Source organism: Ranitomeya imitator, chromosome 1 (genome assembly GCF_032444005.1).
Source record: "Ranitomeya imitator isolate aRanImi1 chromosome 1, aRanImi1.pri, whole genome shotgun sequence".
NCBI lineage: Eukaryota > Metazoa > Chordata > Amphibia > Anura > Dendrobatidae > Ranitomeya > Ranitomeya imitator.
Genome location: NC_091282.1, coordinates 661789808 through 661926451, shown reverse-complemented (window position 1 = coordinate 661926451; position 136644 = coordinate 661789808). Strand labels below are relative to the sequence as shown.

General features: G+C 46.1%; 5 protein-coding genes across 5 annotated transcripts; 3 read left to right on the top strand and 2 right to left on the bottom strand.

The window, feature by feature from the left end:
* The first annotated feature begins 20835 nt into the window (after positions 1-20835).
* On the top strand, positions 20836-28050 carry AQP10 (aquaporin 10). The gene is made up of 6 exons (XM_069745604.1): positions 20836-20963; positions 24702-24828; positions 24904-25041; positions 26304-26422; positions 26973-27190; positions 27281-28050. Exons 1-6 carry the CDS (start codon positions 20859-20861, stop codon positions 27489-27491), a joined length of 918 nt encoding a protein of 305 aa, XP_069601705.1. The 5' UTR covers positions 20836-20858; the 3' UTR covers positions 27492-28050.
* Positions 28051-29464: 1414 nt separating this feature from the next.
* On the top strand, positions 29465-76642 carry IL6R (interleukin 6 receptor). Its single transcript, XM_069728895.1, has 10 exons — positions 29465-29659; positions 42179-42412; positions 49466-49589; positions 55772-55947; positions 56928-57088; positions 57319-57457; positions 74929-74948; positions 75025-75085; positions 75235-75340; positions 75499-76642. Exons 1-10 carry the CDS (start codon positions 29566-29568, stop codon positions 75662-75664), a joined length of 1281 nt encoding a protein of 426 aa, XP_069584996.1. The 5' UTR covers positions 29465-29565; the 3' UTR covers positions 75665-76642.
* A 289-nt stretch (positions 76643-76931) lies between these two features.
* On the bottom strand, positions 76932-90798 carry SHE (Src homology 2 domain containing E). The gene is made up of 6 exons (XM_069728894.1): positions 89960-90798; positions 89496-89622; positions 80132-80425; positions 78559-78709; positions 78355-78474; positions 76932-77343 (listed from the first exon to the last, which is right to left on the bottom strand). Exons 1-6 carry the CDS (start codon positions 90383-90385, stop codon positions 77160-77162), a joined length of 1302 nt encoding a protein of 433 aa, XP_069584995.1. The 5' UTR covers positions 90386-90798; the 3' UTR covers positions 76932-77159.
* Positions 90799-105300: 14502 nt separating this feature from the next.
* Positions 105301-107113, top strand: LOC138658020 (mediator of RNA polymerase II transcription subunit 15-like). The gene is made up of 2 exons (XM_069745602.1): positions 105301-105329; positions 105421-107113. Exons 1-2 carry the CDS (start codon positions 105316-105318, stop codon positions 106409-106411), a joined length of 1005 nt encoding a protein of 334 aa, XP_069601703.1. The 5' UTR covers positions 105301-105315; the 3' UTR covers positions 106412-107113.
* Positions 106986-108501, bottom strand: LOC138641640 (uncharacterized). Its single transcript, XM_069729229.1, has 3 exons — positions 107894-108501; positions 107113-107645; positions 106986-107005 (listed from the first exon to the last, which is right to left on the bottom strand). The coding sequence occupies exons 1-3, from the start codon at positions 108283-108285 to the stop codon at positions 106986-106988; spliced, it is 945 nt and encodes a 314-aa protein (XP_069585330.1). The 5' UTR covers positions 108286-108501.
* Positions 108502-136644: the final 28143 nt, after the last annotated feature.

The window sequence follows — 136644 nt, the reverse complement described above, 5'->3', positions numbered from 1 at the left end:
CTGACTCATGGATATGTAGAACGTAGTGGTGACTGGATAGACCTTTCTTTTTAGGCGCTTCCGTATTCACCTGTACTCACGTTCATACCGATTAATCAGACAGCTTAACTCAGCCACGATCTCATGTAAGAAGACTCCAGGAAAAGCGGGTTGCTTTAACTGAAATTCTTGTATTATGATGAAAGTAGCAGGTAAAAAGGAATATTCAACAGAGGACATGTAGTAGGATGCATACAGATGGAGGAATGATGACAAAATCGAGAATAAGGGCGAGAACAAACATACATCACAGGACTACAGTGAGAGAATTGGGACAAAATACAGGGAAAGGCAAACTTCTGCCTAGAAAGAAGGATCGAACACAAGCAATGCAAACATTGAATGATTTCCCAAGTTGTGAGACATGACACTCCCCGTCTGAAATCCTTGGATTTCACGATGTCCGTAATTCTTCGAAGTCGTTCGAACCTGAAAAAACAAGAGGAAAGAAAACATGCATGCAATAATAAACATCAAAGATTTTAAAGTCCAAACTCGTTGTTGTCGACCCGTAGATCAAACCGAAAGATAAGTCCAAATATATTAAACCCATCTTCAGATTGGGGAAGCCGCAAACATGCCAACTCTTCCACCAACCCATAATCCAATGGGAATGTTAACAGTTCAATCCAATGGAAAATGTCAATATTCAATAAAACTGGGGGACTAGGAGAAATGATCCCCGCCGTGAGCAACGTCCAGGAGCATGTTCAGTTCATGTGATGTCCTCCTTTCGTAGAAGCAGCATGAGTTCAGTGACCGGGCGGAAGAAGGTTCGGGTAGTGCCCCCTTTTGTCACCTTAACTTCTACCTTACGAGTCTTTCCGTCCTCACTGGGTAGGACCTTGGTGATAAGTCCCATTGGCCAGTCATTACGATGAGCCTCTTTGTCCTTTAAGAGAACGAGGTCTCCTTCTTGGAGATTGGGACTGGGCGTCTGCCATTTGTGACGGTTTTGAAGCAAGTGCAAATATTCAGTCTTCCAGCGATGCCAAAACATGTTAGCCAGATGTACTTGCCTCCACTGACGTTTGTAAATGTCCTTGTTATCGAAATTCCCAGGCGGAACTGTAGCAGCTCCAGTCTTCTGTGTAAGAAGTGTAGCTGGAGTAAGGATCGTTGGAGCATCGGGGTCGGATGATACTGGAACCAAAGGTCTAGCATTTATTATGGCTGACACTTCTGCGAGGAAAGTGACCAGAACTTCATGAGTAAGGGGAAGTTTATGGTCCAGCAACATGGAGTCGAGGATCCTTCGTGCAACGCCAATCATGCGTTCCCAAGATCCACCCATGTGTGAAGAGTGTGGAGGGTTGAATACCCAAGTGCATCCATTGTTGGACAAGAAGTTGTCAAACTGCAGTTCCTTGCAGGCTCCTACAAAGTTTGCGCCGCAGTCGGACCGGAGTTGCTTGGCAGGTCCCCGGATGGAAAAGAATCTTCTTAGGGCATTGATGAAGCTGGAGGTATCCATGGTGTCACGATTCCCCTGACCGCTGTCACCAATTGGTCAGGATTCACACCGTGACCGTCACCCCTGCGTCACGGGTTGGGGTGACTTTAGGCCAACAGACGGCTATCACATGTGCAGGGGGGCTTATCTTAGTTATCCCTCCACTCCACGATGTGATGAAAAACCACACACAAGGCTATTGACCTCTTGCTTACAGCAGGGGCTTATTCTAGGTATCCCACTGCTTTCAATATACCACAAACTGCAGGGATTTATGTATATCCCGCTTACAGTTCCACTTAACACTTGCAGCTCTCTGGCGCCCCCCTTTCTCTCAGGTCAGATTAGGTACTGCACCCTGGGTAATTAGTCGCCAGAAAGGCTGCCTGCTATGTACTGGCTATTGGGCACGCTGCAGCGACGCGATAACTACTCCCACTCAGGCAGGAACAATAATTATCAAACCCGCAGTTGCTTCAGCATAATCCAACAGTCAGCACACTTTCGCTGCCACCAGCTTCGATTAAACGGGTCCGAAGCTAACCCAACACAACAGTAACAGTAGCGTATTTCCCTTCAGAAGACAGGGTAAGTTTAGAGCATGGATGAACGAACTAATATATAATAGTATATTCCATTGAAATTAATTAGGCAGTGCTTTACCAAAAATATTTTATAGAGAAGTTACAAAGGAGACAATTGCAAATATGTACAAGGGTAATTATGAAATAAACAGGGATTAAATGAGAAAAACGTATCACTCACATGTTCAAAGCATTGCAGGCAATCAGGCTAGGGCAGTTTCCATATATCCCAGTCCATGGGATGCTGCTGGCTTCAGGAGAGGACAAGAAGTCAGGAAGAAATCTAGCAGAAAATGCCTCCTCAGAGCCTGCCAGACACTTAAAACATTAAGGCTGTGACATCACAGAAAGGCTGGCTTATCCAGCCCCTCCTCTCTCTACATTCTGCCTAAACTTTAAACTATTTTCTTTGATTTCGATAACTTCACTACAAAACATGTCAGAGTCCTAACATACTCATAATTCATCTCGGATTAACGTGGGCATTCTAATGAGATCAAATATGTCCTATCTGGGATACATATTTACAGAGAAAACCCTACTTCTTTACCAGATGGAGTTAGAATCCCGAGATTCATGTGATGTGTAAATACATTGAGTGAGACTAAGAATATATATTTTTGTATTTCTAGCTTAAATCGTTTGCCTAATATCTAACAAAAACTAAACAAAGAATCTTTCATGAATTTTTGGAGCCATTTTTCCTGTTCTAGCTGGACAAGAGCTTACACAGGAAATGCCAGTCGTAAATTCCGTTCGGCCATAAAACTTCTAACCCCCACACTCTCTGAGAAGGAAAGCCAGGAATTTGCAGCTACAAACTGTTACTCCAAGAAGGGGGCTTAGCCCACGCAGGCTAGAAAAAAAAACTAACTATGATATTTCATACCATATCGTGACACCTCCCCCTTTTGGTGTGCGCTAGGGAGGTAGAACCCGACGGTACGCCTCCATGGGCACCTCAGTAGGTTCACCCTGGCGGGAGAGTCCATCTGCATTCCCATGCTCCCTGCCCGTTTTGTGTTCAATGGTGAAGTCAAACTGCTGAAGGGCAAGGCTCCAGCGTAGCAACCTGCCGTTGGTTCCACACATGGTGTTTAGCCAGCGCAGAGGGTTGTGGTCGGTCACCACAGTGAAGGTGTGACCATACAAGTAGGGCTGCAAGCGCTGCAGGGCCCAGACTATGGCCAGGCACTCCTTCTCGATTGTGGAGTAGGCCACTTCCCTCGGCAAAAGTTTCCGGCTCAGGTATAACACGGGGTGCTCTTGGTCCTCCGAGTCAACCTGGCTGAGCACAGCACCAAGGCCAAACTCGCTGGCGTCGGTCTGCACCAAGAACGGTCGACTGCTGTCGACTGCTTTCAACACCGGGGCGTTGCACAGTGCAGTTTTCAACGCCTGGAAGGCCCCCTCACAGCCATCTGTCCAGTTGACAATGTGAGGTAGCTTCTTCCTGGTGAGGTCCGTCAAAGGTTTTGCCAGGCTACTATAGTGCTTTACGAAGCGCCTATAGTACCCTGCAGTGCCCAAGAAGGACATCACCTGTTTCTTGGTCACGGGAGTGGGCCAGTTCATGATCACTCCCACTTTGTCATGCTCTGGCTTCAGGGTGTTCCCGCCTACCCGGTGCCCCAGGTAGTGAACCTCCCTCATGCCCATCTGACACTTTCCCGGCTTGATAGTCAGTCCTGCTTGGTGAATTCGCCTGAGCACCTCCTCGAGATGCTGCAGGTGTTCCTTCCAGGAGGAACTGAAGATGGCAATGTCATCCAAGTACGCCACGGCGTACGTCTCCAGTCCCTGAAGCAGGCGGTTGACCATCCGCTGGAAAGTGGCAGGGGCATTCTTCATGCCGAAGGGCATGACCGTGGACTCGTACAGTCCAAAGGGTGTGATAAAGGCGGACTTCTCCTGCGCCTCGGTGCTCAGGGGAATCTGCCAGTATCCTCCACTCAGATCCATTATTGTTAGGTAATTTGCGCCAGCTAACTTCTCAAGCAGCTCCTCGATGCGCGGCATTGGGTGCGCGTCAGAGGCTGTAATGGCGTTGAGCCCCCTGTAGTCCACGCAGAACCGGGTGGTCCGGTCCTTCTTTGGCACGAGAACTACAGGTGAGGCCCACGCACTCTTTGACCGTCGAATCACCCCCAGCTGTAACATCTCATCGATCTCTTGGCGCATAATCTGCTGCACCTGGTCAGAGATTCGATAGGGTGTTCGCCGTAGTGGGGCGTGATTCCCGGTGTCCACCTCGTGGACTGCTAACTCAGTCCTCCCAGGTCGGTTGGAGAACACGACCCGGAAAGGTTCCAGTGTGGTTTGCAACTGCACCCGCTGGGGTTCAGTTAACGAGGCGCTTACCTCCACATCCTCGATGGACCCATTGGCCTTGGCTTGGGCCAGCAAGTCCAGGAGGGTGTCTTCCTCACCGTCTTCGGGCAAGCTGCAGACCGGTAGGACGAAAGGTTCACGTTCGTGATGAGCCTTCATCATGTTGACGTGAAAGGCCTTTCGCCTACCCCGAGCGTGGTCAAGCGTGACCACGTAAGTGACCGGGTTGAGCTGTTGGTGGACGACGTACGGGCCCTCCCAGGCTGCCTGAAGCTTATCCGTTGGTACGGGGACCAGCACCCACACCTTTTGACCCACGTGGTAGGTCCGCTCCCGGGCGTTCTGGTCGTACCAGTGCTTCTGATCAGCCTGAGCCTGCGTCATGTTGTCATGCACCAACTGCGTCAAGGTCTGCATCTTGTCACGGAAGCGCATGACATACTCCACTATGGACACTTCAGAAGGGTTCGGCTCCTCTTCCCAGGATTCTCTTACCAATCCAAGGGGTCCCCGGACTCGCCTGCCGTACAGGAGCTCGAAGGGGGAGAATCCCATCGAGGCCTGCGGAACCTCTCGGTAAGCGAACAGCAGGTGTGGGAGGTACCGCTCCCAGTCGCGCCCTTGAGTCTCAACCAGCATGCGTAGCATCTGTTTGAGGGTACCATTGAAGCGTTCACACAAGCCATTGGTCTGTGGGTGATACGCACTCGATACCAGGTGCTTCACCTGCATTCTCTTACAGAGAGCCTCCATTAGGCGAGACATAAATTGGGTCCCTTGATCAGTAAGCATTTCCCTGGGAAACCCTACACGTGAAAAGATAGCCAACAGGGCATCCGCCACCTTATCGGCCCTAGTTGACGACAGAACTACTGAATCTGGGTACCGGGTAGCGTAGTCTACCACAGTAAGGATATATTGCTTTCCAGAGCTGCTGGGGACGGCCAGCGGGCCCACAATGTCCACCGCGATCCTCTGGAAAGGCTCCTCTATCACTGGCAAAGGGATCAGGGGTGCCTTAAGAGCAGGTCCCGCCTTCCCCACCCTTTGACAGGTGACACAGGAGCGGCAGTAGTTTGACACATCTGTCCCCATCTTAGGCCAATAGAAGTGTTGAGACAGCCGGGCCTTAGTTTTGCTGATCCCCAAGTGTCCAGCTAGCGGGATCTCATGGGCAATCCGCAACAACTCACCCCGGAATTGCTGTGGGACGACCAGCTGTCTTTCCCTCAACCACTCCTTTTGTGATTCTCCGGGTACTGTCTCCCGGTACAACCTACCTTGTTCCCAGAACACCTTCTCCTTATCGGTCTCGGAGAAGCGCGTCCCGGCGAGTTGTCTCAAACTCTCTAGGCTCGCATCTGTGTGCAGAGCGGCCTGAAACTCCTGGCTAGGGGAAGCCAGAAGCGACGTCAGGGTCCCTTCCCCACGGGAACCCTCTTGGACCTGCTCTGGGTCCACCTCTGGTTCAGTCACAGTGATGGCTGAGGAGGGTCCGGAAGGCAGACAGTTATCTGCGTTCCGGGCACTCTGACTGCGGGTGACAGCAGCTACGTAGGCTGTCTCCCCGGGGGTTTCTACAGACCCATCAGCCGGCGCTGCTATGGGTGCTACCTCCCCATCCACCCCCAACACTTCAGGGGCAGTGCTACTTATGGGCCAGTTACCTTCCTCGGTGGCACTGGTCACTTTCATGGCATCACCTTCCTCACGGTTCCCATGCATCTCCCCATCTCCTGTAGCACCGACACTTGCCCCTGTTAGGGGTTCCTCAGCCGTCTCACTCCGCAGAGCGACGTGGCTGGGCACGCCTGTACCTATGGACACATTAACCTTCACAAAAAAATAATTATCAGGTTCAGCTGGCACAGGTACAACATTTTCACCATCAATCCTAGGGAAAAAATGGTTATTAGATGCATCATTACAAGATAAAGCATGGTCAGGTAACACATGCGATTTCCCATCATCATCATCATCAGGGTTAACTTTACCCTTATTAGTAGATTGGGGAGGGGTGTCAGGGACGTAGTATGCAACCATCCTCCCCAAATCAGTCCCCAACAAAACATCAGTGGGCAAATTATCAGACAGCCCCACTTCCTTCACCCCGCTCCCAGCACCCCAATCAATAAAAACCCGGGCCATCGGTAAGGGACAGCTGATGCCCCCAATCCCAGTGACAGTTAGGGTTTTCCCCGGAATGATTTCTTCAGGGGCCGCCAGTGAGCGTTCGTTCAGCCCCGGTGTCCTTGAGGCCCGTAGCAACATGGCCTCCCACAGTGACGGGCTGTACGTTGTCACACACCCTCCCAACCACACCACCCACCAAAAGAACTGCTGCATTAGGCCCTGGGGCCTTGGCTTGGGTGTTCTTCTGCTTGGTTGGGCAGGAGGGACTGAGATGACCAGTCTGATTGCAGGTGAAACACTTGCGAGGTTCGGTGGTAGGTCTGGTGTTGTTGGCCACGGGGACAGGACCTCTGGTGTGCTGGCTGGCAGGGGTACCGGCGTTGGTTGCAGGCTTACCCCCTCTCCAGCTGGTGGTGACTGGCTTCCGCACTTCCGATCTACGGTTGGCCTCATAGGCATCGGCAATCTGCGCTGCTTTCGTCACGTCTTTGGGTTCTCTGTCCATCACGAACTGTCGCACCTCAGCTGGGCAAAGATTAAAGAACTGTTCTTTGATCATCAGGTCTCGCAGCTGTGCAAAGGTAGTCACTGACAGTCCTTGGGTCCACTGGTCAAAGTGGGTCCCCAGTCCATGCACCACATCACTGTAACTGTCGTGTGGGCCACGTTGGAGGGTCCGGAACTTTCTACGGTACACCTCGGGAGTAAGCTGGTACTTGGCTATCAGAGCCTGCTTGATGGCCTCATAGTCACCATCTTGTTCTTGAGGGAGGGCAGCAAACGCCTCCAGAGCTTTACCTCTCAGCCCTGGTGTCAGGTATCGGGCCCATTCATCTGTAGGCAGCTGGTACTGCCTGCAGGCTTTCTCAAAGGCCCGCAGAAAAGTGTCCAAGTCCCCGTCCTTCTCCATAACAGGGAAGTGATCGGGCCGGGGCTTAGGTATCTGAGCGCTGCTGGGCTCACGTCTCTGGGCGGTGGAGGGCATCCCCCCCTGCCGGAGCATCTCCAGTTCATGAGCTCGCTGGGCTTGGCGCTCGGCTCTCTCAGCCTCCCGCTCGGCTCGCTGGGCCTCTCGCTCAGCTCGGGCCTCTTGCCGGTATTGCTGAATCAGCTGCCGACGTCCCTCATGGTCGTCAGTGGGGAATTCTTTCAAGGCCGCCTGCAGGTGGGGGTCCAATTCGCCCGGATCGCTAACAGGGCCAGCATTCAGTGGTTGGACCTCTGCTGCAGCACCACGTTCGCTTGTGCTGGCGTCTGCGGCCTCTGAGCTCTGAGATTGGTCTCGAGCGGCTTCCCATTGCACCAGATCTGCGACCAGTTGGGCTTTGTTTTTGCTTGCAAAGTCAATGTGCTGTGTCTTGCATAAGGCAACAAGGGTGTCTCTGGTCTGCTGCTCATAAAAGGTTTCTCCCAGCCCAACCATGGTTGCCAAATAAAAGATAGGATAGAAAAACGAAGAGAAAGGGAGGGGATAATTACCAGTACGCAATTGTCTCACAACTAAAAAGCACTGAGTTCGTTCTCCAAACTTATTTGCGCAGAGTCCTCGCAAGAACTTTCTGCAAGTTTTTAGTGAGAGGAATGATTACTCAAACCAAATCACTAATGCTCTAAGATATCCCACCGCCTTGCCACCAATTGTCACGATTCCCCTGACCGCTGTCACCAATTGGTCAGGATTCACACCGTGACCGTCACCCCTGCGTCACGGGTTGGGGTGACTTTAGGCCAACAGACGGCTATCACATGTGCAGGGGGGCTTATCTTAGTTATCCCTCCACTCCACGATGTGATGAAAAACCACACACAAGGCTATTGACCTCTTGCTTACAGCAGGGGCTTATTCTAGGTATCCCACTGCTTTCAATATACCACAAACTGCAGGGATTTATGTATATCTCGCTTACAGTTCCACTTAACACTTGCAGCTCTCTGGCGCCCCCCTTTCTCTCAGGTCAGATTAGGTACTGCACCCTGGGTAATTAGTCGCCAGAAAGGCTGCCTGCTATGTACTGGCTATTGGGCACGCTGCAGCGACGCGATAACTACTCCCACTCAGGCAGGAACAATAATTATCAAACCCGCAGTTGCTTCAGCATAATCCAACAGTCAGCACACTTTCGCTGCCACCAGCTTCGATTAAACGGGTCCGAAGCTAACCCAACACAACAGTAACAGTAGCGTATTTCCCTTCAGAAGACAGGGTAAGTTTAGAGCATGGATGAACGAACTAATATATAATAGTATATTCCATTGAAATTAATTAGGCAGTGCTTTACCAAAAATATTTTATAAAGAAGTTACAAAGGAGACAATTGCAAATATGTACAAGGGTAATTATGAAATAAACAGGGATTAAATGAGAAAAACGTATCACTCACATGTTCAAAGCATTGCAGGCAATCAGGCTAGGGCAGTTTCCATATATCCCAGTCCATGGGATGCTGCTGGCTTCAGGAGAGGACAAGAAGTCAGGAAGAAATCTAGCAGAAAATGCCTCCTCAGAGCCTGTCAGACACTTAAAACATTAAGGCTGTGACATCACTGAAAGGCTGGCTTATCCAGCCCCTCCTCTCTCTACATTCTGCCTAAACTTTAAACTATTTTCTCTGATTTCGATAACTTCACTACAAAACATGTCAGAGTCCTAACATACTCATAATTCATCTCGGATTAACGTGGGCATTCTAATGAGATCAAATATGTCCTATCTGGGATACATATTTACAGAGAAAACCCTACTTCTTTACCAGATGGAGTTAGAATCCCGAGATTCATGTGATGTGTAAATACACCGAGTGAGACTAAGAATATATATTTTCGTATTTCTAGCTTAAATCGTTTGCCTAATATCTAACAAAAACTAAACAAAGAATCTTTCATGAATTTTTGGAGCCATTTTTCCTGTTCTAGCTGGACAAGAGCTTACACAGGAAATGCCAGTCGTAAATTCCGTTCGGCCATAAAACTTCTAACCCCCACACTCTCTGAGAAGGAAAGCCAGGAATTTGCAGCTACAAACTGTTACTCCAAGAAGGGGGCTTAGCCCACACAGGCTAGAAAAAAAAACTAACTATGATATTTCATACCATATCGTGACACATGGATTCAATTATCTCGATGTGAACTGCACGGATACTGAGACAGGTAAATAGGACAGCCCACCGCTTACTGTTCGCGGCTCCTCCACGGGTTTTCCTGGTAACAACCGACCATGGCCCGAAGACGTCTACACCAACATATGAGAACGGTTGGTCCGTGCTCAGTCGATCTGCTGGGAGGTTCGCCATTTGTTGTTGTTGGTGTTTTCCTTGTAACCTTCGACACTTGACACATCTATGGAGAACTGAGGAGACGCACCTTTTCATTCCCAAGATCCACAAGCCAGCAGACCTGATGGCACCTTCAGTAAGATGTCTGCCTTGGTGCTGTACTCGTTCGTGATAGTGCCGAATCAACAGAGTAGTGACGTGATGTCGACCAGGAATGATGATAGGGTTCTGCTCCTTATCGTATAGGTCTGATTTACTTAAACGTCCACCCACTCTTAGAAACTTGAGATGATCGACTACTGGGTTCAAGTCGAGTAGGGTGCTGTTTTTGGACACACTGACTCCCTTGGTAATACTGCCAATCTCATGTGAATATTCTTCTTGTTGCACACACCTGATGATGACTTGTTCAGCATGGTCTATGTCGTCGGCAGTAAGACGACTCTTACACACGTGCCAACCATGGCACCCTGAGAGCTTGTCCTTTGTAAAACAGCGAGCAATATGGATAAGACGAGCTACAGTTCGTACAACGGAGGACCAGCTTGAGATGCGTTCAAAGCGGTGAGACTTCAAACCTTGCCTAAATGTCATTGAAGTATAGTGAGCAGAGATAGTTTGTCTTATCTCCTTGTCAGATTCTGGTTCCACCAGCTCATAAGCATTTTTGGTGGTGTTAGCACAGAAATCTTCGTACAGGGGACTAGGTGGCGCCAACCACATGTTATCACCAAGCTTAGAAGCAGCTGTGAGTCTTGTACCTCAGTCGGCTGGGTTTAAATCGGTGGAGATGTGATGCCACTGCTCAGGGGTAGAAAAACTTCTGATGCGCTCTACTCTGTTGCTCACATATGTATAGAACTGCTTCGTTTGGTTGTGTATGTACCCGAGTACCACCCTGCTGTCTGTGTAGAAGGTAAAGGAATCAATTGTAATGTCCATTTCGTCTCGTACAACTTCAGCAATTTCTACTGCCAATACCGCAGCGCAAAGCTCGAGTCTGGGTACAGAGTGTGCAGGCTTTGGAGTTAATTTGGTCTTACCCAGGATGAAACCACAGTGTACCTTATTGGCTCCTAAGGTCATCAGATAAGCTACTGCGGCTATGGCTTCTGTAGACGCATCAGAGAAAATATGGACTTCTCTTCTGATTGCAGTCAAAGGTGATCTTGGAGAATAACAACGTGGAACTTGGAGTTGCTGTAAGAACTCCAGAGACTTCTTCCATGCTTCCCACCTTTGCTGTTTCTGAGTTGGAAGCGGGGTGTCCCAATCCGTGTTCTCCGCCGTAAGCTGTCTTAACAGTATCTTGCCTTGAATAGTGATGGGTGCTACATACCCGAGAGGATCATAGATGCTATTTATGACAGATAGGACTCCTCGTTTGGTAAAGGGTTTGTCATAGGGTGACACTTGGAAGGTGAAGGTGTCCCGTTTGATATCCCACAGTAGACCAAGGCTGCGCTGTGTTGGAGGAACATCAGAACCCAAGTCGAGGTCTTTTAGGTTTGTGGCATGGTCCTCAGATGGAAACGCGTTCATTACCTCTTGACTGTTAGAGATAATCTTGTGGAGTCTGAGGTTTGATGTGGATAGCATTTCCTGTGTCCTGGAGAGTAGGTCAATTGCATCTTCACTTGTGGGCAAGGACTTGAGCCCAACGTCCACGTAGAAGTTCTTCTCTACAAATTGCCGAGCATCGGATCCGTACTCTCTCTCACCTTCCTGGTCTGTCCGTCTCAGACCATAGATCGCCACAGCAGGTGAGGGACTATTGCCGAAGACATGGACCTTCATCCGGTAGTCTATGACCTGATTGTTGACATTGTTGTCTTTGTGCCATAGGAACCTAAGATAGTTTCTGTTGTCTTCTTTCACGATGAAGCAATGAAACATCTGCTGAATGTCGGCCATTATGGCGACAGGTTCTTGTCTGAAGCGGATCAATACTCCAAGGAGGCTGTTGTTCAGGTTGGGCCCAGTTAGGAGCAGGTTATTGAGAGAGAGGCCTTCAAACTGAGCACTGGAGTCAAACACGACTCTGATCTGATTAGGCTTGCGAGGGTGATAGACACCAAAGGATGGAAGATACCACATTCTTCTCCCTCCTTCAGTGGTGGCGCAGGTTCAGCATGATCTCTGTCAAAGATGTTCTGCATAAAGTCAATGAAATGCTTCTCCATCTCTGGTTTCCTCTTTAGGGTACGCTTTAAGGATGAGAACCTTGCAGTTGCTTGCTGCAGGTTGTTCGGCAACCTCACTCTTGGGAAACGAAAGGGTAAAGGAGCTACCCAACTGTTGGAGTCATCTTGAGCAAATTCTTTATCCATAACCTTTATGAATTCTTTATCTTCACTTGTGGGTGCCAACTTGTTGTCACTACTTGTAGAGTGGAACACTGATGACCCGAGGTTTTCATCCCAGGGCTGGTGCGTGTTCATGTTGTTGAAGGATTCCTGTTGCCACTTGGTGTTGCTCACTTTCTCTTTCACCCAGTAGTGATGTGGGCATGGTTGGAAATGGGTGCTGCGACCATTTGACAAGATGTGTGTTTTGTAAGAGGAGATGTTGTTAGGTCTCTTCATCTTGTGTATGCAAACATTGCCTACGATTACCCAGCCTAGATCTAAGCGTTGGGCAAATGGTGCATCGTGTGGTCCGTTAATTTGCTGACGTACCTTGTGCAGCCGGAGAATGTCTCTGCCCAGCAGAATCAGGATATCTGCATTGTTGTTGAGGGCTGGTATCTTGTTTGCTATCCTCTTGAGATGTTGATGATGAAGAGCAGCATCTGGCGTTGGGATCTCTTCTCGATTGAATCTGGTTGCACTCAACCAGTGTTGACGGTATCTTGATGGTGTCGCTGTAAGACCACTGACCCTTCTCCCAGAAACCTCTGTAACACCACAGCAGATACCTAAGGTGTAAGGGTAAGCATTTCCCTTTAAGTTAAACATATCAAAGAGTTCTGACCTTGCAAGTGATCGGTTGCTCTGATCATCCAGAAGGACATACACCTTCACGGCTTTCTCTGGGTGACCGTTGGGATACACGTTCACCAGGCAAATCTTCGTACAGGACTTGTCCCAGAGGTCTTCTCCGCAGACTTCTGTGCATGAAGAAGATATTGTGGTATGGCTTGCAGTTTGAGCTGCGTCCTCCCCGCCATGGCTCATGGTGGGGGAAGGAGTAAGTGTAGAGTCAGGACGGAATGGGTGGAGTGCTTGTACGTGGTCCTCACTGTCACACTCCATGCACTTAATTGTAGTTTTACAGTCTTTAGCAAGGTGTTCAGTAGAAGCACAACATCTGTAGCATACCCCGAACTTCTTTAGAAGCTCCTTGTGTTCTTGGAGCGGTTTCTTCCTGAAGCCGATGCACTTTTTTAAGGGATGTGGCTTCTTGTGGATGGGACATTCACGATTTGGGTTCTCTATCTTTTCACCCTTGTTACTCTTGCCTGGGGCTGATGTTGGTAAGGGAAGAATATCCGTCTTCTTCACTGACACTGGACCCCTGCGGTTTCTGTCATTCGAGCGTGCACTGACGTATTTAGAAGGAGGTGAAGCTGGGCCACTGGATTCTTCGTAGGAAAAGCTTGGGTCGTTCTTGCGCTCTGCCACGTCTTTTATAAACTCACAGAAGTAGGAGAATGGAGGAAATGACACTTGATGGTCTTTCTTGTATTTTGACCCTAGTGTAGTCCACTTTTCTTGCACGTTGTACGGTAGCTTGGAGATAATGGGATTTACTCCACGAGCAGTGTCCAGGTAGCTGAGGCCAGGTAGGTGGGTGTCTGCCTTGGCCAGCTGGAGCTCTAACAGCAAGTCACTGAGCTCTAGGAACTTTGAACTGTCTTTGCTTGATATCTTTGGAAAACTCTGTAATCGCTTGAACAGTGCATCCTCTATGGCTTCTGGACTGCCAAAGTTTTTCTCTAGTCTTTCCCATGCAGCCATGAGACCAGCCGTTGGATTACTGATATGTACAGACCTGAGTCTCTTGACACGGTCTGTGGATTGTGGTCCTAGCCATCTGATTAGCAGGTCCAGCTCTTCGGCAGCAGTGATGCCAAGGTCACTAGTTACGGTTCTAAAGGCATTTTTCCAACCTCTGTAATTTTCAGGTTGGTCGTCAAACCTTGTGAGACCGGTTTTAGTAAGTTCGCGGCGAATCATGTACCTTGCGAAATCGGACATGTCTGTTCTTTCTGACTTAGGATGCACGAATGTAGGCTGAGCAGTGTTGTACATAGGGGTGGAGACGTCATGGCCTTGAAACGTGGGTAAGTATGGAGTGGCATATGCATTTAGTCCAGCAACCGGTTTGGTGGGTATAGTCTCTGCTACATGCGGAGCTGGCACTGCGCGGTTGTCGAGAGTATAATGACCTGCCGGCATATTGGGTTGCGTGTAGATATTAGCCTGTGGAGTTTGGTGAAATGCGGGGTCTTGGCGCATACTGGAATACGAAGGAAGTTCCAATTTGGGAGCATTGTACTGACCTTGAATGCAGGGTTCTGTAAGTGGATCGGCATCCTGGTGCCCTGGAGAAGCATGAACGCCATCAGGAGTGTTAGTAATGATCTGCGGTTCGCCATTTTGGCTTAGCACGTAGTCTCTTGTGCGTTCAATAGGGTCTTCTGCCTCCACTTCACACAAACTAATGCTGTCTCTTTGACTCCCACTGCTAGCTCGCTCCAGGATCCTTAACTCTGCCATGGCTGTCGCGTGCTCACATTCCTTCTCCAGAGCTTCCTTGCGTGCTGCATCCGCATCCATTTCTGCTCTCTTTTGTGCTGTGGCTGCATCCATTTCTGCTCTCCTTTGCGCAAAGGCAGCTTGTATCTTAGACGTTTCTGCCTTAGCATGTGCTCTTATAAGCTGCTCGCTGAGAGTGGAATATTTTGATGAACTTGACCTAGATGAGCGTTTTGAGTGCTTGGACAATTTAGATGAGCGAGTTGATGCATCTGGTGTCCGTGCAATTTTAGCCTCTAACTTGATTTTAATGTCACGTACAGTGCAGTCTCTTTCAGAATTAAGCTGCTGGAAACTTTGCAATTCGTTTAAAGTCTCTGGCAGATTCAGTTTTTTCAGGAGAATAATGTATTGGTCAGTCTTCTCCATGTACATTTGGTATGCTGTGCATAATTGTTCTAGGACTCCCTCAAGTGGTAACTCATGAGAAGCAGGCCTTGATACAGTGTCTATGTGATTCAGCACTTTCTCCCACAGTGAAGACACATCACTATACACGACACATTTTGCAGTCTCTAAATTCTCCATGACTTTCCATGTAGGTTTGACTGTACGTTTTCCCCTTTCACTAGCTGGTGGATGGGGATCTGGGTCTCTTTCCTGTGTTTGTAAGTCTGGTAGGGACATTGTATTCCTTGCTTCAGACATGATTTGATTGCAGGCAGGAAGAGTGGAGGATGAGGGTTATACTTCTCCCTGTTTATCTGCAGTGTGTGCTTCTATGCACGCTGGGGTCTGGCTGGGAACTGGGTTACTATCTATCTGGGAAATGTCCTTTTCCACTGAGGTTCAGCACAGACCTTGAGTTACTGTCTCTGAAGGCAGGCTATTCCTTTTTACTATTCTGACTCATGGATATGTAGAACGTAGTGGTGCCTGGATAGACCCTTCTTTTTAGGCGCTTCCGTATTCACCTGTACTCACGTTCATACCGATTAATCAGACAGCTTAACTCAGCCACGATCTCATGTAAGAAGACTCCAGGAAAAGAGAATTGCTTTAACTGAAATTCTTGTATTATGATGAAAGTAGCAGGTAAAAAGGAATATTCAACAGAGGACATGTAGTAGGATGCATACAGATGGAGGAATGATGACAAAATGGAGAATAAGGGCGAGAACAAACATACATCACAGGACTACAGTGAGAGAGTTGGGACAAAATACAGGGAAAGGCAAACTTCTGCCTAGAAAGAAGGATCGAACACAAGCAATGCAAACATTGAATGATTTCCCAAGTCGTGAGACATGACACGACCCACCTAATTTTTCCACAAAAAACTGGGAAAACTTAATGACTCGAGTATAAGCCTAGGGTGGAAAATGCAGCAGCTACTGGTAAATTTCAAAAATAAAAATAGATACCAATAAAAGTAAAATTAATTGAGGCATCAGTAGTTTAAGTGTTTTTGAATATCCATATTGAATCAGGAGTCCCATATAATGCTCTATACTGTTTATGATGGGCTCCATAAGATGCTCCATATTAAAATATGCCCCACATAATGCTGCACAAATGTGGATTATGGCCCCATAAGATGCTCCATACAGATAATTGACTTATATAATGCTGCACATGGCCCCATAAGATGCTCCATACAGATATTTGCCCCATATAATGCTGCACATGGCCCCATAAGATGCTCCATACAGATAACTGCCCCATATAATGCTGCACATGGCCACATAAGATGCTCCATACAGATATCTGCCCCGTATAATGCTCCACAAATGTTGATTATGACACCATAAGATGCTCCATACAGACATTTGTCCCGTATAATGCTCCACAAATGTGGATTATGGCCCCATAAGATGCTCCATACAGATATTTGCCCCCATATCATGCTGCACATGGCCCCATAAGATGCTCCATACAGATATTTGCCCCCACATCATGCTGCACATGGCCCCATATAATGCTGCACATGGCCCCATACAGATACCCCATACAGATATTTGCCCCCATATCATGCTGCACATGGCCACATAAGATGCCCCATACAGATATTTGCCCCCATATCATGCTGCACATGGCCACATAAGATGCCCCATACAGATATTTGCCCCATATAATGCTGCACATGGCCACATAAGATGCCCCATACAGATATTTGCCCCATATGCTGTTGCTGCGATTAAAAAAATAAAAAAATTACATATCTCTCCAGCCCCCGGTACTTGCTATAGTCACCTGCGCCGACCGCCGCTGTGTCTTCCCCATCCTCTGCACCGACGTTCAGGAAGAGGGCGGCACGCACTAATCGCGTCACCGCGCCCTCTGACCTGAGCGTCACTGTGGAAGATACAGCAGCGCCGACGGTGGAGCGAGGAGCAGGTGAATATCGCGCACTGCCACCGTCATACTCACCTGTTCCTGGCGCCGTCGCTGCATGTCTGTTCCCCGGCGTCGCCTTTTCTTCCTGTAATGAGCGGTCACCGTTACCGCTCATTACAGTAATGAATATGCGGCTCCACCCCTATGGGTGTATAATTAGCCCCCGCTCCCCCTCCCCTGCCAAACCCTGGGTATGACTTAAGTATAAGCCGAGAGGGGGACTAAAATCTCGGCTTATACTCGAGTACATACGGTATATATATATATATATATATATATATATATATATATGTAATTACATTTACTGAGAATTACACCCAGTATACAGGACAGGAGAAGTGGTACTGTGCAGTGTATATATACAGAATAATACAGATACTGAGAATTACACCCAGTATACAGGACAGGAGAAGTGGTACTGTGCAGTGTATATATACAGAATAATACAGATACTGAGAATTACACCCAGTATACAGGACAGGAGAAGTGGTACTGTGCAGTGTATATATACAGAATAATACAGATACTGACGATTACACCCAGTATACAGGACAGGAGAAGTGATACTGTGCAGTGTATATATACAGAATAATACAGACACTGAGAATTACACCCAGTATACAGGACAGGAGAAGTGGTACTGTGCAGTGTGTATATAGAATAATACAGATACTGAGAATTACACCCAGTATACAGGACAGGAGAAGTGGTACTGTGCAGTGTATATATACAGAATAATACAGATACTGAGAATTACACCCAGTATACAGGACAGGAGAAGTGGTACTGTGCAGTGTGTATATAGAATAATACAGATACTGAGAATTACACCCAGTATACAGGACAGGAGAAGTGGTACTGTGCAGTGTATATATACAGAATAATACAGATACTGAGAATTACACCCAGTATACAGGACAGGAGAAGTGGTACTGTGCAGTGTGTATATAGAATAATACAGATACTGAGAATTACACCCAGTATACAGGACAGGAGAAGTGGTACTGTGCAGTGTATATATACAGAATAATACAGATACTGAGAATTACACCCAGTATACAGGACAGGAGAAGTGGTACTGTGCAGTGTATATATACAGAATAATACAGATACTGAGAATTACACCCAGTATACAGGACAGGAGAAGTGGTACTGTTCAGTGTTTATATACAGAATAATACAGATACTGAGAATTACACCCAGTATACAGGACAGGAGAAGTGGTACTGTGCAGTGTGTATATAGAATAATACAGATGCTGAGAATTACACCCAGTATACAGGACAGGAGAAGTGGTACTGTGCAGTGTATATATACAGAATAATACAGATACTGAGAATTACACCCAGTATACAGGACAGGAGAAGTGGTACTGTGCAGTGTATATATACAGAATAATACAGATACTGAGAATTACACCCAGTATACAGGACAGGAGAAGTGGTACTGTGCAGTGTGTATATATACAGAATAATACAGATACTGATAATTTCACCCAGTACACAGGACAGGACAAGTGGTACTGTGCAGTGTATATATACAGAATAATACAGATACTGAGAATTACACCCAGTATACAGGACAGGAGAAGTGGTACTGTGCAGTGTATATACAGAATAATACAGACACTGAGAATTACACCCAGTATACAGGACAGGAGAAGTGGTACTGTGCAGTGTATATATATAGAATAATACAGATACTGAGAATTACACCCAGTATACAGGACAGGAGAAGTGGTACTGTGCAGTGTATATATACAGAATAATACAGATACTGAGAATTACACCCAGTATACAGGACAGGAGAAGTGGTACTGTGCAGTGTATATATATAGAATAATACAGATACTGAGAATTACACCCAGTATACAGGACAGGAGAAGTGGTACTGTGCAATGTATATATACAGAATAATACAGATACTGAGAATTACACCCAGTATACAGGACAGGAGAAGTGGTACTGTGCAGTGTATATATACAGAATAATACAGATACTGAGGATTACATCCAGTATACAGGACAGGAGAAGTGGTACTGTGCAGTGTATATATACAGAATAATACAGATACTGAGAATTACACCCAGTATACAGGACAGGAGAAGTGGTACTGTGCAGTGTATATATACAGAATAATACAGATACTGAGAATTACACCCAGTACATAGGACAGGAGAAGTGGTACTGTGCAGTGTACTGCAGATGAAAATATAACCCAATGCTTCAAATTGTGCCCAGAAGTTGGGGTGTTTGGGGTGAATGATTGATTTGGGAGGGTGACAAGGTGCAGGCGGATGTGAAAATTAACCAGGTCAGGAAAGGACAGAGGGTGAGGGTGGTGCAGATACGTTGTGAAGAGTGATGGGAGACAATGCTGAGGTTTGTAGTTCTCTTATCAGTCCGCTGCTGTGGCTAATGATTTGGATATTTTCTGTTGTTTTGCCCATATCAGTTTTCGGTAAGTTCATTAGATGCTGGAGGTCGTTATTAATTATGGGGAGGGAGATAAGCGCTCCATAGATCAGAGTGACACCGCTGATTGCTGCTTATCTCTGCCGAATATTCCAATAATTTCTCTTTTGATCAACCGCATATTATGAGCTTGGACCTGGAACCACATAAATTATACCAGGACTTCATAGACGTAGCGCGGGCTCTTAGTTCATTATCGATTATTCTATACGAGAATTGGAAACAATATCCACTTTGTCTATCGCGCCAATATGATCGGATTCGACAGTCCGCATCAATTATTACATTTTCCAGAATAATTTCTGAATCTTCTCTGGTAACTGACTATTATCGGGTCACTGTGTGTCCCATTAATCCACAATCAAGTGCGTAATAAATGGTATACAACTAATTATCTAGAAAAAAAAATATTTAAATATTTATTGATTTCACCAAAATTTAAGATCACCAAAAAGATTTAAAAATTGATAAAGCTTAAAAAAATGCAAAATTAAAAAAAAACTAAAATAATATATAAAATGTGAGTTACAACGTTACAGAAATAATAAAAACAAATCTACAAGTCATTTACAACTAATTTTGTCAATTTTTTGCTTCAAATTTTAGATATCAAATGGAAAATTTCAAGATATTTGACCAAATTTCAGCCTGTAACAACTAAATGAATAATTGTTAAGAAAATAAATACTATCCAAGGTTTAAGGAGTAAGCCGTGGGGCTCATTGTCCACTTTCACTATTGGACCTTGGAGGAATAAGGAGTTCTCCTTTTTAACCACTTAGATGCTGCGGCCACTACTGACTGGCATCTAAGGTGTTATTAGACCTTGGGGGAACAAGGAGTCTTCCTTTCTAACCACTTAGAAGCCACAGCCACTGCTAACTGGCATCTAAGGGGCCATTGAACCTTGGTATAAGGAGTTCTGCTTTCTAACCACTTAGATGCTGCGTCTACTACTGACTGGAGTCTAATGGGTTATTAGACCTTGGGGGAAGAAGGAGTTCTTTCTAATCACTTAGAAGCTGCGGCCACTATTGACTGGCGTGTGAGGGACCATTGAACCTTGGGAGGACTTTTCCTTTCTAACCACTTAGATGCTGTGGCCACTACTGACTGGTGTCTAAGGGATTATCAAACCTTGGAGGAAGAAGCAGTTCTCCTTTCTTACCACTTAGATGCTGCAACCACTGCTGACTGTGGTGTCTAAGGGGTTAATCTCCAGTGATCAGCTTTCTCACTGATCCCGCAGTTTCAGTATGAGATCAGCCAAGTTAACCTGTGCTCGTGATGTTGTTTTCTTCAGATTTATGGAGTTTATTACAGATTCTCGGGGAGGGACTCATGATGGGGAGGTGGGGAGCAGATAATGGCACAACTTGCTGTTGGGTGACCTTCTTATCTCTCTGTGATAGGAAACTTTATAAGGATATGTTCCCCCTGCTGCACTTTTCTCTTTTCATCTATTCCGTATAAACATGACGTCGGAGTATTTTTGGGAATTGGCGCAGAAATATCTGAGATTGAGGAACATCATTCTCCGGGAATGTCTGGCCGAATTTCTCGGGGTCTTTGTGCTACTTGTAAGTCCCAAAAACGGCAAAATGGAGCACAGCTGTGTGTGTGGTCAGTACACGAATAGTAGGTATATGGTAAAATATTCTAATAGTAAATATATATTACAGGATGGCAGTGTATAGCAGAGCTGTGTGTGCAGTTAGAGCTTTGATCGTAAATGTATATGACAGATTGCAATGTGTGCAGTCAGTACAGAAATGGTATAGCTACAGTGCCTTATGAAAGTATTCGGCCCCCTGGAACTTTTCAACCTTTTCCCACATATCATGCTTCAAACATAAAAATACCAAATATAAATTTTTGGTGAAGAATCAATAACAAGTGGAACACAATTGTGAAGTTGAACGAAATTTCTTGGTTATTTTACATTTTTGTGGAAATTCAAAAACTGAAAAGTGGGGCATGCAATATTATTCGGCCCCTTTAACTTAATACTTTGTTGTGCCACCTTTTGCTGTGATTACAGCTGCAAGTCTCTTGGGGTATGTCTCTATCAGTTTTGTACATCGAGAGACTGAAATTCTTGTCCATTCTTCCTTGGCAAACAGCTCGAGCTCAGTGAGGTCTGATGGAGATCGTTTGTGAACAGCAGTTTTCAGCTCTTTCCACAGATTCTCGATTGGATTGAGGTCTGGACTTTGACTTGGCCATTCTAACACCTGGATACGTTTATTTGTGAACCATTCCATTGTAGATTTTGCTTTATGTTTGGGATCATTATCTTGTTGGAAGACAAATCTCCTTCCCTGTCTCAGGTCTTTTGCAGACTCCAACAGGTTTTCTTCAAGAATGGTGCTGCATTTGGCTCCATCCATCTTCCCATCAATTTTAACCATCTTCCCTGTCCCTGCTGAAGAAAAGCAGGCCCAAACCATGATGCTGCCACCACCATGTTTGACAGTGGGGATGGTGTGTTCACGGTGATGAGCTGTGTTGCCTTTACGCCAAACATGTCGTTTGGCATTGTTGACAAAAAGTTCGATTTTGGTTTCATCTGACCAGAGCACCTTCTTCCACATGTTTGGTGTGTCTCCCAGGTGGCTTGTTGCAAACTTTAAACAACACTTTTTATGGATATCTTTGAGAAATGGCTTTCTTCTTGCCACTCTTCCATAAAGGCCAGATTTGTGCAGGATTGTTGTCCTATGGAGAGACTGTCCCACCTCAGCTGTAGATCTCTGCAGTTCATCCAGAGTGATCATGGGCCTCTTGGCTGCATCTCTGATCAGTCTTCTCCTTGTCTGAGATGAAAGTTTAGAGGGACGGCCGGGTCTTGGTAGATTTGCAGTGGTATGATTCTCCTTCCATTTCAATATGATCGCTTGCACAGTGCTCCTTGGGATGTTTAAAGTTTTGGAAATCATTTTGTAGCCAAATCCGGCTTTAAACTTCTCCACAACAGTATCACGGACCTGCCTGTTGTGTTCCTTGGTCTTCATGATGCTCTCTGTGCTTCAATCAGAACCCTGAGACTATCACAGAGCAGGTGCATTTATATGGAGACTTGATTACACACAGGTGGATTATATTTATCATCATTAGGCATTTAGGACAACATTGGATCATTCAGAGATCCACAATGAAATTCTGGAGTGAGTTTGCTGCACTGAAATTAAAGGGGCCGAATAATATTGTACGCCCGATTTTTTAGTTTTTTAAATTTCCTCAAAAATGTAAAATAACCAAAAAAATTTGTTCAACTTCACAATTGTGTTCCACTTGTTGTTGATTCTTCACCAAAAATTTACATTTGGTATCTTTATGTTTGAAGCATGATATGTGGGGAAAGATTGAAAAGTCCCAGGGGGCCGAATACTTTTGCAAGGAACTGTGTGCGTGTGTATATATACCGTATATTACAGGATGTGAATAGCAGAGCGGAGTATGTATGGGAACCATGCAGTAATAGTAGAGACAGTACACAGGGGAGATGTGCTATAAGTACATGAGTAGCGGAGAGATATAGGACTAGCCTGGAATAATAATAACTGTTATAAATCACTCTGTGGATGAATGATTATTGTAATCAGTACTCTCTTATCAGTTTATGGCTACTGAGATATTTCACATTCAGTTCAGTCCTAGTCCAGCACACATGAACTCTGCATAGCGGATAGTCCTATATGATGAATTACCCACAAATCTAGAGTCATAAGGTACATCTGGTATAACTGTGTTAACATATATAATAATTTATCTTCTTTTCCCAGGCAGTTCACTGGAGAAATCTACTTTTTCCAAGTGGTCAAGTGGAATAATCGCCTTCCTTTTCCCTGTTTGTTCAATGATTGTAGTTTCCATAAATTCCCATGTTGGTCCAGTTATGCTTTTCCTGGTGGTCCAATGGGGAACTCTACCTGTTTTCCCTGGTGGTCCAGTTGTGCAAGATCCTAATATTTTTCTTGATGGTCTAGTGCTCAAATCTCTATGTTTTTCCCTGGTAGTTCAGTGATGTAGCCTTCATCTGATTTTCCCAGTTGTATAATTTTCTTGACTTCCCTTGATGGTTCACCGCTGTAATCTTTCTGTTTTTCTTTTTTTCCCTGGTGGTCTAGTGTTTCTGCCTTGTCTCACTAGTAATCCAATGATGCAGTATCTGCAGCCCAATCTCAGAGACACTCTTGGGACATATAATGGTCTTGTATTTTAGCAGAGTAACCATATATAAATGAAGGTACGCTTCAGATGTATTCTCTGGTGATTTAGCTGTCTAAATCCCTAGTGGTCCTGTGGTTCTGTCTCATTTGGCTAATGAGCTAATCATCCTTTGATATTTTCTGATGCCCTAATGGAGCTTTCTTCAGTCTTTTGGGGTGTTAGATAAATAGTATACTCCTTTATTGGTTCATTTGGGCACTGTACTCTATCAACCTTGGTTATCCTCAGTGGTTGAGTGGTCTGTATTCTGTCCTGGTGGTCTAGTGGTCAGTCTTCTATTCCTGTGTTCCAGTGGTTTGTGTCCTGTCACCAGTGTCATTTTGCTCTCCCCAATAGATAAGTGGTCTGTGTCCTGTCCTGGTGGTCAGTCTTCTGTTCCTGATGGTCCAATTGTTTCTGAAATGATCTCTGATGGTCCAGTGGTCAAACCTTTGTCCCAGCTAGACCAGTGGTTTGTGTCCTGTCACCATTGGTCATTTTCCTGTCCCCAATAATTAAGTGGTCTGTGTCCTGTCCTGGTGGTCCAGAGGTCTGAATCTTGTCCCTACTGATCTACTACTTAATGTGCATCAATGCTCCAGGAGCAGAGCTCCATCTCCTTTGTGACAGGTGGGGTAGGATCAGTTGAATGAGGAGCCTGATGCTGGTCAATGGTGGCCATTGTCTCCACACAAGAGGCTGTGCTTTCCTGGAGTATTATAATGTTATTACACTCCTTGTGCTGCAAGTTCTTCTATTCTATGTTTTGATTACAGAAACCCTCCTGCCCACAGGTTCCGTTTTTGGGGTCCCAACATTTGACTTTCAGATCCTGTTTTTTTCAATGCTTGTGCAAGTTTCAATTCCTAAAAAAGTCCTAAGTGAGAGATCCCTGGAGAGATTGCCCAACGTTGTGACCGCAAACCCTACAGAGACCGAGGGAAGAGTCTTAAAGCAACACACTCATCAGAAATGGAATCTAATGCCTCAAAAAAACATACAGAGAATAACAACACCCCAACATAATAATAATTATAATGCATTTATACAGTATGGGAATCTTCTGCTCTTCTCCATGACCACGTCCTTCATGTCCTGTCTCCTAGTTCATTACCACTGCGGCTGTGGCCCAAGGTGTCACCAGCTCCGAGACCAAAGGCAACTTTTTCTGCATGTACCTGGCTGGGGCCATCGCTGTGGTCATCGCTATATATGTGTCCGGTGGAGTGTCAGGTGGGTGTCCCTACAGTACGTCTATGGTGAAGTCATCACCTGACCATTCATAGTGCCATCATTTTTATATTTCAGGTGGGCACCTCAACCCAGCGTACTCACTCAGTTTGTGTGTGCTCGGCAGGTTCCCTTGGTCGAAATTGCCCCTTTATTTTGTAATTCAGTTACTGGGGTCATTTACGGGGGCCGCTGCAACCTTTGCTCTTTATTATGGTAAGAAACATTTCCCTAATGTCCTACAGTGTTAGTTTTACAATTTTCCATATATCTATCTATATATAAGGGGGCAGTATTATAGTAGTTATATTCTTGTACATTGGGGCAGTATTATAGTAGTTATATTCTTGTACATAGGAGCAGTATTATACTAGTTATATTCTTGTACATAGGAGCAGTATTATAGTAGTTATATTCTTGTACATAGGAGCAGTATTATACTAGTTATATTCTTGTACATAGGGGCAGTATTATAGTAGTTATATTACTTCATATAGGGGCAGTATTATAGTATTTATAATCTTGTATATAGGTGCAGTATTATAGTACTTATAGTCTTGTACAACGGGAGCAGTATTATAGTAGTTATGTTCTTGTATATAGAGGGCAGTATTATAGTAGTTATATTCTTGTACAACAGGAGCAGTATTATAGTAGTTATATTCTTGTACATAGAGGGCAGTATTATAGTAGTTATATTACTGTATATAGGGGCAGTATTATAGTAGTTATATTCTTGTACATAGGGAGCAGTATTATAATAGTTATATACTTGTACATAGGGAGCAGTATTATAGTAGTTATATTCTTGTACATAGGGGGCAGTATTATAGTAGTTATATTCTTGTACATAGGGGCAGTATTATAATGGTTATATTCTTGTACACAGGGGAAGTAGTTTAGTAGTTATATTCTTGTACATAGGGGCAGTATTATATTAGTTATATTCTTGTACATAGGAGGCAGTATTATAGTAGTTATATTTTGTACACAGGGCAGTATTATAGTAGTTATATTCTTGTACATAGGGGGCAGTATTATAGTAGTTATATTCTTGTACATAGATGCAATATTATAGTAGTTATATTCTTGTACATAGGGGCGGTATTTATGAACTTATATGATTTCTGCCCTGAATACAGGGGCGGTGGAGCATCTTTCACGACTTCTCCCCCCACTCATTTTGCACTTGGTGATTGTATTTTTTGTACAATGAGACGAATATAAAGATTTTACTTAAAAACAGGAAGTGGTTTCAATCTTTAGTAGAATATGAAAATTTCTTTCCATTCTCTGGAATACTTCCTCTGTAGATTTCTGACTTTCTGCCATCGGAGGAGACCTGATTTATGTTACTCAGATATTGTAAAACTTCTCGGACAGGTCACCTCTGAAATCTCTAGTTATATGTAATGGCTTCCCCAGGATTGTTGGTTCAGTGATAGCCATGTCTTGTAAACTTTCCATTTCTTACATAGATGCCATCCAACACTACTCTGATGGTAATCTGACCGTGTATGGACCTCAAGAGACGGCCTCCATATTTTCTACGTACCCGGCCCCATACCTGAGTATAAGGAATGGCTTTCTGGATCAGGTATCTTTCAGCTGTAGAATATATGTGTGTTGTAGTCTGCCCCAAGTGATGAGAAAAAAATGTGCCTGCTAAGCCCCCCACAGCATCAAAGTCGGGATAACCCCAGAGATTATGACTTCTCACCCAGGCGATAAATCACATCAAACAAGAGGGGAGTACAAAGATGAAGCCTATCCCAAACCAGCTACATAAGACTCTTCGGCCATTCCCTAATCTTCGTCCCGTGAGATTGACCCTTTAGAAAAATGACTACTCATTAGTCCCTGGTGTTGGCCCATGATGATGCCCATTGATTCCTCAGTGCTTTTAGGGTAGGTTGGGTTCCTCCATAAGGGATTTAGGGGAGACTGGAAATTCAAGGTGGAGACTTGCTCAACTGCTTAGCCCATTGCTTCAATTCTGTAGGTTCTGGTCACTAACGGTGAAGTCCTTAGGTCCCTGGCACCTAGGACCTTTCCACCTTTCCATCAATCACACATGCTATACTTGTGAAATACTTTTTTATACTCTGTCATTTGCTGGTATGTAACTTCCATCTTCTTCCTCATAGGTGATGGGGACGGCCATGTTAATGATCGGGATCCTGGCTGTCTGTGACCCTAAAAACAAACCTGTCCCTAAAGGACTGGAGCCCATTGTCATTGGCATGTTAGTGTTCTCCATTGGTTTGTCAATGGGAGCCAACTGTGGATACCCCATTAACCCAAGCCGAGACCTGGGGCCACGGATCTTCACGTTTGTGGCTGGATGGGGAACGGATGTGTTCAGGTGCGTCTGTCTGAGAGTGTCGGGCTGTAATATTTGGGTACCTTGGGGTAGATAATCTGATGATTGTGCCCTTATTGCTTTTTCATGCAGAGCTGGTAACAACTGGTGGTGGGTTCCTGTGGTGGCGCCATGTGTCGGGGCAGTTCTTGGCTCTTTTATCTACCTGCTATTAGTGGAGATCCATCATCCTGTGGAAGAGACAAAAAATGAGGATGTTGTAAAGGAAGTCTCGACGGAGAAATGGAGAGAAATTCCTATTTTCACCATTAATGTGGATAATTCTCTATCACACCGGTTATAAATCCTGGGCAGAAAAAGAGTTCATTGTAAATTCTCTGGTGGTCTGGGGTAGTTAAAGATTGGTAATATGTTTCCTAGTGGTCTAGGGTAGTGAAAAGTTGCATTGTATATCCCCTGGTGGTGTAGGATCATGAGTGCAAAGTTTAGGTTTCTCTTGAGAGAACAGTGTGTGAACGACCCTAAGGAGATAAGGACCCTGTACAATTATCCAGTCTGTGACCCCCTACAGACAATTTACTGTACTTGTGAGAAAAGGAGTTAGTGCCGAAGATTTGCTGGAAGAGGGGCCTGGAGGGTCCAACTACACCAAGGTTGTCGTCTGTTTGTTGTCTGTTACCATGGAAACACATACTGTACATATGAACAGGCACTACAGTCAGAAAACGAGGGATTTTTCACTAAGACTCTGCTGACTTGTAGGGGTGATGTGCACGTGTGGCAAAGATATGAACACCCCAGGAGAGGAGGGAAGGTTCAATATCCGCCCCCGAGGAGCAGCTGTCCTCCTTTACTACATTCCTGCCGCTCGCTTTACTCTGTCATTAAATATTCTTCATCTCAAGTGAAAGCATCGGCTTATTCTTATTACCGCTCACCACAACAGTGACTTCTCCAGACCCCCATATCCTGGAGGGCTGGGGTACAGCACCAGGGCCTTATATCGTTGTGATATTACTAGCACCAGTATAGCGTCACAACCAGGCAGGCTGTTTGGTGGCCCAATAGCGGTGGGTTGTTACTAGTTCCCGCGTGTGCTGCGGCCAGTTGGGTTGTTCGGTGGCCAGATAGCAGTGGTTATTATTAGCCCAAAGAAGTAGAGGTAGTCCAGCTTCACAATCATGGTAATGGAATTTTAATTTATCTGTCATGGTATTTCAACTGCACTGATGTCTGTGTACTCCTTCACACTGAAAATAAAGCATTTACCGTGATTGTGAAGCTGGACTCCCTCTACTTCCATTGCACTGCTCTGCGTCAAGGCAAAGATGCTCTGAATCACAAAAAATCTTGCATGTCGGAGAGTTGGACTTTTCCTTTTACTGCACTCAGGTGGGCAATGTGTAGTCGCGTTGAAGTGGCCTGATGGTGGTGGTTTAGTACTAGCCCCCGTATGTCGCTGCGTTCAGGCGGGCTGTTTGGTGGCCTGATGGTGGTGGGTTAGTACTAGCCCTCGTATGTCGCTGCGTTCCAGCGGGCTGTTTGGTGGCCTGATGGTGGTGGGTTAGTACTAGCCCCCGTATGTCGCTGCGTTCAGGCGGGCTGTTTGGTGGCCTGATGGTGGTGGGTTAGTAGTAGCCCCCGTATGTCGCTGCGTTCAGGTGGGTTGTTTTGTGGCCTGATGGTGGTGGGTTAGCACTACCCCCCATATGTCGTTGCGTTCAGGGGGGCTGTTTGGTGGCCTGATGGTGGTGAGTTAGCACTAGCCCCCGTATGTCGCTGCGTTCCAGCGGGCTGTTTGGTGGCCTGATGGTGGTGGGTTAGTACTAGCCCCCGTATGTCGCTGCGTTCAGGGGGGCTGTTTGGTGGCCTGATGGTGGTGAGTTAGCACTAGCCCCCGTATGTCGCTGCGTTCCAGCGGGCTGTTTGGTGGCCTGATGGTGGTGGGATAGTACTAGCCCCCGTATGTCGCTGCGTTTAGGGGGGCTGTTTGGTGGCCTGATGGTGGTGAGTTAGCACTAGCCCCCGTATGTTGCTGCGTTCCAGTGGGCTGTTTGGTGGCCTGATGGTGGTGGGTTAGTACTAGCCCCCATATGTCGCTGCGTTCAGGCGGGCTGTTCAGTGGCCTGATAGTCATGGGTTATTACTAGCCCCACCGTATGTCACTGCGTTCAGGCAGGCTGTTTAGTGGCCTGATAGCGGTGGGTTATTACTAGCCCCTGTGTGTCACCGTCAGCACATTGTGCAATCTGGATGGTTCCTCAAATATTTTCCTGTTCACTTGTTATTTATTCAGAAGAGGGCGGTCGTGAGAGCGCAAAGGGTAGATTGTCACAGTCAGGACGAGACAGTCACTAAAAGAGGAGAGGAGCCAAGAGGCAGCGATCTATGGGAGCCTGAGAAAAGAAACTGCCACCATGGCGGGCACCAGTGGACGTTACACAGCCCTGATAATTGTGCTGTGCTGCGGGCAGCTCATCAATACACAGGACAACCTCTGCCCGAAGCCAGGTAAGCTGTGCCCTCACCCAGGACTAGGGTCATCATGGGAGTTCTAGTCTTATCTGACGATCCTTCTGCTCAGCTGGTTCACGTTATGTAAGTGGGTCTACGGAGTCTGAAAAAGTAGAAGACCACTGTGTATAGGAAGCACTGCAATCTATACAGGGGGCACTAATATATGTATTCGGGGACACTGCCATATATACAGGAGGCACTGCCATCAATACAGGGGGCACTGATGTGTGTGTGTGTATATATATATATATATATACACACTGTATATATTCAGGGGCACTATCATCTATACAGGAGGCACTTCCATTTATAAAGATGGTGCTTCTATATATACAGGGGGCACTGCCATATACATATATACAGGGGGCACTGCCATATACACGGGAGGGCACTGCCACATTTACAGGGAGACACTGCCATCAATATGGGGGGCACTGCCATTTATAAAGGGGGACTGCCATCTATACAGTGAACACTGCTATATATATAAAGGGGACACTGCTATATGTAAAGGGGGCACTGCCATATATACAGTGGGCACTGTGATATATACTGGGGCACTGCTAAATATAAAGGGGGCACTGTCAATTATACAAAGGGCACTGCTATATTTAAAGGGGGCACTACCATCTACACGGGGGACATGGATATATATAAAAGGGGCACTACTATACTGCTTTATATACAGGGGGTGTCTGTGTGTACGAGGCTGGAAATTGGGATTTTACAGGAACTGATACACTGTGAAGTTATTATATGTCCGAAACATAGAGAGATGTACCCGACTAGGACGTAACAATCTATACACATTTGATTATTGTATAACCTGCAGTCCTATGTAACACTACAGGTAACACAGTGATAAAGCTCTGAGTACAGATAATGCAGTAGATTCCACCTGCAGTCCTATGTAACACCACAGATAACACAGCGATAATGTCACAGGGTTACAGTGTGGAGCCAGAAGACCGCAGCATCTGATTGTTCCTACTCCTGTGCTGAGAAGAAGCACTTCTTCATTTTAATGGTGATTATACCGTCTGGCAGAACAGGGGTTAATCAGCCATTTTGGAAATCCCTGTGCTCGCAGCTGAGCTCGGTTAGTCACCTTTCCCCTTTATAATCTGGGCTCTGGTACTAATCCTTGTTGGAGCTAGCATTTGCTGCATGGCTAACAGGGAGAGGAGTTTGTATGAGAAGGAGAGTAGGAGGAGTTATCAATGACTGTTGCTTGGTTTGTATGCGTGGTAATTCCTTATCCTTCTCTATTTTGGTTGATTCCCCTACCTCCACACCCCGGTACATTACTCTGTTATATGTGAGTGAATAGTTTGTATGCCTGGAGTTTTCTGTTAACCCTTGTTTGTGTTGCCTTGTTTGTCGGGTTGGTGTACTGCAATACACAGAAGCGCCCCTTTTCCCTGAGTGCGGGAAGAGAACAGACGGGAAAAGAACAGACGCAGGACTAACTCAGGAGATAAGGCCCCAGCATCTTCACCTTCAGATGTATCCTGGGGAGTAGGGCGAGATACGGCGCCTCCTAGTGTAAGGGTACCGTCACACAGTGGCATTTTGATCGCTAGGACGGCACGATTCGTGACGTTCCAGCGATATAGTTACGATCTCGCAGTGTCTGACACGCTCCCGCGATCAGGGACCCCGCTGAGAATCGTACGTCGTAGCAGATCGTTTGAAACTTTCTTTCGTCGTCTAATGTCCCGCTGTGGCGGCATGATCACATCGTGTAACAAAGGTGTGCACGATATTGTATACGATGTGCGCATAGTAACCAACGGCTTCTACATCGTACATACGTCATGAAATTATCGCTCCAGCGTCGTACATTGCAAAGTGTGACAGCAGTCTACGACGCTGGAGCGATATTGTTACGATGCTGGAGCATCACGGATCGTGCCGTCGTAGCGATCAAAATGCCACTGTGTGACGGTACCCTTAGTCACAAGGAAGGAGCCCCTGGTCCCGGGTCACCCGGCAGCTGTGCTTTGACAGATAACTCTTGAGTACAGATAATGTAGTAGATGTCACCTGCAGTCCTATGTAACACCACAGATAACACAGTGATAACTCTCTTGAGTACAGATAATGTAGCAGATGTCACAAACAGACCCATGTAAGACCACAGATAACTAACTCAGTGACAACTCTGAGTACAGATAATGTAGGTGTTGTTACCTGCAGTCCTATGTAAAACCACAGATAACACAGTGATCACTCTGAGTACAGATGGTGTAGTAGATGTCACTTGCAGTCCTATGAAACACCATAGAAAACAGTGATAACTCTAAGTACAGATGGTGTAGAAGTTACCTGCAGTCCTATGTAAAACCACGGATAACACAGTGATCACTCTGAGTACAGATAATGTAGTAGATGTCACCTGCAGTCCTATGTAACACCACAGGTAACACAGTGATAACTCTCTAAGTCCAGATACTGTGGTAGATCTAACCTGCAGTCCCATGTAACACCACAGATGACACATGTGATGATTACGGGGTTGTGACGTTCCCAGAGTTGTGTAACGATACAAAGTCCAGTCTGGTGCAAGTGTCCGTGTAAGCGGAGATGGTAATGAAGTGTACTGAATGCAGTGATTAGTGTGTGAGGCGCACGCTGCTCTGGAGTCAGCAGAATTATCCCCATCACTAATGATCATCTCCTCTCCAGCTATTATCATGTGTATATTGCTTCGGTCCTACAAGGGCGCTGTACTTGTGATTCAGAGTTGCAATCATAGTAAACCATTTTGGATTGCAAGTTGTGCTTTCTGTGGTCACCCATCTACATACCGGTATATAGATGCTAGAAGCCATACTGTGATACTTGGTTCAAAGCATCAGTCTGCACCCCCAACCCGGTCACATCAGTACGTGGGGCTGACCTGGACAGCTCCTGTCTGACTACATCCTCCAGCCTTGTCACATCTCTGCGGAGGGCTGATCTGGACCGATCCTGACTCTGCACCGCAGTCACATCTCTATGAGGGGCGGAAGGGCTGATCAGGACAGATCCTGACTGCCTGCACCCCCTACCTCCGTCACATCTCTGCCGGGGGCTGATCGGGATAGACCCTGAATTCTGCACCACTGCCCCAGTCACATCACTATGAGGAACTGATCTGGATAGACCCTGACTTCTGTACCCCATCCCAGTCACACTTATTCAAGGATGCTGATCTGGACAGATCCTGACTGTCTGCACCCCCACTCCAGTCACATCACTATGGGGGACTGATCTGGACAGATCCTGACTATCTGCACCCTACAACCTTGTCACATCTCTGTGGGGGGGGAGGGGGTGAGAGTTCGCTGATCTGCACCAATCCTAGTGTATCCTCACCCACTCACCCACCCCCTGCAGACTGTGAGCCCTCGCGGGCAGGGTCCTCCCTCCTTATGTACCTGTGTGCCTTGTTTTTTGCTCATGGATTTGTCTTTATTTGTCCCGTACTCACATGTAAAGCTCCATGGAATAAATGGCGCTATAAAAATGTATAATAATAATAATAATCCTGCATCCCAGTCACATCTATGCAGAGTGCTGATCTGGACAGATCCTGACTGCAGCCCAGTCATTTATGCTGGGTGCTGATCTGGATAGATCTTGACTGTCTGCTCCCTCATCCTGGTTACAGCTCTGCAGGGGGCTAATCTGGACAGATCCTGACTGTCTGCACCCCTTATCTCAGCCACATTTCTGTGTGTGTGTGGGGGGGTTCTGATCTGGACAGATCACACCAGTCACATCACTATGGGGGATTGATCTGGACAGATCACACCAGTCACATCACTATGGGGGATTGATCTGGACAGATCCTGACTCTCTGCACCCCAGTCACATCTCTGCACTGGGCTGAGCTGGATAGACCCTGACTGTCTGTCAGGTACAGACTGGGGCTGAAATTCAGCCCTGGGATTTGAAATCACACAGGCCCATGGTGTCCCTGCCCCCGAGCACCAGATGGGATGAATTACTAACTAGACGGTGGCCCGATTCTAATGCATCGGGTATTCTAGAATATGCATGTCCACGTAGTATATTGCCCAACCATGTAGTATATTGCCCAGCCACGTAGTATATTACCCAACCACGTAGTATATTGCCCAGCCATGTAGTATATTGCCCAGTGATGTAGTATATTGCCCAACCACGTAGTATATTGCCCAGCCACGTAGTATATTGCCCAGCCATGTAGTATATTGCCCAGTCATGTAGTATATTGCCCAGCCACGTAGTATATTGCCCAGTGACGTAGTATATTGCCCAGGACGTAGTATATTGCCCAGCCACGTAGTATATTGCCCAGCCACGTAGTATATTGCCCAGCCACGTAGTATATTGCCCAGTCACGTAGTATATTGCCCAGCCACGTAGTATATTGCGCAGTCACGTAGTATATTGCCCAGCCACATAGTATATTGCCCAGCCACGTAGTATATTGCCCAGAGACGTAGTATAGTGCCCAGCCACATAGTATATTGCCCAGCCACGTAGTATATTGCCCAGCCACGTAGTATATTGCCCAGCCACGTAGTATATTGCTCAGCCACGTAGTATATTGCACAGCCACGTAGTATACAGCACATAACGCAACGGGTATTCTAGAATATGCATGTCCACGTAGTATATTGCACAGCCCACGAAGTATATTGCCCTGCTACGCAGTATATTGCCCAACCACGTAGTATATTGCCCAGCCACGCAGTATATTGCCCAGCCACGTAGTATATTGCCCAGTGACTTAGTATATTGCTCAACCACGTAGTATATTGCCCAGTCACGTAGTGTATTGCCCAGCCACATAGTATATTGCCCAGTCACGTAGTATATTACCCAGTCACGTAGTATATTACCCAGTCACGTAGTATATTGCCCAGTCACGTAGTATATTACCCAGTCACGTAGTATATTGCCCAGCCACGTAGTATACAGCACAGAGCCACGTAGTATATTGCCCAGCCATGTAGTATATTGGCCAGTCACTTAGTATATTGCCCAGTCACGTAGTATACAGCACAGAGCCACGTAGTATATTGCCCAGCCACGTAGTATATTGGCCAGTCACGTAGTATATTGCCCAGCTACATAGTATATTGCCCAGCCACGTATGTCACAGGTTAAAAAATAAACATATACTCACCTTCCGAGGGAGCCCTTGTAGTCATGTCGCCTGTGTGCGGTGTACTCGACAGCTTCCGGTCCCAGGGTTGGTAGCGCAGGACCGTGACGTCATAGCAGGTCCTTGTCGCATACCATCCTTGCACCGGAACCTGCCGCTTGCATGGAGCGGTTACTGGAGCGTGGCGAGGAGCGGAAAAGGCGGCGGAAGGTGAGTATATAATGTTTTTTTATTTTTTTAAAATTATTTTTAACATTAGATTCTTTTACTATTGACGCTGCATAGGCAGCATCAATAGTAAAAACTTGGTCACACAGGGTTAATAGCGGCGGTAACGGAGTGAGTTACCCGCGGCATAACGCGGTCCGTTACCGCTGGCATTAACCCTGTGTGAGCGGTGACCGGAGGGGAGTATGCGGGCGCCGGGCACTGACTGCGGGGAGTGAGGCGCGGCCATTTTCTTCCGGACTGTGCCCGTCGCTGATTGGTCGTGGCTGTTTTGCCGAGACCAATCAGCGACTTGGATTTCCTTGACAGAAAGAGGCCGCGACCAATGAATATCCGTGACAGAAAGAAGGACAGACAGACAGAAAGAGAGAGACAGACAGATGGAAGTGACCCTTAGACAGTTATATAGTAGATTACCCTGGATGGAGGAAAGGAAGGTTTTCTACAAGATTAATATTTCTAATGATTCCCGTGACCTGCTGGGGTAAGTGACGGAGTCATTGACTTTGTGCTCCATCACAACTCTTACCTGTATGGGTGTCTTGAGAACACCGATTCTTTTAACAACGTAGCAGACAAGGCGGCCCATGACCAGACAGGTCCTTATGGCATTTGCCAGAATTGTCAGATTGCCAGTTCGGCCCTGGTGTCTGTACCCCCATCCCGGACACATTTATACAGGGGGACTAATCTGGGTAGATCCTGACTTGACCCCATTCCGGTCATATCTCTGCACGGGGCTGAGCTGGAAAGACCCTGACTATCTGTACTCCTAGCCATCCCGCTCACATTTCTGCATTTGGGCTAATCTGGATAGATCCTGACTGTCTGCACCCTCCAACCCGGTCATATCTCTGTAGGAGGCTGACCTGGACAGATCCTAACTGACTGTACCCCCTACCTGGTCATATATCTGCTGGGGGCTGTTCTGGACAGATCCTAACTGTCTGCAGCCCAGTCACATCCATGCTGGGTGTTGATCTGGATAGATCCTGACTGTTTGGACACCCCATACCTGTCACATCTATGCAGAGTGCTGATCTGGACAGATCCTGACTGCAGCCCAGTCATATTTATGCTGGGGGCTGACCTGGATAAACATTGACTGTCTGCACCCTAATCCTGGACACATCTCTGCAGGGGGATGATCTGGACAGATCCTGTCTGTACCCCCCACCCTAGTGTATTTCCATATCCAGTATGTAAATGGGCTGATTTGCATAGACAGCGTGGTCCGGATATGTCGCCCCCAGCTCAGCGGCAGATGTTGTGGGGCGCATCGAGCTCAGAACTTCCTCTCACCAGGACATATCCCAGCTCTGAACGCTGCGATTACACTACAGGGTATGGATGGAATATTACGGAGACTATCCACCTGTCACCAACCCAAAGTCCAAATATATAAAACAACTGCCTGCCCTTCTGCTGCTCTGCCTGTCAGTGTCAGTCTTCACTGTCTATGTATGGTACTACAGTAAGCCGGCTCATAATACAGCTGATTAGAATGTATAGGCTGCCGTCACACGGTCAGTATTTGGTCAGTATTTTACATCAGTATTTGTAAGCCAAAACCAGGAGTGGAACAAATAGGGGAAAAGTATAATAGAAACATATGCACCACTTCTGTATTTATCACCCACTCCTGGTTTTGGCTTACAAATACTGATGTAAAATACTGACCACATACTGCTAGTGTGACGGCAGCCTAATACTGCAATAAGCCGGCTCGTTTTACAGCTGATTATAGTGAATAATGCTATAATAAACCCAGCCCATTATACTGCTCATTATAATGTATAATATCGTAATAGCCCGGCATGTTATACCACTGATTATAATGTATAATAAATATAATAGGCCGGCTTGTTATACTGCAGTGCTGATTATAATGCATAATACCGTAATAACCTGGCTTGTTATACCACTGATTATAATGTATAATACCATATTAGCCCGGCTTGTTACACTGCTCAATATAATGTATAATACCGTAATAGCCTGGCTTGTTATACTGCTGATTATAATGTATAATAAACCTCATCAGGGTATGTGCACATGTTGCGGATTCTCTACGGATCCGCAGCGTTTTTTAAGGTGCAGAAACGCTGCAGATCCGCAATTGATTTACAGTACAATGTAAATCAATGAGAAAAAAAAAAGTTGTGCACACTTTGTGGAATATCTGCTGCGGAAATGCTGTGGTTTAAAAGAAGTAGCATGTCACTTATTTTTTGCAAATCTGCAACGTTTTTGTACCCATTCCATTATAGAAATCCGCAGGGGTAAAAAAATGCAGCAAATCCACAAAAAAACGCAGCAAAAACGCACAAAAAACGCTGCGGAACCGCACAAAAAACGCTGCGGAACCGAAGGTGCGTTTTCTGCCAGGAGAGGCAGAATCCGCACCAGAAATTCCTAAGCCTAATCCGCAACGTGTGCACATAATAGCCCGGCTTGTTATACTGCTGATTATAATGTATGATACCGTAATAGCCTGGCTTGTTATACCGCTGATTATAATGTATAATAGCCTAATAGTCCGGCTTGATATACCGCTGATTATAATGTATAATAAACCTAATAGCATGGCTTGTTATGCTGCTGATCTACTAGGGTCACTTCCGTCTGTCTGTCTTTCTGCCTGTCACGGACATTCATTGGTCGCGGCCTCTGTCTGTCAAGGAAATCCAAGTCGCTTATTGGTCACGGCAAAACAGCCACGACCAATCAGCGATAGGCACAGTCCGGAAGAAAATGGCCGCTCCTTACTACCCGCAATCAGTGCCCGGCGCCCGCATACTCCCCTCCGGTCACCGATCACACAGGGTTAATGCCAGCGTTAATGGACCGCGTTATGCTGTGGGTAACTCACTCCGTTACCGCCGCTATTAACCCTGTGTGACCAAGTTTTTACTATTGATGCTGCCTATGCAGCATCAATAGTAAAAGGATCTAATGTTAAAAATAATAAAAAAAATAAAAAATTATTATATACTCACCTTCCGCCGCCTTTCCCGCTCCTTGACGGCAGGTTCCGGTGGCAATGGTGGTATGCGACAAGGACCTGCCATGACGTCACGGTCATGTGACCACGACGTCATCACGGGTCCTGCCCTACCAACCATGGGACCGGAAGGTGACATGACTACAAGGGCTCCCTCGAAAGGTGAGTATATGTTTATTTTTTATTTTTTAACCTGTGACATACGAGCCTGGCCAATATACTACATGGCTCTGTGCGATATACTACGTCGCTGGGCAATATACTACGTGGCTCTGTGCTGTATACTACGTCACTGGGCAATATACTACGTGGCTGTGCTGTATACTACGTCGCTGTGCAATATACTACGTGGCTGGGCAATATACTACGTCACTGGGCAATATACTACGTAACTGGGCAATATACTACGTGGCTGGGCAATATACTACGTGGCTGGGCAATATACTACGTGGCTGGGCAATATACTACGTGACTGGGCAATATACTACGTGACTGGGCAATATACTACGTGGCTGGGCAATATCGTACGTGACTGGGCAATATACTACGTGACTGGGCAATATACTACGTGGCTGGGCAATATACTACCTGACTGGGCAATATACTACGTGGCTGGGCAATATACTACGTCAGGGGTCCCCAACTCCAGTCCTCAAGGCCCACCAACAGGTCATGTTTTCAGGATTTCCTTTGCATTGCACAGGTGATGCAATTATTACCTGGGCAAGACTAAGGAAATCCTGAAAACATGACATGTCGGTGGGCCTTGAGGACTGGAGTTGGGGACCCCTGTACTACGTGACTGGGCAATATACTACGTGACTGGGCAATATACTACGTCACTGGGCAATATACTAGGTGGCTGGGCAATATACTATGTGACTGGGCAATATACTACGTGGCTGGAAAATATACTACGTGGCTGGGCAATATACTACGTGGACATGCATATTCTAGAATACCATATGCGTTAGAATCAGGCCACCATCTAGTTATAATATACTTGAAATAGGCCCGATGCTATTGCATCCGGAGTGCGGTGAAAATAATATCTGTGTATGCTTAGTGGTGCTGATGCAGCGCCCCAGAGTCCTGGTCGTTGCAGTAATGTCGCTCTGCCACTAAGGGGAGTGATGTTATGTCTGATTGCACTAAAGGAGTTCACCTGACCAGGTATCACAGTCACACATTACACTTCACACTCCGGCCACCAGGGGGAGCAAAAGGCACTATGTATTAGGCCACTCCTCACACTTTGGTAAAACTGGTTGTTGGATAGGAAGCTATAGGAAGTTAGGACAGAACGCAGCCTGGGAGAGCTCCAGGGAGGACCTGTCAGGGGTGGGTTCCTGGCAGGTACCTAGCAGAAAGGACAGAATGTTACGGAGCCGCGCCTGCAGTACCTTGCGGCGGCATCCTAAGGAAGGACACAAAGCAAAGGATATTGTGGAGAAGTGAGAAATGAAATTGGAGCACAAGGAGATAAACCAGTAGGAGTCGTGCCCCGAGATCGGCAACATCCTACTGAGGCGCGTAGCCGGTGGCCGGAACGCCGAGGAAGTAACAGACTTCAAGCATTACTTCAAACAGCGGCAGGACAGTTGATTATAGGTTGGCTGTCTACCTTACATCACCTAAGCAGACATAGGGGGCAAACGTGGAGAGGGGCGTCTCTAGGGTCCCAGAATAGCTCCGAGCCTTCCCGTCAAACGGGTGCGTCCCAGCCAGATAAACTTGGGGGACGGAGAAGAGAAAGAACGAATACGAAAGTTGTGAGGACTATCCCGAATACTCAGCAGGGAAGGACTACAACACACAGGCGCTAGTTGATAGGCACTGATTTCCACCTGCAAAGGGAACTCTGGATGTACCTTCGGACCGGCCGGACTCAGCCAGCCCTGTTAAGCTTGCTCTGGATTGCGGACCCGGAAATCTTCAGTAAAAAGGTAAAGAGACTGCAACCCTGTGTCCTCATTATTAACTGCGCCTCACATCATCGCCACCTACACTACTGGGAAGCCCTGGGGATATACTTCACCTGTGGGAAGGCATACCATCTAGCTGCCATTCCATCACCCCAGCGGACCCCTAAGCAGCGTCGGTCACCCTGACTGAATACCACAGGTGGCGTCACGAACCCTTGACAAACTTTCATCACCCCTTTTATTGAACGCCCCTTAGCAGGGTCAGGGACCGGGTCCAGCCACCGGGACAACCCCAGCACCGAGACAGAAAGGACCGGTACCGAGTACCCCGCGGCCCTGCGTCTGGGGGCGCTCCACTGACAGGAGCAGCGGACATGTCTCACATCGTTTGCGTTTTCCAACATATCTGTTCTATATCATCCCTCTGCGTTTTTGTATTTTAGCGCAGGTGCAAGTGAAATACATGTCACCGCTATTCCAGCGCATGCGTAATATTGATGCGGCTGTTAATGCGCCTGCGTGGGAATAGTGGAAACGTGTATGTCACTGCGCCTGCGCAAGTGACACTGCCGCGGTGCCTTATGGGATTCGGGGACAGTGGCCGGAAGTCCCAACTGGCAATTATATATATGCAGCGCCCCAGAGATCTGGTCGTTGCAGTATGACACTTTGCCACTAAGGGGAGTGATATTACGTCTGATGGCACTGAAGGAATTCCACTGACCAGGTATCACCAGCACAAATTACACTTCACACTTCGGCCACTAGGGGGAGCAAAAGGCTTTATTTATTGGGCCCCTCCTCACACTGGTAAAACTAGGGGTTGGATAGAAAGTTAGTCAGAAGCTGACTGGGTTGGATTCAGGCAACATCCCGTGGCAGGGGGTGTTGCAGGGAGAAGACACAGGGGGCTCCCTGTCAGGCGTGGGAACCTGGCAGGCACCTAGCGACCAGAACAGAACGTTACGGAACCGCGCCTGCACACCCCGCGGCGGTATCCTAAGAAAGAGACACGAAGCGAAGGATATTGTGAGACAGTGAGAAACGAGATCAAGCACAAAGGAGAGCCAGTAGGAGTCGTGCCGTGAGACCGAGGCAACATCCTGCTGAGGCGCGTAGCCGGTGGCCGGAACACCGAGGGAGTAACTGACTCTACGCCTTACTTCAAACTCCGCAGGACAGTTAATTATAGGTTTGTCTGTCTAACCTAAACACCTACGAAGACATAGGGGGCAACAGTGGGAGAGGGGCGACTCTAGGGTCCTGGAAGACCTCCAGGCCTTCCCGTCATACGGGTGCGTCCTAGCCATAACATACCTGGGGGACGTTGAACTAGAAACATCTGGAACATATTAGAAAGAACGAACGAACGAGAACAGAAGTTGTGAGGACTATTCCGAATGCTCAGCAGGGTAGCACTACAACACACAGGCGCTATTGGTAGGCAACGATTTCCACCTGCAAAGGGAATTCTGGAAGTGCCCATCAGACCGGCCGGTCTCAGATAGCCCTGTTAAGCGTGCTCCGGATCGCGGATCCTGAAGTCTTCAGTAAAGAGGTAAAGAGACTGCAACCCTGTGTCCTCGTTATTGACTGCACCTCACACCATCACCATCCACCTTACTGGGAAGCCCTGGGGACATACTTCACCTGTGGGAAGGTATACCATCCAGCTGCCATTCCATCACCCCAGCATACCCCACAGCAGCGTCGGTCACCCTGACCGAACACCACAGGTGGCGTCACGAATCCCTGATAGACTGTACCACCTTCATTGGATGTCCCTTAGCAGGGTCACGGACAGGGTCTAGCCACCGTGACAGCCTCAGAACCAAACCAGAGAGGCCCGGTACCGAGAACTCGTGGCCCTGTGTCTGGGGGTGCTCCACATCCCTCTGCGTTTTTGTATTTTAGCGCAGGTGTAAGTGTAATACATGTCACCGCTATTCCCGCGCATGCGTAGTATTGATGCAGCTGTTAATGCGTCTGCGTGGGAATAGTGAAAACGTGTATGTCACTGCGCCTGCGCAAGTGACACTGCTGCGGTGCCTTATGGGATTCGGGGACATTGGCCGGAAGTCCCAACTGGCGATTATATATATATACAGTATATATAGATAATAGCATAATAGCCCAGCTGCTCATTAGAATGTAGAATCCCATAATAACCCAGCTTGTTATACTGCTGAATACAATAGCCGTCTCTTCTCTCCCAGCGGTTCCTGAGGACGCCATCTTGGCTACACTCTTCTCTAATGTGAACCTGACGTGTGCAGGGTGTGAAGGTCGAGTGTCCTGGAGCAGTGGAAGCCTACATAGAAGCCAAAGACCACTACACAAGACAGAGGGCAGCCATCTTGTTCTGAGCTCTGTGGCGTATGAGGACGAGGGAAGCTACACGTGTTATAGGGACGATGCTCCTGTGTGCTCTGTGGAGCTGCTGGTGAGAGGTGGGTAGACATCGGGGGCACGTCATCACAGTGTTGGAGATTTAGGGGTAGGGGGACCGGCAACACATTGTTGGAGACTCCAAGGGAGGCGCCATCACAGTGCTGGAGATATTGTGAGGCAGCAAATATATGACCCAAAAGCCAATCAACAAAACCTATAAGTCACATGACATTGGACTTGGAGGCATCTGGAAGTCAGGAAGGTAGTGAGAGAAGACACATGACGGCAGGCACTGCAGATATTAACATTCTACACTAAGCTATATGCAAATTGCCTCTTTATACACCACACGTGATACATTAAGCTATTAACCGAACCTCACTCAACCTTGTATGTACTGTACCCACACATGGCCCCCTCTCTGCCCCCAACACAGTATGATGTCCCCACAGTACATTCCCCTCATACACATGTACCAACTGCACATTTCCTGCACTCATTGTATGGTGTCCCCACAGTCTGATGTCCCCACAGTACATTCCTCCACAAACAATATGATGTCCCCACAGTACATTCCTCCACACAGTATGATGTCCCCACAGTACATTCCCCCACACAGTATGATGTCCCCACAGTACTTTCCTGCACACACAGTATGATGTCCCCACAGTACATTCCTCCACACAGTATGATGTCCCCACAGTACATTCCCCCACACAGTATGATGTCCCCACAGTACATTCCCCCACATACAGTATGATGTCCTCACAGTACATCCCCCACAAACACTATGATGTCCCCACAGTACATTCCTCTCACACAGTATGATGTCCCTACAGTACGTTCCCTGTTATGACTTGGTGGTCAGGACAATAATGGACCTGGTGGTTAAGAGCACACGGAATGACCTGATAGTTACTGATAATAAAGGACGAGCTCTGGGACGTGGGAACTCTGCTGACCGCAATCCCTAATCCTATCAAACACACTAGAAATAGCTGTGGATTGCGCCTAACGCTCCCTATGCAACTCGGCACAGCCTAAGGAACTAGCTAGCCCTGAAGATAGAAAAATAAAGCCTACCTTGCCTCAGAGAAATTCCCCAAAGGAAAAGGCAGCCCCCCACATATAATGACTGTGAGTAAAGGTGAAAATACAAACACAGAGATGAAATAGATTTAGCAAAGTGAGGCCCGACTTACTGAACAGACCGAGGATAGGAAAGGTTACTTTGCGGCCAGCACAAAAACCTACAAAAAGACCACGCAGAGGGCGCAAAAAAGACCCTCCGCACCGACTCACGGTGCGCAGGCGCTCCCTCTGCGTCCCAGAGCTTCCAGCAAGCAAGACAACAATAAAAATAGCAAGCTGGACAGAAAAATAGCAAACCAAAGAAATACAAGCTGGAACTTAGCTTCTGCTAGGAAGACAGGTCACAAGAACGATCCAGGAGTGAACTAGACCAATACTGGAACATTGACAGGTGGCATGGAGCAAAGATCTAAGTGGGGTTAAATAGAGCAGCAGCTAACGAATTACCTCGTCACCTGTGGAAGGAAACTCAGAAACACCCACCAGAGGAAGTCCATGGACAGAACCAGCCGAAGTACCATTCATGACCACAGGAGGGAGCCCGACAACAGAATTCACAACAGTACACCCCCCCCTTGAGGAGGGGTCACCGAACCCTCACCAGAGCCCCCAGGCCGACCAGGATGAGCCAAATGAAAGGCACGAACCAGATCGGCAGCATGAACATCAGAGGCAAAAACCCAGGAATTATCTTCCTGACCATAACCCTTCCACTTGACCAGGTACTGGAGTTTCCGTCTCAAAACACGAGAATCCAAAATCTTCTCCACCACATACTCCAACTCCCCCTCAACCAACACCGGGGCAGGAGGATCAACGGATGGAACCACAGGCGCCACGTATCTCCGCAATAACGACCTATGGAACACATTATGGATGGCAAAAGAAGCAGGAAGGGCCAAACAAAATGACACAGGATTGATAACCTCAGAAATCTTATACGGACCAATGAAACGAGGCTTAAACTTAGGAGAGGAAACCTTCATAGGAACATAACGAGACGACAACCAAACCAAATCCCCAACACGAAGTCGGGGACCCACACAGCGCCGGCGGTTAGCGAAAAGTTGAGCCTTCTCCTGGGACAATGTCAAATTGTCCACCACATGAGTCCAAATCTGCTGCAATCTATCCACCACAGTATCTACACCAGGACAGTCCGAAGACTCAACCTGCCCTGAAGAGAAACGAGGATGGAAACCAGAATTGCAGAAAAACGGTGAAACCAAAGTAGCCGAGCTGGCCCGATTATTAAGGGCGAACTCAGCCAACGGCAAAAAGGACACCCAATCATCCTGATCAGCAGAAACAAAGCATCTCAGATATGTTTCCAAAGTTTGATTAGTTCGTTCGGTTTGGCCATTTGTCTGAGGATGGAAAGCCGAGGAAAAAGACAAATCAATGCCCATCCTAGCACAAAAGGATCGCCAAAACCTCAAAACAAACTGGGAACCTCTGTCAGAAACGATGTTCTCCGGGATACCATGTAAACGAACCACATGCTGGAAAAATAATGGCACCAAATCAGAGGAGGAAGGCAATTTAGACAAAGGTACCAAATGGACCATCTTAGAAAAGCGATCACAAACCACCCAAATGACCGACATCTTTTGAGAGACAGGGGGATCCGAAATAAAATCCATAGAAATATGCGTCCAGGGCCTCTTCGGGACCGGCAAGGGCAAAAGCAACCCACTGGCACGAGAACAGCAGGGCTTAGCCCGAGCACAAGTCTCACACAGGACTGCACAAAAGAACGCACATCCCGTGACAAAGACGGCCACCAAAAGGATCTAGCCACCAAATCTCTGGTACCAAAGATTCCAGGATGCCCAGCCAACACTGAACAATGAATCTCAGAGATAACTCTACTAGTCCATCTATCAGGGACAAACAGTTTCTCCGCTGGGCAACGGTCAGGTCTATCAGCCTGAAATTTTTGCAGCACCCGCCGCAAATCAGGGGAGATGGCAGACAAAATTACCCCCTCTTTGAGAATACCCGCCGGCTCAGGAACACCCGGAGAGTCAGGCACAAAACTCCTTGACAGGGCATCAGCCTTCACATTCTTAGAGCCCGGAAGGTACGAAACCACAAAATCAAAACGGGAGAAAAATAACGACCATCGAGCCTGTCTCGGATTCAACCGTTTGGCAGACTCAAGATAAGTCAAATTCTTGTGATCTGTCAAGACCACCACGCGATGCTTGGCTCCTTCCAGCCAATGACGCCACTCCTTGAATGCCCACTTCATGGCCAACAACTCACGATTACCAACATCATAGTTACGCTCAGCAGGCGAAAACTTTCTAGAAAAGAAAGCACATGGCTTCATCACCGAGTCATCAGAACTTCTTTGCGACAAAACAGCCCCTGCTCCAATCTCAGAAGCATCAACCTCAACCTGAAACGGGAGCGAAACATCTGGCTGGCACAACACAGGGGCAGAAGAAAAACGACGCTTCAACTCCTGAAAAGCCTCTACAGCTGCAGAAGACCAATTGACCACATCAGCACCCTTCTTGGTCAAATCAGTCAACGGTTTAGCAACAGTAGAAAAATTAGCGATGAAGCGCCGATAAAAATTAGCAAAGCCCAGGAACTTTTGCAGGCTCTTCACAGATGTCGGCTGAGTCCAATCGTAAATGGCCTGGACTTTAACAGGGTCCATCTCGATAGTAGAAGGGGAAAAAATGAACCCCAAAAATGAAACCTTCTGAACTCCAAAGAGACACTTTGACCCCTTCACAAACAAGGAATTCACACGAAGGACCTGGAACACCATTCTGACCTGCTTCACATGAGACTCCCAATCATCCGAAAAGACCAAAATATCATCCAAATACACAATCAGGAATTTATCCAGGTACTCTCGGAAGATGTCATGCATAAAGGACTGAAATACTGATGGAGCATTGGAAAGCCCGAATGGCATAACCAGGTACTCAAAATGGCCCTTGGGCGTATTAAATGCTGTTTTCCATTCATCGCCTTGTTTAATACGCACAAGATTATACGCCCCTCGAAGATCTATCTTGGTGAACCAACTAGCCCCTTTAATACGAGCAAACAAATCAGACAGCAACGGCAAAGGATACTGAAATTTGACTGTAATTTTATTAAGAAGGCAGTAATCAATACAAGGTCTCAAAGAACCATCCTTCTTGGCCACAAAAAAGAACCCTGCTCCTAACGGTGATGACGACGGGCGAATATGGCCTTTCTCCAAGGACTCCTTTATATAACTCCGCATAGCGGCGTGCTCTGGCACAGATAAATTGAACAATCGGCCCTTAGGAAACTTACTACCAGGAATCAAATTAATTGCACAATCGCAATCCCTATGAGGAGGTAGTGCACTGGCTTTGGGCTCATCAAATACATCCCGATAATCCGACAAAAACTCTGGAACTTCAGAAGGAGTGGAAGACGAAATAGACAAAAATGGAACATCGCCATGTACCCCCTGGCAACCCCAACTGGACACAGACATTGATTTCCAGTCCAATACTGGATTATGAACCTGTAGCCATGGCAACCCCAAAACGACCACATCATGCAGATTATGCAACACCAGAAAGCGAATATCCTCCTGATGTGCAGGAGCCATGCACATGGTCAATTGGGTCCAGTACTGAGGCTTATTCTTGGCCAGAGGCATAGCATCAATTCCTCTCAATGGAATAGGATACTGCAAGGGCTCCAAGAAAAAACCACAGCGCCTAGCATACTCCAAGTCCATCAAATTCAGGGCAGCGCCTGAATCCATAAATGCCATAACAGAATAGGATGACAAAGAGCAAATCAGAGTAACAGACAATAGAAATTTAGACTGTACCGTACCAATGGTGGCAGACCTAGCGCAACGCTTAGTGCGCTTAGGACAATCGGAGATAGCATGAGTGGAATCACCACAGTAAAAACACAGCCCATTCCGACGTCTGTGTTCTTGCCGTTCAGCTCTGGTCAAAGTCCTATCACATTGCATAGGCTCAGGTCTATGCTCAGATAATACCGCCAAATGGTGCACAGCTTTACGCTCACGCAAGCGTCGATCGATCTGAATGGCCAAGGACATAGACTCATTCAGACCGGCAGGCATGGGAAACCCCACCATGACATCCTTAAGGGCTTCAGAGAGACCCTTTCTGAAGATTGCTGCCAGGGCACATTCATTCCACTGAGTGAGCACAGACCACTTTCTAAACTTCTGACAATATATCTCCGCTTCATCCTGACCCTGACACAGAGCCAGCAAGATTTTCTCTGCCTGATCCACTGAATTAGGTTCGTCATAAAGCAATCCAAGCGCCAGGAAAAACGCATCAACATCACGCAATGCCAGATCTCCTGGCGCAAGGGAAAATGCCCAGTCTTGAGGGTCTACACGTAACAAAGAAATAATGATCTTTACTTGTTGAACAGGGTCACCTGAGGAGCGAGGTTTCAAGGCAAGAAACAATTTACAATTATTTTTCAAATTTAAGAACTTAGATCTATCACCAAAAAAACAAATCAGGAATTGGAATCCTAGGCTCTGACTTCGGATTCTGAACCACAAAATCTTGAATGTTTGGTACCCTTGTAGTGAGATTATCCATCCAAGAGGACAGACCTTGAATGTCCATGTTTACACCAGTGTCCTGAACCACCCAGAGGTAAAGGGGAAAAGAGAGACAGAACACACTGCAAAGAAAATAAAATGGTCTCAGAACTTCTCTTATCCCTCTATTGAGATGCATTAGTACTTTGGGCCACCTGTACTGTTATGACCTGGTGGTCAGGACAATAATGGACCTGGTGGTTAAGAGCACACGGAATGACCTGATAGTTACTGATAATAAAGGACGAGCTCTGGGACGTGGGAACTCTGCTGACCGCAATCCCTAATCCTATCAAACACACTAGAAATAGCCGTGGATTGCGCCTAACGCTCCCTATGCAACTCGGCACAGCCTAAGGAACTAGCTAGCCCTGAAGATAGAAAAATAAAGCCTACCTTGCCTCAGAGAAATTCCCCAAAGGAAAAGGCAGCCCCCCACATATAATGACTGTGAGTAAAGGTGAAAATACAAACACAGAGATGAAATAGATTTAGCAAAGTGAGGCCCGACTTACTGAACAGACCGAGGATAGGAAAGGTTACTTTGCGGTCAGCACAAAATTCTACAAAAAGACCACGCAGAGGGCGCAAAAAAGACCCTCCGCACCGACTCACGGTGCGCAGGCGCTCCCTCTGCGTCCTAGAGCTTCCAGCAAGCAAGACAACAATAAAAATAGCAAGCTGGACAGAAAAATAGCAAACCAAAGAAATACAAGCTGGAACTTAGCTTCTGCTGGGAAGACAGGTCACAAGAACGATCCAGGAGTGAACTAGACCAATACTGGAACATTGACAGGTGGCATGGAGCAAAGATCTAAGTGGAGTTAAATAGAGCAGCAGCTAACGAATTAACCTCGTCACCTGTGGAAGGAAACTCAGAAACACCCACCAGAGGAAGTCCATGGACAGAACCAGCCGAAGTACCATTCATGACCACAGGAGGGAGCCCGACAACAGAATTCACAACAGTTCCCCCACGCAGAGTATGATGTCACCACAGTACATTCCCCCACACACAATATGATGTTCCCAGAGTACATTCCCCCACACACAGTATGATATCCCCACAGTACATCCCCTCACAGTCTGATGTACCCACAATACATTTCCCCAAACACAGGATGATGTCCTCACAGTACATAACCTCCACAGACAGCATGATGTCCCCGGACCCTGACAGTCCATTCCCTCACACCATTATATGCAGTTGCAACTGAGTCTTGATGACAAACCTCAACCTCCCAAGACAATTTCTCAAATTGTCCCTTCTGATATTTGGGAACCACAAAGGCCCTAAGAGGTTAAGACTAATATAGCAATTATTCACAGGATGGGGAGGAGTTTACATGGGGTAGGGGGGGGGCACTTTCTTATGAATTATTCCTGAGGTCATGTGATTTTCTCCACTCATCCACAGATGAACCTCAAGAAGGCACAAGTCTCTCCTGCTACCACCAACATCCCACCCATAATATCACCTGTGAGTGGAGCCCCACAGTACTACTACACCCATTCTCTACCGCTACCCTCGTAAGAGTCAGGTGAGTGCCCAGGAGCTTAGATATAAAGCTCAACAGAAGGTATCACACATGATAGGATTAGATACACAGCAGCTCAGTAGTGATACTCGGCGGCTGTGATGTGTGACATCCTGTGGCTGTGATGTGTGATAATCGGAGGCTGTGATGTGTGATAATTGGAGGCTGTGATGTGTAATACTTGGAGGCTGTGATGTGTGGTACTTGGCGGCTGGGATGTGTGATAATCGGATGCTGTGATGTATGATATTCAGTGGCTGTGATGTGTGATACTCGGTGCCTGTAATGTGTAATACTCAGTTGTGGTGTGTGTATGACACTCGATGTCTGTGATGTGATACATTTGGCAGCTGTGTTGTGTGATACTTGGAGGCTGTGATGTGTAGTACTTGCTGGCTGTGATGTGTGCTACTCGGTGGCTTTGATGTGTGATACTCGGCGGCTGTGATGTGTGATACTCGGCGGCTGTGATGTGTGATACTCGGTGGCTGTGATGTGTAGTACTCGGTGGCTGTGATGTGTGGTAATCGGTGGCTGTGATGTGTGGTACTCGGCTACTGTGTGTTGTGTGATACTCGGCGGCTGTGATGTGTGATACTCAGTGGCTGTGATATGTGATACTCGGTGGCTGTGATGTGTGGTACTCGGTGGCTGTGATGTGTGGTACTCGGTGGCTGTGATATGTGATACTCGGCGGCTGTGGTGATGTGTGATATTCGATGGGTGTGATGTGTGATATTCCTCAGCTATGGTGTGTGACACTCGGCGGCTATGATGTGTGATATTCAGCGACTGTGATGTATAATACTCAGTTGTGTTTTGTGTATGACACAACTGTTCCAATCTAATGTATGCTAGAGTTAGAGACGGAGAAGAGTTAACTTTGTGGGCTGGGTCAGCAGCCTCAAGAGAGCAGGAAGCTCCTGCTTCCTGTCACTCAGTAGCCCACCACATTTGCCCTGGGCAGATGTACAGCTGCAGTCGGGGCATTGTCAGACCCTAGGAGGGGGAAAGAATATGTTGCCCCGGATCTAAGGACTGCAACACGGGCATTGCCAGACCCCAGGAGGGGGAACAGAATCTGCTGCCCCGGACTAAAGACTTAAAGACCGCAACACTGCCCCAGGACTTTGGAAGGGCCACCCCCGCTGAAGGGACTAAAAGCGTCCAGATCCCAGCGAGTGGACTACTGCTTGATTTCGGCTACTGTGGCTGTGGTGGGTATGGCCGTGGACAGTGTCAGGGAGAGAGCAGGAAGCCAGTGTTGTATTGCTTTTTTTTTTTCAATCACTGTTTTATTAAAGTTTATCCCTGTTGGATCACAGCCATGACCTTGGAATTTCATTGCCTGGACTACAGTGACTGGGAAGAAAAGCTAATCTGTGAGGGAAGCTGTGTCCGTCCTGTATTTTCATGTACAAGGGACCTGGGGGTCTGCGGACTGTGTTTTGTGGGTGAACTCGGTCAGGACTATCTGGTCCACCTTGTTACATATAATACTCGGTTGTGTTTTGTGTCTGACACTCGACGGCTGTGATGTGTGATACTTGGTGACTGTGATGTATAATATTCAGTGGCTGTGATGTGTAATACTCGGTTGTGGTGTGTGTATGACACTCGGAGGCTGTGATGTTTGACACTCGGTTGTGGTGTGTAAAATATAAGGAAAAGTTCATCAGCTCACCCTTGAATTGTCCACAGCAGGTGCAGTTATCCATGAAGGTGCATGGAATAACGTTCAAGCCCACATGCAGAATTAATCCAGAATTATCCAGCAAATCTTCTTGATTATAAAAAAACTTTTTCTTTATTTAATCCTCTTAAAAACATTGTTGGAGATCAAGACAGAAAGGGATAGCTGATCCCACATGAGAATAAGGCTACTTTCACACATCAGGTTTTTTGTTTCAGGCTAAATCCGGCGAATGTTGGAAAAACTGGATCCGTCGCAGATTGTGAAAAACTGATGCGACGGATCCGTTTTTTTGATGGATCCGGCTAGCCTATCTAGATTATTGGATAAAAAAAAAATTGGAGCATGCTCAGTTTAAAAAACCGGATCTGGCCGCCGGATCCGCCACTTTCTGCATCCGGCACCTTCCGGCTCCCATAGGCATTCTATTCTAGCAAACAGCCGGAAGCTTTTTTCGCCGGAGACAAAAAACGTTACAGTAGAAGTTTTTTCCAGACGCTGGAATCGAGTGAACACCGGATCCGGCATCAAACCGGAAGGACCGCTGGGCCATCCGGCGCAATCCGGCGCTAATACAAGTCAATGGGGGAAAAAACCGGATCCGGTTTTTATTTTCTCCGGTTCCAGTTTTTCTCCCGAGAGCCGTATTTAGCCTGAAACAAAAAACCTGATGTGTGAAAGCAGCCTAAACAGACAGTTCTACCTGTTGTCTCTGCACCAGGGCTCTGATTTCCTTTTGCAGGACTCTCTGCTCATACGCGTTTCGACCCATGTGTGGGTCTTAATCATAATGAGTAAAAAACAAAGTTCCTGACTTGATAACCTGCTCAAAAGAGGAAATGACATTTGTGAAACAGCTGACGGGTAATCAATGTTAGAACACATACCAATCAATAAGGTACACTACACACATAAGAAACCACATATCACATGAAAATCAAAATCCATGGAGAAACATCCCAAAGATGTTTAAGTTATTTTTATTAATCTTTTTTTTTATATATGCAGGGATAATCTTTGGGATGTTTTTCCATGGTTTTTGATTTTCATGTGATATGTGGTTTCTTATTTGTGTAGTGTACCTTAATGATTGGTATGTGTTCTAACATTGATTACCCGTCAGCTGTTTCACAAATGTCCTTTCCTCTCTTGAGCAGGATATCAAGTCAGGAGCTTTGTTTTTTAATCATTATGATTAAGACCCACACATGGGTCGAAAGGCATAAAGTTTTATTCTCATGTGGGATTAGCTATCCCTTTCTGTCTTGATCTCCAACAATGTTTTTAAGGGCAGTCCCACACGTCCAGATAATTCCGGTACCGGAAAAAATCGGTACCGGAATTATCCGTGTCCGTGTGCCCCTGCGTTTATGTGGCACATCAGTGTGGCACGTGTGCCGCCCGTGTGCCCACTGGGTACCACACGGAGCGTGCAGGAGACAGCGCTAAAGTTTAGCGCTGTCCCCTGCATCGTGATGAAACCGCGATTCATATCTTCTGTGCAGCAGCGTTTGCTGCAGAGAAGATATGAATAATCCTTTTTTTTTAAGTTTATCGTGTATAAAATAAAGGTCCATGTCCCCACCCCCTGTGCGCCCCCCGCTGTTCTTAAAATACTCACCCAGCTCCCTCGTTGGCTGTCGCTGCTTCCTGTCCTGGCCGCACCTTTTCCTGTATGCGGTCACGTGGGGCCGCTCATTTACAGTAATGAATATGCGGCTCCACCCCTATGGGAGGTGGAGCCGCATATTCATGACTGTAATCGGCGGCCCCACGTGACCGCATACAGTAGAAGGTGCGGCCAGGAGAGGAAGCAGCGACAGCCAACGAGGGAGCCGGGTGAGTATTTTCAGAACAGCGGGGGGGCGCGCAGGGGGTGGGGACATGGACCTTTATTTTATACACGATAAACTTAAAAAAAAAAAAGGATTATTCATATCTTCTCTGGAGCAAACGCTACTGCACAGAAGATATGAATCGCGGTTTCAGCACCATGTGGGGGGGACAGCACTTAATGTAGCGCTGTCTCCTGCACGGCACACGGACTGCTCACGGACAACGTCCGTGTGCGGTACATGTTTTACACGGACCCATTGACTTTAATGGGTCCGTGTAATACGTGCGCTCCCACGAACACTGACATGTCTCCGTGTTTGGCACACGGACACACGGTCCGCAAAAAATCAATGAAATCTGCACAGATGCATTGATTTTAATGCGTCTTCGTGTGTCAGTGGCTCCGGTACGTGAGGAAACTGTCACCTCACGCACCGGAGCCACTGACGTGTGAAACCGGCCTAAGAGGGTTTGAGTAAAGAAAAAGCTTTTTATAATCAAGAAGATGTGCTGGATAATTATGAATGAATTTCGGTTGTGGTGTGTGTATGACACTAGGCGGCTGTGATGTGTGATACTCGGTGGCTGTGATGTATAATACTCGGCTGTGATATGGCACACTCAGCGGCTGTGATGTGTGATATTCCCCAGCTGTGATTTGTGATATTCGGTTGTGATTTGTGTATGACAATCGGTGGCTGTGATGTGTGATTCTCAGTGGCTGTGATGTGTAATACTCGGCGGGTGTGATGTGTGATACTCGGCTGCTGTGATGTGTGATACTCAGCTGCTGTGATCTGTGCTACTCTGCTGCTGTGATGTGTGATACTCGGCTGCTGTGATGTGTGATACTCGGCTGCTGTGATGTGTGATACTCGGCTGCTGTGATGCGTAATACTTGGTTGTGGTGTGTGTATGACACTCGGCGGCTGTGATGTTTGGCATACTCTGCGGCTGTGATGTGTAATAATCGGTTGTGGTGTGTGTATGACACTAGGTGGCTGTGATGTGTGATACTCTGTGGCTGTAAAGTTTGTGATTCTTGGCGGCTGTAATGTATAATACTTGGTTGTGGTGTGTGTATAACACTCAGCGGCTGTAATGTGTGATACTCTGCTTCTGTAATGTTTGATACATGGCGTCTGTGATGTGTGATGCTTGGCGGCTGTGATGTGTGATACTCAGCGGCTGTGATGTTTGACACTTGGCGGCTGTGATGTGTAATAATCGGTTGTGGTGTGTGTGACACTCGGCGGCTGTGATGTGTGACACTGGGCAGCTGTGATGTGTCATACTCCGTTTCTGTCATGTGTGATACTCGGCGGTTTTGTGATGTGTGATATTCTGCAGCTGTCGTGTGTGATATTTGACAGCTCTGATGTATCCAGTGGTTGTGATGTGTGACACTCGACGTCTATGATGTGTGATATTCCGCTGCTGTTATGTGTAATACTCGGTGGCTGTGATGTGTGATACTCGCCCGTTGCTATGTGTTATATTCGGTGGCTGTGATGTGTAATACTTGGGTGTGGTGTGTGTATGACACTAGGTGGAAGTGATGTGTGACACTCAGTGGCTGTGAAGTTTGATACTCAGCGGCTGTGATGTGTGATACTCGGTTGTGGCTTGTATATGACACTCGGTGGCTGTGATGTGTGACACTTGGTGGCTGTGATGTGTGATACCTGTCGGCTGTGATGTGTGATACTCGGAGGCTGTGATGTGTGATATTCGGTTATGGCTTGTATATGACACTCGGCGGCTGTGATGTGTGACACTTGGAGGCTGTGATGTGTGATACTTGTCGGCTGTGATGTGTGATTCTTGGCGGCTGTGATGTATAATACTTGGTTGTGGTGTGTGTATGACACTCAGCGGCTGTAATGTGTGATACTCTGCTTCTGTAATGTTTGACACATGGCGTCTGTGATGTGTGATGCTTGGCGGCTGTGATGTGTGATACTCAACGGCTTTGATGTGTGATACTTGGTGGCTGTGATATATGACACTCGGCGGCTGTGATGTGTGATATTCCGAAGCAATGATTTGTGTATGACAATCGGTGGCTGTGATGTGTGATACTTGGCAGGTGTAATGTGTGATACTCGGCTGCTGTGATGTGTGATATTCCGAAGCAATGATTTGTGTATGACAATCGGTGGCTGTGATGTGTGATTCTCGGTGGGTGTGATGTGTGATACTTGGCAGGTGTAATGTGTGATACTCGGCTTCTGTGATGTGTGATACTCGGCGGCTGTGATGTATGATATTCAGTGGCTGTGATGTGTGATACTCTGTGGCTGTAAAGTTTGTGATACTCGGCGGCTTTGATGTGTGACACTCGGCGGCTGTGATGTGTGACACTCGGCGGCTGTGATGTGTGACACTCGGCGGGTATGATGTATGATATTCAGTGGCTGTGATGTGTGATTCTCTGTGTCTGTAAAGTGTGTGATACTCGGCTGCTGTGGTGTTTGACACTCGGCGACTGTGTTTTGATGTGTAATACTCAGTTGTGGTGTGTGTATGACACTCGGCAGCTGTGGTGTGTGATATTCGGTGGCTGTGAAGTGTAATACTCGGTTGTGGTTTGTGGATGACACTTGGCGACTGTGGTATGTGATATCTGGTGGTGACGTCTTTACCACTCTTGCAGGGTCTTTCAGAGCCCCCTGTTCTTCCCCTGCACGTATGATGACGGCCGCCGGACCTTCTTCTGCTCTTCGCTGTATAATGAAGGAGACTCCAGTAAACAGGTTTTCTTCCTGTGTGTGCATGGCCGCACTGACAGCGCCAGAGTTGCCGGCCTGGAGGCTGATGTCAGGGATATCTGTACGCTCCATTACTATGTATCAGTATGATGGGGACTGATTATATCCAGTGCTATATGGGACTGTGTCTGGGGGGCGGCAGTGGTTGTACAGCCAGGGCAGAAACATTTAGTACGACTGCTATACCAATGTCAACTTCAGGGTAATCAGACACTATGTACATAGTACTGCCATATATTCATGGTAAATAACACCGCCATCTTTATAATAGTGCCATATGGTGTTTTTATAATTCCGCCTTCTGACAAATAATTCCACCAATCAGTGTATTTCTAATACTGTCCTTCATATAATACCGCCATGCAGTATCTGTATAATAATATAATCCACAAAATACTGCCATACAGTGTCTATATAATACTGTCATCCACATAATGCTGCTATATAGTGTCTATATAATAGTGTCATCCACATAATACTACCATACATTGTCTATACAATAATCCACATAATGCTGCCATATAGTGTCTATACAATAATGTAATTCACATAACGCCACCATAAAGTGCCTATATATTATAGTCATACAATTAATACCAACATACAGTGGGTATATAATACTGTCATCCACATAATGCTGCTACACAGTGTATATATAATGCTTTATTGTCCACATAATACTGCCATACAGTGTCTATATACTGTAATACAGGCATCCACATACCACCAAACAGTGTATATATTACACTGTCAGCCACATAATACCACCAAATAGTGTATATATAATACTGTCATCCAAATATTGCTGCTACACAGAGTATATAATACTGTCAGCCACATAATACCGCCATACAGTGTCTATATAATGCTGTCATCCAAATAATGCCGCCATATATCATTACATCATACCAGTGATCCCACTGCTGGTTTCTATGCAGGGCTAAGTAGTGGGATGATCATATTCCACTGATGGTGACACTGGTGGGCATGGTGGGCACCCCTGTGCTGTGGTTTATCTCTGATCCTTGTTTCTGCCCCAAGTGCAAATCGGTCCCCCTCTCAATGTACAAGTGACTTCAGTGGAGAAGCATCCAAGGAAGCTGCACGTGCTGTGGAGCCGGCCCGAGTTCTGGGAGGAAACCTTCTATGGCCTCAAGTACCAGGTTCTGTACCAAGTGGAGAACTCGCTTCACCTGTCCAATGTGAGTCGCCTCAAAACAAGCCACACGCCCCAATGTTTATAGTGAGACCACTTCTGGAGGCGAAAGCGGACAAACTGCAGGAAACAGCTAGACTCCAGTAACAGCCAAAGCTGCACTCACATGTAGATGTTTTCTGGTTATATCCAAAGCTGCATCCAGAATTTAGAGGGATTCATCCTATTGAGACTAGAGCGTATGTCATGACATCTGACCTTCTATATTTCCATCAGGGCACTACTGCAGACACAAGCTTTGTTATTGATGACGCTGTGATGAGAAGAAAACATCTCATCCGAGTGCGAGCGACTGAGGAATACCAGGAAAATTGGGGGTCTTGGAGTAAGGAAGCCAAAGGTGTCCCATGGTCAGGCAAGTCCTCCTTCTACCGCTAGGCTGATTTAAGTGTGAGCTTACCACCAGGGGGAGCTCACTTTGTGTGTGTGTCTGTATATGTATGTCTGTCTATCTGTTTATCTATCTATCTATCTATCTATATGTTCAAAAAAGCAGGCAGCACTCCATTTTCATTTAAAGGGACACTGTCACCTTGATTTGGAGGGAACAATCTTCAGCCATGGAGGCGGGGTTTTGGGTTTTTGATTCACCCTTTCCTTACCCGCTGGCTGCATGCTGGCTGCAATATTGGATTGAAGCTCATTCTCTGTCCTCCATAGTACACGCCTGCGCAAGGAAAGATTGCACCTTGTGCAGGTATGTACTACGGAGGACAGAGAATGAACTTCAATCCAATATTGCAGCCAGCGGGTAAGGAAAGGGTGAATCAAAAACCCCAAAACCCCGCCTCCATGGCTGAAGATTGTTCCCTCCAAATCCAGGTGACAGTGTCCCTTTAAATGAAAATGGAGTACTGCCTGCTTTTTTGAACTTTATGGACTAAGGACAGCCAGTGGACAGGTTGTTGGAGGGCTTTGCGATAATACAAATTCTAACAGTCTATTCAGTAGGACTATCAGCTGTGTATCCACCAGACTTCTGCACAACACAACTGATGGTCCCAACCCCATTTATAAGGCAAGAAATCCCACTTATTAACCCCTTCATGACCCAGCCTATTTTGACCTTAAAGACCTTGCCGTTTTTTGCAATTCTGACCAGTGTCCCTTTATGAGGTAATAACTCAGGAACGCTTCAACGGATCCTAGCGGTTCTGAGATTGTTTTTTCGTGACATATTGGGCTTCATGTTAGTGGTAAATTTAGGTCAATAAATTCTGCGTTTATTTGTGATAAAAACGGACATTTGGCGAAAATTTTGAAAATTTCGCAATTTTCACATTTTGAATTTTTATTCTGTTAAACCAGAGAGATATGTGACACAAAATAGTTAATAAATAACATTTCCCACATGTCTACTTTACATCAGCACAATTTTGGAAACAAAATTTTTTTTTGTTAGGAAGTTATAAGGGTTAAAATTTGACCAGCGATTTGTCATTTTTACAACGAAATTTACAAAACCATTTTTTTTAGGGACCACCTCACATTTGAAGTCAGTTTGAGGGGTCTATATGGCTGAAAATACCCAAAAGTGACACCATTCTAAAAACTGCACCCCTCAAGGTACTCAAAACCACATTCAAGAAGTTTATTAACCCTTCAGGTGCTTCACAGCAGCAGAAGCAACATGGAAGGAAAAAATGAACATTTAACTTTTTAGTCACAAAAATTATCTTTTAGCAACAATTTTTTTATTTTCCCAATGGTAAAAGGAGAAACTGAACCACGAAAGTTGTTGTCCAATTTGTCCTGAGTACGCTGATACCTCATATGTGGGGGTAAACCACTGTTTGGGCGCACGGCAGGGCTTGGAAGGGAAGGAGCGCCATTTGACTTTTTGAATCAAAAATTGGCTCCACTCTTTAGCGGACACCATGTCACGTTTGGATAGCTCCTGTGTGCCTAAACATTGGCGCTCCCCCACAAGTGACCCCATTTTGGAAACTAGACCCCCCAAGGAACTTATTTAGATGCCTATTGAGCACTTTAAACCCTCAGGTGCTTCACAAATTGATCTGTAAAAATGAAAAAGTACTTTTTTTTCACAAAAAAATTATTTTCGCCTCAATTTTTTCATTTTCACATGGGCAGTAGGATAAAATGGATCATAAAATTTGTTGGGCAATTTCTCCAGAGTACGCCGATACCTCATATGTGGGGGTAAACCACTGTTTGGGCACACGGCAGGGCTCGGAAGGGAAGGCGCGCCATTTGACTTTTTGAATGGAAAATTAGCTCCAATTGTTAGCGGACACCATGTCGCGTTTGGAGAGCCCCTGTGTGCCTAAACATTGGAGCTCCCCCACAAGTGACCCCATTTTGGAAACTAGACCCCCCAAGGAACTTATCTAGATGCATATTGAGCACTTTAAACCCCCAGGTGCTTCACAGAAGTTTATAACGCAGAGCCATGAAAATAAAAAATAATTTTTCTTTCCTCAAAAATGATTTTTTAGCCTGGAATTTCCTATTTTGCCAAGGATAATGGGAGAAATTGGACCCCAAATATTGTTGTCCAGTTTGTCCTGAGTACGCTGATACCCCATATGTGGGGGTAAACCACTGTTTGGGCGCACGGCAGGGCTCGGAAGGGATGGCACGCCATTTGGCTTTTTAAATGGAAAATTAGCTCCAATCATTAGCGGACACCATGTCACGTTTGGAGAGCCCCTGTGTGCTTAAACATTGGAGATCCCCCAGAAATGACACCATTTTGGAAACTAGACCCCCAAAGGAACAAATCTAGATGTGTGGTGAGGACTTTGAACCCCCAAGTGCTTCACAGAAGTTTATAACGCAGAGCCATGAAAATAAAAAAAAAAAATTATTTTCTCAAAAATGATCTTTTAGCCTGCAATTTTTTATTTTCCCAAGGGTAACAGGAGAAATTTGACCCCAAAAGTTGTTGTCCAGTTTCTCCTGAGTACGCTGATACCCCATATGTGGGGGTAAATCACTGTTTGGGCACATGCCGGGGCTCGGAAGTGAAGTAGTGACGTTTTGAAATGCAGACTTTGATGGAATGCTCTGTGGGCATCACGTTGCGTTTGCAGAGCCCCTGATGTGGCTTAACAGTAGAAACCCCCCACAAGTGACCCCATTTTGGAAACTAGACCCCAAAGGAACTTATCTAGATGTGTGGTGAGCGCTTTGAACCCCCAAGTGCTTCATAGAAGTTTATAATGCAGAGCCGTGAAAATAATAAATACGTTTTCTTTCCTCAAAAATAATTATTTAGCCCAGAATTTTTTATTTTCCCAAGGGTTACAGAAGAAATTGGACCCCAAAAGTTGTTGTCCAGTTTCTCCTGAGTACGCTGATACCCCATATGTGGGGGTAAACCACTGTTTGGGCACATGCCGAGGCTCGGAAGTGAAGTAGTGACGTTTTGAAATGCAGACTTTGATGGAATGCTCTGTGGGCGTCACGTTGCGTTTGCAGAGCCCCTGATGTGGCTTAACAGTAGAAACCCCCCACAAGTGACCCCATTTTGGAAACTAGACCCCAAAGGAACTTATCTAGATGTGTGGTGAGCACTTTGAACCCCCAAGTGCTTCATAGAAGTTTATAATGCAGAGCCGTGAAAATAATAAATACGTTTTCTTTCCTCAAAAATAATTATTTAGCCCAGAATTTTTTATTTTCCCAAGGGTTACAGAAGAAATTGGACCCCAAAAGTTGTTGTCCAGTTTCTCCTGAGTACGCTGATACCCCATATGTGGGGGTAAACCACTGTTTGGGCACATGCCGAGGCTCGGAAGCGAAGTAGTGACGTTTTGAAATGCAGACTTTGATGGAATGCTCTGTGGGCGTCACGTTGCGTTTGCAGAGCCCCTGATGTGGCTTAACAGTAGAAACCCCCCACAAGTGACCCCATTTTGGAAACTAGACCCCGAAAGGAACTTATCTAGATGTGTGGTGAGCACTTTGAACCCCCAAGCGCTTCATAGAAGTTTATAATGCAGAGCCGTGAAAATAATAAATACGTTTTCTTTCCTCAAAAATAATTATTTAGCCCAGAATTTTTTATTTTCCCAAGGGTAACAGGAGAAATTTGACCCCAATATTTGTTGTCCAGTTTCTCCTGAGTACGGTGATACCCCATATGTGGGGGTAAACTACTGTTTGGGCACATGCCGGGGCTTGGAATTGAAGTAGTGACGTTTTGAAATGCAGACTTTGATGGAATGCTCTGCGGGCGTCACGTTGCGTTTGCAGAGCCCCTGATGTGCCTAAACAGTAGAAACCCCCCACAAGTGACCCCATTTTGGAAACTAGACCCCGAAAGGAACTTATCTAGATGTGTGGTGAGCACTTTGAACCCCCAAGTGCTTCATAGAAGTTTATAATGCAGAGCCGTGAAAATAATAAATACGTTTTCTTTCCTCAAAAATAATTATTTAGCCCAGAATTTTTTATTTTCCTAAGGGTTACAGGAGAAATTGGACCCCAAAAGTTGTTGTCCAGTTTCTCCTGAGTACGCTGATACCCCATGAGTGGGGGTAAACCACTGTTTGGGCACACGTCAGGGCTCAGAAGGGAAGTAGTGACTTTTGAAATGCAGACTTTGATGGAATGGTCTGCGGGTGTCACGTTGCGTTTGCAGAGCCCCTGGTGTGCCTGAACAGTAGAAACCCCCACAAGTGACCCCATTTTAGAAACTAGACCCCCCAAGGAACTTATCTAGATATGTGGTGAGCACTTTGAACCCCCAAGTGCTTCACAGACGTTTACAACGCAGAGCCGTGAAAATAAAAAATCATTTTTCTTTCCTCAAAAATTATGTTTTAGCAAGCATTTTTTTAGATTCACAAGGGTAACAGGAGAAATTGGACCCCAGTAATTGTTGCGCAGTTTGTCCTGAGTATGCTGGTACCCCATATGTGGGGGTAAACCACTGTTTGGGCACACGTCAGGGCTCGGAAGTGAGGGAGCACCATTTGACTTTTTGAATACGAGATTGGCTGGAATCAATGGTGGCGCCATGTTGCGTTTGGAGACCCCTGATGTGCCTAAACAGTGGTAACCCCTCAATTCTACCTCCAACACTAACCCCAACACACCCCTAACTCTAATCCCAACTGTAGCCATAAGGCCGCCGTCACACATGCGAGTTTTACGGACGTAAGAGCGCAGAATCTACGTCCGTAAAACTCGCAAAAAATACGGCACAATTATTCTCTATGCCCCTGCTCCTATTTGCCGTATTTTACTGATCAGTATTATACGGCTTTCTACGGCCGTACAAAATCGCAGCATGCTGCGTTTGTCACCGTACTGCGCAAGAAATACGCCAATGAAAGTCTATGGAAGCGTGAAAAATACGGATTACACACGGACAAGCAGTGTGACTTGCGAGAAATACGCAGCGCTGTTAGAGAGAAAAGCCGGTAATTCAGTGCGGTGTACAGTAAAATCACACTGACAGCTTACAGTAGAATAGGTAGAATAAATGTGTACACATAGAATAGGTATATATATATATATATATGTCAGTGAGACACATATATGTATATATATTAATATTTATTCCAGCGCTAGACAGCTTGAAAGCCGGTAATTCAATTACCGGCTTTTTCCTTCTCCTTCCTAAAACCCGACATGATTTGAGACATGGTTTACGTACAGTAAACCATGTCTTCTCTCCATTTTTTTTGCAGATTCCACACTACTAATGTCAGTAGTGTGTATCTGCAAAATTTGGCCGTTCTAGCTCTTAAAATAAAGGGTTAAATGGCGGAAAAAATTGGCGTGGGCTCCCGCGCAATTTTCTCCGCCAGAGTAGTAAAGCCAGTGACTGAGGGCAGATATTAATAGCCTGGAGAGGGTCCACGGTTATTGGCCCCCCCCTGGCTAAAAATATCTGCCCCCAGCCACCCCAGAAAAGGCACATCTGGAAGATGCGCCTATTCTGGCACTTGGCCACTCTCTTCCCATTCCCGTGTAGCGGTGGGATATGGGGTAATGAAGGGTTAATGCCACCTTGCTATTGTAAGGTGACATTAAGCCTAATTAATAATGGAGAGGCGTCAATTATGACACCTATCCATTATTAATCCAATACTAGTAAAGGGTTAAATAAAACACAAACACATTTTTTAAAATTATTTTAATGAAATAAAAACAATGGTTGTTGCAGTATTTTATTCAACGCCCAATCCAGTCACTGAAGACCCTCGTTCTGTGAGTAAAAAAACATAATAAACCAACAATATACTTACCCTCCGCAGATCTGTAACGTCCAACGATGTAAATCCTTCTGAAGGGGTTAAAACATTTTGCAGCAAGGAGCTGTGCTAATGCAGGCTGCTCCTCGCTGCAAAACCCCAGGGAATGAGGCTAAAAATAGATCAATGATCTATATTTAGCTTCATTTGCGGTGAGGCGCCCTCTGCTGGCTGTTCATAGATCGTGGGAAATTACCTAGAAAGCTCCCTGGCTTTCTAGGTAATTTCCCACGATCTATGAACAGCCAGCAGAGGGCGCCTCACCGCAAATGAAGCTAAATATAGATCATTGATCTATTTTTAGCCTCATTCCCTGGGGTTTTGCAGCGAGGAGCAGCCTGCATTAGCACAGCTCCTTGCTGCAAAATGTTTTAACTCCTTCAGAAGGATTTACATCGTTGGACGTTACAGATCTGCGGAGGGTAAGTATATTGTTGGTTTATTATGTTTTTTTACTCACAGAACGAGGGTCTTCAGTGACTGGATTGGGCGTTGAATAAAATACTGCAACAACCATTGTTTTTATTTCATTAAAATAATTTTAAAAAATGTGTTTGTGTTTTATTTAACCCTTTACTAGTATTGGATTAATAATGGATAGGTGTCATAATTGACGCCTCTCCATTATTAATTAGGCTTAATGTCACCTTACAATAGCAAGGTGGCATTAACCCTTCATTACCCCATATCCCACCGCTACACGGGAATGGGAAGAGAGTGGCCAAGTGCCAGAATAGGCGCATCTTCCAGATGTGCCTTTTCTGGGGTGGCTGGGGGCAGATATTTTTAGCCAGGGGGGGGCCAATAACCGTGGACCCTCTCCAGGCTATTAATATCTGCCCTCAGTCACTGGCTTTACTACTCTGGCGGAGAAAATTGCGCGGGAGCCCACGCCAATTTTTTCCGCCATTTAACCCTTTATTTTAAGAGCTAGAACGGCCAAATTTTGCAGATACACACTACTGACATTAGTAGTGTGGAATCTGCAAAAAAAATGGAGAGAAGACATGGTTTACTGTACGTAAACCATGTCTCAAATCATGTCGGGTTTTAGGAAGGAGAAGGAAAAAGCCGGTAATTGAATTACCGGCTTTCAAGCTGTCTAGCGCTGGAATAAATATTAATATATATACATATATGTGTCTCACTGACATATATATATATATATACCTATTCTATGTGTACACATTTATTCTACCTATTCTACTGTAAGCTGTCAGTGTGATTTTACTGTACACCGCACTGAATTACCGGCTTTTCTCTCTAATATATGTGTCTACTGACACATATATATATATATATATACAGTTAGGTCCATATATTTTTGGACAGAGACAACATTTTTCTAATTTTGGTTATAGACATTGCCACAATGAATTTTAAACAAAACAATTCAGATGCAGTTGAAGTTCAGACTTTCAGCTTTCATTTGAGGGTATCCACATTAAAATTGGATGAAGGATTTAGGAATTTCAGCTCTTTAACATGTACCACCCTGTTTTTAAATGGACCAAAAGTAATTGGACAGATTCAATAATTTTAAATAAAATGTTCATTTTTAGTACTTGATTGAAAACAGTTTTTTTGGCAATGACTGCCTGAAGTCTTGAACTCATGGACATCACCAGACGGTGTGTTTCGTCCTTTTTGATGCTCTGCCAGGCCTTCACTGTGGTGGTTTTCAGTTGCTGTTTGTTTGTAGGCATCTCTGTCTGAAGTTTAGTCTTTAACAAGTGAAATGCATGCTCAATTGGGTTGAGATCAGGTGACTGACTTGGCCATTCAATAATATTCCACTTCTTTGCTTTAATAAACTCCTGGGTTGCTTTGGCTTTATGTTTTGGGTCATTGTCCATCTGTAGTATGAAATGACGACCAATCAGTTTGGCTGCATTTGGTTGGATCTAAGCACACAGTATGGCTCTGAATACCTCAGAATTCATTTGGCTGCTTCTGTTCTGTGTCACATCATCAATAAACACTAGTGACCCAGTGCCACTGGCAGCCATGCATGCCCAAACCATCACACTGCCTCCGCCGTGTTTTACAGATGATGTGGTGTGCTTTGGATCATGAGCTGTACCACGACTTCACCATACTTTTCTCTTTCCATCATTCTGGTAGAGGTTGAGCTTTGTTTCATCTGTCCAAAGAATGTTCTTCCAGAACTGTGCTGGCTTTTTTAGATGTTTTTTTATCAAAGTCCAGTCTAGCCTTTTTATTCTTGATTCTTATGAGTGGCTTGCACCGTGCAGTGAACCCTCTGTATTTACTTTCATGCAGTCTTCTCTTTATGGTAGATTTGGATATTGATACGCCGACCTCCTGGAGAGTGTTGTTCACTTGGTTGGCTGTTGTGAAGGGGTTTCTCTTCACCATGGAGATTATTCTGCGATCATCCACCACTGTTGTCTTCCGTGGGCGCCCAGGTCTTTTTGCATTGATGAGTTCACCAGTGCTTTCTTTCTTTCTCAGGATGTACCAAACTGTAGATTTTGCCACTCCTAATATTGTAGCAATTTCTTGGATTGGTTTTTTTCTGTTTTCTCAGCTTAGGGATGGCTTGTTTCTACCCGCATAGAGAGCTCCTTTGACCGCATGTTCACTTCACAGCAAAACCTTCCAAATGCAAGCACCACACCTCAAATCAAATCCAGGCCTTTTATCTGCTTAATTGAGAATGACAGAACGAAGGGATTGCCCACACCTGTCCATGAAATAGCATTGGAGTCAATTGTCCAATTACTTTTGGTCCTTTTAAAAACAGGGTGGCACATGTTAAGGAGCTGAAACTCCTAAACCATTCATCCAATTTTAATGTGGATACTCTCAAATGAAAGCTGAAAGTCTGAACTTCAAGTGCATCTGAGTTGTTTTGTTTAAAATTCATTGTGGTAATGTCTATAACCAAAATTAGAAAAATGTTGTCTCTGTCCAAATATATATGGACCTAACTGTATATATATATATATATATATATATATATATATATATATATAGACAGTATATATACATTTTCTTTTCTTTTTGGGACACATGGATCACTTCTATAGCGGTATGTTGGTTTTGCTAGCCTGCGAGAAAACCACGCACTACGGATGCCATACGGATTACATACGGAGGATGCCATGCGCAAAAAACGCTGACACACCCTGCCTACGGAGGAGCTACGGACCACTTTTTTCGGGACTTTTCAGCGTATTACGGCCGTAATATACGGACCGTATTGTTTTACGCTGTGTGTGACGCCGGCCTAACCCTAATCACAACCTTAACCGCAACACACCCCTAACCACAACCCTAACCCCAACACACCCCTAACCCTAACCACAACCCTAATTCCAACCCTAACCCTAAGGCTATGTGCCCACGTTGCGGATTCGTGTGAGATATTTCCGCACCATTTTTGAAAAATCCACGGGTAAAAGGCACTGCGTTTTACCTGCGGATTTTCCACGGATTTCCAGTGTTTTTTGTGCGGATTTCACCTGCGGATTCCTATTGAGGAACAGGTGTAAAACGCTGCGGAATCCGCACAAAGAATTGACATGCTGCGGAAAATACAACGCAGCGTTTCCGCGCGGTATTTTCCGCACCATGGGCACAGCGGATTTGGTTTTTCATATGTTTACATGGTACTGTAAACCTGATGGAACACTGCTGCGGATCCGCAGCCAAATCCGCACCGTGTGCACATGGCCTAATTCTAAAGGTATGTGCACACGCTGCGGAAAACGCTGCGGATCCGCAGCAGTTTCCCATGAGTTTACAGTTCAATGTAAACCTACGGGAAACAAAAATCGCTGTACACATGCTGCGGAAAAACTGCACGGAAACGCAGCGGTTTACATTCCGCAGCATGTCACTTCTTTGTGCGGATTCCGCAGCGGTTTTACAACTGCTCCAATAGAAAATCGCAGTTGTAAAACCGCAGTGAAATGCGCAGAAAAAAACGCGGTAAATCCGCCATAAATCCGCAGCGGTTTAGCACTGCGGATTTATCAAATCCGCAGCGGAAAAATCCGCAGAGGAACAGAATACGTGTGCACATACCGAAACCCTAACCCTAGCCCTAACCCTACCCCTACCCCTAACCCTACCCCTAACCCTACCCCTAACCCTACCCCTAGCCCTAACCCTAGCCCTAACCCTAACCCTACCCCTAACCCTACCCCTAGCCCTAACCCTAACCCTAGCCCTAACCCTACCCCTAACCCTACCCCTAACCCTAACCCTATTCTAACATTAGTGGAAAAAAAAAATTTCTTTATTTTTTTATTGTCCCTACCTATGGGGGTGACAAAAAGGGGGGGTCATTTATTATTTTTTTTATTTTGATCACTGAGATATAATCTATCTCAGTGATCAAAATGCAGTTTGGAACGAATCTGCCGGCCGGCAGATTCGGCGGGCGCACTGCGCATGCGCCTGCCATTTTGGAAGATGGCGGCGCCCAGGGAGAAGACGGACGGGACCCCGGCTGGATCGGTAAGTATGATGGGGTGGGGGGGAACACGGGGGGGGGGGGGATCAGAGCACGGGGGGGGGAATCGGAGCGCGGGAGGGGTGGAACGGAGAACGGGGGGCGTGGGGGGAGGGGAGCCGGAGCAGTGTACCGGCCAGATCGGGGGGCTGGGGGGGCGATCGGTGGGGTGGGGTGGGGGCACATTAGTATTTCCAGCCATGGCCGATGATATTTCAGCATCGGCCATGGCTGGATTGTAATATTTCACCCGTTATAATAGGTGAAATATTACAAATCGCTCTGATTGGCAGTTTCACTTTCAACAGCCAATCAGAGCGATCGTAGCCACGAGGGGGTGAAGCCACCCCCCCTGGGCTAAACTACCACTCCCCCTGTCCCTGCAGATCGGGTGAAATGGGAGTTAACCCTTTCACCCGGCCTGCAGGGACGCGATCTTTCCATGACGCCACATAGGCGTCATGGGTCGGAATGGCACCGACTTTCATGACGCCTACGTGGCGTCATGGGTCGGGAAGGGGTTAAACCTGACAGGGCACACCTGTGAAGTGAAAACCATTCCCGGTGACTACCTCTTGAAGCTCATCAAGAGAATGCCAAGAGTTTGCAAAGCAGTCATCAAAGCCAAAGGTGGCTACTTTGAAGAACCTAGAATATAAGACATAATTTCACTTGTTTCACACTTTTTTGTTAAGTATATAATTCCACTTGTGTTAATTCATAGTGTTGATGCCTTCAGTGTGAATGCACAATTTTCATAGTCATAAAAATACAGAAAAATCTTTAAATGAGAAGGTGTGTCCAAATGTTTGGTCTGTACTGTATATATATATATATATATATATATATATATATATATATATATATATATATATATATATATATATATATATATGTGTGTGTGTATATATATATATATATATATCACACTCACCACTAGGGGGAGCTCACTGAATACAATGTATATACAACTACCACTAGGAGAGAACTCACTGTATACAGATGTATCTATATAAAACCACCACTAGGGGGATCTTACTGTATTCCTATGTATATACAGCCAGCAATAGGTGGAGCTCCTTTGTACAGATGTGTATAAACAGCCACCACTAGGGGGAGTTCACTGTGAGCAGACATATACATGATGTCCTACTCCAAGCTGTTCAGGCTTGAGAGCCAACTACCAATTAAAGGGAACCTGTCACCCCGAAAATCGCGGGTGAGGTAAGCCCACCGGCATCAGGGGCTTATCTGCAGCATTCTGTAATGCTGTAGATAAGCCCCCGATGTTACCTGAAAAAGGAGAAAAAGACGTTATATTATACTCACCCAGGGGCGGTCCCGCTGCTGGTCAGGTCGGATGGGCGTCTCTGGTCCGCTGCGGCACCTCCCATCTTCATTACAAGACGTCCTCTTCTGATCTTCAGCCACGGCTCCGGCGCAGGCGTACTTTGCTCTGCCCTCTTGAGGGCAGAGGATAGTACTGCAGTGCGCAGGCGCCGGAAAGGACAGAGGCCCGGCGCCTGCGCACTGCAGTACTTTGTCTGCCCTCAACAGGGCAGAGCAAAGTACGCCTGCGCCGGAGCCGTGGCTGAAGATCAGAAGAGGACGTCTTGTAATGAAGATGGGAGGCGCCGCAGCGGACCAGAGACGCCCATCCGACCTGACCAGCAGCGGGACAGCCCCTGGGTGAGTATAATATAACGTCTTTTTCTCCTTTTTCAGGTAACATCGGGGGCTTATCTACAGCATTACAGAATGCTGCAGATAAGCCCCTGATGCCGGTGGGCTTACCTGACCCGCGATTTTTGGGATGACAGGTTCCCTTTAAGTAGATCAGGTGATGTGCATCTCTGTAATGAGGAGGGGTGTTGTCTACTGACATCAAAATCCTACATAAGGTGTGCTTAATTATTAGGCAACTTCCTTTCCTTTGGCAAAATGGGTCAGAAGAGAGATTTGACGGGCTCTAAAAAGTCCAAAATTGTGAGATGTCTTGCAGAGGGATGCAGCAGTCTTGAAATTGCCAAATTTTTGAAGTGTGATCACCGAACAATCAATCGTTTCATGGCAAATAGCCAACAGGGTCGCAAGAAGCGTGTTGGGCAAAAAAGGCGCAAAATAACTGCCCACGAATTGAGGAAAATCAAGTGTGAAGCTGCCAAGATGCCATTTGCCACCAGTTTTGTCATATTTCAGAGCTGCAACGTTACTGGAGTAACAAAAAGCACAAGGTGTGCGATACTCAGGGACATGGCCAAGGTAAGGAAGGATGAAAAACGACCACCTTTGTACACAAAACATAAGATAAAACGTCAAGACTGGGCCAAGAAATATCTTAAAACTGACTTTTCAAAGGTTTTATGGACTGATGAAATGAGAGTGACTCTTGATGGGCCAGATGGATCGGCCAGAGGCTGGATCAGTAAAGGGCAGAGAGCTCCACTCCGACTCAGACGCCAGCAAGGTGGAGGTGGGGTACTGGTATGGGCTGGTATCATCAAAGATGAACTTGTGGGACCTTTTCGGGTTGAGGATGGAGTGAAGCTCAACTCCCAGACCTACTGCCAGTTTCTGGAACACACCTTCTTCAAGCAGTGGTACAGGAAGAAGTCGGTATCGTTCAAGAAAAACATGATTTTCATGCAGGACAATGCTCCATCACATGCCTCCAACTACTCCACAGCGTGGCTGGCCAGTTAAGGTCTCAAAGAAGAAAAAATAATGACATGGCCCCCTTGTTCACCTGATCTGAACCCCATAGAGAACCTGTGGTCCCACATAAAATGTGAGATCTACAGGGAGGGAGAACAGTCCACCTCTCGGAACAGTGTCTGGGGGGCTGTGGTGGCTGCTGCACGCAATGTTGATCGTAAACAGATCAAGCAACTGACAGAATCTATGGATGGAAGGCTGTTGAGTGTCATCATAAAGAAAGGTGGTTATATTGGTCACTAATTTTTTTGGGGTTTTGTTTTTGCAAGTCAGACCTGTTTTTTTATAAATTTTGTGAAGTTATATTGGTTTACCTGGTGAAAATAAACAAGTGAGATGGGAATATATTTGGTTTTTATTAAGTTGCCTAATAATTCTGCACAGTAATAGTTACCTGCACAAACAGATATCCTCCTAAGATAGCCAAATCTAAAAAAACCCACTCCAACTTCCAAAAATATTAAGCTTTGATATTTATGAGTCTTTTGGGTTGATTGAGAACATAGTTGTTGACCAATAATAAAAATGATCCTCTAAAATACAAATTGCCTAATAATTCTGAAAACAGTTTATACATAGTGTACATGTGTGTGTGTATATGTATATATATATATATATATATATATATATATATATATATATATATATATATATATATATATATATATACACACACACACCCCACCACTAGCAGGAGCTCACTGTATACAGATGTATATACAGCCAGCAATAGGGGGAGCTCCTTTGTAAAGATGTATATATGCAGCCATCAATAAAGGGACATCACATCACTGTGTACAGGTGTATATATGCAGCCACCGCTAGGGGGAATTTACTATATAGAGATGTGAATATACAACCACCACAAGGGGAAGCTCACTGTATGCAGATGTGTATACAGCCACCACTGGGGTGCTCACTGTATACAGATGTGTATATACAACTACCACAAGGGGGAGTTCACTGTATACAGATGTGTATATATGCAGCCACCACTAGGGAAATCTCACTGTATACAGATGTGTATATACAACCACCACTGGGGGGAGCTCACTGTATACAGATGTGTCTATAAAGCTACCACTAGTGGGAGCTCACTGTATACAGATATGTATATATACAGCCGCCACTAGGAGCAGCTCACTGTGTAAAAATGTATCCATACAGCCACCACTAGAGGAATCTCACTGTGTACAGATGTGTATATATAGTCACCATTAAGAGGAGCTCACAGTGTACAGATGTGTATATATATATAGATAGATATATATATATATATATATATATATATATATATAGATATATATATATATATATATATATATATATATATATATATACAGTGGGGAAAAAAAGTATTTAGTCAGTCAGCAATAGTGCAAGTTCCACCACTTAAAAAGATGAGAGGCGTCTGTAATTTACATCATAGGTAGGCCTCAACTATGGGAGACAAACTGAGAAAAAAAAATCCAGAAAATCACATTGTCTGTTTTTTTATCATTTTTTTTGCATATTATGGTGGAAAATAAGTATTTGGTCAGAAACAAAATTTCATCTCAATACTTTGTAATATATCCTTTGTTGGCAATGACAGAGGTCAAACGTTTTCTGTAAGTCTTCACAAGGTTGCCACACACTGTTGTTGGTATGTTGGCCCATTCCTCCATGCAGATCTCCTCTAGAGCAGTGATGTTTTTGGCTTTTCGCTTGGCAACACGGACTTTCAACTCCCTCCAAAGGTTTTCTATAGGGTTGAGATCTGGAGACTGGCTAGGCCACTCCAGGACCTTGAAATGCTTCTTACGAAGCCACTCCTTCGTTGCCCTGGCGGTGTGCTTTGGATCATTGTCATGTTGAAAGACCCAACCACGTTTCATCTTCAATGCTCTTGCTGATGGAAGGAGGTTTGCACTCAAAATCTCGCGATACATGGCCCCATTCATTCTTTCATGTACCCGGATCAGTCGTCCTGGCCCCTTTGCAGAGAAACAGCCCCAAAGCATGATGTTTCCACCACCATGCTTTACATTAGGTATGGTGTTTGATGGATGCAACTCAGTATTCTTTTTCCTCCAAACACGACAAGTTGTGTTTCTACCAAACAGTTCCAGTTTGGTTTCATCAGACCATAGGACATTCTCCCAAAACTCCTCTGGATCATCCAAATGCTCTCTAGCAAACTTCAGACGAACCCGGACATGTACTGGCTTAAGCAGTGGGACACGTCTGGCACTGCAGGATCTGAGTCCATGGTGGCGTAGTGTGTTACTTATGGTAGGCCTTGTTACATTGGTCCCAGCTCTCTGCAGTTCATTCACTAGGTCCCCCCGCGTGGTTCTGGGATTTTTGCTCACCGTTCTTGTGATCATTCTGACCCCACGGGGTGGGATTTTGCGTGGAGCCCCAGATCGAGGGAGATTATCAGTGGTCTTTTATGTCTTCCATTTTCTAATTATTGCTCCCACTGTTGATTTCTTCACTCCAAGCTGGTTGGCTATTGCAGATTCAGTCTTCCCAGCCTGGTGCAGGGCTACAATTTTGTTTCTGGTGTCCTTTGACAGCTCTTTGGTCTTCACCATAGTGGAGTTTGGAGTCAGACTGTTTGAGGGTGTGCACAGGTATCTTTTTATACTGATAACAAGTTTAAACAGGTGCCATTACTACAGGTAATGAGTGGAGGAAAGAGGAGACTCTTAAAGAAGAAGTTACAGGTCTGTGAGAGCCAGAAATCTTGATTGTTTGTTTCTGACCAAATACTTATTTTCCACCATAATATGCACAAAAAATGATAAAAAAACAGACAATGTGATTTTCTGGATTTTTTTTTCTCAGTTTGTCTCCCATAGTTGACGTCTACCTATGATGTAAATTACAGACGCCTCTCATCTTTTTAAGTGGTGGAACTTGCACTATTGCTGACTGACTAAATACTTTTTTGCCCCACTGTATATATAGTTACCACTAGGTAGAGCTCACCGTGTACAGATGTGTATATACAGTCACCAATAGGAGGAGCTCAAAGTGTACAGATGTATATAGACAGTCACCACTAGGTGGAGCTCACTGTGTACCGATGTATATATACAGTCAGCACTAGGTGGAGCTCACTGTGTACCGATGTGTATATACAGTCACCACTAGGTGCAGATCACTGTGTACCGATGTGTATATATACAGTCACCACTAGGTGGAGCTCACTGTGTACCGATGTGTATATACAGTCACCACTAGGTGCAGATCACTGTGTACCGATGTATATATACAGTCACCACTAGGTGGAGCTCACTGTGTACCGATGTATATATACAGTCACCACTAGGTGCAGCACACTGTGTACCGATGTATATATACAGTCACCACTAGGTGGAGCTCACTGTGTACCGATGTATATATACAGTCACCACTAGGTGCAGCTCACTGTGTACCAATGTATATATACAGTCACCACTAGGTGCAGATCACTGTGTACCGATGTATATATACAGTCAGCACTAGGTGGAGCTCACTGTGTACCGATGTGTATATATGCAGTCACCACTAGGTGGAGCTCACTGTGTACCGATGTATATATACAGTCACCACTAGGTGCAGCTCACTGTGTACCGATGTATATATACAGTCACCACTAGGTGCAGATCACTGTGTACCGATGTATATATACAGTCACCACTAGGTGGAGCTCACTGTGTACCGATGTATATATACAGTCACCACTAGGTGGAGCTCACTGTGTACCGATGTATATATACAGTCACCACTAGGTGCAGCACACTGTGTACCGATGTATATATACAGTCAGCACTAGGTGGAGCTCACTGTGTACCGATGTATATATACAGTCACCACTAGGTGCAGCTCACTGTGTACCCATGTATATATACAGTCACCACTAGGTGCAGATCACTGTGTACCGATGTATATATACAGTCACCACTAGGTGGAGCTCACTGTGTAAAAATGTAGATATATAACCACCACTAGGGAGAGCTCACTGTGTACAGATGTAGATAAATATAAATATATATATATATATATATATATATATATATATAGTCACCACTAGGAGGAGCTCACTGAGTACAGATGTATATGCACAATCGACACTAGGAGGAGTTCACGGTGTACTGATATCTACTGTATACACTGTCTCCACTAGGGAGAGCTCACTGTATACAGATGTATATATGCACACACCACTAGGGGTATTTCACTTTATACAGATGTATATACAGCCACCACTAGGGGGAGCTCACTGTTCAGTCCTTGGTATGTATAGATTTATATGTCTTTAGCTCCCCATGGTGGCAACTGTAATTCTCTCACTTTTTTGGTCAGACAAGCAGAGCCCCCCCATCCTGATAATCGGGGACATTAATCCCCCCTTTATTCCTTCCACAGATGGAGCCACAACTACTCAGGTAAGTGTGACATCCGGCGAAGCAGGACCTTCCTGACGTCAAAGATCTGTCATTCTTATATGGCTTTCCTGATCAGGTACCCAGCAAGGAGCACACCCCGATACCCCAACAGACTGAGGAACCTGGAAATAATGAGAGTAAGTAAAGATGGGCCAATCATTGACCCCCGGGGGCACGATAATGACGCTGGGGGTGTGGGTTCATGATGCCAATATTTGGGGTAGTGGGTGATAATTGGGGTACAGATCTTTCTCAGTGTTTGGTGATGTTTGCACTTTCCTCACAGTTGGGGTGCCGGAGGCCCACGTTATGGGAGGGACCCCTAGATTTTGGATCGCCCCGTGTATCAGTCTCGCACTCGTCATTCTTTTCCTCCTCGCACTGTGGATCAGGTGAGCCCCTGACCTTCCTCCGCTCCTGTATCATTATATATGGGAGGGGCTCTGATATCAGTGTGACAACCTCTGGGGCCGCTGTTGGCAGACACATTGGTTGTCACCCGGACTTTTTTAAAGGGCCAGCGCACGGCAGTGACACTCTTCTCTTGCAGGTACCAGGAGATGAGGATGGTAAAGTTGCAATGCGGATTCCTGCGTTCTCTGGTCCAGTCCTCGTCTGTAGAGGACACGGTGCAGCCGCCGATGGTGACTGAATCTCTGGTGTCTGTGCAGTCTTTGGTGGTGGTCCGTATTCCTCCATTACTGGAAGGAGAGTGAAGAAAACCAGGAGATGTCCAAAGTCATTACTGGGGATCAGCCTGGATGGTGGACTCATCAGAACACTGCGGACGGACGCCGCCACATGTGACTGTGCCACCAGTGTACACAGTGACAATGACCTGAGTGTCACCAGTAACAGTCAACATAGTGAACAGGAAGTGAGTGTTACCTGGAAATGACTCCCTCCAAACAGCTGAAACTATGTACAGGATGCTGATGTCGAGAATCGGAGTTGATCAGTGGGATTTTTGCAGTCAGGACTTTACATTTTCGGTGGAGTGGCCTTTTAAGAATGTGAAAAGTGAAAAGGATATGCCTGTTGGGGCCACCTGACCCTTAGCAGAGTCTCACAGCTCACTGCTGGAGACTCAGGGCTCTCTGCGGGATCTAGGGTCTCTCTGTGTGGTCTCAAGGTTTCAGTGCTCACTGCAGGTATAAGGGCTCTGTGCTTGGTATCAAGGTCTCGATGCTCGCTATGAGGTCTTGGGAGGAGGGTCTCAATGCTCACTGTGGGGTCTCTGTTAGGTCTCAAGGTCTCGATGCTCACTCGAGGTCTCAAGGTCTTAGTGCATCCTGTGGGGTCTTCTGGGTCTCAAGGTTTCAATGCTCTGCGGGGTCTCGGCTCTGTTCTGGGTCTCAAGGTCTTGATACTCACTGTTGGGTCTCTGCTAGGTCTCAAGGTCTTGAGGATTGCTGCGGGTCTCTGTGTTCTCAGGGGCCCCTTATTACCTGCATGTCTTGGGGAGGTTTGACTTTTTGTGGGGTCTCGTTCACAGGATTTTGTATGGTCTCAAAATTACTTGACTGTCAGCAAGGTCTTGGGGGTGGTCACATATTAGCAGTGGGAATTTCTGGGGACTTTCAGTGGGGTTGGACTACCATTATGCCCGATCAATCAAGTCGTTATTTCTGTCTGGAATTGTTGCTTGTGTCATGTTCATTGCTTTCATGGAATACAAATGGAAGGAGACAGTTCTCAAGTGTCTGTAACATCACGGCCCAGTAGTGGCCAATCCTTGGGGGTAGGAAGAACAGTAAAGTCTCATGACCAAGTAAGAACGAGCAGTCGACAATTGAAGGGGGTTCAATCACACCCCATCTGTATTTGTATGTACCACATCTTCTGCCTGATACCCAGCACCTCCATAGATCAGCTCTGACAACAATACACCACAGATCCCCTCACTGCATAGTGGCCGTGATGAGTACTGCACCTTATCCTCACCACCTCCTCCTCCCCACATCACTACAACCATCCTCATCATTCCCACAAAATGTACAATGTCTTTATTAGTATACAGGTATAATACAAGCAGTTACATGGCGGATGCTCGCTGCCCTGCACAAAGACTGCGGGGGGCCACCAGTCTAGCTCAGACTCTAGTCAGGACTCCATTCCTCACCTCCTCTGTCCTTCCATCACTTCCTTTACTTTCATCATATTTAGCAAAAAGCTGAAAAAAGGGGGCAGCCATTGCAGGAAGGGTTGCGGTCACGGGCCCCTCGGCACTGGATATAACAGGCTCATGTGTTCGGCCCCCTTGAAGGGCAGCTTCTGGCTGGAGTAGTAGTGGATGACCTCCGGGATGCTGCAGAAGACGCCGCTTGTCTGGTTCAAGGTGAATTTGTTGTCTTTGGTTTGGGCGACAATAATATGGACACACCCCTGGCTGGTCCTAGGAGGAAGCGGAGAAAGGGTCAATGTACCGACATACTCCCCCCCTCGCACCCCCCTCCTGCTCTACACAGGACAAGGGTCCATCAGTGGGACAAAGGCTGCCAGGACTCCAGACCTGTCAGCATACATGCACCCATGATGGATTGCCACAGTCAGGGCCCAGTGCCCCAGTCTTCATCTCCCTGGGGATGAGTGAATTTTAAAGGTATAGGGTCTAAATAAATTTTAGGTGACTTGCATGGGACCGGAATAATTTTAGCATCTGGAAACTGATTCTTTTAGGGCCCTAGTCTGGGATCTTAATAATTTTAGGGGACTGGCCTGGGGACTTATTACGGTAATTCTAGGGGTCTGTTCTTGAGAAATAATAATTTTAGTGGCCTGATCTTGGGGTCTAAATGATGTTTTGGGATTTAGTTTGGGGCCTAATAATTTCAGCAGCCTAGTCTTAATTTGAGAATAATTAAAAAAAAAAAAAACTTGGCACTGAGGTAAATTGAAGATGAATAATATTAAATTTTTTATTATGAATCCCAAAGATGCGGTCTGTATTAGACCTTCATCAGTGTGCGATACCCATCGCCGGTAAGCGCTTGCCAGCCTGCACCTAGCGGTAGACACCGCAGTGTCACTATGCACTGATTTCTTATCTTATGCCTCGGAGTCTGAGAAGTTTTAATACAGTTCAAAACGTGTTTGCATCTTTGGGATTGCTAATAATAATTTAAAATTATTCATCTTCAATTTACCTGAGTGCCACATATTTTTAAAATCAATCTCTAACTGGATTGGATCCTACTTGGGCACCGGATGGCAGAAGTGCCTTGGTTATCTCATTGGATTGTCTTAATTTAAGGACTGGGGTCTTGACGACCCCTATACACAGTATAACAGTCTGAAGCTTTGGGTTGGGGGCCGTTATCTGCAGTATTGTAGAATTGACTGGTTCGCAGAAAAACTCCCATATGCAATAATTAGGGTTGGGGGTCTTGCCCCCGGTTGTACTCACTTTAGGGCGATGGAGTATTTGCTGTTGCCGGATTCGCTGTTGCGCAGTAGGTAGCTCGCCTCGCGGCATGACTGAAGCCGATTCTCCGCCTCCACTCTCGTCACTGCTCCGTGATACCAACTGCGTTCACAAGAGGGAGCATGATATGTTAGAAACTGTGGGAAGATTCCAGAGAACCGGCCCCTGCGGAGCGCCAGCACTCACCTCTGCTTCTCCAACGACAATGAAGGATCCACCTTCTCACTTGGATCTGGCTGCGATTGCTTCAGTACTTTTGCGGTCCAGCTCTTCTGGCGCTGGTGCAGCCGTCCAGCCTCCTCCTTCACATGGCTGTGCTCGCTGCCTTCAAACTGAACTGCATGAGAAGAACACAAGACGGGAGGGATGAGATGCAGCCATGTGGTCAATGCTCCCGTCACCTTGAACTGAACATGGCAGTGTGAGGGGTCTCATAGGGGAAGGGGGGCGTCGACTTCGCTCACCTCGGAGGAGGGGAGGGAAGGAACCAGCAGGGATCAGCTCTCTGGTGCCACCACTTGCCTCAGATCAGTGAGGAAACTGCACGGAGTGCAAATAGTCACCAGAAAGGCTTCCCTTATAGGTACGAGTTAGTGAGGCGCTCCCAGTGAGGGGGATATATATCACCAATCCAGCCTGGGGATATATATCTAAACCTCCCGGTCGTCAGTGCCAGGGCTCCTCACTAAACAGTACGGTATTCTGCCACCAGTTCCTCATTTAAATTAAGCCCCTTCCGACAGCAGGCTTATATCGGGTCATGAACCAACCCTGGGGTAGCATATAATATAACCAACTGAGCATGTGGACGTGGGGATTCGTGGATCGAGATAAAAGAGCAGCCCAGGATTAATTTTATATTTAATCGCCGAGGAGGCACACTAGAAAATACAGCTATACATACAAGAGCAAATATATACAGTCAGGAGTGTAGTACAAGGATAGGGTATAGATAGGTTGCAATTACCGTGTTATGCAGCATGTGACCACAGGGAGGCGTTGATGGATCACAGGCCCAAATCTTAGCTACAGGCTTTCCGTGCTGTGTCAGTAAACATTTTCTCCTGCAATCAGTAAAACTCAGTCCAAAATGAGGGGCTGCCTTATATCTCCTAGGCTGCTACCTCACACATCTGCTCCCACCCCTGGGTGGTGCAGCCTCTCTCCTCCCATGTCTGAGAATATGATTTTGTGCCTAGAACTGTGTCTGCCCCATAACTTTGCACCCGAAGCTCTGAATAGTTTGGTTGTACCGCCACTGGATTCGGCTGGATTTTATCTGCGCACAGAGACTAAATATGACTACCGTATGTAATTCCTGTTAGCTATGCTTTATAACTACATAATCCAGAGTGCTACAGGTGGCTAACTAATATGGGCATGTAGGGAAAGGAACGCCGATTCGGAATATGTGTTTGGTGTATCTTAGAGATATTGCATTCTGCTATTATAAGTCATTTTCCAGATTCCATACCTCATAGTCTGCTGTAACTTGTTGTACTATGTGCTTAATCACACAAAGAGGTTCAGGTTGCTGTAGCTGCAGAAGAGTTCGCACCCTTGGGTTAAGAGCTTCAAAAAGCTTGAGCTAATTATAGGTAAACATTGCATGGCATTTTATGGCCTTGGGGGACGCCAAGGGAGGGGGCACATTTCAGGAGAGGAGAGATATTTACTTTGTCCCTCACAGGCAGCTATTAATGTATTGACACACTGTGACAAACCATCAGCTTTGTGAGGACTGGGGGGTGGCGCTTACCGGAGAGCGCTCTCACGATGTGCTCCTTCTTCCATTCCCACGGCTGCTCATACTCCTCTGCAGGACGCTCGTCGTTCTCTGGTCGCTGTCCATCCGGAGGTCGCTGCTTCTGCTCCTCCACGTTGAACTCTGACTCAGGGGGCTCGTATGGCGTATCGTACAGCTGGGGGGGTTTCACCAGGAGCTCCTGCGATCCTTGCCGCTTTTCCTCGGTCTTCCCGTCGTTCTGGGAGCCAAACTCCATCAGGAGGAGCTCAGTGATCAGCTGATCCCTGGATCCCCGCCGCCGGATCTCTGAAATGTAAAAGGGAAGCATTGTAGGGGGGCACCTAAACAATGCAAGAAGGAAGAGTGTCATACCCTATGCAGCCAGCAGGCAGAGCCTTGTGCTCTATTCATGTGTTCAATCACCCGGATCTTATGAGCTCTATTATAAGAAACTATTGTTTGTAGATTGTGAGCCTTCGCGGGCAGGGTCCTCTCTCCTCCTGTACCAGTTATGACTTGTATTGCTTAAGATTATTGTACTTGTTTTTATTATGTATACCCCTCCTCACATGTAAAGCTCCATGGAATAAATGGCGCTATAACAATAAATAATAAGAAGAAGAAGAAGGAAGATGCTGTAAAGTGAGAAGCCAGATGGGTTCTCCCCAGCCGCCTCTGCCCATTCTCCTGCCCCCTGCTACATAGTCTGGATTGTCTTGGTGCCATGGCAACAGAGCCCATCCTGTTTGCCGCCACTGCATCCTTCCTCTTGGAGCAGAACCACTAGCCATCGGAAGCTGTCCTGAGAGGCAGGAAACGGCCGGGGAAATCACACCCAGCCACGCAGAGTTTGGAAAATACCTTTAATGAACAGTCTGGGATCATGGAAAGAAGCAGGGGTTCATGTAAACACATGGTGAGGCACCCCATAAATTACACAACGGTGACTAAAAACTGGAGTATCCTCCTGCAGAGAGCGATAGAGCGCAGAGACTGGAGGATACAAGTGCCCCCGAAGGGATGGACATGGATGGGTTAATTTTTATTTCCATCCTGACAGCTCATACTAACATAGTAACATAGTTAGTGAGGCCGAAAAAAGACATTTGTCCATCCAGTTCAGCCTATATTCCATCATAATAAATCCCCAGATCTACGTCCTTCTACAGAACCTAATTGTATGATACAATATTGTTCTGCTCCAGGAAGACATCCAGGCCTCTCTTGAACCCCTCAACTGAGTTCGCCATCACCACCTCCTCAGGCAAGCAATTCCAGATTCTCACTGCCCTAACAGTAAAGAATCCTCTTCTATGTTGGTGGAAAAACCTTCTCTCCTCCAGACGCAAAGAATGCCCCCTTGTGCCCGTCACCTTCCTTGGTATAAACAGATCCTCAGCGAGATATTTGTATTGTCCCCTTATATACTTATACATGGTTATTAGATCGCCCCTCAGTCGTCTTTTTTCTAGACTAAATAATCCTAATTTCGCTAATCTATCTGGGTATTGTAGTTCTCCCATCCCCTTTATTAATTTTGTTGCCCTCCTTTGTACTCTCTCTAGTTCCATTATATCCTTCCTGAGCTCGTTTATTTAATCAGTTTACTACTTGGACAGAGGCACATGGGACAAAGTGTCTGACAGCATCACAAACAGGGCGAGAAAGTGATATCACAGTTGTAATATATCATATGTGGGGAGCAGTGATATCACTGCTGTAATATATCATTATATATGAGGAGCGGTGATGTCACTGCTGTAATATATCATTATATGTGAGGAGTGGTGATGTCACTGCTGTAATATAAAATTATATGAGGAGCGGTGATGTCACTGCTGTAATATATCATTATATGTGGGGAGCGGTGATGTCACTGCTGTAATATATCATTATATGTGAGGAGTGGTGATGTCACTGCTGTAATATAACATTATATGTGAGGAGCGGTGATGTCACTGCTGTAACATCTCATTATATGTGGGGAGCGGTGATGTCACTGCTGTAATATATCATTATATGTGAGGAGCGATGATGTCACTGCTGTAATATATCATTATATGTGAGGAGCTGTGATGTCACTGCTGTAATATATCATTATATGTGAGGAGTGGTGATGTCACTGCTGTAATATAACATTATATGTGAGGAGCGGTGATGTCACTGCTGTAATATATCATTATATGCGAGGAGCGGTGATGTCACTGCTGTAATATAACATTATATGTGAGGAGCGGTGATGTCACTGCTGTATTATACTGTATCATATGTGAGGAGTGGTGATGTCACTGCTGTAATATAACATTATATGTGAGGAGCGGTGATGTCACTGCTGTAATATATCATTATATGTGAAGAGCGGTGATGTCACTGCTGTAATATATCATTATATGTGAGGAGCGGTGATGTCACTGCTGTAATGTATCATTATATGTGAGGAGCCGTGATGTCACTGCTGTAATATATCATTATATGTGAGGAGTGGTGATGTCACTGCTGTAATATATCATTATATGTGGGGAGCTGTGATGTCACTGCTGTAATATATCATTATATGTGAGGAGCGGTGATGTCACTGCTTTAATATATCATTATATGTGGGGAGCCGTGATGTCACTGCTGTAATATACAAGTGCTCAGGGCCGGACTGGCCATCGGGCAGTTCTGGCAAATGCCAGAAGGGCTGGTGCCAGTAGTGGGCCGCTGCGCACCGACTCTCACTTCCCCCCCAGCGCCGCCGCATTCAACTGTACCGGCGTCTATGACGCCGGTACAGTTGAATGCAATGATGGAGGAGAGAGCGTCACCTGATGCTCCCTCTCCCATCATTCCCTGCTCTGTCTCTGACAATGCGGGTGCGTGCGCACTCACTGTGTCCCAGGCAGCGCAGCGGCAGCCGCCAAGACAGGAGCAGGGAGCACCGCGGGCACGAGGTGAGGTGAGGAGTGTTTTTTTTTTACTGGACTGTGGGGCCATTCTGGGGGGAGGAGAGATGTGGGCTCTGCTGTATACTATGTGGGCTGTGCTATATACTACTGTGTGGGCTCTGCTGTATATTACTGTGTGGGCTCTGCTGTATACTACTGTGTGGGCTGTGCTATATGCTACTATGTGGGCTCTGCTGTATACTACTGTGTGGGCTGTGCTATATACTACTATGTGGGCTCTGCTGTATACTACTGTGTGGGCATTGCTGTATACTACTATGTGGGCTGTGCTATATACTACTGTGTGGGCTGTGCTGTATACTACTATGTGGGCTTTGCTGAATACTACTGTGTGGGCTGTGCTATATACTATGTGTGCTGTTCTATATACTACTATGTGGGCTCTGCTGTATACTACTGTGTGGGCTGTACTATATACTACTATGTGGGATCTGCTATATACTACTGTGTGGGCTGTACTGTATACTACTGTGTGGGCTCTGCTTTATACTACTGTGTGTGCTGTGCTATATACTACTATGTGGGCTATGCTGTATACTACTGTGTGGGCAGTGCTGTATACTACTATGTGGGCTCTGCTATATACTACTGTATGGGTTGTGCTACATACTACTGTGTGGGCTGTGCTATATACTACTGTGTGGGCTGTGCTGTATCCTAGTATGTGGGCTGTGCTATATACTACTGTGTGAGCTCTGCTGTATACTACTGTGTGGGCTGTGCTATATGGGCTCTGCTGTATACTACTGTGTGGGCTCTGCTGTATACTACTGTGTGGGCTGTGCTATATACTACTGTGTGGGCTGTGCTATATACTACTGTGTGGGCTGTGCTGTATCCTAGTATGTGGGCTGTGCTATATACTACTGTGTGGGCTCTGCTGTATACTACTGTGTGGGCTGTGCTATATACTACTATGTGGGCTCTGCTATATACTACTGGGTGGGCTGTACTGTATACTACTGTGTGGGCTCTGCTTTATACTACTGTGTGTGCTGTGCTATATACTACTATGTGGGCTATGCTGTATACTACTGTGTGGGCAGTGCTGTATACTACTATGTGGGCTCTGCTATATACTACTGTATGGGCTGTGCTATATATTACTGTGTGGGCTGTGCTATATACTACTGTGTGGGCTGGGCTGTATCCTAGTATGTGGACTGTGCTATATACTACTGTGTGGGCTCTGCTGTATACTGCTGTGTGGGCTGTGCTCTATAGTACTATGTGGGCTCTGCTGTATACTACTGTGTGGGCAGTGCTGTATACTACTGTGTGGGCTCTGCTATATACTACTGTATGGGCTGTGCTATATACTACTGTGTGGGCTGTGCTATATACTACTGTGTGGGCTGTGCTATATACTACAATGTGGGCTGTGCTATATACTACTGTGTGGGCAGTGCTGTATACTACTATGTGGGCTGTGCTGTATACTACTATGTGGGCTGTGCTATATACCACTATGTGGGCTGTGCTATATAGTACTATGTGGGCTCTGCTGTATATTACTGTGTGGGTTGTGCTATATACTACTATGTGGGCTCTGCTGTATACTACTGCGTGGGCAGTGCTGTATACTACTATGTGGGCTCTGCTATATACTACTGTGTGAGCTCTACTGTATACTACTGTGTGGGCTCTGCTTTATACTACTGTGTGTTCTGTGCTATATACTACTATGTGGGCTCTGCTGTATACTACTATGTGGGCAGTGCTGTATACTACTATTTGGGCTCTGCTGTATACTACTGTATGGGTTGTTCTATATACTATTATGTGGGCTCTGCTGTATACTACTGTGTGGGCAGTGCTGTATACTACTATGTGGGCTCTGCTATATACTACTGTGTGGGCTGTGCTATATACTACTGTGTGGGCTCTGCTATATACTACTGTGTGGGCTGTGCTATATACTACTGTGTGGGTTGTGATATATACTACTATGTGGGCTGTGATATATACTACTGTGTGGGCAGTGCTGTATACTACTATGTGGGCTGTGCTGTATACTACTATGTGGGCTGTGCTGTATACTATGGAGAGGTGGGCTGTATTATATTCTATGGGGTGGCTGCATTATACTCTGGGATGGCTGCATTATACTCTGGGGTGGCTGCATTATATTCTGTAGGGTGGTGGCTGCATTATACTATTTGTGGGCTGCATTATACTGTATTGAGGACTATGGGGAATACGTTATACTATATGAAGAACTATGGGTGCATTATACTATGGGAAGTGAATTGTACTACATGGATGACTGGCGGTGCATTATGCTATATGGAGCACTATGAGGAGTGTATTATGCTATATGGAGGTCTATGAGGAGTGTATTATACTATATGGAGGACTGAGCAGTGTATTTTACTATATGGAGGACTATAGGGAGTGCATTTTACAATATGGAGGACTGTGGTGCACATTATAATATATGGAGGACTATGAGGTATATTTTACTAAACAAGTAAAATGCTGCATATTCAGATTGTATTTGCTGGAACAAAAATCCTTGTTCTCAGCAGCACATCGCCGGTGTAAACTGTAGATGTGCTGCTGATAACATGATACTGTATGGTGATCTGTTAGTGATCTATTAGTGATCGTCCTGTCCCATCATTATTCCTCAGCTGGTAGAAAGAGGCCGGGAAACAAGTGTTGAACAACTTCAGTATTGTCGATCAAACTCATTTAGCGGCCTGAACTCAGCACTTGTAAATACAACCGAAATGCTTTTGTGTGATGTGCAATATGTTAGCATTTGGGGCCCCATTTTAAACTTTGCCTAGGGCCCGCCTTTGCCTAAAACCGGCCCTGCCTACAAGTGTACAAAGATATTATACAGTCACCATGTGACAAGTGGGCCTGTGTAACTTCAAATGCCAGAGCTGAATTTTAGTCCCAGTCCGGCCCTGTAAGTGCTTCTCACAAAATTAGAATATCATCAAAAAGTTATTTCAGTTCTTCAATACAAAAAGTGAAACTCATTACAAACAGAGTGAACTATTCAAAGTGTTTATTTCTGTTAACGTTGATGATCATGGCTTACACCCAATGAAAACCCAAAAGTCATTATCTCAGTAAAGTAGAATAATTAACAAAAAACACCAGCAAAGGCTTCCTAAGTGTTTAAAAAGGCCCCTTAGTCTGTTTCTGTAGGCTCCACAATCATGGGGAAGACTACTGACTTGATAGATGTCCAGAAGGCAGTCATTGACACACTCCACAAGGAGGGTAAGCCACAAAAGGTCATTGCTAAAGAGGCTGGCTGTTCAGAGTGCTGTATACAAGCATATTAATGGAATGTTGAGTGGAAGGAAAAAGTGTGGTAGAAAAAGGTGCACAAGCAACCAGGATAACCGCAGCCTTGGAAGGATTGTTAAGAAAAGACCATGTCAAAATTTGGGGGATATTCACAAGTAGTTGACTCCTGCTGGAGTCATTGCTTAAAGAGCCACCACACACAGACGTATCCAGGACATGGGCTATAAGTGTCGTATTCCTTGTGTCAAGCCACTCATGACCAATAGACAATGCCAGAAGCGTCTTACCTGGGCCAAGGAGAAAAAGAACTTGACTGTTGCTCAGTGGTCCAAGGTGTTGATTTCAGATAAAAGTAAATTTTGCATTTCATTTGGAGATCAAGGTCCCAGAATCTGGAGGAAGAGTGGAGAGGCCACAATCCAAGCTGCTTGAAGTCTAGTGTAAAGTAGCCACAATCAGTGATGGTTTGGGGAGCCATGTCATCTGCTGGTGTAGGTCCACTGTGTTTTATCAAGACCAAAGTCAGCGCAGCCGTCTACCAGGAAAGTTTAGAGCACTTCATGCTTCCTTCTGCCGACAAGCTTTTTGGAGATGAAAATTTAATTCTCCATCAGGACTTGGCACAAGTCCACACTGCCAAAAGTACCAATACCTGGTTTATAAACAACAGTATCACTGTGCTTGATTGGCAGCAAACTCACCTAACCTGAACCCCATAGAGAATCTATGGGGTATTGTCAAGAGGAAGATGAGAAACACCAGACCCAAAAATGCAGACGAGCTGAAGGCTGATATCAAAGCAACCTGGGCTTCCATAACACCTCAGCAGTGCCGCAGGCTGATCGCCTCCATGCCATGCAGCATTGATGCAGTAATTGATACAAAAGGAGCCCAACCAAGTATTGAGTGCATTTACTAAACATATATTTCAGTAGGCAAACATTTCGGATTTTAAAATCATTTTTCAAGCTAGTGTTATAAAGTATTCTAATTTAATGAGATAATGACTTTTGAGTTTTCATTGGCTGTAAGCTATAATCATAAACATTAACAGAAATAAACACGTGAAAGAGATCACTCTGTTTGTAATGACTCTATATAATGAGTTTCACTTTTTGTATTGAAGAACTGAAATAAATTAACTTTTTAGTGGTATTCTAATTTTGTGAAAAGCACCTGTATCATATGCGAGGAGCGGTGATGTCACTGCTGTAATATATAATTTATGTGGGGAGCGGTGATGTCACTGCTGTAATATATCATTATATGTGAGAAGCGGTGATGTCACTGCTGTAATATATCATTATATGTGAGGAGCGGTGATGTCACCGCTGTAATATATCATTATATGTGAGGAGTGGTGATGTCACTGCTGTAATATATCATTATATGTGAGGAGCGGTGATGTCACCGCTGTAATATATCATTATATGTGAGGAGTGGTGATGTCACTGCTGTAATATATAATTTATGTGGGGAGCGGTGATGTCACTGCTGTAATATATCATTATATGTGAGGAGTGGTGATGTCACTGCTGTAATATATCATTATATGTGAGGAGTGGTGATGTCACTGCTGTAATATATCATTATATGTGAGGAGCGGTGATGTCACCGCTGTAATATATCATTATATGTGAGGAGTGGTGATGTCACTGCTGTAATATATAATTTATGTGGGGAGCGGTGATGTCACTGCTGTAATATATCATTATATGTGAGGAGCGGTGATGTCACTGCTGTAATATATCATTATATGTGAGGAGCGGTGATGTCACCGCTGTAATATATCATTATATGTGAGGAGTGGTGATGTCACTGCTGTAATATATCATTATATGTGAGGAGTGGTGATGTCACTGCTGTAATATATCATTATATGTGAGGAGCGGTGATGTCACCGCTGTAATATATCATTATATGTGAGGAGTGGTGATGTCACTGCTGTAATATATCATTATATGTGAGGAGTGGTGATGTCACTGCTGTAATATATCATTATATGTGAGGAGCGGTGATGTCACTGCTGTAATATATCATTATATGTGAGGAGCGGTGATGTCACTGCTGTAATATATCATTATATGTGGGGAGCGGTGATGTCACTGCTGTAATATATATCATTATATGTGAGGAGCCGTGATGTCACTGCTGTAATATATCATTATATGTGGGGAGCGGTGATGTCACTGCTGTAATATATATCATTATATGTGAGGAGCCGTGATGTCACTGCTGTAATATATCATTATATGTGGGGAGCGGTGATGTCACTGCTGTAATATATATCATTATATGTGAGGAGGGGTGATGTCACTGCTGTAATATATCATTATATGTGAGGAGCGGTGATGTCACTGCTGTAATATATCATTATATGTGAGGAGCGGTGATGTCACTGCTGTAATATATCATTATATGTGAGGAGCGGTGATGTCACTGCTGTAATATATCATTATATGTGAGGAGCGGTGATGTCACTGCTGTAATATATCATTATATGTGAGGAGCGGTGATGTCACTGCTGTAATATATCATTATATGTGAGGAGCGGTGATGTCACTGCTGTAATATATCATTATATGTGAGGAGCGGTGATGTCACTGCTGTAATATATCATTATATGTGAGGAGCGGTGATGTCACTGCTGTAATATATCATTATATGTGAGGAGCGGTGATGTCAATGCTGTAATATATCATTATATGTGAGGAGTGGTGATGTCACTGCTGTAATATATCATTATATGTGAGGAGCGGTGATGTCAATGCTGTAATATATCATTATATGTGAGGAGTGGTGATGTCACTGCTGTAATATATCATATGTGAGGAGCGGTGATGTCACTGCTGTAATATATCATTATATGTGGGGAGCGGTGATGTCACTGCTGTAATATATCATTATATGTGAGGAGCTGTGATGTCACTGCTGTAATATATCATTATATGTGAGGAGCGGTGATGTCACTGCTGTAATATATCATTATATGTGAGGAGCTGTGATGTCACTGCTGTAATATATCATTATATGTGAGGAGCGGTGATGTCACTGCTGTAATATATCATTATATGTGGAGAGAGCTGATGTCAGTGCTGTAATATCTCACTAAGTAATGAAAGATATATTCTCCTCGGTGATGCTATGGTGACGTCACTCACCGGTTATCATCTGCTGGGCGTCATATGGCTCCATGTACCCATCATTTTCGCCTACCCTCTCTGCGTCCCGTTGCTCTTTAGTCAGCTTGGCGTCGTACGGATCGGCATAATCCTCTAATATAATAATCTGCATGGTGAATGGATATAAAGACAACTATCAGTGTCGCTGAAAACATGAGACTGATGCCGACCGGCCTGTAATCAGTCTGGGCAGAGTCTAAAAGAACGGCACATGTTTATGAAATCTTGCTGACAACTCGTAAGTAATACTATTGTAATTGGCACCCTGAAAACCCACATGTCCGAGGGCCATTTTGCTCCCAAGTTATTGGCTTATAATGACCAGCGGGGTTGGTGGTGTGAGGCCATTATACACTGTGACCACTTGGGGCAATGCTCCATACACTGAGGTGTATCGGGAAATATTCACAGTATGCATGGACAATACCATGTCGCCCACTTACCGTGTCCTCCTTGACTTCTTTCTCCTGGTCTTGTCCAGGTTCCTCCGCATCTGGCAGATTCCTTCCATTCTTCTCTTGCAGGCTCGGGTCCACCTTAATCAGGCGATTGATGTATGCACTGTGTCCTTTAGGGGCCCGAAGGATTCCTGCCTCGTCCCTTGAGTTTTTGCGACTCTTGCCCTGCAGAAAGCTCTGAATGCCCTCTCTGGACAGTCTGGTAACATCTTTGCCCCCTTTTCCCTGCCCATCAGATGAAGAGTTCTTTCGGTTCTTTACAAAGGAACTTTGGGAACTGGCAGGATCTGGGCAGGAGTTTTTGCGGGATGCTCCGACTTTCGGGAGGGTTCGGGCTCCTGGAAGGCCGGGCTTGGCTCGGTCCGAGACAGTCTTCAATGACAGGGGGAGATCCTTGAACCACTTGGCCATGATGGGGCACACACTGCAAGGAATATTCCTATGACACGAGGGCCACAGGGGCCCCAATTAAAGGGCTTGCACTATCCAGGTGTGCCCAGGATCCAGTGACTTATACCCACTTTGCCGGCCTCCACCGCTGCCAGGGTCTCCAAAGTTGCTGTTAAGCTTGATTGAGAGTCTCTCAGGGGTCGTTCCTGTCCCAGCTCTGTCCTCGTAGTGGCTGGCTGACCGCTGGTGTGGTTCGCTGATGGTATAGTGATTGTTTTCCGGGTCTTTCTTGGAAAAGTATGGGGTCCAGGCTGATGCGTTTCGTGGATCAGGTCTACAGAAGCTCTGGAGGTCTTCTCATGGTCTGCACTCACTGGCAGCTCTGGACGAGGGCAGCCTGGCAGTCTGGGACCATCACTCGTAGCGACGTGAACAATGGTGGGGGCTCTGGAAGCTAATATATGACTGATTACAAGTCACAGTCACGTCAGACATCCCACAGAAAACAGTCTCTCCCAAGGGAAGGAAGTGCGTTTCCTCCATGTTTCAATGGAAGGCGGGGACTAGACAGCTCAGAAATGGTCCTGTGAGGTGGCCAGCAGATATACAGCAGCCTCTGTATATCACTGCCCCAAATATGTCATAGTTCCTGTATATCGCTGCCCCCACATGTGTTATAGTGCCCTATATATGACTGCTCCATATACATCATAGTACCATATATATAATTGCCCCGTAAGTCATAGTGCCCTCATATATCACGTCCCCATATGTCATAGTGCCCCTTTATATCACTACCCCATATGTCATTGTGCTCCTGTATATCTCTGCATTCCATAAATGTCATAGTGCCCCGTATATCGCTGCCTCCGAAATATGACATACCCCATATATGATTGTTCCCAAATGTCTGTGTCATCGTATATATCTCTGCTCCCCATATATGTCATAGTGCCCTCATATATCGCAACCCCCATATATTGCATAGTCCCCCTGTATATCACTACCCCCATATGTCAGTGTCAGTGTCATCGTATATATCTCTGCTCCCCATATATGTCATAGTGCCCTCATATATCGCAACCCCCATATATTGCATAGTCCCCCTGTATATCACTACCCCCATATGTCAGTGTCAGTGTCCTTGTATATATCTCTGCTCCTCATATATGTCATAGTGCCCTCATATATATCACTGCCCCCATATGTCATAGTGCCATTATATATCGCTGCTCCCATATATGGCATGGTGTCTCTGTATATACACTACCATTCAAAAGTTTAGGGTCACCCAGACAATTTTGTGTTTTCCATGAGAACTCATACTTTTATTAATCAAATGAGTTGCCAAATGAATTGAAAATCTAGTCCAGACATTGATAAGGTTTGAGAAAAAGATTTTTATTTGAAATAATAATTTTCTTCTTCATACTTTGCTTTCGTCAAAGAATGCTCCTGCAGCGCCCCAGAGACCTGATCGTTGCAGTATGGCGCTCTGCCGCTAAGGGGAGCAGCGGTACGTCTGATGGCACTAAGGAGTTCACCTGACCAGGTATCACCAGAACACATTGCACTTCACACTCCAGCCACTAGGGGGAGAGAAAGGCAACATCTTACTGAGGCGCGTAGTCGGTGGCCGGAACACCGTAGGAGTAACTGACTCCAGGCCTTACTTCAAACTCCGCTGGACAGTCAGTCATAGGTTGGCTGTCTACCTTCTACACCTACGAACACATAGGGGGCAACATTGGGAGAGGGGCGTCTCTAGGGTCCCGGAAGACCTCCAAGCCTTCCCGTCATACGGGTGGCGTCCTTGCCATAACATACCTGGGGGACGTTAGAAACTAGTAACATCTGGAACCAAAGAACGAGAAAGAGCTGTAGAGAATGAACGAACGAGAACAGCAGTTGTGAGGACTATTCCGAATGCTCAGCAGGATAGGACTACAACACACAGGCGCTAGTGGTAGGCAACGATTTCCATCTGTGAAGGAAACTCTGGATGTGCCCATCGGACCGGCCGGTCTCTGAAAGCCCTGTTAAACGTACTCTGGATAGAGGATCTTGAAGCCTTCAGTAAAGAGGTAAAGAGACTGCAACCTTGTGTCCTCATTATTGACTGTACCTCACACCATCAGCATCCACCTTACTGGGAAGCCCTGGGGACATACTTCACCTGTGGGAAGGTATACCATCCAGCTGCCATTCCATCACCCCAGTGGACCCCATAGCAGCGTTGGTCACCCTGACCGAACACCACAGGTGGCGTCACGAACCCCTGACAGACTGCAATACTACTTTCATTGGACGCCCCTTAGCAGGGTCGCGGACCGGGTCTAGCCACCGTGACAGCCTCAGAACCGAACCAGAGAGGCCCGGTACCGAAACGCGTGGCCCTGTGTCTGGGGGCGATCCAACTTGGCGTCACGAACAGGATCGTACTTAAGCCTGAAGAATTGGGTCATGTGTGCCTTGGAACTGTGATTGAAACGTGTTGGACTGTGATTCATTGCAAAGGCTGTGTGCTGCTATCTGCCGCAAGATTCCCGCCAAAACTGCCGCCATTATAGCGCCACGAGGAGTGCAAGAGAACAAGAAGGGCGTGGAAGTGGGCGTGAGTAAGCTGGAGAGCGCGAAAGATAATGGCCGCCCAGTCTAAGCATTGCTGTATCCTGAGGGCATGTCTGTCAGCGGCGGAGATCCGCCTTCTCATCCTCCATGGAGGGTGGAGACAATGGAGACGGGACCGCCCTCGAAAAAGTGCCCGGAAAGAAGATCCAGAGGAGGAGACAAAGATGGCAGCGTCCAGACCACCGCATGGCAACAACCCGGCCAGGCATAGACCCGCATTCCCTGCAGTGGTCTCAGGGTCACCACCGCTGCAGAGGTTTCCCGTCACGGAGCAGCCTGAGGGAAAACCCGGCGGATGGATGCCCGACGGCAGAATGGCCGCAGCCGAGGCCCGGTATCTGGCGCGCTGCCTGAAGGCCCAAGCTCGTGTGAGCTCCCGATTGGGCCGCCCGACAGATTCGCCTGTCGCCCATGTCTCCTCCTTTGCCCGTCCCGGCCGCGGCGGACCCCCGAACCCGTTCAGGGGATTGTGTACCACAGGGGTCGGATCTGAAGATCTTGACGGTGACGGAGCACCAGCGGCGCCTGGTGGCGGCCCGGAGGAAGCAACCTCGACCCGCGGTCATAGCCGACCTCACGGAGGAAGTGGAAGTCTTGCCGTCGCACTGGGGAGTGGTGGTCTTCTACAACCCCAAGGAGGAGAGGGGGGTCATCCAGGAGATTGGAGAGCCCCTGCAGGGCCGTGTTGATCGGAGCGAGGTGGAGCCGTGTTGGGGGACGGTCGAGGATCGCGACTTGAGACCTGGAGATGCGGTAACTTATACCCGATGGTCGAGGGGGGCCGGCTGGACGGCCAGGGGTGTTCAGCGGTGCGCAGTCCTCCAGGTCGCAGCTGAGATCCCGGATGATGAAGCCCCTGCTGCGGACCACCAGGCGAACCAGGCCCCGCGTATGACTGTGAATTCCACCCGTGCTAAACGGAGAGGAGTGGTCTGTGAGGTAAGACCACAACCTTTACAGAAATAAACCTCGGGGGCCTGAAAAATGTACATAGTTAACTGTTTCCTGCTGTTGCTGCTACTTTAAACCCATCCAGGGTTAACTCCTAGGGATCCCTTTGTTTACCCGGGATCCCTAATGTTTCTATTTCTTTTCTACCTTTGTACAAGTTATCACTGTTTGAAAGACTGCCGGATCATGGACGGTGAATGATTCAAAACTGTTTTTGTATATAGTTTGCACCTTCTTAAAGGTGCTCCCTACTGGTTTTACAAGCGAGAGAAGACTTTGCGAAGATGATGCTTCCAGGGTTAGAGAGAGAGAGTCCTCCTGAGAGATGTAGAAAGATGGTCGGCACAATGGCAGTAGGCTCAGCCAAGGAGCTAGGCGGTCCTGCATTGGTGAAGTTGGAATGGAAAGAAAGTTGAAATGTTGTAATAGTATTTTATGGTAGGCCTTTAGTGGGTTCAGCGTATACGCCCTTAAAGGAAGAGTTAACTTAGTGTTCAGAATTTGCACTTAGTAGAATACCCGGCTGGGTACTGAGAGTTATCTATAGTCAAAAATGTTATTTAAAAATATTTAATCTTGTTTTTGTTTGTAACGTTCAAGTGTCCTTACCTCCCATAAAGGGAAGCACCTTTTCTATTTACTTGTTCTAAGCATTCCAAAAATTTGTATGTCTTTTGCTGTATTATATTGTTGTTCTTCTTCCCAGTCCAGGAGTACTGTATTTAACCGGGGAGAGTGCAGCGCCCCAGAGACCTGGTCGTTGCAGTATGGTGCTCTGCCGCTAAGGGGAGCAGCGGTACGTCTGATGGCACTAAGGAGTTCTCCTGACCACGTATCACCAGAACACATTGCACTTCACACTCCGGCCACTAGGGGGAGAGAAAGGCAACATCTTACTGAGGCGCGTAGTCGGTGGCCGGAACACCGTAGGAGTAACTGACTTCAGGCCTTACTCCAAACTCCGCTGGACAGTCAGTCATAGGTTGGCTGTCTACCTTCTACACCTACGAAGACATAAGGGGCAACATTGGGAGAGGGGCGTCTCTAGGGTCCCGGAAGACCTCCAAGCCTTCCCGTCATACGGGTGGCGTCCTAGCCATAACATACCTGGGGGACGTTAGAAACTAGTAACATCTGGAACCAAAGAACGAGAAAGAGCTGTAGAGAACGAACGAACGAGAACAGCAGTTGTGAGGACTATTCCGAATGCTCAGCAGGATAGGACTACAACACACAGGCGCTAGTGGTAGGCAACGATTTCCATCTGTGAAGGAAACTCTGGATGTGCCCATCGGACCGGCCGGTCTCTGAAAGCCCTGTTAAACGTACTCTGGATGGAGGATCTTGAAGCCTTCAGTAAAGAGGTAAAGAGACTGCAACCTTGTGTCCTCATTATTGACTGTACCTCACACCATCAGCATCCACCTTACTGGGAAGCCCTGGGGACATACTTCACCTGTGGGAAGGTATACCATCCAGCTGCCATTCCATCACCCCAGTGGACCCCATAGCAGCGTTGGTCACCCTGACCGAACACCACAGGTGGCGTCACGAACCCCTGACAGACTGCAATACTACTTTCATTGGACGCCCCTTAGCAGGGTCGCGGACCGGGTCTAGCCACCGTGACAGCCTCAGAACCGAACCAGAGAGGCCCGGTACCGAAACGCGTGGCCCTGTGTCTGGGGGCGATCCACTCCCTTTGCAGTAATTACAGCATTGCAGACCTTTGGCATTCTCCGTGAAGCCCCGCCCTCGGCCGCACCTCCGCCGCTAGCTCCGCCAACTTCTGCATGCGGCTGGCATGCGGCCTGCGTACCTATCTTTAACATTAGGTACGCAGGTCGTGCGGCTGTATGCGGATGCTACGCATCACTTTGACGATGTGGTGACCAGCGTAGAACGCAGCTTGTACCAAATTTTTTTCTCCGCATTGTCAAAATGACGCATGCGGAAGCATCCGCATACAGCCGCATGACCTGCGTACCTAATGTTAAAGATAGGTACGCAGGCCGCATGCCGGCCGCATGCAGAAGTAGGCGGAGCTAGCGGTGGAGGTTCGGCGGAGGGCGGGGCTTCACGGAGGAAGTCCGCAGCCCTCCGCAGCTCATGCAAACGCTAATGTGAAACTAGCCTTACTGAAATGCCCATCCTCATTTCATTTCATCATCCTGGTAGATGGTACCAGATTTTTATCAAGAATGTCTACTCTTGTCCATTCATACTTCCTTCAATCATATGAAGTTTGCCAGTGTCGTATGTTGAAAAACAGCCCCACATCATGATGTTCCCACCCCCAAGCTTCAATGTTGGCATAGTGTTTTTATCTTGATATGCAGTGCCTTTTGGTCTCCAAGCATCCAAAGGGTTACATTTTGGTCTCATCTGAACAGAATATATTCTCCCAGTATTTCATAGGCTTGTCTAAATTGTAGCGCAGGCGTCTCTGCAATCTGCCTCTCTTCCCCAGCAGAGACATTCTGGTGGGTTGGAAGGGGTTTGGTCATGAGGAGAGGTCCTGGGAGCTCAGAGAGAACATCCATGCTCCTCCCCTCTTGGAGAGAATTCTTGAGACCTACCTTTCAAAGGTCATTCTTGTGGCAAGCCTCGGCATCCTCGCCAGAGTCTTTGCAAATTGATCAAGTGACGATGGCCAAGCATCGTTAGGAGGCCCGTAATACCGAGGGAAGGTGCTTCTATTATGGCAGTTCTGAGCATGTAATCCACTCCTGTCCAGATAAAATAGACTGAGAAACTCCAGATCCTAGGGTCTGTTGGAGACGCCACCCTGGACAAGAAATACCCCTCTCCATCACTGACTCTGTCAGTAGCAGTTTCCAATGGCGACATCCGCTTTAAGTCAACCTACTTGGACTCTGGTTCTGCTGGTAATTTCATGAAACAGGCCCTTATGGAGCAATATAAAATCTCGATCCAATGGTGGTTTCTTTGGTGGATGGAAGACCCCTCTCTGAAGCCATCCTTTATTTTACCGAACCAGTGAAACTTCGGGTAGGAATGCTGTACTCGAAAAAGATTCCTCTCTGTGCTGTCCGGTCTGTCTCACCCTCTGCTTCAAGATCTGTCATGGCTTCAAAAACAGTAGCCAGTCTTGGACTGGAAGTCCGGAGAAGTATTCTGCTGGGGTCAAGCCTGTCACAAGGTTTGCCTTGCTCCCATCTGTCATGCCCGACCTTTGACTTCTTCCGCTAATTTGCCTGGTTTGCCTGCAACAATTGAACGTACGTGGTCATCTTCGATTAAAAAGTAGGCTGAGACTTCAACACCTCATAGGCTGTATGACTATTCGATTCACCTTCTGCCAGACTCATCCCCTCCATGAGGCAGAAACTGTCCCCTGTCACAGGCTGAGAACATGCCAAGTCCGAATATATTGAAGAGAACCTTGCCAGGGGATTTATCCGGAAATCTTCCTCCCCGGCCAGAGTGGGTTTCTTCTTTGTGAAGAAAAAGGATGGTTCTCTGTGCCCTGCATTGATTATAGGGGTCTCAACCAAATCACAATCTATAATAAATATCCTCTGCCTCTCAGCTCCAAGCTATTTATTCAACTGAAAGGTTCCAGAGTCTTCACGAATCTTGACCTACGAGGGGCGTATAACCTGATTCGAATTTGCCGGGGAGACGAATGGCGGACAGCTTTTAACACCTGCAACGGCCATTACGGGTATCGTATTATACCGTTTGGACTCTGTAATGCCCCAGCAGTCTTCCAGGAACTGGTAAACGACATCTTCTGTGACCTTCTTTACACGTGTGTGGTAGTGTGGTAACTAGATGACATCTTGGTGATCTCTCCCGATTTGCCAACACACAGGAGAGACAGTCACCAAGTTCTGCAGAGCTTAAGAACGAACTGTCTCTAAGCCAAATATGAAAAATGCATCCTCGAACAGGCCTGTCTTACATTTCTGGTGTACATTGTCTCCAAGACCAGCCTTGTAGTGGCACCGTCCAGACGGTCTAAAGACTATCCCGTGGTTTCTCGGGTTCGCGAGTTACTATCGCCAATTCATTATGCATTTCTCCTCTTGGACCGCTTCTATTTCTTCCCGGACCCACAAGGGGCCAATCATAAGGAGTGAACTTCAGAAGCAGAGAACACCTTTGTATCTCTCAAGCGGGCTTTGTCAGTGGCTTCGGTGCTGCATAGTCCAATAACAAACAATTCTTTTTGGAGGTGGATGCTTCCCCCTCAGGGGTTGGTGCTGTTCTTACTCAGAAGTCTTTGAAACACCCGCCAGGGCTGTGGGGTACTCGGTACTGGGTCCGGTACTTAAAGAGATGTGTCATGGCAGCGGTGACCCTGTCCGTGGCCCTGGGCCCCCATGATAAGGGAAAAGTCTTTAAAGGGGTTTGTGAAATAATAAACGCTTGTGACGCCACCTGTGGTATTCGGTAATAGGTGACCGACGCTTCCTATAGGGGTCCTCTGGAGTGATGTTATGGCAGCAGAGATGGTATGGCTTCAAACACGTGAAGCTGGGTCCCCAGGGCTCCCGGTGTAGTTGGGACAGGTGGTAGGTGGTATAGAAAAAAACAGAGGACACAGGGTTGCAGTCTCTTTAACTCTTTACTTGGTTTAAGGCAGCCACAGTCCAGGGTACAGGATCACGGATGCAGGTGTGGTCCGGCTGGCTTGGAAGCGAATTGGGAATCCCTCTAATCAGGTGTGGTTGGAAGCCTTCCTACTAGCGCTGTGGTGTTGTAGTCCCTTGCTAACTTAGGCCTCACACAAGGTCCTCATGTTTCTTCTCTGTCCCCCTTTGGATAGGACGCTAACCAGTACGACAGGTAACTCGAGACTTTTTACAGGATCTCGATCATGACCCGGGCTCTATTTGCTACTGTGTCTTCAGGTGTCAATGGTGGACGGGTGACTTGAAGTCCAGCCATCCGCCGGTTTCTGCTGTGATACATAAAGTGCTGCACAACCTCGGTTTTCCGGCTGCCGTTATCCGAGCTCAGCGTAGAGGAAACTCAGTCGCAGCTTTTCTCCCAGCTCCTCATTCTCCTGTGCTCCACTTCCCCAATCAGTCACTTTACAGACGGCTCTGCTTTCTCTTTCCTTCCCAGGAGCCGCAGAGAATCACTCATCTCCATGGCCCCCGCTTTCTTTCCTCTCTCCTTTCACCAATCATCTAACTCCAACTGCCTAACTTCCTCCTCCAGCCAGAATACATATAGGGAAGCCACCCACAAACTGGATCAGAGCTACCCATTCTGGCCTGGAGGCAGAACTGTGTTGTATGTGCTGAATACCTGTCAAAGGGCTTCCAAGCATGACATCACTCTCCCCATGAGGAAAGCAATGCTACTGTAACAACCAGGAACCTGGGGTGTTACATCTTCATCTGGTCGCAGGGTGACCTGTGGCTTCTTTTCCAAGATCTTCTCTGCTCCTGAACGCAATTACTCTATAGGCGATTGTGAACTGCTAGAAATTAAGCTGGCTTCGGAAGAGTAGTAGCAGTACTTGCTGGAAGGAGCAATGCACTCTGTATATATACACGGACCACAAGAATCTTGCATATCTGCAATCCACACAGTGGCTTAATCCTTGACAAGCCAGGTGGTCTTTGTTCTCACTTCATCTTGGTCGATCATGAAGGAAGGTCCAGCTCCATGATATCCATAAAAATTATTATTTATTAGTAATTCATTCAAAATTGATACAATCATTCAATGATTAAGAACCACAAGGCTTGAAACGCGTTTGCTACTACATACCTCCCCATTAAGTGCTTGTGGCTTGTGACATTTATGACTATTTTATCAATTTTTAATGAATTACTAATAAATAATAATTTTTATGGATATCATGGAGCTGGACCTTCCTTCGTGATTGATTTTCCTTCTGCATCACTGACCTCCCTGCTTGAGATTTCTGTCTATATGTAGGTGAACTGACAAAACAACTTTTTTCTACTTCAACTGGACTCTGCATTTTCGTCTGGCTGATAAAAACATGAAGGCGGACGGGCTCTCCAAATCCTTCCATCCTTCTGACCAGGAGGAGTAGTCTTTGCTCCCTTCCGGAAAGATTTACCGTATATATTCGAGTATAAGCTGAGATTTTCAGCCCATTTTTTTTAGGCTAAACGTGCCCCTCTCGGCTTATACTCGAGTCATTGTCCCAGGGGTCGGCGGGGAGGGGGAGTGGCAGGAGTGGCGGCTGTCACATCATACTCACCTGCTCCCGGTGCGGTCTCTGCACTTCCCTGCTTCTCCGATGGTCTCAAGCAACTGAAGCTCTTTCTGTATTCAGCGGTCACGTGGTACCACTCATTAAAGTAATGAGTATGGACGCGAATCCACTCCCATAGGCGTGGCATGCTTACTCATTACTTTAACCCCTTTACCCACAAGGGTGGTTGCACGTTAATGACCAGGCCAATTTTTACAATTCTGACCACTGTCCCTTTATGAGGTTATAACTCTGGAACGCTTCAACGGATCCCAGTGATTCTGACACTGTTTTATCGTGAAATATTGTACTTCATGATAGTGGTAAAATTTCTTTGATATTACCTGCGTTTATTTGTGAAAAAAACAGAAATTTGGCAAAAAGTTTGAAAATTTAGCAATTTTCCAACTTTGAATTTTTATGCAATTAAATCACAGAGATATGTCACAAAAAGTACTTAATAAGTAACATTTCCCACATGTCTACTTTACATCAGCACAATTTTGGAACCAAAATTTTTTTGTTAGGGAGTTATAAGGGTTAAAAGTTGACCAGCAATTTCTCATTTTTACAACACCATTTTTTTTAGGGACCACATCTCATTTGAAGTCATTTTGAGGGGACTATATGATAGAAAATAACCAAATTTGACACCATTCTAAAAACTGCACCCCTCAAGGTGCTCAAAAGGTGTTTCACAGGAATTTGTGGAATGTTTACATAAAAATTAACATTTAACTTTTTTTCACAAAAAAATTCCTTCAGCTCCAATTTGTTTTATTTTACCAAGGGTAACATGAGAAAATGGACCCCAAAAGTTGTTGTACAATTTGTCCTGAGTACGCTGATACCCAATATGTGGGGGTAAACCACTGTTTACCGCATGGCAGAGCTCGGAAGCGAAGGAGCGCCATTTGACTTTTCAATGCAAAATTGACTGGAATTGAGATGGGACGCCATGTTGCGTTTGGAGAGCCCCTGATGTGCCTAAACATTGAAACCCAAACAAAGTGACACCATTTTGGAAAGTACACCCCCTAAGGAACATATCTAGATATGTGGTGAGCACTTTGACACATTAAGTGCTTCACCGAAGTTTCTAATGCAGAGCCGTAAAAATAAAAAATCATATTTTTTCACAAAAATGATCTTTTTGCCCCCAATTTTTTATTTTCCCAAGGGTAAGAGAAGAAATTGGACCCCAAAAGTTGTGGTACAATTTGTTCTGGGTACGCTGATACCCCATATGTGGGGGTAAACCACTGTTTGGGTGCATGGGAGAGCTCGGAAGGGAAGGAGCGCCGTTTGACTTTTCAATGCAAAATTGACAGGAATTGAGATGGGACGCCATGTTGCGTTTGGAGAGCCACTGATGTGCCTAAACATTGAAACCCCCCACAAGTGACACCATTTGGGAAAGTGGGCCCCCTAAGGAACTTATCTAGATGTGTGGTGAGCACTTTGACAGATTAAGTGCTTCACAGAAGTTTATGATGCAGAGCCGTAAAAATAAAAAATCATATTTTTTCACAAACATGATCTTTTTGCCCCCAATTTTTTATTTTTCCAAGGGTAAGAGAAGAAATTGGACCCCAAAAGTTGTGGTACAATTTGTCCTGAGTACGCTGATACCCCATATGTGGGGGTAAACCACTGTTTGGGCGCGTGGGAGAGCTTGGAAGGGAAGGAGCGCCGTTTGACTTTTCAATGCAAAATTGACATGAATTGAGTTGGGACGCCATGTTGCATTTGGAGAGCCCCTGATGTGCCTAAACATTGAAAACCAAAAAAAGTGACACCATTTTGGAAAGTAGACCCCTAAGGAACTTATCTAGATGTGTGGTGAGCACTTTAATCCACCAAGTTCTTCACAGAAGTTTATAATGCAGAGCCGTAAAAATAAAAAATCATATTTTTTCACAAAAATGATATTTTCACTCCCAATTTTTTATTTTACCAAGGGTAAGAGAAGAAATTGGACACCAAAAGTTGTTGTACAATTTGTCCTGAGTACGCTGATACCCCATATGTGGGGGTAAACCACTGTTTGGGCACATGGCAGAGCTCGGAAGGGAAGGAGCGCCATTTGACTTTTCAATGCAAAATTGACAGGAATTTAGATGGGATGCCATGTTGCATTTAGAGAGCCACTAATGTGCCTAAACATTGAAACCCCCTACAAGTGACACCATTTTGGAAAGTAGACCCCCTAAGGAACTCATCTAGATGTGTTGTGAGAGCTTTGAACCCCCAAGTGTTTCACTACAGTTTATAACGCAGAGCCGTGAAAATAAAATTTCTTTTTTTTTCCCACAAAAATTATTTTTTAGCCACCAGTTTTGTATTTTCCCAAGGGTAACAGGAGAAATTGGACCCAAAAGTTGTTGTCCAATTTGTCCTGAGTACGCTGATACCCCATATGTGGAGGGGAACCACCGTTTGAGCACATGGCAGAGCTCGGAAGGGAAGGAGCATCATTTGGAATGCAGACTTAGATGGATTGGTCTGCAGGCGTCACATTGCGTTTGAAGAGCCCCTAATGTACCTAAACAGTAGAAACCCCCCACAAGTGACCCCATATTGGAAACTAGACCCCCCAAGGAGCTTATCTAGATGTGTTGTGAGAACTTTGAACCCCCAAGTGTTTCACTACAGTTTATAATGCAGAGCTGTGAAAATAAAAAATATTTTTTTTCCACAAAAATTATTTTTTAGTCCCCAGTTTTGTATTTTCCCAAGGGTAACAGGAGAAATTGTTGGGGTAAACCCCTGTTTGGGCACACGGGAGAGCTCGGAAGGGAAGGAGCACTGTTTTACTTTTTCAACGCAGAATTGGCTGGAATTGAGATCGGACGCCATGTCGCGTTTGGAGACCCCCTGATGTGCCTAAACAGTGGAAACCCCCCAATTATAACTGAAACCCTAATCCAAATACACCCCTAACCCTAATCTCAATGGTAACCCTAACCACACCCCTAACCCTGACACACCCCTAACCCTAATCCCAACCCTATTCCCAACCGTAAATGTAATCCAAAGCCTAACCCTAACTTTAGCCCCAACCCTAACCCTAACTTTAGCCCCAATCCTAACTGTAGCCTTAACCCTAGACTCAACCCTAACCCTAGCCCTAACTCTAGCCCTAACCCTAGCCCTAACACTAGCCCTAACCCTAGCCCTAATGGAAAAATGGAAATAAATACTTTTTTTAAATTTTTCCCTAACTAAGGGGGTGATGAAGGGGGGTTAGATTTACTTTTATAGCGGGTTTTTTAGCGGATTTTTATGATTGGCAGCCGTCACACACTGAAAGACGCTTTTTATTGCAAAAAAAATATTTTTTGCGTTACCACATTTTGAGAGCTATAGTTTTTCCATATTTGGGTCCACAGAGTCATGTGAGGTCTTGTTTTTTGCCGGACGAGTTGACGTTTTCAGTGGTAACATTTTCGGGCACGTGACTTTTTTGATCGCTTTTCATTCCGATTTTTGTGAGGCAGAATGACCAAAAACCAGCTATTCATGAATTTCTTTTGGAGGAGGCGTTTATACCGTTCAGCGTTTGGTAAAATGGATATAGCAGTTTTATTCTTCAGGTCAGTACAGTTACAGCGATACCTCATTTATATTTTTTTTATGTTTTTGCGCTTTTATATGATATTTATAAAAAAAATAATTATTTTTGCATCGCTTTATTCTGAGGACTATAACTTTTTTCTTTTTTCTTTGATGCTGTATGGTGGCTCGTTTTTTGCAGAACAAGATGACGTTTTCAGCGGTACCATGGTTATTTATATCCATCTTTTTGATCGCTTGTTATTCCACTTTTTGTTTGGCAGTATGATAATAAAGCGTTGTTTTTTGTCTCGTTTATTTAATTTTTTTACGGTGTTCACTGAAGGGGTTAACTAGTGGGACAGTTTAAGGGTATGTGTCCACGTTCAGGATTGCATCAGGATTTGGTCAGGATTTTTCATCAGTATTTGTAAGCCAAAACCAGGAGTGGAACAATTAGAGGAAAAGTATAAGGCCGGCGTCACACATGCGAGTTTTACGGACGTAAGAGCGCAGAATCTACGTCCGTAAAACTCGCAAAACATATGGCACAATGATTCTCAATGGGTCTAGTCCTATCAGCCGTATATTACGGATCCGTAATATACGTCGTTCTACGGCCGTACAAAATCGCAGCATGCTGCGTTTGTCAGCGTATTGCGCAAAAAATACGCCAATGCAAGTCTATGGGAGAGCGTATAATACGGAATGCATACGGACCATGCGTGTGACTTGCGAGAAATACGCTACTCACTGGCAGATGTCCTGAACTGTCTAAAGCCCTCAATCAGGCAGGTGAGACATGCTAATTAGCTGAAAAAGCCAGACAGTGAACCCGGAAGTCTGCTGCACGCCTCCACGGAGTGAGAGATTGAGCATGGCCAGCATAATTAATGTAGACATGCTGATCATTTTGATACAGGAGAGGCCAGAAATCTGGGACCAAAGAGACCCCAACTATGCGAACAGGGCAGTAAAACAAGCTGCATGGAGGAGCGTGTGTGGCTCCCTCTTCCCCCAGTATGACCAGCAGCCACGTGCGGCCCAGCGACAAATAAGTAAGTACACCCATGTTTGCAATGTAATGTTCTTGCTAAACAGCAGGCCCTTACTACTTTGAATTGCTAAACCTTAATTTATTAATTCTTCCTGAAAGTAATATAAATCCAAGCAGTATATACATGGTGCTGGATATGATAAATGGATTTCATGAAGGTTTACAACAGGTGTGCCCTTACTAACATTGTTTTCCAGTAATTTGTTTTTCTGGGATAGAGGTTAGCTGACTCTGTCCTTGTGGCCTTGCTTCATAATTGTGTTTTTTTGTTAAATTTCTTGCTTAATGTGAGCCACAAAAGCCTCTTTCTATGCTACCCGTAAATCTGTGTCCTCCATTACACCTTGTGTGAGCACTCTGCATAATGGTCTAAGCAATGTGTGTATTTTTTGTTGTTTCAGTGGATGATGTAACAACAAGGTGGCGGAGTATCCGTGACCAGTATAGGAGGGAGAGGCAGCAGCGGGAGAAAAGTGGAGCCGGGGCCCCTCCTAAAAAAAAAAAATACATTTCATTTACTTTGATCGGCTTACGTTTCTCAACCCCAGCATGGACCTCAGGCCGTAAGTAAAAACATCTCAAACTGGGTTAATTTTTTAATGCTGAGAGATAATTCCAAATAACATAGTAACTGTCCAAATTTATCTTTTGCAGAACTCAGTCTAACCTCACTGACAGGGAGACAGGGTCTGACTCAGAACTGGTCATTGACCCAGTTGGAGAAGGTGAAGAGGTGGCTGGTCCATCTGCTGCTCCCTCCGGCGCAAGACCTACAGCATCTTCCTCATCTGGCCACCCAGCTCCAGCTGCAGCTGAAGAAAACCAAGAGGCCCCACAGTTCTCTTCTGCAGCAGCAGCACCAGCACCTAGCCAGGATGACCCTGGGAATAGCAGCAGCCCAACTGTTGCCCTGGACCAATCCCCACAGGCTGCAGTCAGACCCCAGCGTGCACGACGCAGGAGAGAGCTTCGCCAAAGCAGGAGAAATGTGGATGCTGGGGTCATGAACTATTTGGCCCGGGTTCGAGAGGATGATGGGGAGGAGGGATTCACACGGAGCCTTGCCCAGTATTTACGCTCCATAGAGCGGGAGTTGAGGCTGCGTTTGAGAGGGTGTTTTCAGATCCTTATTGACGCATGCACCCCCCCAAATAACCCATACAATCTGATGCAGATGATTGAACAGTGGCAGATGTCACCTGATAATATTCTGCGGCCTCAGAGATTACAAGGCCTGCATGCGCAACAAGGATCTGAAGCACCCCCTCTACGTCAGCCAACACCTCCACCCCAACCCACAACTAACCAACAATGGCAACCTCAGCACCATATTGCAGGATATCAGCACCCATCCCAATATGGCCACTTGTCCAGACCCAGTGCTGGAGGCTGGTCCCAACCGGGGTTTGGACAATATGGTCATTTTGGGTTGGGGTATGATTCCCGCACATATGGGCAGCAACATCAGGGTTATCTCCCAAATCCTGGCCCCACTCATCAAAGTGGCCAGCATCAGAGCAGGCAGAATTTCCCGCAGGCCACTATAACATCCGCACAGGCTGCTGGACAATTGGGCCTACAAAGGCCACCTGATGCTGACACAGACCAATCCACTTCTCCACTTCCTACGTACCAGGACTTGTAATTTTGGGTACACCTTTTTTTTTTTTCCAAAATTAGGTTTGGATTGGGCTTAAAAAGCAAGCTGTAATGTTTTTATTTTACTTTGTGTTTTGGTTCCCAAAAAAAAATGTTGCACTTTTTTTGGCCAAAGATTTGTTATGCCAAAAAAAAAACAAAATCTAAAAACAAGTTTAAAAAGTAAATTTGCCGTTACTACCAAAAAAACTATGTATGCACTCTGTTCATTCTTATTACCTCACACACACATGATATGATCATAACCATATGTGAACAAATTAAACACAGCAGACATATTTTCCACATTGGTAATGCCAAAATTTAAGCAAATAACAAATTACACATGCAAAATTGCCTAGTCTTGCCAGGGAGTGGCACCCTGAGGACTCACAAAATAATTTGTGAACACATCACGAACTTTTAGTCCAGAAAGGGGACGTCGCGGAGGAGGGACATATGGGGTAGGCCTACTATGATTGTTCATGACGTGATTATGCAAATTAGTAGACGAACAATCATGTATTCGGGTGAAATTATGTAGAATTACACAGGCTTTGATCACTTCATTGATTGAAGCCTCACTCAGCTGAATTGCAGACTGAAGAACCCGCCATTTGGCTACAAGAATTCCAAAGGCGCACTCAACCAGTCTCCGTGCCCTGGAAAGTCTCAAATTAAACACCCTCCGCCGGTGGTCAAGGTTGCGCCTGGGGTAAGGCCTCATGACGTGCCTCGTCAGTTGGAAGGCCTCATCTCCAACCAAAACAAAAGGCACTGCTTCCGCATTGGAGCCTGGGAGTTGTTGTGGTGGTGGGAGGTTCAACTGGTTGTCACGTAGCCGCCGACCCATTATGGACGAATTGAAGACCCTAGAGTCTCCAGTTCGGCCATAGGCCCCAATGTCTACAATTATAAACCTGTAGTTGCTGTCAGCAACTGCTAACAGAACTACAGAGAAAAACTGCTTATAATTGTAGAATTGGGAACCAGAGTTCGGCGGCTTACGCACCCTGATATGTTTCCCATCCACAGCTCCAATGCAGTTAGGGAAGTCACAATTATTTTGGAAACCAGTGGCGATTTTGACCCAATCCTCCATTTTTGGCTCCGGCATCACAACTTCGTTAAGTTTCAGCCATATTTGGGAACAGGTTGTCCTAACAATGACTGAAATGGTAGAACGCCCAATGAGAAACTCCAGGTGTAGACCCGCATAGGACAAGCCTGTGGACAGGAAGCTGCAAAACAAGGAAAAAAAACAAAACATGAGGAATATGAAAACAGGAAGAAACACAAGTGTCTATTTAATTTTCGCCGTCATTATTGACTAAGCAAAAAGGGTCATTTCACATTATTACTATACTCTAATATTACCCACATTTTTAGAAATGTGCTTGTGGCTTCATGTCTAAGTAAAGTAACTGAAACATAGTAGGACAAAACACATTGGCAAACATACAAAAATATAAAAGGTCAAAATACATACCGTAAGGTTAGGAGCAGACGCTCCTCAGCAGAGATGGCTTTTCTCATCCAGGTGTCCTGATAGGTGAGGCCAGGACGTAACATCTCCATCAACATGTCAAAAGTCCTGATGGACATGCGAGTATACAGGTAAAATTTGTCTGGATGGGCCCTCAAAGCTGAATAGAGTCTCTGGAAATGTCCTTTACTCTGGCGTTGTGTCAATAGAGGATGCACCCACAATCTTCGTCTCCTCCTTCGCGGATCTGCATTGACCGGATATGGCTGGCCAAAGCGACGAGACAACACCCAGTGAAGCAACACCCGCTGAGTTGTGCTTAAATACACATGGTCAGACATGTTTGTAAGGTCAAAGTAACACAGCCAAAATATGCTAGAGAACATATAGGGCATATGGGAGGGGTACACCTGTTGTCGAGGGCTTAAATAGTGTTGGTAATGATGGTTTAAATGATTTGCAGGCCTGAAAACCGTTAAATGTCCATTTTGTGATGGTGCGTGTCAAAAACGCAATACGGATCACATACGGATTACACACGGACCAGTACATGCGCAAAATACGCGACCACACCTAGGCTACGCAAGAACTACGGAAAGAGATTACGGAGACATTTTGGCGTATTACGCGCGTATTACGGACGTATAATACGTTCCGTAATGTCTTACGCCGAGTGTGACGCCGGCCTAATAGAAACATATGCACCACTTCTGCATTTATCACCCACTCCTGGTTTTGGCTTACAAATACTGATGAAAAATCCTGACCAAATCCTGATGCAATCCTGAACGTGGACACATACCCTTATAGGTCAGGTCGTTACGGACGCGACGATACTAAATATGTGTACTTTTATTTTTTTTTAATTTTGATAAAGAAATGTATTTATAGGAACAATATATATATATTTTTAGGAATTAAAAAAAATTTTTTTTACACATGTGAATATTTTTTTTTTTACACTATAACATTGCCCCAGGGGGAGGCATCATGTTATAGTGTAAGATCACTGATCTGACACTTTGCTGTGCACTGTGTCAGATCAGCGATCTGACGTGCACTCCTGCAGGCTTACCAGCGCTTGCTCTGAGCAGGCGCTGGAAAGCCACCTCCCTGCAGGACCCGGATGCAGCCCGGAGGCCATTTTGGATCTGGGCCTGCTGCAGGGAGGGGGAGGTAAAGAAACCCTCGCAGCAACGCGATCACATTGCGTTGCTCAGGGGGTCTCAGGGAAGCGCACAGGGAGCCCCCTCCCTGCGCGATGCCTCCCTATACCGCCAGGACACTGCGATCATGTTTGATCGCAGTGTGCCGGGGGTTAATGTGCCAATCATTATGACGTATTATCCCTTTGGTGGTCATACGGGCCTACCCCACCTCGACGGGATAGTACGTCTAATGTCAGAAAGGGGTTAATGAGCGGTACCATGTGATCGCTGAACACTGGAACAAGCTGCCGACATGCACCGGAGACCATCGGAGAAGCAGGGACAGAGAGAGACAACACCAGGAGGGGGTGAGTATGACGGGGAAGGGTGTTGTGAATTCTGTGGCTGAATTCACTCCTGTGGTCACAAGTGGTACTGCAGCTTCTGAGCTTCCTCCCTCAGGTGTTCTGGTGAGCTCGTTAACTGCTTCATTACTTAACTCCGCCTGATGCTGCTATCCTTGCTCCTTGTCAATGTTTCAGTGTTGGATCTGAGCTTCTCCTGATTGTTCCTGTGACCTGCTGCTCTGTATAGCTAAGTACTTTTTGTTTTTTTTTGTTGCTTTTTTTCTGTCCAGCTTGTCTTTGTTTTGCTGGAAGCTCTGAGACGCAAAGGGTGTACCGCCGTGCCGTTAGTTCGGCACGGTGGTTTTTTTTTGCCCCCTTTGCGTGGTTTTGCTTTAGGGTTTTTTGTAGACTGCAAAGTTCGCTTTACTGTCCTCGCTCTGTCCTAGAATATCGGGCCCCACTTTGCTGAATCTATTTCATCCCTACGTTTTGTCTTTTCATCTTACTCACAGTCATTATATGTGGGGGGCTGCCTTTTCCTTTGGGGAATTTCTCTGGGGCAAGTCAGGCCTATTTTTCTATCTTCAGGCTAGCTAGTTTATTAGGCTGTGCCGAGTTGCCTAGGTAGTTGTTAGGCGCAATCCACAGCCGCTTTTAGTTGTGTTTAGGATAGGATCAGGTGTGCAGTCTACAGAGTTTCCACGTCTCAGAACTCGTTCTTGTATTTTTGGGTATTTGTCAGATCACTGTGTGCGCTCTGATTGCTAAGCACACTGTGTTTCTGGATTGCCTTCATAACACCTGTCATTAGCAAACATAACAGTACAAGGAGCCTAACTAATGATTCTCAATAGAGGGAAAGAAAAAGTTCTGACATCATTTTTTTTTTTTTTCTGCTCTGTGTTCACTTTTTTTTTCCCCTAGACATTTGGGTGATTCTGGACACAGGTGTGGACATGGATATTCAGGGTCTGTGCGCTTCAATGGATAATCTCGTTATAATTGTACAAAAAATTCAAGATACTATTGATCAGAAATCTATGTTAGAACCAAGAATTCCTATTCCTGATTTGTTTTTTGGAGATAGAACTAAGTTTCTAAGTTTCAAAAATAATTGTAAGCTATTTCTGGCCTTGAAACCTCATTCTTCTGGTAATCCTATTCAACAGGTTTTGATTATTATTTCTTTTTTGCACGGCGACCCTCAAGACTGGGCATTTTCTCTTGCGCCAGGAGACCCTGCATTGAGTAGTGTCGATGCGTTTATCCTGGCGCTCGGATTGCTGTACGATGAGCCTAATTCAGTGGATCAGGCTGAGAAAAATTTGCTGGCTTTGTGCCAGGGTCAGGATGATATAGAAGTATATTGTCAGAAATTTAGGAAATGGTCAGTACTCACTCAGTGGAATGAATCTGCGCTGGCAGCTTTGTTCAGAAAGGGTCTCTCTGAGGCTCTTAAGGATGTCATGGTGGGATTTCCTATGCCTGCTGGTTTGAATGAGTCTTTGTCTTTGGCCATTCAGATCGGTCGACGCTTGCGCGAGCGTAAATCTGTGCACCATTTGGCGGTACTGCCTGAGGTTAAACCTGAGCCTATGCAGTGCGATAGGACTATGACTAGAGTTGAACGGCAGGAATACAGACGTCTGAATGGTCTGTGTTTCTACTGTGGTGATTCCACTCATGCTATTTCTGATTGTCCTAAGCGCACTAAGCGGTCCGCTAGGTCTGCCGTCATTGGTACTGTACAGTCCAAATTCCTTCTGTCCATTACCTTGATATGCTCTTTGTCGTCGTTTTCTGTCATGGCGTTTGTGGATTCGGGCGCTGCCCTGAATCTGATGGATTTGGATTATGCTAAACGTTGTGGGTTTTTCTTGGAGCCTTTGCGGTGTCCTATTCCATTGAGAGGAATTGATGCTACACCTTTGGCCAAGAATAAACCTCAATACTGGGCCCAGCTGACCATGTGCATGGCTCCTGCACATCAGGAAGTTATTCGCTTTCTGGTGTTGCATAATCTGCATGATGTGGTCGTGTTGGGGTTGCCATGGCTACAAACCCATAATCCAGTATTGGATTGGAATTCCATGTCGGTATCCAGCTGGGGTTGTCAGGGGGTACATGGTGATGTTCCATTTTTGTCGATTTCGTCATCCACCCCTTCTGAGGTCCCAGAGTTCTTGTCTGATTATCAGGATGTATTTGAAGAGCCCAAGTCCGATGCTCTACCTCCGCATAGGGATTGTGATTGTGCTATCAATTTGATTCCTGGTAGTAAATTCCCTAAAGGTCGATTATTTAATTTATCCGTGCCCGAACACGCCGCTATGCGCAGTTATGTGAAGGAATCCCTGGAGAAGGGACATATTCGCCCATCGTCATCACCACTGGGAGCAGGGTTCTTCTTTGTAGCCAAGAAGGATGGTTCGCTGAGACCGTGTATTGATTACCGCCTTCTTAATAAGATCACTGTTAAATTTCAGTATCCCTTGCCATTGTTATCTGACTTGTTTGCTCGGATTAAGGGGGCTAGTTGGTTCACTAAGATAGATCTTCGTGGTGCGTATAATCTGGTGAGAATCAGGCAAGGAGATGAATGGAAAACTGCATTCAATACGCCCGAGGGTCATTTTGAGTATCTAGTGATGCCGTTCGGACTTGCCAATGCTCCATCTGTGTTTCAGTCTTTTATGCATGACATCTTCCGTGAGTATCTGGATAAATTCCTGATTGTTTACTTGGATGACATTTTTATCTTCTCAGATGATTGGGAGTCTCATGTGAAGCAGGTCAGAATGGTTTTTCAGGTCCTGCGTGCTAACTCTTTGTTTGTGAAGGGATCAAAGTGTCTCTTCGGTGTGCAGAAAGTTTCATTTTTGGGGTTCATCTTTACCCCTTCTACTATCGAGATGGATCCAGTTAAGGTCCAAGCCATCCAGGATTGGATTCAGCCGACATCTCTGAAAAGTCTGCAAAAGTTCCTGGGCTTTGCTAATTTTTATCGTCGCTTCATCTGTAATTTTTCTAGCATTGCCAAACCATTGACCGATTTGACCAAGAAGGGTGCTGATTTGGTTAATTGGTCTTCTGCTGCTGTGGAAGCTTTTCAGGAGTTGAAGCGTCATTTTTGTTCTGCCCCTGTGTTGTGTCAGCCAGATGTTTCTCTTCCGTTCCAGGTCGAGGTTGATGCTTCTGAGATTGGAGCAGGGGCGGTTTTGTCACAGAGAGGTTCTGATTGCTCAGTGATGAAACCATGTGCTTTCTTTTCCAGGAAGTTTTCGCCCGCTGAGCGTAATTATGATGTGGGCAATCGAGAGTTGCTGGCCATGAAGTGGGCATTCGAGGAGTGGCGTCATTGGCTTGAAGGAGCTAAGCATCGCGTGGTGGTATTGACTGATCATAAGAACTTGACTTATCTCGAGTCTGCCAAGTGCTTGAATCCTAGACAGGCCCGTTGGTCGTTATTTTTTGCCCGCTTCGACTTTGTGATTTCGTACCTTCCGGGCTCTAAAAATGTGAAGGCGGATGCTCTGTCTAGGAGTTTTGTGCCCGACTCTCCGGGTTTATCTGAGCCAGCGGGTATCCTCAAGGAAGGAGTCATTGTGTCTGCCATCTCCCCTGATTTGCGGCGGGTGCTGCAAAAATATCAGGCGAATAAACCTGATCGTTGTCCAGCAGAGAAACTGTTCGTCCCTGATAGGTGGACTAATAAACTTATCTCTGAACTTCATTGTTCGGTGTTGGCTGGTCATCCTGGAATCTTTGGTACCAGAGAGTTAGTGGCTAGATCCTTCTGGTGGCCATCTCTGTCACGGGATGTACGTACTTTTGTGCAGTCCTGTGGGATTTGTGCTAGGGCTAAGCCCTGCTGTTCTCGTGCCAGTGGGTTGCTTTTGCCCTTGCCGGTCCCAAAGAGGCCTTGGACACATATTTCGATGGATTTCATTTCTGACCTTCCCGTTTCTCAAAAGATGTCAGTCATTTGGGTGGTCTGTGATCGCTTTTCTAAAATGGTCCATCTGGTGCCCTTGGCTAAATTGCCTTCCTCCTCTGATTTGGTACCTTTGTTCTTTCAGCATGTGGTTCGGTTGCATGGCATTCCTGAGAATATTGTTTCTGACAGAGGTTCCCAGTTTGTTTCAAGGTTTTGGCGAGCCTTTTGTGGTAGGATGGGCATTGACCTATCCTTTTCCTCGGCTTTCCATCCTCAGACTAATGGCCAGACCGAACGAACCAATCAGACCTTGGAGACATATCTGAGATGTTTTGTTTCTGCAGACCAGGATGATTGGGTGTCCTTTTTGCCGTTGGCTGAGTTCGCCCTTAATAATCGGGCCAGCTCGGCTACCTTGGTTTCTCCATTTTTTTGCAATTTTGGGTTCCATCCTCGTTTCTCTTCAGGACAGGTTGAGTCTTCGGACTGTCCTGGTGTGGATTCTGTGGTGGATAGGTTGCAGCAGATCTGGACTCAGGTAGTGGACAATTTGATCTTGTCCCAGGAGAAAGCTCAACTTTTCGCTAATCGCAGACGCCGTGTGGGTCCCCGACTTCGTGTTGGGGATCTGGTTTGGTTATCTTCTCGTCATATTCCTATGAAGGTTTCCTCTCCTAAATTTAAACCTCGTTTTATTGGTCCGTATAGGATTTCTGAGGTTCTCAATCCTGTGTCTTTTCGTTTGACCCTCCCAGACTCCTTTTCCATACATAATGTATTCCATAGGTCGTTGTTGCGGAGATACGTGGCACCTATGGTTCCATCTGTTGAGCCTCCTGCCTCGGTTTTGGTGGAGGGGGAATTGGAGTATATTGTGGAGAAGATTTTGGATTCTCGTGTTTCTAGACGGAAACTCCAGTATCTGGTTAAATGGAAGGGTTATGCTCAGGAAGATAATTCCTGGGTTTTTGCCTCTGATGTTCATGCTTCCGATCTTGTTCGTGCCTTTCATGCGGCTCATCCTGGTCGGCCTGGGGGCTCTGGTGAGGGTTCGGTGACCCCTCCTCAAGGGGGGGGTACTGTTGTGAATTCTGTGGCTGAATTCACTCCTGTGGTCACAAGTGGTACTGCAGCTTCTGAGCTTCCTCCCTCAGGTGTTCTGGTGAGCTCGTTAACTGCTTCATTACTTAACTCCGCCTGATGCTGCTATCCTTGCTCCTTGTCAATGTTTCAGTGTTGGATCTGAGCTTCTCCTGATTGTTCCTGTGACCTGCTGCTCTGTATAGCTAAGTGCTTTTTGTTTTTTTTTGTTGCTTTTTTTCTGTCCAGCTTGTCTTTGTTTTGCTGGAAGCTCTGAGACGCAAAGGGTGTACCGCCGTGCCGTTAGTTCGGCACGGTGGGTTTTTTTTTGCCCCCTTTGCGTGGTTTTGCTTTAGGGTTTTTTGTAGACTGCAAAGTTCGCTTTACTGTCCTCGCTCTGTCCTAGAATATCGGGCCCCACTTTGCTGAATCTATTTCATCCCTACGTTTTGTCTTTTCATCTTACTCACAGTCATTATATGTGGGGGGCTGCCTTTTCCTTTGGGGAATTTCTCTGGGGCAAGTCAGGCCTATTTTTCTATCTTCAGGCTAGCTAGTTTCTTAGGCTGTGCCGAGTTGCCTAGGTAGTTGTTAGGCGCAATCCACAGCCGCTTTTAGTTGTGTTTAGGATAGGATCAGGTGTGCAGTCTACAGAGTTTCCACGTCTCAGAGCTCGTTCTTGTATTTTTGGGTATTTGTCAGATCACTGTGTGCGCTCTGATTGCTAAGCACACTGTGTTTCTGGATTGCCTTCATAACACCTGTCATTAGCAAACATAACAGAAGGGTGAGCCATGCGATATTCACCTGCTTTCTTTTATTCTTTTATGGGAGGTTATTTTTGCTTTAAACGTTGCAGGAACATATATTACATATGCAAAACATCAGCTTTACCAAAAAGATATGGAACTCTCTGTAATACAAAATATTACTTATACATATTTTAACTATCTGACCTATTAAATACGATTCAGTTCCCTTATGGGTAAACTTTTCTAGCAATATTAAATACTATCACTTTCTCAAATAAAGTGCAACAAAGTCAACACATTCTTGACCTGAGGTAGTGCTTCCTTTAAGTGAAAGATACCCGTCTTAAACCCCCAACATAGGGCTTGGGCGTGGCTACAAGGCATCAATGGTCTCCTCTATGGACCGTTTTTTCGGCCATGCTGGACGGTTTTTCTTCTCGGTCACTTTAAGGCAAATAAACTTTTTAGTGCAAACAACTTACAGTACCTTCATTGGTTTCATGTAAAACCAGTAGGAAGCACCTTAAGAAATGCCTACTGTTTACAACAGCAAAGATATATATCTTGGTACCATGTTAGCCAGTGGATAGAAAAATATTTAGAATTGAGAGTCCTCAGTAGTTGATACCTTTTAACCCCTTTACCCCCAAGGGTGGTTTGCACGTTATGGACCGGGCCAATTTTTACAATTCTGACCACTGTCCCTTTATGAGGTTATAACTCTAGAACGCTTCAACGGATCCCGGTGATTCTGACATTGTTTTCTAGAGACATATTGTACTTCATGATAGTGGTAAAATTTCTTTGATATTACCTGCGTTTGAACTTTTGAATTTTTATGCAATTAAATCACAGAGATATGTCACACAAAATACTTAATAAGTAACATTTACCACATGTCTACTTTACATCAGCACAATTTTGGAACCAAAAAATTTTTTTGTTCGGGAGTTATAAGGGTTAAAAGTTGACCAGCAATTTCTCATTTTTACAACACCATTTTTTTTTAGGGACCACATCTCATTTGAAGTCATTTTGAGGGGTCTATATGATAGAAAATACCCAAGTGTGACACCATTCTAAAAACTGCACTCCTCAAGGTGCTCAAAATCACATTCAAGAAGTTTATTAACCTTTCAGGTGTTTCACAGGAATTTTTGGAATGTTTAAATAAAAATGAACATTTAACTTTTTTTCACAAAAAAATTATTTCAGCTCCAGTTTGTTTTATTTTACCAAGGGTAAGAGGAGAAAATGGACCCCAAATGTTGTTGTACAATTTGTCCTGAGTACGCCGATACCCAACATGTGGGGGTAAACCACTGTTTGGGCGCATGACAGAGCTCGGAAGCGAAGGAGCGCCATTTGACTTTTCAATGCAAAATTGACTGGAATTGAGATAGGACGCCATGTTGCGTTTGGAGAGCCACTGATGTGCCTAAACATTGAAATCCCCCACAAGTGACACCATTTTGGAAAGTAGACCCCCTAAGGAACTTATCTAGATGTGTGGTGTTGTGAATTCTGTTATCGAACTCCCTCCTGTGGTCATGAATAGTACTTCGGCGAGTTCTGTCCATGGACTCCCTCTGGTGGCTGTGAGTGGAGCTGCTGCTTCTGAGGTTCCTTCCACAGGTGACGTAGGTTATTCTTTGGCTGGCTGCTCTAACGCCACACAGATCGTTACTCCATGCCAGCTGTCAATGTTCTTGTACTGGTTCAGTTCGCTCTTGGATCTTTCTGGTGACCTGTCTACTCCAGCAGAAGCTAAGTCCCTGATAGTTAATTATTTGTTCATTGTTTCCTTGTCCAGCTGGTTATCATGATTTTTCCTTGCTAGCTGGAAGCTCTGGGATGCAGAGTGGCACCTCCGCTCCGTGAGTCGGTGCGGAGGTCTTTTTGCACACTCTGCGTGGTCTTTTTGTAGTTTTTTGTGCTGACCTGTTGTGAATTCTGTGGCAGAGCTCCCTCCTGTGGTCACAAGTGGTACTTCGGCTGATTCTCTCTGTGAGCTTCTGTTGGTGGAGGGAGGTGGTACTGCGGCTTCTGAGTTTCCTCCCTCAGGTGATCTGGTGAGGTCGTTAGGTGCTTCTCTACTTAACTCCACCTAATGCTTTGATCCTGGCTTCCTGTCAATGTTCCAGTGTTGGACTTGCTTTTCCCTGGATCATTCCTGTGGCCTGCTGCTCTGCATAGCTAAGTTCTTCTTTGCTATTTGTTTGCTATTTTTTCTGTCCAGCTTGTCTAATTTGTTGCTGGAAGCTCTGGGACGCAAAGGGTGTACCTCCTTGCCGTTAGTTCGGTACGGAGGGTCTTTTTGCCCCCTTTGCGTGGTTTTCTTTAGGGTTTTGTGTAGACCGCAAAGTTACCTTTTCTATCCTCGATCTGTTAAGAAAATCGGGCCTCACTTTGCTGAATCTATTTCATCCCTACGTTTGTCTTTTCATCTTAACTCACAGTCATTATATGTGGGGGGCTGCCTTTTCCTTTGGGGTATTTCTCTGAGGCAAGGTAGGCTTATTTTCTATCTTCAGGCTAGTTAGTTTCTCAGGCTGTGCCGAGTTGCATAGGCAGAGTTAGGCGCAATCCACGGCTGCCTCTAGTGTTGTTTGGAGAGGATTAGGGATTGCGGTCTGCAGAGTTCCCACGTCTCAGAGCTCGTTCTATGATTTTGGGTTATTGTCAGATCACTGTATGTGCTCTGACCGCTATGTCCATTGTAGTACTGAATTGCCTTTCATAACAGTACAGGAAGCCAAAAGTACTAATGATTCTCAATAGAGGGAAAAAAGAAGTTCTGAGACCATTTTTTTTTCTTTGCACTGTGTTTTGTCTTTTTTCCCCTAGACATTTGGGTGGTTCAGTACACAGGTGTAGCGATGGACATTAGAAGTCTGTCTTCATTTGTGGATCAGCTCTCGGCAAGAGTACAAAAGATTCAAGACACTATTGATCAGAAAGCTATGTTGGAACCAAGAATTCCTATTCCTGATTTGTTTTTTGGAGATAGAACTAAGTTTCTGAGTTTCAAAAATAATTGTAAATTATTTCTGGCCTTGAAACCTCGCTCCTCTGGTGATCCAGTTCAACAGGTTTTGATTGTTATTTCTTTTTTGCGCGGCGACCCTCAGGACTGGGCATTTTCTCTTGCGCCAGGAGATCCTGCATTGAGTAATATCGATGCGTTTTTCCTGGCGCTCGGATTGCTGTACGATGAACCTAATTCAGTGGATCAGGCAGAGAAAAATTTGCTGGCTCTTTGTCAGGGTCAGGATGAGATAGAGGTATATTGTCAGAAATTTAGAAAGTGGTCCGTGCTCACTCAATGGAATGAATCTGCGCTGGCAGCTATGTTCAGAAAAGGTCTCTCTGAAGCCCTTAAGGATGTCATGGTGGGATTTCCTATGCCTGCTGGTTTGAATGAGTCTATGTCTTTGGCCATTCAGATCGGTCGACGCTTGCGTGAGCGTAAATCTGTGCACCATTTGGCGGTATTACCTGAGCTTAAACCTGAGCCTATGCAGTGCGATAGGACTTTGACCAGAGTTAAACGGCAAGAACACAGACGTCTGAATGGGCTGTGTTTCTACTGTGGTGATTCCACTCATGCTATCTCTGATTGTCCTAAGCGCACTAAGCGGTTCGCTAGGTCTGCCACCATTGGTACGGTACAGTCAAAATTTCTTCTGTCCGTTACCTTGATCTGCTCTTTGTCATCGTATTCTGTCATGGCATTTGTGGATTCAGGCGCTGCCCTGAATTTGATGGACTTGGAGTATGCTAAGCGTTGTGGGTTTCTCTTAGAGCCCTTGCAGTGTCCTATTCCATTGAGAGGAATTGATGCCACGCCTTTGGCCAAGAATAAGCCTCAATACTGGACCCAGCTGACCATGTGCATGGCTCCTGCACATCAGGAGGTTATTCGATTTCTGGTGTTGCATAATCTGCATGATGTGGTCGTGTTGGGGTTGCCATGGCTACAAGCCCATAATCCAGTATTAGATTGGAAATCCATGTCGGTGTCCAGCTGGGGTTGTCAGGGGGTACATGGTGATGTTCCATTTCTGTCAATTTCGTCATCCACCCCTTCTGAGGTTCCAGAGTTCTTGTCTGATTACCGGGATGTATTTGATGAGCCCAAGTCCGATGCCCTACCTCCGCATAGGGATTGTGATTGTGCTATCAATTTGATTCCTGGTAGTAAATTCCCAAAAGGTCGACTGTTTAATTTATCCGTGCCTGAGCACGCCGCTATGCGCAGTTATGTGAAGGAATCCCTGGAGAAGGGGCATATTCGCCCGTCATCGTCACCATTAGGAGCAGGGTTCTTTTTTGTAGCCAAGAAGATGGTTCGCTGAGACCTTGTATAGATTACCGCCTTCTAAATAAGATCACGGTTAAATTTCAGTACCCCTTGCCATTGTTATCTGATTTGTTTGCTCGGATTAAGGGGGCTAGTTGGTTCACCAAGATTGATCTTCGTGGTGCGTATAATCTGGTGCGAATCAGGCGAGGAGATGAATGGAAAACTGCATTTAATACGCCCGAGGGTCATTTTGAGTATCTAGTGATGCCATTCGGACTTGCCAATGCTCCATCAGTGTTTCAGTCCTTTATGCATGACATCTTCCGAGAGTACCTGGATAAATTCCTGATTGTGTACTTGGATGACATTTTGATCTTCTCGGATGATTGGGAGTCTCATGTGAAGCAGGTCAGAACAGTTTTTCAGGTCCTGCGTGCTAATTCTTTGTTTGTGAAGGGATCAAAGTGTCTCTTTGGTGTGCAGAAGGTTTAATTTTTGGGGTTCATCTTTTCCCCTTCTACTATCGAGATGGATCCTGTTAAGGTCCAAGCCATCCATGATTGGACTCAGCCGACATCTCTGAAAAGTCTGCAAAAGTTCCTGGGCTTTGCTAATTTTTATCGTCGCTTCATCTGCAATTTTTCTAGTATTGCCAAACCATTGACCGATTTGACCAAGAAGGGTGCTGATTTGGTCAATTGGTCTTCTGCTGCTGTGGAAGCTTTTCAAGACTTGAAGCGTCGTTTTTCTTCTGCCCCTGTGTTGTGTCAACCAGATGTTTCTCTTCCGTTCCAGGTTGAGGTTGATGCTTCTGAGATTGGAGCAGGGGCTGTTTTGTTGCAGAGAGGTTCTGATTGCTCAGTGATGAAACCATGCGCTTTTTTTTCCAGGAAGTTTTCGCCTGCTGAGCGAAATTATGATGTGGGCAACCGAGAGTTGCTGGCCATGAAGTGGGCATTCGAGGAGTGGCGTCATTGGCTTGAAGGAGCTAAGCATCGCGTGGTGGTATTGACTGATCATAAGAACTTGACTTATCTTGAGTCTGCTAAGCGGTTGAATCCTAGACAGGCTCGTTGGTCGCTGTTTTTTGCCCATTTTGACTTTGTGATTTCGTACCTTCCGGGCTCTAAAAATGTGAAGGCGGATGCTCTGTCTAGGAGTTTTGTGCCCGACTCTCCGGGTTTGTCTGAGCCGGCGGGTATCCTCAAGGAAGGAGTAATTGTGGTTGCCATCTCCCCTGATTTGCGGCGGGTGCTGCAAAAATTTCAGGCTAATAAACCTGATCGTTGTCCAGCGGAGAGACAGTTTGTCCCTGATAGGTGGACCAATAAAGTTATCTCTGAGGTTCATTGTTCGGTGTTGGCTGGTCATCCTGGAATCTTTGGTACCAGAGAGTTGGTGGCTAGATCCTTTTGGTGGCCGTCTCTGTCGCGGGATGTGCGTGTTTTTGTGCAGTCCTGTGGGATTTGTGCTCGGGCTAAGCCCTGTTGTTCTCGTGCCAGTGGGTTGCTTTTGCCCTTGCCGGTCCCGAAGAGGCCTTGGACACATATCTCTATGGATTTTATTTCTGATCTTCCCGTTTCTCAAAAGATGTCAGTCATTTGGGTGGTCTGTGATCGCTTTTCTAAGATGGTCCATCTGGTACCCTTGTCTAAATTGCCTTCCTCCTCTGATCTGGTGCCATTGTTCTTCCAGCATGTGGTTCGTTTACATGGCATTCCAGAGAATATCGTTTCTGACAGAGGTTCCCAGTTTGTGTCAAGGTTTTGGCGAGCCTTTTGTGGTAGGATGGGCATTGACTTGTCTTTTTCCTCGGCTTTCCATCCTCAGACTAATGGCCAGACCGAACGAACCAATCAGACCTTGGAAACATATCTGAGATGCTTTGTTTCTGCCGATCAGGATGACTGGGTGTCCTTTTTGCCTTTGGCTGAGTTTGCCCTTAATAATCGGGCCAGCTCGGCTACCTTGGTTTCGCCATTTTTCTGCAATTCTGGGTTCCATCCTCGTTTCTCTTCAGGACAGGTTGAGTCTTCGGACTGTCCTGGTGTGGATACTGTGGTGGACAGGTTGCAGCAGATTTGGACTCATGTAGTGGACAATTTGACCTTGTCCCAGGAGAAGGCTCAACGTTTCGCTAATCGCAGACGCCGTGTGGGTCCCCGACTTCATGTTGGGGATCTGGTTTGGTTATCTTCTCGTTATATTCCTATGAAGGTTTCCTCTCCTAAGTTTAAACCTCGTTTCATTGGTCCGTATAGGATTTCTGAGGTTCTTAATCCTGTGTCTTTTCGTCTGACCCTTCCAGATTCTTTTTCCATACATAATGTATTCCATAGGTCATTGTTGCGGAGATACGTGGCACCTATGGTTCCATCTGTTGATCCTCCTGCCCCGGTTTTGGTGGAGGGGGAATTGGAGTATATTGTGGAGAAGATTTTGGATTCTCGTGTTTCTAGACGGAAACTCCAGTATCTGGTTAAATGGAAGGGTTATGCTTAGGAAGATAATTCCTGGGTTTTTGCCTCTGATGTCCATGCTCCCGATCTTGTTCGTGCCTTTCATGTGGCTCATCCTGGTCGGCCTGGGGGCTCTGGTGAGGTTTCGGTGACCCCTCCTCAAGGGGTGGGTACTGTTGTGAATTCTGTGGCAGAGCTCCCTCCTGTGGTCACAAGTGGTACTTCGGCTGATTCTCTCTGTGAGCTTCTGTTGGTGGAGGGAGGTGGTACTGCGGCTTCTGAGTTTCCTCCCTCAGGTGATCTGGTGAGGTCGTTAGGTGCTTCTCTACTTAACTCCACCTAATGCTTTGATCCTGGCTTCCTGTCAATGTTCCAGTGTTGGACTTGCTTTTCCCTGGATTATTCCTGTGGCCTGCTGCTCTGCATAGCTAAGTTCTTCTTTGCTATTTGTTTGCTATTTTTTCTGTCCAGCTTGTCTAATTTGTTGCTGGAAGCTCTGGGACGCAAAGGGTGTACCTCCTTGCCGTTAGTTCGGTACGGAGGGTCTTTTTGCCCCCTTTGCGTGGTTTTCTTTAGGGTTTTGTGTAGACCGCAAAGTTACCTTTTCTATCCTCGATCTGTTAAGAAAGTCGGGCCTCACTTTGCTGAATCTATTTCATCTCTACGTTTGTCTTTTCATCTTAACTCACAGTCATTATATGTGGGGGGCTGCCATTTCCTTTGGGGTATTTCTCTGAGGCAAGGTAGGCTTATTTTCTATCTTCAGGCTAGTTAGTTTCTCAGACTGTGCCGAGTTGCATAGGCAGAGTTAGGCGCAATCCACGGCTGCCTCTAGTGTTGTTTGGAGAGGATTAGGGATTGCGGTCTGCAGAGTTCCCACGTCTCAGAGCTCGTTCTATGATTTTGGGTTATTGTCAGATCACTGTATGTGCTCTGACCGCTATGTCCATTGTAGTACTGAATTGCCTTTCATAACACTGACCGCAAAGATACCTTTCCTATCCTCAGTCTGTTTAATAAGTCTGGCCTCCCTTTGCTGAAACCTGTTTAATTTCTATGTTTGTGACTTTCATCTTAACTCACAGTCAATATATGTGGGGGGCTGCCTTTTCCTTTGGGGAATTTCTCTGAGGCAAGGTAGGCTTTATTTTCTATCTTTAGGGCTAGTTAGCTCTTAGGCTGTGAAGAGGCGTCTAGGTCGTGTTAGGTACGCTCCACGGCTATTTCTAGTTGTGTGATAGGATTAGGGGTTGCGGTCAGCAGAGCTCCCACTTCCCAGAGCTTGTCCTGTGTGAGTTTAACCATCAGGTCGTTCCGGGTGCTCCTAACCACCAGGTCCATAACAGTACAGCTGGCCCAAAGTATTAATGAATCTCATTAGAGGGATAAAAGAAGTTCTGAGACCATTTTTTTTTCTCTGCAGTGTTTTTTGTCTTTCTTTTCCCCTTAACTTCTGGGTGGTTCAGGACACAGGTGTAGATATAGACATACATGGTCTGTCCTCTTGTGTGGATCATCTCACTGCAAGGGTACAAAACATTCAAGATTTTGTGGTTCAGAATCCGATGTTAGAGCCTAGAATTCCAATTCCTGATTTGTTTTCTGGAGATAGATCTAAGTTCCTGAATTTCAAAAATAATTGTAAACTGTTTCTAGCTTTGAAACCCCGCTCCTCTGGTGACCCCGTTCAACAAGTAAAAATCATTATTTCTTTGTTGCGTGGTGACCCTCAAGACTGGGCATTTTTCCTTGCGCCAGGAGATCCTGCATTGCGTGATGTAGATGCGTTTTTTCTGGCGCTTGGATTGCTTTATGATGAACCAAATTCAGTGGATCAGGCAGAGAAAATCTTGCTGGCTTTGTGTCAGGGTCAGGATGAAGCGGAGGTGTACTGTCAGAAGTTTAGAAAGTGGTCTGTGCTTACTCAGTGGAATGAGTGTGCCCTGGCGGCAATTTTCAGAAAGGGTCTTTCTGAAGCCCTTAAGGATGTCATGGTGGCATTTCCCACACCTGCCGGTCTGAATGAGTCTATGTCCTTGGCCATTCAGATCGATCGGCTCTTGCATGAGCGCAAAGCTGTGCACCATTTGGCGGTATTCTCTGAGCATAGGCCTGAGCCAATGCAATGTGATAGGACTTTGACCAGAGCTGAACGGCAAGAACACAGACGTCGGAATGGGCTGTGTTTTTACTGTGGTGAATCCACTCATGCTATCTACGATTGTCCTAAGCGCACTAAGCGGTTCGTTAGGTCTGCCACCATTGGTACGGTACAGTCTAAATTTCTTTTGTCCGTTACTCTGATTTGCTCTCTGTCGTCCAATTCTGTCATGGCATTTGTGGATTCAGGCGCTGCCCTGAATTTGATGGACTTGGAGTTTGCCAGGCGCTGTGGTTTTTTCTTGGAGCCCTTGCAGTATCCTATTCCATTGAGAGGAGTTAATGCTACGCCTTTGACCAAGAATAAGCCTCAGTACTGGACTCAATTGACCATGTGCATGGCTCCTGCACATCAGGAGGATATTCGCTTTTTGGTGTTGCATAATCTGCATGATGTGGTCGTTTTGGGGTTGCCATGGCTACAGGTCCATAATCCAGTATTGGATTGGAAATCTATGTCTGTGTCCGGCTGGGGTTGTCAGGGGGTACATGGTGATGTTCCATTGCTGTCAATTTCTCCTTCCACTCCTTCTGAAGTCCCTGAGTTTTTGTCAGATTACCGGGATGTATTTGAAGAGCCCAAATCCGGTGCCTTACCTCCTCATAGGGATTGCGATTGTGCTATTAATTTGATTCCTGGTAGTAAGTTTCCTAAGGGCCGATTGTTTAATTTATCTGTGCCAGAGCACGCCGCTATGCGGAGTTATATAAAGGAATCCTTGGAGAAAGGTCATATTCGCCCGTCGTCATCACCGTTGGGAGCAGGGTTCTTTTTTGTGGCCAAGAAGGATGGCTCTTTGAGATCTTGTATTGATTACCGCCTTCTTAATAAGATCACAGTCAAATTTCAGTACCCTTTGCCGCTGCTGTCTGATTTGTTTGCTCGGATTAGGGGGGCTAGTTGGTTCACCAAGATAGATCTTCGAGGGGCGTATAATCTTGTGCGAATTAAACAGGGCGATGAATGGAAAACAGCATTTAATACGCCCGAGGGCCATTTTGAGTACCTGGTTATGCCATTCGGGCTTTCTAATGCTCCATCTGTGTTTCAATCCTTTATGCATGACATCTTCCGAGAGTACCTGGATAGATTCATGATTGTATATTTGGATGATATTTTGGTCTTTTCGGATGATTGGGAGTCTCATGTGAAGCAGGTCAGAATGGTGTTCCAGGTCCTTCGTGCAAATTCCTTGTTTGTGAAGGGGTCGAAATGTCTCTTTGGGGTTCAGAAGGTTTCATTTTTGGGTTTCATTTTTTCCTCTTCTACAATCGAGATGGACCCTGTTAAAGTTCAGGCCATTTATGATTGGACTCAGCCGACATCTGTGAAGAGCCTGCAGAAGTTCCTGGGCTTTGCTAATTTTTACCGTCGCTTCATCGCTAATTTTTCTAGTGTTGCTAAACCATTGACTGATTTGACCAAGAAAGGTGCTGATGTGGTCAATTGGTCCTCTGCGGCTGTAGAGGCTTTTCAGGAGTTGAAGCGTCGTTTTTCTTCTGCCCCTGTGTTGTGCCAGCCAGATGTTTCGCTCCCGTTTCAGGTCGAGGTTGATGCTTCTGAGATTGGAGCAGGGGCTGTTTTGTCGCAAAGAAGTTCTGATGGCTCGGTGATGAAACCATGTGCCTTCTTTTCTAGAAAATTTTCGCCTGCTGAGCGCAATTATGATGTTGGCAATCGAGAGTTGTTGGCCATGAAGTGGGCATTCGAGGAGTGGCGACATTGGCTTGAAGGAGCCAAGCATCGCGTTGGTGGTCTTGACGGATCACAAGAATTTGACTTATCTTGAGTCTGCCAAACGGTTGAATCTTAGACAGGCTCGATGGTCGCTGTTTTTCTCCCGTTTTGATTTTGTGGTTTCGTACCTTCCGGGCTCTAAGAATGTGAAGGCTGATGCCCTGTCAAGGAGTTTTGTGCCTGACTCTCCGGGTGTTCCTGAGCCAGCGGGTATTCTCAAAGAGGGGGTAATTTTGTCTGCCATCTCCCCTGATTTGCGGCGCGTGCTGCAGAAGTTTCAGGCTGACAGACCTGACCGTTGTCCAGCGGAGAAACTGTTTGTCCCTGATAGATGGACTAGTAGGGTTATCTCTGAGTTTCATTGTTCGGTGTTGGCGGGTCATCCTGGAATCTTTGGTACTAGAGATTTGGTGGCTAGATCCTTTTGGTGGCCTTCTATGTCACGGGATGTGCGTTCTTTTGTGCAGTCCTGTGGGACTTGTGCTCGGGCTAAGCCCTGCTGTTCTCGTGCCAGTGGGTTGCTTTTGCCCTTGCCGGTTCCGAAGGGGCCCTGGACGCATATTTCCATGGATTTTATTTCAGATCTCCCTGTCTCTCAAAGGATGTCGGTCATTTGGGTGGTTTGTGATTGCTTCTCTAAGATGGTCCATTTGGTACCCTTGTCTAAATTGCCTTCCTCCTCTGATTTGGTGCCATTGTTTTTCCAGCATGTGGTTCGTTTGCATGGCATTCCGGAGAACATCGTCTCGGACAGAGGTTCCCAGTTTGTTTCGAGGTTTTGGCGGTCCTTTTGTGCTAAGATGGGCATTGATTTGTCTTTTTCTTCGGCTTTTCATCCTCAGACAAATAACCAAACCGAACGAACTAATCAGACTTTGGAGGCATATCTGAGATGCTTTGTTTCTGCTGATCAGGATGATTGGGTGTCCTTCTTGCCTTTGGCTGAGTTCGCCCTTAATAATCGGGGCAGCTCGGCTACTTTGGTTTTGCCTTTTTTCTGTAATTCTGGTTTCCATCCTCGTTTCTCTTCAGGGCAGGTTGAGCCTTCGGACTGTCCTGGTGTGGATACGGTGATGGACAGGTTGCAGCAGATTTGGACTCATGTGGTGGACAATTTGACATTGTCCCAGGAGAAGGCTCAACGTTTTGCTAACCGCCGGCGCTGTGTTGGTCCCCGACTTCATGTTGGGGATTTGGTTTGGTTGTCATCTCGTCATGTTCCTATGAAGGTTTCCTCTCCTAAGTTTAAGCCTCATTTCATTGGTCCGTATAAGATTTCTGAAGTTCTCAATCCTGTGTCATTTCGTTTGGCCCTTCCAGCTTCTTTTGCCATCCATAATGTGTTCCATAGGTCGTTATTGCGGAGATACGTGGCGCCTATGGTTCCCTCCGTTGATCCTCCTGCCCCGGTGTTGGTCGAGGGGGAGTTGGAGTATGTGGTGGAGAAGATTTTGGATTCTCGTATTTCGAGACGGAAACTCCAGTACCTGGTCAAGTGGAAGGGTTATGGTCAGGAAGATAATTCCTGGATTTTTGCCTCTGATGTTCATGCTGCCGATCTAGTTCGTGCCTTTCATTTGGCTCGTCCTGATCGGCCTGGGGGCTCTGGTGAGGGTTCGGTGACCCCTCCTCAAGGGGGCGGTACTGTTGTGAATTCTGTTATCGAACTCCCTCCTGTGGTCATGAATGGTACTTCGGCGAGTTCTGTCCATGGACTCCCTCTGGTGGCTGTGAGTGGAGCTGCTGCTTCTGAGGTTCTTTCCACAGGTGACGTAGGTTATTCTTTGGCTGGCTGCTCTATTTAACTCCACTCAGATCGTTACTCCATGCCAGCTGTCAATGTTCTTGTACTGGTTCAGTTCGCTCTTGGATCTTTCTGGTGACCTGTCTACTCCAGCAGAAGCTAAGTCCCTGATAGTTAATTATTTGTTCATTGTTTCCTTGTCCAGCTGGTTATCATGATTTTTCCTTGCTAGCTGGAAGCTCTGGGATGCAGAGTGGCACCTCCGCACCGTGAGTCAGTGCGGAGGTCTTTTTGCACACTCTGCGTGGTCTTTTTGTAGTTTTTTGTGCTGACCGCAAAGATACCTTTCCTATCCTCAGTCTGTTTAGTAAGTCTGGCCTCCCTTTGCTGAAACCTGTTTAATTTCTATGTTTGTGACTTTCATCTTAACTCACAGTCAATATATGTGGGGGGCTGCCTTTTCCTTTGTGGAATTTCTCTGAGGCAAGGTAGGCTTTATTTTCTATCTTTAGGGCTAGTTAGCTCTTAGGCTGTGAAGAGGCGTCTAGGTCGTGTTAGGTACGCTCCACGGCTATTTCAAGTTGTGTGATAAGATTAAGGGTTGCGGTCAGCAGAGCTCCCACTTCCCAGAGCTTGTCCTGTGTGAGTTTAACCATCAGGTCATTCCGGGTGCTCCTAACCACCAGGTCCATAACAGTGTGGTGAGCACTTTGACCCATTAAGTGCTTCACAGAAGTTTATAATGCACAACCGTAAAAATAAAAAAATATTTTTTTTCACAAAAATTATCTTTTCTCCCCCAATTTTTTATTTTCCCAAGGGTAAGAGAAGAAATTGGACCCCAAAAGTTGTTGTACAATTTGTCCTGAGTACGCTGATACCCCATATGTGGGAGTAAACCACTGTTTGGGCGCATGGGAAAGCTCGTAAGGGAAGGAGCGCCGTTTGACTTTTCAATGCAAAATTGACAGGAATTGAGATGGGACGCCATGTTGCGTTTGGAGCCACTGATGTGCCTAAACATTGAAACCTCCCACAAGTGACACCATTTTGGAAAGTATACCCCCTAAGGAACTTATCTAGATGTGTGGTGAGCACTTTGACCCACCAAGGGCTTCACAGAAGTTTATAATGCAGAGCCGTAAAAATAAAACAAAAATTTTTTCCCACAAAAATTATTTTTTAGCCCCCAGTTTTGTATTTTCCTGAGGGTAACAGGAGAAATTAGACCCCAAAAGTTGTTTTCCAATTTGTCCTGAGTGCGCTGATACCCCATATGTGGGGGGGAACCACCGTTTGGGCAAATGGGAGGGATCGGAAGGGAAGGAGCGCCATTTGGAATGCAGACTTAGATGGAATGGTCTGCAGGCATCACATTGCATTTGCAGAGCCCCTAATGTACCTAAACAGTAGAAACCCCCCACAAGTGACACCATTTTGGAAAGTAGACCCCCTAAGGAACTCATCTAGATATGATGTGAGAGCTTGAACCCCCAAGTGTTTCACTACAGTTTATAACGCAGAGCCGCGCAAATAAAAAATATTTTTTTTTCCACAAAAATTATTTTTTAGCACCCAGTTTTGTATTTTTCCAAGGGTAACAGGAGAAATTGGACCCTAAATATTGTTGTCCAATTTGTCCTGAGTACGCTGATACCCGATATGTGGGGGGGAACCACCGTTTGAGCGCATGGCAGAGCTCAGAAGGGAAGGAGCATCATTTGGAATGCAGACTTAGATGGATTGGTCTGCAGGCGTCACATTGCGTTTGCAGAGCACCATATGTACCTAAACAGTAGAAACCCCCCACAAGTGACGCCATATTGAAAACTAGACCCCCCAAGGAACTTATCTAGATGTGTTGTGAGAACTTTGAACCCCCAAGTGTTTCACTACAGTTTATATCGCAGAGCGGTGAAAATAAAAAATCCTTTTTTTTCCCACAAAAATTATTTTTTAGCCCCCAGTTTTGTATTTTCCCAAGGGTAACAGGAGAAATTGGACCCCAAAAGTTATTGTCCAATTTGTCCTGAGTACGCTGCTACCCCATATGTTGGGGTAAACCCCTGTTTGGGCACACGGGAGAGCTCGGAAGGGAAGCAGCACTGTTTTACTTTTTCAACGCAGAATTGGCTGGAATTGAGATCGGACGCCATGTCGCGTTTGGAGAGCCCCTGATGTGCCTAAACAGTGGAAACTCCCCAATTATAACTGAAACTCTAATCCAAACACACCCCTAACCCTAATCCCAACGGTAACCCTAACCACACCTCTAACCCAGACACACCCCTAACCCTAATCCCAACCCTATTCCCAACCGTAAATGTAATCCAAACCCTAACCCTAACTTTAGCCCCAACCCTAACTGTAGCCTTAACCCTAGCCCCAACCCTAGCCCCAACCCTATCCCTAGCCCCAACCCTAGCCCCAACCCTAGCCCTAACCCTAGCCCTAACCCTAGTCCTAACCCTAGTTCTAACCCTAGCCCTAACCCTAGCCCTAACCCTAACTATACTCACCTTCCACCGCCTTTCCCGCTCCTCGCCACGCTCCGGTAACCGCTCCATGCAAGCGGCAAGTTCCGGTGCCAACGTTGGTATGGGAGAAGGACCTGCCATGACATCACGGTCATGTGACCGCGACGTCATCACAGGTCCTGCACGCCTGCGCGAGAAGGACCTGTCATGACGTCACGGTCATGTGACCGCAACGTCATCACACCCTGTGACCAGTAGCTGCCGACAGAACTACAAGGGGCCCTCGGATCGGAAGGTGAGTATGGTTATTTTTTAACCTGTCACATACGTGGCTGGGCAATATACTACGTAGCTGGGCAATATACTACGTGGCTCTGTGCTGTATACTATGTCACTGGGCAATATACTACGTAACTGGGCAATATACTATGTGGCTGGGCAATATGCTCTGTGCTGTATACTACGTCGCTGGGCAATATACTACGTGGCTGGGCAATATACTACGTGACTGGGCAATATACTACGTGACTGGGCAATATACTATGTGGGCTGTGCAATGTACTACGTGACTGGGCAATATACTACGTGGACTGCAATATACTACGTGGTTCTGTGCTGTATACTACGTCACTGGGCAATATACTACGTAACTGAGCAATATACTATGTGACTGGGCAATATACTACGTGGCTCTGTGCTGTATATTACGTCGCTGGGCAATATACTACGTCGCTGGGAAATATACTACGTGGCTGGGCAATATACTACGTGGACATGCATATTCTAGAATACCCGATGCGTTAGAATCGGGCCACCATCTAGTCAGTTTATATTCCCATATTCTTCTGTCTCTTTGAGTAATTTCATGTCCATAATGTTATGATCCGGGAGACAGAAATGTATTGCCACAGGTAGATCCATTCTTTTTTCTCTTATTGTATGGCGGTGAGAATTTATCTTTGTTTTCAGTTTTTGCCCTGTCTCCCCAACATACAGACCCCCAGTTGGACATTTAGTACAAATAATTAAGTACACCATATTAGAAGTGATGCAGCTGAGAGTAGCTGGTATCTTGTAGTCCTGATGTGAATTGGGGATCTTTATCTTGTCCGTGGTCATTATAAATGGACAGGTTTTAAATTTTTTCTGATTGCAAGGAAAGGTACCTGCAGCTGTTGGAGAGGACAGGGAGCTTCTGACAATGATGCTTCTTAGATTTGGGGGCTGCCTAAAACACAGTAGTGGGGGGTCTGGAAAAATGGATTGTAAGCGGGCATCTTTTTGTAGTAAAGGTTGTAATTTCCGTGCAGCTCCCCTTAGCACCTCCAGATTTGGATTGTAGGTAACCACTAGAGGCACCCGGTTGTTTTCTTCTTTAGCTTTGTAATGTAGCAGGTGATTCCTTGATATTCTGGTGGCTCTTGTAATCTGGTTTTCAACTGTTCTTGGATGGTAGCCCTGATTCAAAAAGGTCTTTCTGAAGCGACCAAGGTGTTCATCTCTATCCATGGGGTTGGAACATATACGATTGTATCTGATGGCTTGGCTTTAGACAATAGAGTTTTTTGTGTGTTTTAGATGGAAACTATCCCATTTAAGGTATGTTGGACGGTCGATTGGCTTCTGATACAGGGATGTTTCTATTTCATTGTTCTGCAGCTTAATGATGGTGTCTAAAAAGTTAATTTACAAGGGAAAGTTTCTTGATTATTCACCGCCCATGATCCGAATGTCTTTTCAAACAAATTTACTTTTAAACTTCAGCAATCATTTCAAACTCTCAACAGTTGGTTAACGCTCTACTTCCTCTTCCAGGGCAGCTCTTGTTGGCAGCTACTTCCTGGCTGGGAAAACTCAGGATCGTACCTTTCAACTGGTACGTCATACCATGGCACATTGGATGGTTCCACCACTGGCGTCTGGGTGGATTTAGGACACTTTGTAACTGGCCTGGCCGGGCCTGCTGCTGCTTTGGCTGCTTCTGTACTGGTACACATTTTCTGCAGTCAAGAGTGTACCAGCCTTTGTGGCTGGAGTATGTGACTTTATCACTGGGGTAAAGGTCCCTGTCAGGGTTTCCTTCCATTAGGTGGGATTCTATGTCTTTGCGATTGATAAATATTTCATTTATTATCACCTGTTCTTTGATGAAACCCCAGATTGCTGCCTCTCCTGCTCCTCCCGCTGTCTGCAGTGCTCCCGCCAGGTTGTAATGGGGATTTCTCCTTGGAGCGCTATCATGTCTGCCCCTGTGGGTCCCTCTTCAAACACCATGGGTTCGGTATAGTTAACCCGGGGCCCACTGGCTGGAACCAGCGGGGCCGTCATCCTCTGCAGGCTGCCATCCCCCTGGTCTCAGTTTTGTCGATGGCCTATTCCTCCGGGCCTTGGGGTCGGTAAGGGGCCCACCAGGGTGTTGTCTGGCACAGGGTGCCCTCAGTGTACAGTGACATTTCACCAAAGGACCCAAAACCATGGTTGGGGGTGGACAGCGTGGGGGTGACTCAAGCCTAGACGTTGGGCCTTCTGCTGCCGGGTCAGGGTCACACGCCTTACCTTTTCCTGCAGGGTGCTGGACCTTCTTTCCTGCTCCAAGCCGGACGAGGTTGTTGGTGGTCATCCAGTAAGACTCCCCAGGAAGGCCTCTTTCCATCCAGTCACAGTCTCCAGCTGCATCCGCACGAGCTGCTAGGTAAGTTCCTCCACTTCCTTACGCAGGAGGTCTGGATCCAACGTTGGTGGTGGGGAAGAATCATCCAAGGTTTGGCTGGGGGAGTCCTCTTGCTTCACCCCACACTCCGGTATCTGTCCTCCGCTTCCCGCCATGTTGCTTTCCGGCACTTCCTCCTCGGTCTGCTTTCTCGCGGTTTCACTGCACCACGCTTGTCTTCGTGGGCGGTTCCTCCCCCTCTTCCCGCCATCCCAGACCAGGAGGCGGACTTCTCTAGTTGATGGGCATACTTCTCTCACATAGTAGTATTGGTGAGGGGCGACCATGGTTTTCGCGCTGTTCCAACAAGCTCCACCCACGACAACACGCCTTTCTCCACCTGCATGCCACATGTTGCGGTAATGACGGCAAATTAACAGTTCAAAAGTCTCTCAATAAAGCACAGTCTCTGAGGTGCACAAGACCCATTTTAATGGGTCGGCCCATCCTGTTCGTGACGCTAAGTTGGAGAGCCCCTTAGGGCCATGGGGTACTCGGGCCAGGTCAGGTGGTCATTAAAGGGGTGTCATGGTCGCAGTGACCGGTCCGTGTCCCTGGGTGTCCAAGTCAAAGGGAAAGGTCTTTAAAGGGATTGATTGAATAAAGATTGTTTGTGACGCCACCTGTGGTATTTGGTCAGGGATGACCGACGCTGCTTAAAGGAGTCCACTGGGGATGATGTTATGGCAGAGGGGATGGTATCGCTTCCCACCGGTGAAGCTGGGTCCCCAGGGCTCCCAGTGTAGTAGACATGGATGACAGACGATGTAGTCCTGGAAAGAATCAGAGGACACAAGGTTGCAGTCTCTTTAACTTTTACTGGTATAAGGCAGCCACAGTCCAGGGTACGGATCACAGGTGATAGTTAGGTCCGGCCAGCTTAGAAGCGATTCGGAAATCCCCCTAGCCAGGAGGAGTTGGAAGCCTTCCTCACAGAGTTGTTGTAGTCCCTTGCTGCCTAAGGCTTCACACAAGGTACTCACTTTCTCTCTCTGTCCCTTTAAGTAGGATACTACCCGCATGGCAGGCAACTCGAGCCTTTTTACAGGTGTCTCTAGCTATGACTCCGGCCTCTATGTGCTGCTGTGCCTTTGGGTGTTAATGATGGACAGGCGACTTGAAATCTCCTGTCCGGCGGTTTCTGCTGTGGGGCATACAGTTACCCTCACAACCTCAGAATTTTAGCCTCCGGTATTCTGCGCTTCAGCATGGAGGGAGCTCAGTCGAAGCTGCCCTCCAGCTCTTTCCTATCCTTCACTTCTTCTCCCCTATCAGTCTCCTACAAACTGCTCTGTCTTTTTCCCCTTTCCAGGAGCTGCAGAACCACGTGTCTGCACGGCCCCAGCTTTCCTCTCTCCTCTGTCACTCTGACAGACTGAACTCTAACTCCTCCTCCAGCTATGATATATAGGGAAGTTCCCCCTGAATCTGGGTCTCGAGCTCCCCCTTCTGTCCTAGAGTCAGAACAGCGTTGCATGTACTTGTTACCTGCTAAAGGGATCCTTCCTCACTTCCAAGCATGGCATCACCCTCCCTGTGAGGAAGGCAATACCATTGTAACAACCGGTTACCTGGGGTGTTACATGTACATCAGCAGGTCCAGTCGGCACCTGCAATGACTCATCTGTACATCAGTCGGTCCAGTCCGCACCTGCCAGTGCTTATCTGTACATCGGCTTGTCTGTTATGATAGGCAATTCAGTAACACAATGTACATAGCGATCAGAGCACATACAGTGATCTGACAATAACCCAAAATAATAGAACGAGCTCTGAGACGTGGAAACTCTGTAGACCGCAATTCCTGATCCTCTCCAAACACAACTAGAGGCAGCTGTGGATTGCGCCTAACGCTCCCTATGCAACTCGGCACAGCCTGAGAAACTAACTAGCCTGAAGATAGAAAAATAAGCCTACCTTGCCTCAGAGAAATACCCCAAAGGAAAAGGCAGCCCCCACATATAATGACTGTGAGTAAGATGAAAAGACAAACGTAGGGATGAAATAGATTCAGCAAAGTGAGGCCCGATATTCTAGACAGAATGAGGATAGGAAAGATAACTTTGCGGTCTACACAAAACCCTAAAGAAAACCACACAAAGGGGGCAAAAAGACCCTCCGTACCGAACTAACGGCACGGAGGTACACCCTTTGCGTCCCAGAGCTTCCAGCAAAATAAATAGACAAGCTGGACAGAAAAAATAGCAACAAATAGCAAAGAAGCACTTAGCTATGCAGAGCAGCAGGCCACAGGAATGATCCAGAGAAACACAAGTCCAACACTGGAACATTGACAGGAAGCATGGATCAAAGCATCAGGTGGAGTTAAATAGAGAAGCAGCTAACGACCTCACCAGATCACCTGAAGGAGGAAACTCAGAAGCTGCAATACCACTTTCCTCCACAAACGGAAGCTCCCAGAGAGAATCAGCCGAAGTACCACTTGTGACCACAGGAGTGAACTCTGCCACAGAATTCACAACAGTACCCCCCCCCCTTGAGGAGGGGTCACCGAACCCTCACCAGAGCCCCCAGGCCGACCAGGATGAGCCACATGAAAGGCACGAACAAGATCGGGAGCATGGACATCAGAGGCAAAAACCCAGGAATTATCTTCCTGAGCATAACCCTTCCATTTAACCAGATACTGGAGTTTCCGTCTTGAAACACGAGAATCCAAAATCTTCTCCACAATATACTCCAATTCCCCCTCCACCAAAACCGGGGCAGGAGGCTCAACAGATGGGACCATAGGTGCCACGTATCTCCGCAACAATGACCTATGGAATACATTATGTATGGAAAAAGAATCTGGAAGGGTCAGACGAAAAGACACAGGATTAAGAACCTCAGAAATCCTATACGGACCAATAAAACAAGGTTTAAACTTAGGAGAGGAAACCTTCATAGGAATATGACGAGAAGATAACCAAACCAGATCCCCAACACGAAGTCGGGGACCCACACGGCGTCTGCGATTAGCGAAAAGTTGAGCCTTCTCCTGGGACAAGGTCAAATTGTCCACTACCTGAGTTCAAATCTGCTGCAACCTGTCCACCACAGTATCCACACCAGGACAGTCCGAAGACTCAACCTGTCCTGAAGAGAAACGAGGATGGAACCCAGAATTGCAGAAAAATGGCGAAACCAAGGTAGCCGAGCTGGCCCGATTATTAAGGGCGAACTCAGCCAAAGGCAAAAAGGACACCCAGTCATCCTGATCAGCAGAAACAAAGCATCTCAGATATGTTTCCAAGGTATGATTGGTTCGTTCGGTCTGGCCATTAGTCTGAGGATGGAAAGCCGAGGAAAAAAACAAGTCAATGCCCATCCTACCACAAAAGGCTCGCCAAAACCTCGAAACAAACTGGGAACCTCTGTCAGAAACAATATTCTCCGGAATGCCATGCAAACGAACCACATGCTGGAAGAACAAAGGCACCAAATCAGAGGAGGAAGACAATTTAGACAAGGGTACCAGATGGACCATCTTAGAAAAGCGATCACAGACCACCCAAATGACTGACATCTTTTGAGAAACGGGAAGGTCAGAAATAAAATCCATAGAGATATGTGTCCAAGGCCTCTTCGGGACCAGCAAGGGCAAAAGCAACCCACTGGCACGAGAACAGCAGGGCTTAGCCCGAGCACAAATCCCACAGGACTGCACAAAAGTATGCACATCCCGCGACAGAGAGGGCCACCAAAAGGATCTAGCCACTAACTCTCTGGTACCAAAGATTCCAGGATGACCAGCCAACACCGAACAATGAAGTTCAGAGATAACTCTATTCGTCCACCTATCAGGGACAAACAGTTGCTCCGCTGGGCAACGATCAGGTTTATTAGCCTGAAATTTTTGCAGCACCCGCCGCAAATCAGGGGAGATGGCAGAC

Coding starts and splice junctions, on each gene's coding strand:
- AQP10 (XM_069745604.1), top strand. CDS start 20,859: ATGACGTCGGAGTATTTTTGGGAATTGGCGCAGAAATATCTGAGATTG. Junction 24,829..24,903: donor TGTGTCCGGTGGAGTGTCAG/GTGGGTGTCCCT, acceptor TTTATATTTCAG/GTGGGCACCTCAACCCAGCG. Junction 27,191..27,280: donor TGGGGAACGGATGTGTTCAG/GTGCGTCTGTCT, acceptor TTTTTCATGCAG/AGCTGGTAACAACTGGTGGT.
- IL6R (XM_069728895.1), top strand. CDS start 29,566: ATGGCGGGCACCAGTGGACGTTACACAGCCCTGATAATTGTGCTGTGC. Junction 29,660..42,178: donor CAACCTCTGCCCGAAGCCAG/GTAAGCTGTGCC, acceptor CTTCTCTCCCAG/CGGTTCCTGAGGACGCCATC. Junction 57,089..57,318: donor ACTCGCTTCACCTGTCCAAT/GTGAGTCGCCTC, acceptor TATTTCCATCAG/GGCACTACTGCAGACACAAG.
- SHE (XM_069728894.1), bottom strand. CDS start 90,385: ATGGCCAAGTGGTTCAAGGATCTCCCCCTGTCATTGAAGACTGTCTCG. Junction 78,475..78,558: donor TTGTCGTTGGAGAAGCAGAG/GTGAGTGCTGGC, acceptor TTGTGAACGCAG/TTGGTATCACGGAGCAGTGA. Junction 77,344..78,354: donor AAATACTCCATCGCCCTAAA/GTGAGTACAACC, acceptor GCTTCCTCCTAG/GACCAGCCAGGGGTGTGTCC.
- LOC138641640 (XM_069729229.1), bottom strand. CDS start 108,285: ATGCCCTATATGTTCTCTAGCATATTTTGGCTGTGTTACTTTGACCTT. Junction 107,646..107,893: donor CGTCTGCTCCTAACCTTACG/GTATGTATTTTG, acceptor CTTGTTTTGCAG/CTTCCTGTCCACAGGCTTGT. Junction 107,006..107,112: donor CATGAGGCCTTACCCCAGGC/GCAACCTTGACC, acceptor CGGGTTCTTCAG/TCTGCAATTCAGCTGAGTGA.